At 39.5% G+C, this 127,685-nt stretch overlaps 2 protein-coding genes across 3 annotated transcripts; one reads left to right on the top strand and one right to left on the bottom strand.

The window, feature by feature from the left end:
- Positions 1 to 6,005: 6,005 nt before the first annotated feature.
- Positions 6,006 to 48,983, top strand: CRLF3 (cytokine receptor like factor 3). Its single transcript, XM_060646719.3, has 8 exons — positions 6,006 to 6,226; positions 20,670 to 20,877; positions 23,837 to 23,924; positions 24,416 to 24,593; positions 27,147 to 27,369; positions 28,049 to 28,181; positions 46,551 to 46,663; positions 47,526 to 48,983. The coding sequence occupies exons 1-8, from the start codon at positions 6,110 to 6,112 to the stop codon at positions 47,780 to 47,782; spliced, it is 1,317 nt and encodes a 438-aa protein (XP_060502702.1). The 5' UTR covers positions 6,006 to 6,109; the 3' UTR covers positions 47,783 to 48,983.
- A 12,680-nt stretch (positions 48,984 to 61,663) lies between these two features.
- Positions 61,664 to 106,175, bottom strand: SUZ12 (SUZ12 polycomb repressive complex 2 subunit). Of its 2 annotated transcripts, XM_078437498.2 has the most exons (16): positions 105,685 to 106,174; positions 103,272 to 103,318; positions 103,120 to 103,184; positions 98,800 to 98,868; positions 88,391 to 88,440; positions 83,604 to 83,689; positions 81,762 to 81,993; positions 80,758 to 80,851; positions 74,743 to 74,848; positions 71,289 to 71,466; positions 69,166 to 69,257; positions 68,817 to 68,960; positions 67,857 to 68,014; positions 67,275 to 67,473; positions 65,457 to 65,536; positions 61,664 to 62,956 (listed from the first exon to the last, which is right to left on the bottom strand). In XM_078437498.2, the coding sequence occupies exons 1-16, from the start codon at positions 105,953 to 105,955 to the stop codon at positions 62,611 to 62,613; spliced, it is 2,217 nt and encodes a 738-aa protein (XP_078293624.1). In that variant the 5' UTR covers positions 105,956 to 106,174; the 3' UTR covers positions 61,664 to 62,610. The 2 variants fall into 2 exon arrangements, with proteins under 2 accessions (XP_078293624.1, XP_078293625.1); XM_078437499.2 differs by lacking the exon at positions 98,800 to 98,868 and having other exon boundaries at positions 105,685 to 106,175.
- Positions 106,176 to 127,685: the final 21,510 nt, after the last annotated feature.

Raw genomic sequence — 127,685 nt, 5'->3', positions numbered from 1 at the left:
AGTTAACATACAGTGCAATATTGGTTTCAGGAGTAGAATTCAGTGATTCGTCACTTACACACAACACCCAGTGCTCATCACAAGTATACTCCTTAATACCGATCACCTGTCTAGCTCATCCCCCACCCACCTCCCCTCACCAACCCTCAGTTTGTTCTCTATTGTTAAGAATCTCTTAAGGTTTACAGGGTGCCTGGCTGGCTCAGTCAGAGCCATGTGACTCTCCTTTTATTATTATTTTTTTTAAGTTTATTTATTTATTTTGAGAGAGGGAGAAAGAAAGAGAGTGCAGAGGGGGCAGAGAGACAGGGAGGGAGAGAGAGAATCCCAAGCGGGCTCTGCATCGTGTGTGCAGAGCCCAATGTGGGGCTCAAGCCCACAAACCGGGAGATCATGCCCTGAGCCAAAACCAAGAGTTGAATGCTTAACTGACGGGGTCACCCAGGTGCCCCTATAGAGCATGTGACTCTTGATCTCAGAGTTGTGAGTTCGAGCCCCACTTTGGGGGCACAGTTTACTTAAAAAAAAAAGTTATTAAAAAAAAAAAAACTAGTTCAGAGATATTTACAAAGTGTTTAGCCAAGTCTCTTCTTAGCTTCTGTGCTTTTTTGCAATGTTACATTGTAGTCAGTACATGGAAAGACTGTGAAAGATATCCTTTTCTCCCCAATATTATATCTCCTTCCCTTGATAACCATTACTGTTGTTATTCTGAGGTATACACTTGTCCCACTTGGTCAATTCCATCCTTGGTTCTGGATCCTTTGAAACTAATCTGCATAATTCCACCTCCTGGCCAGTTACCATTTCAAAGGTGGGCATGTGTTGGGGCACCTGGGTGGCTCAGTTGGCTGTCTGACTTCCGCTCAGGTCATGATCTCACGGTTCAGGAGTTCAAGCCCTGCATCGGGTTCTGTGTCTCCCTCTCTCTCTTCCCCTCCCCCGCTCACGTTTTGTCTCTCAAAAATGAATAAACGTTAAAGAGAAATTTCAAAGGTGGGCATGTGACCAAGTGTAGGCCAACGTAGGATTGTTACATTCCAAGAGATCTTCTGGGTGCTTCTGGGAGATAAGCAAATTTGGACTACTGATATAGCACAGAAAGGGGTCCTTTCCCTCCTTCCAGAAGGTGGGTAAGATTAAAATAAGGTAATGGTACCTTACCAACGGTAGAAAAAGAGTTGGGAAGTTTGACCTTTGAATCAGACTAACGCTAAAGCCTTTTGAGTTACACCACGTTAGGGAATGGATCCCATTTATTGTTAAAGGCAGTTTGAGTCTGCTGTAACTTGTAACTGAAAGTATCATAAAGAATGCAAGATGCAAGAAGGCATAGAAAGGAAAACTTGGGAGACTGAATGTGTAACTAACTGATCTTTGTAAAACATGTAAATAGATACTAAAGATAGTTAGAAACATTCTGAATAAATCAAGAGGCCTCAATAGGTAACCCAGGAAAGACTGACAAAACCAAAATGTATTAACATGTATACACTCCCAGCCTTGGCTCTTACATCCCAGCCTATCAACAAAGAGAATTTTACCCTCACTTTCTCACCTGCAGCTTGTTTTCAGCCTGGCTCCCAAGATTCTGTGGCACAGAATTGAGAGAAATGACTGAAGAGGTAGGTGGGAAGGAGGGAGCTGGGTATCAGATTTGCATTGAGTAGGGAGTAGGAGATTTGCAAGAGATTGGGGAAGAAACTCCAGAGCACTAATGGGGAATTAAAACAAAACGGGAGTGGAGAAGAGAATATTAAGAATGGCTGTGACTTGGGGCGCCTGGGTGGCTCGGTTGGTTAAGTGTCTGACTTCGGCTCAGATCATGATCTCGCGCTCCGTGAGTTTGAGCCCCACGTTGGTTGGGCTCCGTACTGACAGCTCAGAGCCTGGAACCTGTGTCAGATTCTGTGTCTCCCTCTCTCTCTCTGCTCACCCTCTATCCCTCTCTGTCTCTCAAAAATAAATAAACCAAAAAAAAATTTTTTTTTTAATTTCTGTGGCTTAATATGAATTGGAGACTGTCATGACCTATGACAATTCAATGCAACCCATGATTCTGGATTGGATCCACTTGTTATAAGGGGCATCACTGTGGCAATGGATTAAACTTGAATGAGATCTGAAAAATAGACGGTATCAATGTTAAATTCCTGTTTTTTTTTTTTTTTGTTTTTTTTTTTTTAACGTTTATTTATTTTTGAGACAGAGAGAGACAGAGCATGAACAGGGGAGGGGCAGAGAGAGAGGGAGACACAGAATCTGAAACAGGCTCCAGGCTCTGAGCTGTCAGCACAGAGCCCGACGCGGGGCTCGAACTCACGGACCGCGAGATCGTGACCTGAGCCGAAGTCGGCCGCTTAACCGACTGAGCCACCCAGGCGCCCCTAAATTCCTGTTTTTGAGGGTGCATTGTGGGTGGGTTCATAGAAGAATGTACTGAAAGAATCTTGTCGACTTATTCTCAAATGGTTTACTGAGGAAAAAAAAATTTTTGAACTGTATTTGCAACTTTTCTGTTGACTTCTGAGATTCTGTAAATGTGAGTCCTCAAAATTTAAACTAGATGGCATTAATTAAAATGTTAAGAGTTACAGTCAAAATTAGAATTGTCTCTGAATTATTTTTGATTGGACAATAGTGTTTATTTGTATGAGTCCCTATTTAACAAACAGGTATTGGGGCACCTGGGTGGCTCTGTCAGTTAAGTGTCCAACTCTTGATCTCAGTTCAGGTGATTATCTCAGAGTTTGTGGGTTTGTGCATTTGTGCCCTGAGCTGGGCTCTGCGTGGAGCATTCTTTGGATTCTCTCTCTCCTCCTCTCTCTGACCCTCCGCCACTCGAACATGCATGCTCTCTCTTTCTTAAAATAAATAAATTCATTAAAAAACAAAAAACTAGATACTAAGATTTACTTAGTTGTAGCCAGTTGATTCTAAAGAATGAATTAATAGTTTTAAGTGTGTAAAAAGGGAAGTCAGAGAGTTTAAAAAAAAAAAAAAAAAAGTCAGTACATGCCCAATACAGTTAGAAGCTTTCTGAGAAAAGGCTGGAGTGAGGAGAGAGGAAATCTTGGCTGACCAGATAATCAAAGTATTCTGGACTGAATCCATGTTTACCAAATAACTCTCTGGTTATAACTTGATTTTCCAGCTGTTGTAATCTTCAGAGCAATTATATCCTTATGTAAATAAATAACTTAACAAGTTGCTTTATTTGTTTCTTCTAAGTCTTATTAGCATGGGGAGTCTGTGACCCTGAATCTGCTTACCTCTGGATAACTTTGAAAAGTCAATTCTAGGGGTGCCTGGGTGGCGCAGTCGGCTAAGCGTCTGACTTCAGCTCAGGTCACGATCTCGCGGTCCGTGAGTTCGAGCCCGGCTTCGGGCTCTGGGCTGACGGCTCAGAGCCTGGAGCCTGCTTCCGATTCTGTGTCTCCCTCTCTCTCTGCCCCTCCCCCGTTCATGCTCTGTCTCTCTCTATCTCAAAAAATAAATAAACGTTAAAAAAAAATTAAAAAAAAAAAAAAAAGAAAAGTCAATTCTAGACCAGTGTGATGTGAAAGAGATAAAAACTATGGCCTGCTGGCTTCTATCATTCCCACCTCTAGATCAATCTTCCTGTCATTGACTAGAGTATTTACTTTGCTCTAAAGCTAAAAACAAAACAACCAAAAATTTTAAGTGGTTTCACAAGATTTTCCTTAGTTCGTATTATTTTTTTGTATAATGTGGCTATGTTAAATACATATTTCCTGCCTCCCATCAGGTGGTATAGATCAAGGAAAAAAGTTGAACGAGACCAAGATTAGAGTCTTGGCCTTTAGACATTTTCTTTCTTTCTTTTTTCTTTTTTCTTTTTTTAATTTCACACAGTAAGCCTTCTGGGGTAGGATCCAATTCTGTTCAATTAGCTTTAGAGATCACACAGAACACACTGTGTTCAAGAACATTTAGTAAATCCTGTTTTTTACTGACCCAGTCTGTGCCTACACCCTCCTATTCCCTCGAACCATTTGACTATCTTTTCCTCTGCTTTACTTTCAAACCCCTATAAAGGCCAACATCCTAATTCAAGCTTCTATCACATCATAGCTGGACTAGTGCCTATGGTCTTTTCTTATTTATCACTCCATCCATCTATCTTATGTATTTTCATTTCACTGAACAAATATTTATTGAGAATTTACAATTGGCACCCCCTTCTTTATCTTGTAAATTTTTTTTTTAAATGTTTATTTATTTTTGAGACAGAGAGAGACAGAGCATGAATGGGGGAGGGTCAGAGAGAGGGAGACACAGAATCCGAAACAGGCCCCAGGCTCTGAGCTGTCAGCACAGAGCTCGATGCGGGGCTCGAACTCACGGACCGTGAGATCATGACCTGAGATCATGACCTGAGCCGAAGTCGGCCGCTTAACCGACTGAGCCACCCAGGTGCCCCACCCCCTTCTTTATCTTAAGACACACCCAAATGCCAGGTCTGTCATTTATCATCCTAAAACATTTTTTTTTTGCAAATGTAAATGTAAAAATCTTTAATGTCTACTCATTAAAGTCAAAATGTTTTTTAGTTTATTTATTTTTGAGAGAGAGAGAGAGAGAGAGAGAGACAGTGAGCAGGGGGAGAGAGAAGGGGACAGAAGATGGAAAGCAGGCTCCTCGCTGACAGCTGAGTGGGGATGTGGGTCTGGAACTCACCAACGTTGAGATCATGACCAAAGACGCTTAACCGACCACCCAACCGCCCCTACAGTCTAAACTTTTTAACAGGAATTCCATGGCCTTTATTCTTCTCTCAACCTCATCTCGCAATATATTATTCAGTCCTACCTCTCCAAAGTGGTCTGTACTTTTTTCTTAAACAATTCGCTTACATTCCTGTCTCCAAGACCTATATACCTTTCCTCGCTTAATTTTGTCCTACCTAGGATGCCTTTCCACACCCCTTTTGCTTAGTTCATACCTTGATTCATTCCACAGATATTTGTTGAGTATTTAGTAAGTGCCCAACTACCTCACCTTCAAGATAAAGCTAATTTCCCATTTTCTCCAGAAGGGCTCCCCTTTTCTAAATTTCTCTAGTTCCAAGTGTCATTAACCTAGCACAAAACACGGTGGTAGAAAGAGCTTTATTCTGGTCAGGAAAATTGCGATCTAGCCTTTATTACAGTCTCGTTGTGTAACCTGCAGCAAAACCCGTTCTGTCTGTTCTCTTTCCTGGCCGAGGCAACTTTCAGCTCTAACATCCATGGCCAGGGGTCAGGAAACTACGGCCCACGGCCAAATCTGACCCACCGCCTATTTTTGTAGGGCCCCTTGGCGAAGAATGATTTTTATTTTTAAATAGCTGAGAAATGATGCAAAGAATATTTTGTGACACGTGAAAATTATGTGAGGTTCAAATCTGTGTCCATAAGGTTTAATGTGCACACGATCACGCCCATTTACTCACGATGTTGCAAGAGACACGGTGGCCCGCCAAGCTCCCAATTTTTACTACTTGCCCCTTACTGAAAAGGCTTGCTTACACCCATCTTGGCCGCTGGTCATCGCCTTGGCTCCCTCATTAGTCTGCGAGCTTCTGGACGGTGGGGCTCTCGTCTGACCCTTTGAGCGTGGTGCCTGGTTCATAGTAAGCCGCTGCAGGGACGCTCCTTTGCTTAGGAGGTAGGACAAGGACGATTTAAGAGCCATCTGGGCTGAAATCTCGAGAAAGTTGATTTCCCTCTCAGCCCGTCTCTTCCTCCGTGAAATGGAGACACAAGGGGGGCTGGCAGGGAGGCCAGAATGAGATAAGATGTGGGAAGCACCCCCGCAAAGTGTCCTTACTAATGTTTCCCCGACCCCACGCGTGTCTGGAGGAAGCACCACAGCCAGGAGCTGCGCGTGCACGCGGTCATTGCGCGGTGGGACTGGAGGCGGGCGGCGCTGGGACCCGGAGGCGGGTCGCGCCGGGCGCCGGCGTGGCTGTCAATCAAGGCGGCCGTGGGGCGGGGCGGGGCGGTGCTTCCGCCTGCGCGTGGTCGCGCGGGGCCGCTCGCCGGCGCCCGGTTCAGTGGGGAAACCGCGCCCGCAGCCGCCGGCCGCGCGGCGGGACGAGGGGGCGATGGAGCTGGAGCCGGAGCAGCTGCTGCAGGAGGCCCGCGAGAACGTGGAGGCGGCGCAGAGCTACCGGCGGGAGCTGGGCCAGAGGCTGCAGGGGCTGCGGGAGGCGCAGAGGCAGGTCGGAGGGCCGCGCCCGTAGGGGCGCCGAGGGCCCCGGGGAGGGCTCGGGGTGCCCGGCGGGTGGGTGGAGGCCAGGAGGGACGGAGGGGCGCGAGTGTCCGAAAACTCTGAAGGGAGAAGGGAGGGGGCTCTGAAGGTGCGGGAGGCCCAGCAGGGTCTGGGAACGAGGGAGGTGGGTGCTGGCGGGGGGGTGGGGTGCGGTAGTGGGGAGTCTTAAGGGGAAGAGACAACTTTGGGGGATCGCGGGAGAGTGTGAGGAGGGTTCCCTAAGCCCTGTGGGGGCGGTGATGGGGATAGGGGTGGGGTCCGAGGTTGGGGAGAGGGAGAGCAGAGCAAAAACCGAGGGCGTCACGGAGGAGAGGGCAGTGAGGACCGTGGAGCGCTGGGGGAGGTGGGGATTCTTTGGGAAAACCTGCCATGGGGATGGAGACTGATTTTAGAGAGCCTGGGGAGGATATTGGAAGGGGAGGATTGAAGACACAGAGACAGAGGGTGATTGAGAAGCAATTGAGTTAACACCAAATGAATGGGATTAGTAGTACTTAATATCTCATATAACCTTGGATGCATTAAAAAAAAAGCCTTTAGCAGAACGCTATTCTATATGGTTTAGAATTTAAGGCGGAGCTATGTTGGAAGGGCAAAAGGAGATCAGAATACTTGAAGGAAAGAATACAAAAGTGTAGGGAAATGGAAAAACAGATTTAAAGAAAGTGCTGAAAGGAGAAGCTAAATATACTTTCAAGTGACAGTTTTATCTGTTCAATGGGGACATGGTTATCAAAGATAAAGGAACACCCTGGAACATAGAAGATACAACCCACTGCCAATGTGTTACTAGGACAGATAATCCTCAAGCTACTAGTCACACAGGTGCTTAGTAAATGCTGTGTGAGTGAATGGGTTCCATCTGAGTGGAATCATTTGGGTGAATGGGATTTTTCTACATGACACTTGATATTAATCTATGTTGTTATCCTAGTAACTCCCATGCTGCACAGAATCTGAAAATGTACAACTGGTAAAAAGTGCTATGATAACAATGCCTTTGGATATTTTCCTCATTAAGGATATTCAACATACCCTAGGTTTTATATATTTTTAAAACCTTGTAGGGGCCCCTGGGTGGCTCAGTCGGTTAAGGATCCAACTCTTGATCTTGGCTCAGGCTATGATCTCAGGGGTTCCTGTGGGTTCGAGCCCCGTGGTGGGATTCTGTTTGGGGTTCTGTCTCTCCTTCTCTCTGCCCCTCCCCTTCTTGTTCTCTCTCTCTCTCTCAAATAAACTTTAAAAAACAACAACAACAAAAAAAACAAACCTTATAGAGCTCCTGTAGGCCAGGCATTATTTGTAGCCTAGTAGTAAAACTGGGAGCAAAATTTAGATATGGTTTCACCAGTCTGGTGAATGCTTTTCATGGCCTTCCAATGCGTTCATCTTGATTTCCACTTGAAAACATCTGCCTTATTCCTTCTGCTATTTTGAAATAGAGGTTCATTGTTTTGAAAGAGATTAAAGTATCTCTCTTATTATTTGACTAATGTCTAAGCCAGTTAAGATATCTTATATATGAGCAGGACTTTTGTTTAACTCATCTGCAACTAAAAAACAGTAGTGTTGACGCTAAAAGAATGAGTTTAGCACCTGGGAGTAGTACTTACTAATTTCTTGTGTAATATTGAATTCACTTAACAAATTTAGTATGATCCCATTCTGATTGGGTTAGAATTCAGTTTCCAGGCCTATATTCTTTTAATTCTTATATCCAGTCATTTAAATACAGGATGTACTTTCCTACAATTTGGTGTAGTTCAGTGTGGGTTTTTGTTTTGTTTTTTGAGGCCCATTGTGTCAGACTTGAGACAGAAAACACCAAGAGAACATCCATCACAGGTTCCTGATGACGCTGCCTTCTGACTAGACTAATAGCGTAGTTCTCTCTTGTGAACTGGAATGTGTTTTGTGCCAGTCCCAGTTACAAGGCGTCTCCCCTCAAAGCTAATTCTAGTGGACTGTATATGTTTGGGTTTGTAGAATAAGCCCTCTGTCAACTTGCATTTTAAGGAAAGTCTGTGTTACAAAAATGTTATCAAAATAAGCAGCTGCTTTTGTTTAGTGGCTAGGGTATTTTTAGGGTCCCAGTCATTTTCAGAATAACTACATAATATTTGGCTTTTTAGTCAAAGATTTTGTATGGGGGAAGGATGAGCTCAGAGGAGAGATCCTCCCCTTTGTGTATATTTTTTATTCATTGGTTTGTTTCCTTTTGGTGTATGATTTTTTATTGATATATAATTTACATACCATAAAACTCATGCCTTAAAGTGCACAATTCAGCATTTTTTAGTATATTTGCAAAGTTCTGCAACCATCACCACTAATTCCAGAACATTTTCATCACCCCAAAAAGAAATCTCCTCCCTGTGAGGTATCACTCCCTCTGTCCCTGACAGCCAGTAAACTACTTTCTCTATTTGGATTTGCCTCTTCAGAACATTTCGTATGGGTGGAATCATACAGTATGTGGGCCCTTGTGACTGGCTTCTTTGACTTAGCACAGTGTTTTCAAGGTTCATCCTTGTGGTAGCACGTTATCGATACTTCAATCCTTTTTATGGCTGAATAACATTTGTTGCGTGGATATACCACATTTTAGTTATACATTCATCAATTGATAGATACTTGGATTGCTTTCACTTTTTGGCTATTATGAATACTGTTGCTGTGAACATTCATGTACAGGTTTTTATGTGGATACATGGTCAGTTCTTTGAGTATATACTTAGGAATTCCTGGGCTGTATGGTAACCCTTTGCTTAACACACTTTTGAGCACTTTTTATTTTTTCTTTTGTTTCTTACCCTTTAAACATCTCTCACGAAGGGGTGCCTGGGTGGCTCAGTCGGTTGAGCATCTGACTTGCGGCTCAGGTCATGATCTCACAGTTTGTGAGTTCGAGCCCCATGTCAGCCTTGCTGTTATTATCAGTGGAGAGACCTGTTGTATCCTCTGACCCTCTTTCTCTCTGCCCCTCCCCTGCTCATGCTCTCTCTCTCTCTCTCTCTCTCTCTCTCAAAAATAAATTAAAACATAACAAAAAAAAATGTCTTACGAAGTTTGTCTCATGTTAAGAAATCATGTCTATGAAAATCTAGAAGAAGAGTAAAAATATTTTGTTATTCTGTCAGAAACAACTGCCAGCATGTAGCAGTTTCTCCTCTTGTGGTTAGTTTAGGCCCTACCCTCTGTCTTTACAGAAAAGGAAGTTCTGTGCAGGAATGCACGGGTACTCTATAACTCTTGCTGTTTAAATAAGTTAAAGACTAGAGAGGTATGTTCGTTGTCTTCAGGAAATCAGATGATGTTTACAGCCAGCCTGGCCTAACTGATGTTGAAATCATTAAGAATAATTCTCTATAGTTCCCTGGAATCCTTGGTACTAAGATGTAAATACCAGAGAAATTAACTCCCACTCTCCTTAAATACTCATTTGTTCATTCATCAGTAAATATTTATTAGGTGCCTGCTCTGGCTCAGAGATACTTCCAGGTCTTAGAAATACTGTGGCTAGGGAAACAGACTAGTGCTCTCATGGATTTACTCTTCCCTTTGTTGGTGGGTCTTGGGACTGTTACCCCTGAAAACAAAACAAATAGGAAACACCTAAATCCTTGTGTATTCATTTTCAGATTTCACTTCCATTGTGTTTTTCCTCACTTGTTTATTTCTGCAGGGTTGGTTTTCCTGCTTGTTGCAAGTAGAGATAGCTGATCAAGATGTCACGTAGTGATGTCATCTGGCCAGTCAGATGTGCCTCACAGAGTGACACTGCCTTGATAACATTGCCACTGTCTGGGGCCTGGTCCTTAAGCTTTGCAGGTCCAGAAACTCCATCTTTGTATGTGATAAAGGGGGATGGATTAGTTTGAGGTACGAGAGGTGCCTACAGTGAGAAATACCAATTTTCTAGCCTGTGTACAGTTATAATGCATGCTAGAAAGTGAACATGTTGGCCTTCATATACCTTTTTTTTTTTTTTTTTTTTTTTAAGAGTGATTTGTTTATTTAAGTAATCTATGACCTCGGGGTTGAACACAAGACCCTGAGATCAGGAGTTAGTTGCGCTCTGTTCTACTGACTGAGCCAGCCAGGCATCCCCTTCATGTGCCTTTTGGTATGATTCAGTGTCTCTTGGGGCATTGATGAAAGCAAGTCTCTGTTCTTTGAGAATAGAGGGCCAGATCTTGTTACCTAATTAAGATACTCTGGTGAGGACCCTGCATAGCTCTGGACAGTGGTGTCCTTTGTTTTTTAATGTTTGTTTACTTTTGAGAAAGACAAAGAGCGTGAGTGGGTGAGGTCAGAGAGAGAGGAACGGAGGATCCCAAGTAGTCTCCACGCTGACAGCGGCAAGCCTGATGCAGGGCTCGAACTCACGAAATGTGAGATAACAGCCTGAGCCAAAGTCAGAGACTCAACCAACTGAGCCACCCAGGCGCCCCACAGTGGTGTCCTTTTGATCCTCGCTACCACAGATGTGGTTCGTGACCTGAGAGCTTATGAAGAATATAGCAATCAGGCCCTGCCCAGACCTACTGAATCGTAATCTGTACTTGCACAAGATTGTCAGGTATGATATGCATGCACATTAAAAATTGAGGCATACTCCCCTCTCAGGGCTCCATTCCAAGACTGTGGGATCATGACCTGAACTGAAATCAAGACTCAGACACTGAACCAACTGAGCCAACCAGGCACCCCGAGACCTCTACTGATTTCCCTAGTTTAAACCCATAGGTGTGTTGTTAAAAATTGCTGTCCTTTATCCTCAAGGTTAAAACATTGTTTGAGGGGAGCCTGGCTGGCTTAGCTGGTAGGGCATGTGAACTTGATCTTGGGTTTCTGAGTTTGAGCCCTGCATTGGTTGTAGAGCCTACTTTAAAAAAACAAAACAAAACAAAACAAACATTGAGATAGCATAGGTTTGTTAATTTTTTAAGAAAAAATTTTAAAGTTTATTTATTTTTGAGAGATAGAGAGGGCACAAGCCAGGGAGGGGCAGAGAGAGACGGAGACAGAATCTGAAGCAGGCTCCAGGCTCTGAGCTGTCAGTTCAGATAATTTTTTGATTTAACTAGCAGTCTTGATATTCTTAATGCATAATACCATGTCCTCTATAGATCATTATTTCCACAGGGTTTGAAAACGCACAGCATACTAAAGACTGGGACAGATCTAGAACTCAGTGGGGAGGAAAAAGTCATTTCAGAAAAGCAGGGCAGGAAGTCTTTAGTAGCTTAGCAAAGAAAAGAAAGCTATCATTGCTGCTTTTATCTCCCACTTCCCCTTCTGTTACCCATTTCAAAACAGTCCAAAAATCTGACTGAAAATGATGTTACTACAGTAGTAGTCTTCATAGTGTCCTAAGAAAAGGTTAAATCTAGAGCTGGGGAAAACCAAGAACAGATGAACTAATTTTAAAATAACCTATAATTCTACTACTTACAGGCAACCACTGTTAACATTTTGGTGTATCCTTCTAGGCATATTATTTTGCAAAACTGAGAGACTACTGTATATACGACTTCATATTCATTTTTTTTTCCTTTTGGTTAGTTTTATATGGAACATTTAGCAACTTAGGGAGCATTTGTTGGTAGGCTAAAGCTGTATTGACGTAGGTATGCCAGAATACTGGAAGTGACTCTCTAGAAGCAAAACTAACCAACAGCCAAGGGGGAAGAAAAAAGTTGCACACATATTTGTGTGCAAAAGACCACGTGTTTACATTGGCTTTCAAACATATTTTCTCAATTCTTTTCACACATTTAAAAAAAAAAATTTTATTACGTTTCTTTATTTTTGAGAGGCAGAAAGAGACAGAGTGTGAGTGGGGGAGGGGCAGAGAGAGGGAAACAGAATCCGAAGCAGGCTCCAGGCTCTGAGCTGTTAGCACAGAGCCTGACGTGGGGCTCGAACTCACGGACCACGAGATCATGACCTGAGCCGAAGTTGGATGCTTAACCAACTGAGCCACCCAGGTGCCCCAACAAATTGTTTTTAAACATGGCACTCTGAAGGCACCTGGGTGGCTTAGTTGTTTAAGCATCCGGCTCTTGATTTCAGCCTAGGTCATAATCGTATGGTTCATGGGATCAAGCCCCAGGTCAGGCCCTGCACTAAGCATGGAGCCTACTTAAGATCCTTTCTCTCCTGCTACCCTGCTCGCTCTCTCACTCTCTAAAATAAAATTAAAAAAATAAAATAAAGCTTGCCTTCTGAATCAACAATGTTAAAATCAGTGATGTTAATTACAGAGTGTGTGAACGTCACAGAGGTGCCCAGGTTTTCTCTGTGTAGATGTTTTCGGTGTAAATGTAGTGTATGTATAATTTTGATAGAGAAAAACTACTTATTGCTATAAATCCGGTTAATCTGGCTAATTTATGATCTAAAAAGTCAACCAAATGTAGGACAGGCTTTTATTGAGGGTTATCAAGGGGTCACTTATATTTACAGTTATTTTACTTTGCCAGCATTTGCTCCTATTAGCCATGAGACCTTGAGAAACTTTTTTTTAAATATATATATATTTAATATTTATTCTTTTTTTTTTTTTTTTTTCTTTCTTTCCAAGAGAGACAGAATCTGAAGCAGGCTCTGGGCTCTGAGCTGTCAGCACAGAGCCTGATGCAGGGCTTGAACCCACAAACCACAAGGTCATGACCTGAGCCAGAGTTGGACACTTAATTGACTGAGCCACCACCCAGGCGCCCCGAGAAGCTTATCTTTTCTGATCCTCACTTTTCTTATCTGTATGGTGAGGATAAAGATAGTACCTACTTTGCTTGGCCAATGTGGGAATTCAAATGAGCAATGTATTTAAAATGCTTAGCACAATGCCTGGGACATATAAAGCACTTAATAAATATTAGCCATAATAATAATACCACTGAATATTATTGTTATTCAAGGAGACATTCCCTGCTTCTTCAGATGTCTCCTACTGTGTTTCCCAGCAGAATGCTGTTTTTGAGTGTAGATGGCAGTTTGTGGCCATCCCACTTACATAAGAACTTAATACATTTTATTATAGTTACGTGTGCATGCAACTATCTCTTTTACCAGAATGACAGTTTTTTTGAGGTCAGGCCCATGCTTTATTCATCTTTATAACCCCAGCTCCTGGCACATATTAGACTTCAATAAATGCTGAATAAGTGCCTTTATGAATGATGTGGGTGTAATTTTGCAGACATTCTTTTTAGATTATTCATGGTCTTGATTCATTAATGCAGATAATCAAGAATTAAATTTGTTTTATCATACAGTTTGGTTATTTGTTGTTACATAATAAACTATGCCTAAGTGTAATGGCTTAAAAAACCATCTTATTTGCTTACTGTTCTGGGGATTGACTGGGACTGGGTTGGGCACTTCTTCCAGTTTTGCTGGCGACACTCGTGTAATTGCAGTCAGATGGTAGCTAAGACTGGAAAGTTCAAGAAAGAACGTTCACTTACCTGTTAGGAGCCTTAGTGGCAGTGGGACTCAGTTGGAATGCTGTCATGGCTGGGCTGGATGCTAGTCTCCCTCTCTCCTCCCTCCCTTCCCGCTTCTCTCCTCTTTCCACTCTTTACAAAGGAGTGGCTCAAGACCCTCAAAAGTGCAGAAGCAGCAGTTGCCAGACCTTCTAAAGGCTGAGAGCTGGAACTGACACAGCTTTAGTTCCACTGTGCACTTATGCCTGCAAGTGCACATCACAGCCCAGCCCGTGCTCTCGGGGACTGAACAAAGATAGAGTATCAGGACGTGTGGTTCTTGGTTCCCTGGGGACCACTAATAAATGTTTCTGAATGTTCTCAAATAGATATTAAAAAAAAAAAAAAGCGCCTAACTCTGAGAGAGGCAAGGAGGAAATGTAGCGGCACTTACGAGTCCGTAAGTGAGTCATACAATACAAATTCTCTGTCACTTTACTCGCTTTGTGATGTGGACATGTTTATCTCTCTGACTCCACTATGTTACTCATCTACAGATGCTTTCTTCACAGGGTTGTGGTAGCATTTAAATGAGACCATGGCTGTAAGTACCTGGCACACAGTAGGTGTTCAGCAGATGATCGCTGTTGTTGCTGTATTATTATTGCCATCATCATTATTATTTTCAGTGACTGATATCTTGGTGTCCGTGCAAAGACAAGTGGCTGATGCAGTACATTTCACATGAATTGAGAAGAAACATTGTGGTTAGCTTTTCCAATTTCAGTGGACTATTTTATATCTTTTTTTTTGATCGTTATGTTCTTCAGCTAAGTGTTCAAAGCCAGTCTCTAATTTTAAAATAATTTTGGGTGCCTGGTTGGCCTAGTCAGTGGAACATGTTTCCTCAGTCTGAGGATTGTGAGTTCAAGCCCCATGTTGGGTGTAGAAATTACTTAAAAATAAAACCTTTTAAAAAAATAACAAAAGAGTTTTAGTTGCTTGTTTGTTAATTGGGAAACTAAACTTGGAGGACAAAAATTATTTTCTTCTATAAAGTCAAAATTGTTTTAGAGGAGATGGAGATTTCAGTTTCTTAATTTTCTGAAATATGCTATTATATTTATTATATCGTATCGTTTTACATTATATTGATGTAGCAACTGTATATTGCCACTGAAGACCACAGATGTTTTAAGTCACATTCTACATAGGTTTTATAACCTTTTTAGTATCTAAACTCATGAGGAAAATATATCAGTCTCTGTTATCTTGGAGGGCTATGAAGTATGCATTTACTAGGCTTTTGCAAGCCTTGGTATTGATACGTAAACTTGATGACTTTTTGGCATTTTGTGAACCCATCCTCATGTTAAAACATTAAAAATACAGTTGCTTGGTGGAGCCTGGGTGGCTCAGTTGGTTGAGTGTCCTGCTCTTGGTTTTGGCTTAGGTCATGATCTCACAGTTTGTGAGTTCAAGCCCTGAGTCAGTCTCTGGGCTGACAGTACAGAGCCTGCTTGGCATTCTCTGTCTCTTCCTCTCTCTCTCTGCCCCTCCCCTGCTTGCATTCTCTCTCTCTCTCTCTCAAAAATAAATAAACTTGAAAAAAAAATCACAGTTGCTTAGGGGACACTCAATTAAGCATTCAACTTGATCTTAGCTCATGTCTTGATCTCAGGGTTATGAGTTCAAGCCCTGGTTGGGCTCTGTGCTGGGTGTGAACCTAGTTAAAAAAAAATTTTTTTTTAAATTTTTATTAAAAAAAATTTTTTTTTTACATTTATTTATTTTTGAGAGATAGAGACAGGACACTAGTCAGGGAGGGATAGAGAGAGAGGGAGACACAGAATCCGAAGCAGGCTCCAGGCTCTGAGCCATCAGCACAGAGCCCGATGTGGGGCTCGAACTCAAGAACCGTGAGATCATGACCTGAGCTGAAGTCAGACACTTAACTGACTGAGCCACCCAGGCGCCCGCCCCCCCCCCCCGCCCCAGTTTAAGGATTAGATTAAAGGATTAGATTAAACTGCAGTAGAAACTTTGTAAGTAAGCTTTAATGGTCTTACAGTAGAGGTTTGATGGAAAATTGGTTTGGAATATTATTAATCAGCATAAACAATGTATATGACAACTTCCTTTTTGAGACCTTGAGTTGCTTATTATTTGTATTCTATTTAAATGTACTTTGTTACTATCACAGTTGTTTTGCTCTAGAATGGCTAGGTAGAATTTGGGGCTGTTTGGTAGTCTACCATGATTCTTTTTTTTTTAATTTTAGAGAGAGAACATGAGAGCTGAAGAGAGGAGCTGGATGGAGTGAGGGGCGTTGGGAATCTCAAGCAGGCTCCATGCTGAGTGTGGAGCCCCATGTGGGGCTGGATCTCACAACCCTGGGATTGTGACACAAGCTGAAATCACGAGTCTGATGCTCAGGGCACCTGGGTGGCTCAGTCGGTTAAGGGTCTGACTTCAGCTCAGGTCATGAGTTCACAGTTTGTGAGTTCAAGCCCTCATTGGGCTTGGTGCTGGCGGCTCAGAGCCTGGAGCCTGTTTCAGATTCTGTGTCTCCCTCTCTCTCTGCCCCTCCCCCGCTCATACTCTGTGTCTGTCTCTCTAAAAAATAAATACACATTAAAAAAAAAAAAGAGTCTGATGCTCAACCAACTGAGCCACCCAGGGCCCCCAACCACACGATTCTTTATGCAAGGATAAGAAATACAGGGGCGCCTGGGTGGCTCAGTTGGTTAAGCATCCGACTTTGGCTCAGGTCATGATCTTGCAGTTGGTGAGCTTGAGCCCTGTGTCAGCCTCTGTGCTGACAGCTTGGAGCCTGGAGTGTTTTCAGATTCTGTATGTGTCTCTCTCTCTCCCTCTCTTTCTGTCTCTCTCTGCCCCTCCCCCGCTTGCACTCTGTCTCTGTCTCTCAGAAATAAATAAACATTAAAAAGAAAAAAAAGGATAAATACATGTTACAGCAGGAAGTGTTTTCAGTCAGTACATAATTTATAGGTTTACCTGGGAACTCCTGAAAATGGGAAAAGTGGAAAGACCATGGTCCTTGGAGTCAGACTGTTTCTGGCACCATGAAGCCTTGGGAAAGTTATTTGATTTCTTCAAGATTCACCCTCTTCAGTGTAAACCATGGAGACCCACCTGTTAGAGTCATTGTGAAGTTAATGAGCTAATGGTGAACACGTTGGACCATGGTAACACGTCAAATAAGAAGAAACCACTCAGCAGTCAAGTCTGTGTTGTTTAGTTTCATAAAGCCAAGCAAATGAACTTGATGAGTTACATGATTGGATAAAAGGTGACTGTGGCTTAAATTATGAACTGTTTCAGGGGTGCTGTGTGACTCAGTCCATTGAGCATCTGACTCTTGATTTTGTGCAGGTCCTGATCCCAGGGTTGTGGGGTTGAGCCCCCCCATTGGGCTCTGCGCTGAGCATGGAGCCTGCTCAGAATTCTCTCTCCCCTTCTCTGCCCCTCTCCCCCACTTGGGCCCTCGCTCTCTCTCTGTCTCTCTCTTTCGAAAAAAAAAAAAGGGGGGGGAACCATTTTGTGGAGAAGAAAATGATGCCAAGGTAGTATCAGGTCTGAAACGGCAATGGTTGGGGTTCTGTGAACAAAAGGGACCACACTTACAATGGAAGTGTAGGAAGTAGATTTGGAAGTGGAGTCTCCCCTCCCTGGCCCTGTCACTGCTTTATGTTCACATACTTCCTTTTTTTTTCCCCCCTCTGAGGTTCTGAAATAAAAACAAAACATATTTGGCCTCTGAAACAGTTGAAGGAGCTTTTGAATTCTTTCTAAAGAGGAAATTGACTTTACCTAACCAATGCACTTCCTGTGTGTGTAGTATCCGTTAAAGAGTGAGACAGGACCTCATTGGTATACTTCTCAACTGCAGAATTTCCTCTTGGTGCTGGGAGTGTGAACTGTACTACAGGGTTTTGACATGTTATCTTCATTTATTTTGGAATCTGTAAGGTCTGTCATGATTCACCTAGGGATCTTGTTTAAAACGTAGGTTCTGATTCTGTGGTTCTCGGTGGGGCCTAAGAGTCTGCATTTCTTTCTTTTTTTTTTTTTTTTTTTAATGTTTTTATTTATTTTTGAGACAGAGAGAGACAGAGCATGAACAGGGGAGGGGCAGAGAGAGAGGGAGACACAGAATCCGAAACGGGCTCCAGGCTCTGAGCTGTCAGCACAGAGCCCGACGCGGGGCTTGAACTCAAACTGTGAGATCATGACCTGAGCTGAAGTCAGACGCTTAACTGACTGAGCCACCCAGGCGCCCCAAGAGTCTGCATTTCTTTTTTTTTTTAATTTTTTTTTAATTTTTTATTTTTTAATATATGAAATTTACTGTCAAATTGGTTTCCATACAACACCCAGTGCTCATCCCAAAAGGTGCCCTCCTCAATACCCATCACCCACCCTCCCCTCCCTCCCACCCCCCATCAACCCTCAGTTTGTTCTCAGTTTTTAACAGTCTCTTATGCTTTGGCTCTCTCCCACTCTAACCTCTTTTTTTTTTTTTTTTTTCCTTCCCCTCCCCCATGGAAGAGTCTGCATTTCTAACAGCATTCAGGTGATACATCAAAATCATAAGGCATTCTTTCCCTAGTTCCTTAAAAAAGGTCTTAAAAATGTACATGATTAACTTCATTTTTATTCAGCAACATTTATTTCCCTGGTGCTATGTATGTTAGGGCCTGAGTCTTAAAGATCCCACAGGTGACTCATGAAGCAAATCAAGTACATTTTGAATATGGCTCCCTCCCCCCCTTTTTTTTTTTTCTTCAACCTTGGCTTGGGCTAATTTCATAGAAGTTCCTTAGTAACTGCACAGACAGTGATTAACAAACTTAAATTAGAATCTCTCTTTTTCCTTTTTAAAAAAAAATTTTTTTTTTAACGTTTATTTATTTTTGAGACAGAGAGAGACATAGCATGAATGGGGGAGGGCCAGAGAGAGGAAGACACAGAATCTGAAGTAGGCTCCAGGCTCCTAGCTGTCAGCACAGAGCCCGACGCGGGGCTTGAACTCATGGACTGCAAGATCATGACCTGAGCTGAAGTCGGCCGCTCAACCGACTGAGCCACTCAGGCGCCCAGAATCTCTCTTTTTCTTTATGATTTAAGGAATTCTTTGGGATGCCTGGGTGGCTCAGTTGGTTAAACTTCTGACTTTGGCACAGGTCATCATCTCACAGTCTGTGAGCTTGAGTCTGGCATCAGGCTCTGTGCTGACAGCTCAGAGCCTGGAGCCTGCTTCAGATTCTGTGTCTCCCTCTCTCTCTGCCCCTCCCCCACTCATACTCTGTCTCTGTCTCCAAAAATGAATAAACATTTAAAAAAAAATTAAAAAAAAAAAAGGAATTCGTTCACTTCACACATACTATTGTAAGTTAAATTAATGTTGGAAGGAGAAAAAATTATTTCCATGATCCTTCCACTTCATCTAATCGTCAGACTGTCCCTGTATTTTCCTCCCTGTATTTCTTTGTACTCTTTGAGCATAGGCATCTTTTGTTTTTACATGGTTGTGAATATTTCTGGAAAACAATTTTGTATTCTGCTTTTTAAATTTAGTATTAGAGAATAAATGGAAACTTTTTAAATTTCTGTTAACTGTTAAAGTCGTATGCTTTGTGGATTTTCTTGGACTTCAAATGCTCTTGCAAAGATAAAGTTAGCAAAAGGGTTAGAGTATAAATGTAATAATGTCGTTATGAAACTAATATCTGCAAAGTAATTATGTGTTTGCTTTAATTCAAGTTTTTGGCTTTTGTTAGAATTTTCCTATTAAGTGGGAGTGAATTGTGTGTTATCCATATTCTTAAAAAAAAAAAAAAAAAATCTTGTACCTGTATAGACAACTGGTTTGTTTTCAAAATATGTCTGAGCTGTAAAGATTTCCCTGCCCTACCTCCCAGAACAGCAGCTCTTCCTCTGGGCTCTGTGGACCTGAGGGCAGTGTTTCTCAAGAGTCTGGGCTGCAGAATCACAGGTGTGCTTGTGAAACATGAGAACTGTATCCATATACCCCTTCACCCTTCTTGAAGGTTCTGAATCATTAGGTCTGGGATGGAGCCCTACAATCTAAATTATAACAGGCAGCCTACATGATGCTTCTGCAAACCAAGTTTCAGAATTACTGTTTCAGGCAAGCCATGGTTGAAATTTGAGGGAATTTGTAGCTTTGAAATTGAATTAATTTCTTTAGAGCACGTATTATTCATTTTGCTGGGAAGAAGGTCTATAAACCTCTTGTTGAGACTTGCGAAGAGGAACGGGACTCAGAAAGGATGAAAGCGTTGTCCCAGAGGTGTGTTTTCATGAACATTCTCTGCCTTCTGTGAGCCTCTTTGAATTCTAAATAAATTCTTAGTTTTACCACAATGAGGGCATTTTATCCATTAGGTAATTAAAAAAATATATTAATGGCCTTCTAATCTACCTTTTATTTACTACTTTTCAGTAAAATGAACCTTACTCCCCTCCTAATTTAAAATGTTTTTGTACTGAAACATACTGTTGCCAAGAACTACTTTGCGTAGATAATAATACTTTCTAACATTTTTTGGGAACATCAGTGTGCCAGTTATTTTACCAAGTGTAATACATAGATTATTTTTATTTAATCCTTACAGCAACCCCATGAGGTAAGCATTACACTGATTTGACAATTAAGGAAATTGAGGTGTAGAGTGCTTAATTAACGTGACCAAAATTGACGGGGTTTGTGAACGATGGAACCAGGATTTGAGCCCATTCAGTTTTACCTGAAGGCCAGTTTTATGCATTTCTGCAAGTTTGTGCAAATCAGTCACATTTGATTTATCAAGAAATGGAAGATGGTTGTTGTGTAGTGCCTTCAGATTTTGAGTGATGCCTGCCTGTGTATTAGCCTATTCAGAGATTCTGAGTTTTTATGTTCTTCCTTTTCAGATCAAAGAGAGTGCATCCCAGACCAGAGATGTCCTCAAACAGCATTTTAATGACTTAAAGGGAACCCTTGGGAAGCTCCTGGATGAGCGATTGGTGACCCTTCTGCAAGAGGTGGACACCATTGAACAGGAGACCATTAAACCTCTAGATGATTGCCAGAAACTCATAGAGCACGGAGTTCATACCGCAGAGGACTTAGTCCAAGAAGGTGGGAGTCCAGGGAGCCTGTTAAGTGTGGCACATTCAGATTGGCACTTTGTCGATTTCTCAGGGTGCCAACAGGCTTCTTGCCATCTGTGGGGTGCTTAGAATGTTCCTGCCTTAGGATGGTTTGTAATATAGGACAGCAGATACTGTGAGGTATCCCAGGGTGAGTGCAGTTAAAGTGTTAATTATAATTATTTACAAAACAAGGAGTTTTGTAAAACAAAAACAAGGTTTTTCTCAAATGGTTCTATGATAGGGTCTTACTCACTGTTAACACAGTGATTTTAAGGTCCTTTTGAGTCTATTTAAATGTTTTTCAGTGTTCAAATAATTTAATTCCATTGTTAGTTTTAGAAGGTTACAAATTACGATCGGTGTTTACTCCTGAAATCGTAGTAGTTCCATACCTATCTGTAGCCCGTTATTGTGGTTAAAGCATGCCCAGATCTTGCCTTGCTACCTTCCCATCTTCACACCCACCTTCCTCCCTTCACATACTTCTTTGTTGAGTGTATTAATTAAAAAGATCACAGTTCTGCCCTGTGGGGTTCACAGTACAGTGAGAGAGGCATACATGCTGAGAGCAATCTAAGACCCACAGGAGCACAGAAGGGAAAGCCCTTAACTCCGGGAGAGTGTAGGGTAGCTTTCTGTAGGAGGAGTTGCACAGAGGCTTGAAGGAATTCATTAAGCAGACAAAGGAAGAAAGGAGGTAACAGCACAATTTGAAGCAGAAGTAACATCACGAGTGAAGTGAATGGTGTATCAGGGATCTATTGAAGTATTTTAGGCAGCAGAGTTACACAATCAGATTTGAATTAAAAAAAAAAAACAACAACAAAATGGTACTGCCTACAGTTTGGCGACTGTATTGGAGGTCATAAGACTGAGGTAAAAGAGGCCAATTAGGAAGTTGTAGCACTAATCCAGAAAGGAAATGATGAAGGCAATGACAGAGATGATGTGGAGCTGATTTTAAGATTTTTCAGAAAGAGAATTGATGATTTTACTTCTTAGTGAGTGTTGATTACTGGTGATTGTCTGGATATTGGAGGATAAAGGGAAGGCCTTAGGATGACCAAAACCAGCCTGATTTTGGATTACCAGGTGAATTGTGCTGTTTATGGACATAAACAAAGGAGAAGGGTGGGCTTCACTGGGTAGTTGGGCATTCAGTGTGGGGCAAGATGCCCAGAAGGTAGTTGGGAATGTGGCATGTGGCTTAGGAGAGAGATCAGTATGGCAGTATGACAATGATGGTGTATACATCGAGTCTGAATCCATGAGAGTAAGTGAATCATCAAGAGTTAGTGTACAATATTGAGAAGAGAGGGTGCCAGAGGGTAGACGGTGGGGGATGCCAGCATTTAAAGGACAGTTGAGGAAAAAGGAGCCAGAGGAGACTGAATACCACCCATTCTGCATTGAGTGCTGTGAATGGCATGCGATAAAAAGGGTGAGTGGCTAACAAGTCTGTCATTCCAACTGGAAATTCATCCCTTTGTGGTAACATTTAGAATGTGCTATTGGTATTATCTGTAGATGCTAATTACATTTTGTCTTCTCTTCAGTGAGAACTGCTTATTTGACACTGACCCTAGCAGTGCCTTTGAGAAAATGCTTCTTAGTAGGACCACAGAACGTCTTTCCCTGGAGGCTTTGCATTTGGAAACAAACCCAGAAGTAGTTCACAGGTCATCCATCACCCTGAGGACTGAGAAATGTTTTTATTTTAGAAAAGAAATCCTTTGAGGCACAAACTTGTTTGTTACAGCATCTGATGCTTAAATTTTTTTATATTTCAGAAATATTTTGAATTTCAATCTCTTCCTCTCAAGGGATAAAGCCTTACTGATGGAATTTTGAGGACTTTCAGGCATTGTTCAATATGTCTCTGTTTTCCTGTTGGTGAGGGAGAATGTCATGTTATATGGTCCCCAAAAACTTGAGTCACTCCAGGGCACATTCAGATGGAAAGAGTCCCGGTACTGTTTCTTCGGGGTCCTGGAAGGACACAGAAGTTGTCTTTATATAGCTCCTCCTTTTTATTTTTCTGTGGAATAATTTTTTTTTTAATGTTTGTTTATTTTTGAGAGAGAGAGTGTGCGTATGAAAGAGGGAGTGGCAGAGAGAGAGGGAGACAGAGGATCTGAAGCAGGTTCTGCGCTTGAGAGTACAGAGCCTGATGTGGGGCTCAAACTCACTGACCTCGAGATCATGACCTGAGCCAAAGTCAGACGCTTAACCGACTGAGCCACCCAGATGCCCCTCTGTGGAATAATTTCTAATGTGTGATATTCTTTCAGGAAAATAGCTGTATCATTTGACTTTATAAGACCCCGTGCCCTATTCTTCTGTCAGGGTAATACCTGTACTGGCTCCTATTGGAGTTCTGTAAGTCAAGATTCTGTAGGAGAGATGGCAGAGAGTACCTGCACCTTGTCCATTGCATAAAATTGGTTGACAAACTAGGGGCGCCTGGGTGGCTCAGTAGGTTGAGCATCCGACTTCGGCTCAGGTCATGATCTCGAGGTCAGTGAGTTCGAGCCCCGCATCAGGCTCTGTGCTGACAGCTCAGAGCCTGGAGCCTGCTTCAGATTGTCTCCCTCTCTCTCTGCCCCTCCCCCACTCATACTCTGTCTCTCTCTATCTCTCAAAAATGAATAAACGTTTAAAAAAATGTATAAAAATTTTTTCGTTGATAAACGGTATTTGTTTGTTTAGAGCACATTTTTTCATTTCTGGCAAAATGTTACCATCATGTACCCCTTTTCCTCATGAGCTTCACCTTAGAGTCACTTCTAAAATAGTTTCTACTTTTGCTTTTTGGGAATTTGACTCTGGAATCACTTAAGAATTGTTTGTAGGAAAACCAGAGACCCACCTTGACGCGGGTTGTAGTGATTACTTTGTAACAGGACCGTTTTTCACTGTACTTGTTCTCTTATTCCTGATTGTAGGGGAGATCGCCATTCTGGGTGGTGTAGGAGAACAGAATGAAAAACTGTGGAACTTTACCCAAAAGGCCTCACACATTCAGTTGGACAGGTAAAGTAGTTAGTGCCTTCAGGATTTGGTTTTAAGCATTTAAACTGTCTGCTTTTTTTTCCCCTCCCTATTAAAGATTCTGAGTAAGTGTGATAGAGAATATAGATTTCAAGGTCCACTGCCCAATACCAGCATTAGTAGTATGAAATAGCTGTGATTGTAATTTTTGGTATAGTTTTATTATAGATTTTCTTCCATTCTAATGTGTAAGAGAATTGTTAAATTTTAGATATTCTGCACATATTGAAACTGGGTACATTGGATCTTTCAGTATAAAGTTGACAGTGGTGATCCTACCAATTTTCTATTTTGTTGGTTATATTTGCCTGGGAAGAGAATCTTTATGTAACATCTTGCAAAGCCTCTGTTGCCATTGGCATTATTTTCTGGGGGCTTCAGCATCATTATAGTATGTGACTGATTGAAACTCCGCGTCATATTTCTAACTTCCAGTTAAAAGCCTCATAAACACATAAGCTTTGTTTCCTCAGCTTACCAGAAGTGCCTTTACTGGTTGATGTGCCTTGTTTATCTGCTCAGTTGGATGACTCGATTCTGAACATAGTGAAAGACCACATTTTCAAGCATGGAACGGTAGCATCTCGCCCACCGGTACAGATAGAAGAACTAATAGAGAAACCTGGAGGCATCATTGTTCGATGGTGTAAGGTATGTAATTAATTGTAGAAGTGGCTTCAACATTGTGGATTTGAGATTTGAGGGCCTTTAGGATGTTTTTTATTAATTACCTTTGAAGATTTTCTTCTCTTCACAAACAAAAGTCTCTTTGGCTTTACAATTAAAGTCACAGGGAACTTGAATGGAGGTAGCTCTTCCAGTTTGAGATAGTTTTGAAGATGCCTTTAAAAATCTCTGTATCACAACAGTATTTCCCATCACATATTTCCCAAACTTAACCCTTAGTGAGTTGAAGATCTCTCCCGTTTCTGTTTATTACGAAAGTCAAAAGATCGTACTGAATATTGATTGGGTGTCTGATATTTTCTGTTCCACGTTGAACTAATATTTCTGAAATAAAGTTCTTAAAATGTGGTTTTTTCACATTCTCAGCATTGCTGAGAATTTTGTTTGTTAAATCATGTTATGTATATGAGTTACCATATATTTTTTTTTAATTTTTAAAAAGGTTTTTATTTTTGGGAGAGAGAGAGAGTGAGAGAGCATGGGAGGGTCAGAGAGAGAGAGAGAGAGGAGAATCCCAGGCAGGCTCTGCACTGTTAGCACTGAACTGGGCTTGAACTGAGATCATGATCTGAGCCGAAATCAAGAGTTGGACGCTTAACTGACTAAGTCACAGGCGCCCCTGGACATGGTTTCTATCTAAAGTATGGTAACTCGGGGTGCTTGGGTGTCTCAGTTGGTTAAGCATCTGACTCTTGATTTCAGCTCAGTCATGATTTCACCGTTTGTGAGGTCAAGCCCTGGATTGGGCTTGGCATTGATAGCACGGAGCCTGCTTGGGATTCTCTCCCTTTCTCTGTTCCCCTCCCCTGCTTGTGCATGTGCGTGTGCTCTCCCTCTCTCAAAATAAATAAATAAACTTAAAAAAAAAAAAAAAGAAACCATGTCTAAATGGGTCATAAGTGTCTTGGCTGTTGACCGATAAATACATCATTCAGAGTGGGTGCTCATATTCTGGAAATAATTTTCTTAAATGGGTTTTCTAATGAAGCCTTATTAATAGAAAAAAAAAAGAGAGGTTTTTGTTCGTTCAAAACAAAGACTGTCATTCCATTTTTATTCTTTTGCCTGTCAGTGGACCTAGAGTTTCCAGTTTTTTGCTATAAACGTAGTATTATTCATGTTTCCTTGTGTACATGTGTAAGATGTTTTTCTTAAGTGTATACCCAGTAAAATTATGAGGTCTTAGAGTATAGGATCCATACTCTGCTAGATAATACTAAGTTCTCTTTAATGTGATTGTACCAGTGTTTCCACCAGCAGTATATGAGTTCCTGTTACTCTGCATCCTGACCAATACTTGGCTTTGTCAGACTTCGTATTTTTGCCGATATGGTATCTCATTTTGGTTTTATTTATTTCTTTATTATTTATTTTTTTCTATATCTTTTTTTTTTTTTTAAGAGTGAGTGTGTGCATATGCGTGGGAGGGGCAAAGGGAGAAAGAGAGAAAGAATCTTAAGCAGGCTCCACATCCAGCACCATCTCACCACTGTGACATCACAACCTGAGCCGAAATTAACAGTCGGACGCTTAACCGACTGAACCACCGCACCGGGCACCCATCATTTTGGGTCTATAAATTTTTTTTAATGTTTGTTTATTTCTGAGAGATAGAGACAAAGAGAGGGCAGGGGAGGGGTAGAAGGAGAGAGAGTGAGACACAGAATCTGAAGCAGGCTTCAGCCTTTGAGCTGTCAGCACAGAACCTGATGCGGGGCTCGAAACCACAAGCCAGGAGATCATGATCTGAGCCAAAGTCGGGTGCTTAACCAACTGAGCCACCCAGGCACCTCCCTCATTTTGGTTTTAGATTTCATTGTCCATGTTACAAATTTGGTTGAGTATTTTTATATATTTTTGGTTGCTTATATTTTAATTCTATAGAATGTTTATTTTGGTCTTTTGTCCATTTCCTTATTGGGTGGTTTTTAAGTTTTAGTAGTCTTTTATATATTCTAGATATTAATTCTCTTGGTTATATGAATGATGTAGTTGTGGGGTTCTTTCTTTATTTAATTTTAATTTAATTTAATTTTTGTTATTTTAGAGAGAGCGAGAGAGCGTATACTAGTGAGGGAGAGGCAGGGTTGGGGGTCGGGAGAGAGTCCCAAGCAGGCTCCACAGTTAGCATGGAGCCTGACATGGGGCTCGATCCCATGACTCTGGGATCATGACCTGAGCCGAAATCACGAGACGCTCAACCAAATGAACCACCCAGGTGCACCTAGTTGTAGGATTCTTATCTTTGAATTTTGAATACTTTACCTTTGGCTTTATTGTATAGAAAACATACAATTCTTCAAAAGAAGGGTTTTCTAAATCAGACTGGGAAGTGTACAACAATATGGCTCAATAAAGGAAAGAAGGGAAATAATGATGGCATATTTTCTGTGACCTTCCTGTGAATAGCCCACATTCAGTACATGGGCTTCTGTGCTTGGCCCAAGAGTTCTTAAGCCATGATGCTGAGAGAAAATATTTCCTGATTTTTACCTAACATAAAGCCTTTCTCCTTAGGTGGATGACGACTTTATAGCCCAAGATTACAGGCTCCAATTCCGCAAATGCACTTCAAATCACTTTGAGGATGTGTATGTAGGCTCTGAAACTGAGTTCATAGTATTGCACATAGACCCCAACGTTGATTATCAGTTCAGAGTCTGCGCCCGAGGAGATGGCCGACAGGAGTGGAGTCCTTGGAGCGTCCCCCAAATGGGTCACTCCACGTTGGTGCCTCATGGTATGCTGTTGCCTTCTCACTCCTGAAGCTTCACTGTGTATCAGACCACTTGTACCTGTTCCGTCAGCACACTGACAACCACATTTGCTGACAGTAAAACCTGAATTGATGAGAAAAACACGGAAACTGCCCTGTTCAAATTACTTCATGTGACTTTTGAGAAATTTTCATCAGTTCTTCTCTCCAGAGTCCAAAAATAGTGCCAGGCAGGATTATTAGCGTTCCCTAAATCCAAGGACTTAAGTATTGCATCAGAATACTGATTTTTCAAATGAATGAGTATCAGGATGGAGGTCTTAGGATTTGAAATTGGTCTCTCCTAAAAAGACAAAACAAAATGAAATTGGTCTCTCCTGTATTACTACCTTAAAACATTTGGACTTATTTGTTAACTAGTTCTTAATCAGGTTGGAATAAGCTCAAACAGTTATGCTTCACCCTGATTTTATGAGGTAGGAGAGAGCTCTCACTTGATCTTCCATGCCACAATAGACTAGCATGTGTTTCGTGGTTTGTAGGGTTAACCAGGATACCCTGTCACTGCCTCTCTTCTTTTATGGAACTTGCCCATGACCCCTAAGAGCAGCCTCTTCTGCTTCCAAGTTTTATTTAATGTGTCAGTATTGAAGATACTCCTCACAGGGTTTCAATAATTTCAATATTTTTGCTTTTTAAAAAGAGTGGACAGCTGGCTTTGAGGGCTACAGCCTGAGTAGTCGAAGAAATATAGCCCTCCGGAATGATTCTGAATCCTCAGGTGTCCTCTACTCCAGCGCTCCGACTTACTTCTGTGGGCAGACATTGACATTCAGGCAAGTGGATATTACAGTATCTGTTATGCCTTAGGCAGCAGAGCGAAGTGCATAGAACATACATGAGCTTTGGATTCAAAGTAGACCTGAATTTACTTCGTCATTTGTAGGGAGAGTTACTCTGGGGAGAGTTCCTCATTTCTCTCTGCTTTGGTTTTCTCATATGTGTTCATAGGGTTATTACGAAGGTGAACTAAGATAATGTATATAAGATGTCTCGCTTATGCTTGATACATAGCACGTACTTACGTTTGTCTCTTTTCTTGGGAGATAGAGGTAAGTAGACTACCTCTCAGAAGTCTGTCTTAGGGGCGCCTGGGTGTCTTGGTCAGTTGAGCATCCCACTCTTGATTTCAGCTCAAGTTGCGATCTCAGGGTTCGTGAGATCGAGCCCTGTGCTGGGTTCTATGCTGACAGCACAGAGCATGCTTGGGGTTCTCTCTCTCTCTCAAAATAAGTAGGTAAACTTTTTTAAAAGTCAATCTTAAAAAATCAGAGGCCAAGAATTTTTTTCCTTTATGAATGAATATGAGCAAGTCTCTGTGAAAGACAACCTGCTGGTGTAAACATAATGAGAATTACATACATAATGTATGTGATGTGTATAATTCTCTGTAAAATAGAACTGAAAGCAAACTCTTCTGCCACCAATCATTTTTCTGTTTCTTCATCCATGTCTTCCTGTATTAGAACAATTTCCTTGTTTTCATGTTATCTGAGATGCGTTCTCTATAGTCCTATTTCTGAATAGGTCCTGCTAGAAACCAAAGCCCAGTTTTGATTTGGAAAAGCAGGGTAGCCAACTCTTCTCTAAGTTTTAAGTCCAGATCATCAGATTTTATGGTGAATCGTTGCTTAGAGTTTCTGTTGTTCTCAGTCCTTTGTCATATGAAGCTTGGAGAGTATCTGAAAGCTTTATGTAAGCCAATATGGCCATGTTCTCCCCCAGCCAAATCATCTTAACAGCAGTTCTCACAATATACTGGTTTATGCTTTGTCTCATTTTAAAAAAATTTTTAATGTTTATTTTTGAGAGAGTGAGTGAGTGAGTGGGGGAGGGGCAGAGGAGACACAGAATCTGAAGCAGGCTCTAGGCTCTAAGCTGTCAGCACAGAGCCCAATGTGGGGCTTGAACCCACAAACCGCAAGATTGTGACCTGAGCCGCAGTCAGAAGCTTAACTGACTGAGCCACCCTGCTCATTTTTGACACCTCCTCTCACACCTTAGGTTTTGAACAATGACTTAATAACCAGAAAGATACCAACAGAGAGAGAGGGAGAGAGAGAAATGAGTCTATTACCTGAAGTCCTCTTAGTTACTCCCTAAAGGGGAGTTCATGAGTTTTGTTTGCTAACAAACTCTTTTTCATCTTATATCCTTTGTTTATAGAAATACTGCCATTAGTGAATCTCTGGAGAACAATGTGCTCCTGTGTAATGATAGGGCTTCCTGAGTTGATAGATTCAGGTCTGATATCTCAGACAGTAAGAATAGTACTCGTAGTAATAATAACTGCAGTTGATAATTAAATGACATTTATTACATGCGAGGTACTATTTTAAGCACTTATATTCATTTCTTTGTTTTCTAAGTTTATTTATTTGAGAGAGAGAGGTGGGGGGCAGAGAGAGAGAGAATCCTAAGCACTGCATGGTCAGTGCAGAGCCAGATGCGGGGCTTGAACTCATGGAACCATGAGATCATGACCTGAGCTGAAACCAGGACAGACGCTTACCTCACTGAGCCACCTAGGTGCACCTATATTCATTTGATTCTTACAATAACCCAATAAAATAGGTATAGCTACCCATTTTAGGGATGAGGATATCAAGGCACACAGAAGTTAAGTCACTTACCCAGTGTCACATAACTGGTAAATGGCATAGCTAGTCTGTATTGTTTGTTTTTGTCTTCTTCACAGGAGAATAAATGTGATTGTAGTTAGTGTTGAAATGTACAGTTTCTCTGTCAGTATCCTTAGCTCTTTTCCTTTTCCCTCTTCTGTGACCATTTCCCCCCCAGTGATGGTGACCTGATGCTCTCCTGCTTTTAAATGCTTCCTCTGTGAACACAGGGGGAGGTCTGATAGATGGTGTACTTAGGTTTGTTTCTTATGTCATTCAGTAAATATTTAAGATGTTGGAAATGACCCAAACTGGTGTCACTCTACTCACTATCTGTGGACCATGACCTGACATTTAGTAGTCCTCAGTAAACCATTTGTTCCTTCCTCCTTTTCCAAAGATGTCTGACCGGGCCCCACTTGGCAGAGTGATTAACCGAAACTTAGTTCAGCTCAGTATTATTATAGCCAGACCCTTGCATTTTTGTCATTTTTCCTTTGAATGTGGAAAGAAAATACCTTCTCTCCGTGTTAAAAGCAATTGCAGGCATCAGCAGCTAAGTTAGAAGATGTGAGAGATGGGGGGCACCTCCTCTGTATAAGGGGGGAACAGATGGGCCAACTTGACTAAAGGTAAACTTTATTCAGTTTTTTGAGGGTGTTGGAAGGCCTTGCAGTTAGAGGGAAGGTTATAGTCCTGTAGGCCCTGCCCTGTTGCTCCCCCCAGTCTATTCCTGATGAAGTTGCCGGAATGTGTAGAGCTGCGGAAGCCAAGAAACCTGTTACTGGCGGGCTCCGTCAGTCTCTAGAGCCCTGTCTCATTTGGTGGCCAGGTCTGCAAAGCAAACTCCTCCTGCTAGGCCTCTCCTTGATTTCCTGCCTGAACATTCCTGCTCTCCCTCTCCTTGCTTCTAAGATTTCCTGATCTTCCTGTTTTTTTAACCATATTTTTACTTTCTTTTCTCTACCACTTCCTTTCTTTAAAACAGCTTCTTTTCAAACAGCCTTCCTTAATCCTAGTAGCCTAGGAGGTTACTGTCTTCTTTTATAGATGAAGAGACCAAAGCACAGGGAGTACATGACTTGTCACTATTTAGATCCTGCCAGTCTAGCCCTAAAAGTCGGTGCTTTTACCCACTGTGCTATCTGCCTCCCACAAGTCACATGTGGTGGTAAATCAAGGGGCAGTAGGCTGGCTATTTATTGTTATACACTTTCTCTTTTAAAGAACATAAAAAGTTAATGTTACAGTTAGCATTATCAATTGCTGTGTAACAAATCACCCCAAAACTTAGAAGCTTAAAACAGCAATAGTCATTTATTTTGCTCAGGAAACTGCAATTTGCAGAGTGTCAAGGACAGCTCATCTCTGCTTGCTTGTCGGTAGCTGCAGTAGTTTGATTAGGGATGGTGGATCTACTTTCCAGATGGCTCACTCACATGACTGGCAAATTAACCCTGGTTCTGTGTGCCTGTCTGTGTAGGCCTGTCCATGGGCTGCTTGGGCTTCCTCACAGCATGGTCGCTGGGTTCTAAGAATGAGCATCTCAGGAGATAGGAAGTAGAAGCTGCAGAGGCTGTCACTTTTTAAGGCCTGGGCCTAGAAATTGGCATAGTGTTAACTTTACCACATTCTATTGTACATTCACAGAGTCTAGATCCCAGGAAGGGAATAGACCCCACTTCTTGATGGGAGAAGTGTCAAAAAATTTGGAGGCTTTATCTTAGAAATGGCATGGTCGATAGCTGTAAGAAAGGGGTCGCTTGGGATATGTGAATTTGGTTTAATGCTTGCCTTTGGTTAAGCATTAGCATTACCTTTTCTGAATAAATTTAAGCTTGAGGGGATCTTTCTTTTCTGTATAAGGCTGGTCTCTGTCATTACCAGGTGTATTTTCAGTACTAATTGTTAGCCCAACAGGTCATAGTTGAATTAAGAAGTTAATTTGTTTTGGGGCGCCTAGCTGGCTCAGTAGGAAGAGTGTGCAACTCTTGATCTCAGTCATGAGTTTGAGCCCTCATTGAATATAGAGATTGTATAAATGAATAAACTTTTTTTTTTTTTTTAAAGAAGGTAATTTGTTTTTTATTAGTCTTTGAAATCTTGTCGGTTCCTCCTTTTATAGAGACAGAATGCTCTGTCCTAGGGAGAATACAGCTTTGCTGGGTTTTGTATTTTGCCAAAGTGGTCCCCTCTAGAGATATGATATGTAGACCTTTCAGGTTGGAATTTGGCTTTTATGACAGATGTGGAGAATGCCAGACAGAGAGTTTTCCCCACAAACTCTTGATTATGTACATTTGAATGAGATAAGATAGCTCCTTTCCTAAATAGATCTCTTTTAGGATTCTATACCCTAGTTTTTAGTTTGTCTGTAGGTGGAGGGTTACATGAAATCCAGAAGGTGTATCTACTCTGAAGTGTTCACATATAGCAACTCTTCCAAATAATCTAAGGAGTATTTCTTGGACCTTTTTCCTGTCCATACTCTTTCTTTGTTAAACTACTTTATTATTTATTATTTTTTAAATATTTAATCTGTACATCCAATGTAGGGCTTGAACTCATAACCTGAAATCAAGAGTCACGTGCTCTTCCAACTGAGCCAGCCAGGCCCCCCTAAAATGACTTAAAAAAATTTTTTTTTTAATATTTGTGTTTGAAGGAGAGAGAGACAGAGTGTGAGCAGGGGAGGGGCAGAGAGAGAGGGAGACACAGAATCTGAAGTGGTCTCCAGGCTCTGAGCTTTCAGCACAGAGCCCGATGTGGGGCTCAAACTCACGAGCCATGAGATCATGACCTGAGCCAAAGTCGGAAGCTTAACCGACTGAGCCACCCAGGTGCCCCTAAAATGACTTTTTTTTAAATGTAAGGACAGTTCTCCTTATCAACTGTAGTCTTTGAATGAGGCTAATCATTTCCTTCAGCCTTTACTCCATTCAGATGGTATTTACATAAAGTACTTGGTATTGCCGTGAGTGTAAAGTTTAGGAAGAAAAAAAACCCCAGAATCTTTGATTAATCGTAGAGTAAGCAGTTTATAAATTAGTATAAGGAAGATCCAAGCTACTCTGCAATACAGAGGGAGGAAAAGTTACTTCTAGATGAGGGGTTGATGAGGCTTAGTGCAGGTAGAGGTGGACAGTTCAGGTGGGGAAACAAAGCAAGAATCAAAGATACAGAGTAGAAAAAGTACAAATAGCAAGTCATGAGTCTGGATCGGGTTAATAGAGATAGGCACTATAGTCAGAGGATCCCAGGAAAGTAGGCTATACTTTTGAACAGGCTGCATATATTTCTTTTTTACTTCCTCAAAGAAATACCCTTTTGAAGGTCGCCTGTGGCCATTTACAAGGAGGATATTTGACACTGCATACGGAGATCTCCCCACCCCCCCAACAAAGGCCTCACCAAGTGAAGTTTACGTTTTCATTCTCTTGGGGAGGGAGACATGCTCTCCTTTTTACTTTTCATGAATTCACAAGTTGAGCTAGATGGTACAAAATAATAATGGTCAGCTAACATTTGTTGAGCTTTGCTGTGTGTTCTTTTTTTTTTTTAAGTTTTTAAATGTTTATTTACTTTTGAGAGAGAGGGAGAGACAGAGGCATGAGTGGAGGAGGGGCAAAAAGAGGAGACACAGAATCTGAAGCAGGCTCCAGGCTCTGAGTTGCCGGCACAGAGCTGGACATGGGGCTTGAACTCACAGACTGTGAGATCATGACCCAAGCCGAAATTGGACGCTTAAACAACTGAGCCACCCGGGCGCTCCTAGTTCTTAAGGACTTAATGAGTTAATATCTATAAATCCTCATTACATCCTCATCAGGTAGACACATTTTATAGATATGGAAACTGAGATGTAAAAAGATTAAGTGACTTGCCTGAGGTTGTGCCAGTTGTTTATAGTGGGGCCGAGATTCAAATCTTGACAGTCTAGCCCCGTAGGCCTCTATTCCGACTTAGTGAGGTGAAAGGTCGTTGGAGGGTGTTGAGCAAACGAATGACATCACCTGATACATGTTTTACAGGCCATTGTGGCTGCTGTGGGGAAAATAGTCTGTGAAGGGTATGGGTACAGGCAGGGAGACCAGTCAGGAGACTGTAACAGTAATCTTGGTGAGAGTGAATGGTGGCTTGGACTAGGATGGAACAGTGGAGGTAACAATAAATGGTCAGAATCTGGATATATTTTGAAGGAAGGACTGGCAGGATGTGTTGCTTGTGGGACGTGAGAAAGAAGGGAGTCCAGTGTGACCTCAGGGCTTTTGGTCTGAGTAACTGTTGACATAGAATTGTCATTTACTGAGGTATGTAAGAGGCAATTAGAGTGTGTTTCTGAGTGAATATCAGTTTGTTCTTTCACAAATTAGTAAGTTTGAGTTCCTTACTGCACATACAAGTAAAGATGTGGATAGACAGCTGGATACAGAAATCTGGAATTGAGTGGAGAGACCCAGGCTGGAGATACTAACTTGAGAGTTTTTAGATTGTAGATGAGTATTTAATTTAAAGCCATGAGACTGGGTGAGATCAACCAAGGAGTGAGTGTAGACAGAGAACATTGAAGGGTTGTAACATTTAGCGGCTGGGGAGGGAAGAAAGCCATCAAAGGACTCTGAGGAGGAGGAACCAGTGGATGCGGTGTCCTAGAAGTCAAGTGAAGGAAGTGTTTCAAAGAGGAGGTAGTGTGGGCTCAGTCATGTCAGACGGCACTGATCCACCAGGTAAGAAAAAGACTGAGAATTGACTTCTGGGTTTGCAGTGTGGATGTCTGTTGGTGACCTGACATGAACGGTTCCAGGGACGTTGTGGAGAAGCCTTGGTGAGAGGGCTCAAAAGAGACCATGAGAGCTTCTGCGACCAGTGCCTATGTGGTGGCACCTTAGTTTTGAATCTTTTCCACTCACAGAAACTTTTTGGAGTAATAAGGAGAATAGAGGTAGGAGGACCCGTGAGTGCTTTTTCAACAAAACTAAGATACAGAAAACTCAATTCCAAATTAGGTCTAAAGACTTCCGAAGCCGCAGATAGGCAGGAAGTCCACTGAGGAAATCATGACAGTTTGCTGAGGGGAAAAAAAAAAAAAAAAATGATTAGCGTGGAGGTGCCGATCGTAGAAATCTCCAAATATTCAATCCCGAAAGGAGAAGGCCCCACCCTGGAGACTGTAAATAGGGCTAGGACTGAACAGTGCCTCAGTGCTCTGATTGAGGAAGCAGAGAGAAAAGATGTGGAAAATGCCTGAGCAAGTTTAAAATGCTTGATCTTAAGCAAGTGGTGACCATGGTCAGTGGTCTGTGAAGCAGCCTTTGAAGAAACCACAGAAGCTGAAGTCTGGCAGTAGAAGCTGTTTCGAAACACATTAGGTCTTGAGTGTCAGAGGAGACAGGACTAATAGAGGAGCCACATTATGAGGCAGTGTATTTCTGCAGCAGTGGGGGGATGACAGGCCACAGAGCTGTAAAGCTGAGAGTTACCCGGGTTTCCCACCCACCCCCTTCATCCCTCCTATTACAGGAACCCGATGCATTAATACGAGCAACACGAAGTGAATGTCCACGGTATCTATACAAAGATAGGATAAGGGAAAGAAATGAAAAAGATCGGCAAATCTTTTCTATAGATAATGAAACCCCAGCAAAAATAATTGCCAGAAACGAAGAGAAAACTGTATTCAGTGTTTCAACCTTAATTAAAAAAAAAAAAATTAATCACAGTTATGAAGGAAGATTACAAAGATTAAATACAAGAACTCAGGGAAGAGATGGCTGAATAGCAGGAGGTGATGCACAGAGAGCAGGAATCTATGAAATGCTAGCTGCCAGAACTTAGCAGAGAGATAGAAGAAAAAGGCACTATTTCAGAAATCAAGACCAAATTACAAGAAGCACAAAGGAGATTGATAGCATGGGAAGCAGGGACAGTAATGAAAAATGAGCAAAGTGAAACAAAAATCAAAAAGGGATTCAAGAGAAAATGAAAGAAAAGAGATAAGCAAAAAGAGATCCAGCAAATGTAATTAGAGGCCCTGAGAAAGGAAATCAGAACCGTGGGAACATAACACCTTAAAATACAATTCAAGAAACATTTCTGAAAGTTTCTATTTCTAATTTATCTTGATTTTTTAAAATCAGTAATGGCTGTAGAACTTTGTTACGTATCTTCTCTGCATCTCTCTGCCCACTCTCAAACTCTTACTGCAGTGATGTGCACCAGGAGATGTTCTTTTTTTTTTTAATGTTTGTTTATTTTTGAGAGAAAGAATGCACGTGCACACACACGGGGGTGGGGCAGAGAGAGAGGGGGACAGAGGATCCCAAGTGGCCTCTATGCTGGTAGCAGAGAGCCCAGTGGGGGGCTCCAACTCACAAACCATGAGACCATGACTTGAGCTGAAATCGGACGGACGCTGAGCCACCCAGGTGCCCTGTGAATAGGTGTTCCAATGTTAAATTAACTCTGCATTCCTGGGATAAATCCTACCTGATGGTATTGCTTTCTGTTTCACAGTACTGGTTTGAATTTGGTGCTATTTTTATTTTTTTTAATTTAATCTATATTCATGAATGAAATTAGCCTGTAATTTTTCTCTTACAATTTGTGTGTCAAGATTATAAGAGCCTCATGAAATAATTGGGTGATCTTTCCTCCCTGTTTTCTTTCTGTTTTTTTGTTTTGTTTCATTTTTTAATTTTACGTGATAGATTATCTCTTCCTTGAAGGTTTCATAAAGCAGTCTGGATCAAGTAACGTTCTTATATGTATATGGGCAGTTTTTTCACTTTTTAAAATTTTACGGAAGTAAAAATCAGTCTTGGGGTGCCTGGCTGGCTCAGGTTGTGAGTGCAGCCCCCACATTGGGTGTAGAGCTTATAATTAAAAAAAAAAAGTCGGGGTGCCTGGGTGGCTCAGTCAGTTGAGCATCTGACTTCAGCTCAGGTCATGATCTCACAGTTTGTGGGTTCGAGCCCCACATCCAGCTCTGTGTTGACAGCCTGGAGCCTGCTTCGGATTCTGTGTCTGCCTCTCTCTCTGTGTACCGCCCGCCCCCCCCCCCCCCCCCCCCGCCCCGGCTTGCACTTGTCTCTGTCTCTCTCTCTCACTCTCAAAAATAAACATGAAAAAGAAAAGTCTTTTTGTAGTACAGTTCTGAGTTTTGACAAATGTGTTGAGTCATGTATCCGCTGCCACAATCAGGTACAAAACAATCTCATCACTTCGTAATATTCCCTTGTGTTATCTCTTGTGTTAACCCCGCCTCTCCCTGTCAACTACTGATTTGTTTTCTGTTTGTATAATTTTGCCATTTCAGAATGTCCTACAAATGGAGTGATATATTAATAATATGGAGTTCTCTCCCTCTATTATATATGTATGTAGTATGTGCAGTTTAGTCCTTTATTATTATTTTATCGTGTGGATATATCAGTTTATTTACTAGTTGAAAGACATGAGTTGTTTCCAATTTGGGGCCATAAGAAAGCCTCTTTAAACATTTGTCTACAGGTTTCTCTGTGAACACAAGCTTCCATTTCTCTTAAGTAAATGAATATCTTCGATGGCAATTGCTGGGTCATACTGTGTTTACTTATCTGTCTAATGAACTGTCAAACTGTGTTCCAGAATGGCTGTAACCATTTTACATTCCCTCCAGCACATATGAGATTTTCAGTTGTTCTTCATCCTTGTTGGTATTTGGTATTGTCAGTTGTATTGGTTCTTCTTTTCTTTTTCTTTTTCTTTTCTTTTTTTTTTTTTTTTTTTTTTGAGAGAGAAGGAGAGCAAACACACAAGTGAGCAGGAGAGAGGGGCAGGGGAGATGGAGAGAAAGATCTTATGCAAGCTTCATGCCCAGTGCAGAGCCCCATTTCGAGCTCAATCTCACAAACATGAGATCATGACATAAGCCAAAATCATGACTTGGATGCTTAAGACTGAGCCACCCAGGTTCTCCATTTGTGCTTTTTTTTTTTTTTTTTAAGTTTGTTTATTTATTTTGAGAGCCAGAGAGCAGGGGACAGAGAGAAAGAATCCCAAACAGGCTCTGCCCTGTCCGCACAGAGCCCGATGATCACGGTCGTGATCTTGAACCATGAGATCATGACTTGAACCAAAATTAAGAGTTTGATGCTTAACCAACTGAGCTCCAGGCGTCCCCACTTTTGGCTGTTAAGTTCAGCTAGTCTATATCATGTAGTTGTACCTCACTGTGGTTTTAATTTTCTTTTCTTTGATAGCTAAAAGATAGCATCTTTTCATGTGTTCACTTATTGGCCATTTATGTATCTCCATTGGTGAAGTGTCTTTTCAGGACACTTGTCTGTTTAAAAAGATTTTTTTTATTACTGAAATTTGATGAATATAAGGTTTTGTTAAGTATATGTCTTGAAAATATTTTTTAGCAGTCTGAGGCTTTTAGCAATGTCTTTTGTGGAGAAGTTGTTAATTTTGATGAAATACAATTCACCAGTTCATCTAGTACTTTTGGTGTTGTATCCAAGAAATCTTTGCCCAAATGCAAGGTCATAAGGTCTCCTATGTTTTCTTCTAGACACTTTATATTTTTAAATTTTACATTTAGATCTCTGAGCTATTTTGAGTTACTTTTAGTATAATGTGTGAAATATGAGTTGAATTGTGTTTGTTTTGCATCTGGTCCAGTAGTCCCTGCACTATTTGTTGAAAAGACTGTCCTCTATCCATTGAACTGCCTTTCACCTTTGTCAAAAATCAGTTGACAGTGTGGGGAACTTTTTCTGGACTGTTTCATTGATTTATGTGTTCTCCTTTCCCAGAACTAAAATCTTGATTACTGTAGCTTTATAGTAAGTCATCAAATCAAGTAATGTGATTTTTTCCAACTTTATTCTTTCTTTATTTTGGTTATTCTGGTTCCTGTGTCTTTCTATTTAACTTTAGATTCAGCTTGTCCATTTCTAAGAAAAATTTTTTTCCTGGGATTTTGATTGAGATTGCCTTGAATGTATAAATCAGTTTGGGAGTAATTGGTATTTTAATATTCTGATTGTTCCAATCTATGGATATGGTATATTTCTTTCTTTCCTTTTTTTTTTTTTTTTTTTTTGAGAGTAAGTGAGCTTGAGTAGAGGAGAGGTGGAGAGAGAGGGAGAGAGAAAATCCTAAGCAGGCTTGGCACTGTCATCGCAGAGTGTGATGCAGGGCTCAGTCTCACAGACCATGAGATTATGACCCAAGCCGAAATCAAGAGTTGGTTCAACCAACTAAGCCACCCAGGCACCCCTGGTTATGGTATATTTCTTAATTTAGTTTCTTTTTTTTAAGACAACATTTTGATTTTATTGTTTAACTTTTTTTAATGTTTATTTATTTTTGAGAGACAGAGACAGAGCACAAGTGGGGGAGGGCAGAGAGAGGAAGATACAGACTCTGAAGCAAGCTGAAGGTTCTGAGCTGCCAGTCGGCACAGAGCCGGATGCGGGGCTCGAACTCACGAAACCATGATACCATGACCTGAGCCAAAGTCAAATGCCTAACCAACTGAGCCACCTCAGCCACCCAGGTGCCCCAATTTGGTTTTTTAAACGATGTCTTTCATCAGTATTTTGTCATTTCTCTCTCTTTTTTTTTTTTTTTTTTTTTGCCTCATCACACTGGCTAGGAAGTATGATTCTGAATAGCAGTGTTGAAAAAAAGCCTTCAGTCTTTCACATTAAGTATGAATGGTAGCTGTAGGTTTGAGGGCTTTTTAAGACTTGTTTTTTTATATAAATTATGTTTTTTACATTTATTAATTTTGAGAGAGAGGGAGAGAGAATGTGTGCAGGGGAGGGGCAGAGAGTGAGGGAGGGAGAGGATCCCAAGCAGGCTCTGTGCTAACAGAGCAGAGCCTGACATGGGGCTTGGATCTCACGAACTGTGAGATCATGACCTGAGCCAAAATCAAGAGTTGGGTGCTCAACTGACTGAGCCACTTGGGTACCCCTAAGATTTTATTTTTAAGTAATCGCTACACCCATCATGGGCTCCCACTTAAAACCTCGAGATCCAGAGTTGCATGCTCTCCTGACCGAGCCAGCCGGGTGCACCAGGTTTTTTGTAGATACCTTTTATCAGGTTAAGAAAGTTCCTTTCTGGTTGTGGTTTGCTGAGAATTTTATCCATAAATGAGTGTTTCATTTGGTCTAGTTATTTTTATACATCTATTAAGGTAATCAGTTTTTTTTCTGTTAATATGGGGAATTACAGTGATAGATTTTTGAACATTGAACCAGCTTTACATTCCCCAGAGAAACTCCACTGAGTCATGTGCTATTCTTTATATATACTTTAGCACTAAATTTGATTTTTAATATATATATATTTTTTAATATAGGGGATTTTTATGTCTCTTCATGAGAGAGATATTTGTCTTTTTTGCTTACGATGTCCTTGGTTTTGGTTTTGGCTAACCTCACAAAGTGAGATGGGGAAGTGTTTCTTCCTCTTTTGTGTCCAGAACTGTTTGTGTAGAATTGGTATTATTTCTTCCTTAAGTGTTTGGTAGAGTTCACCAGTTAACCATCCTAGAATTTTCTTTGTTGGAAGATTTCCAATTTCTATAATAAAGGACTATTCAAGTTACCAGTTTTGTTTTGAGACAGGATAAAAGCTATTTTAGGATTTGTATGGTAAGGAACGTATCTCTATTTCAAATATATTTCAAAAATCCTTCTTTGCCATGACTTGACAAGGCATCCCTTCTTTCTCTTACTCCTGACGTGTCAAGCCGTGCCATGACCCTCTTTGTCGACACACAGCTCATTCTCTCTTCTTGGGCCAGTCTTCCTGTTAGTGACACACAGACTGACTGGCTATGTTCTGGAAGCACTTGCAGGCCTCCCAGCAGTGTGTGAGGTACTCATGTCGCTGCAGACCTGGCTGTTTTTATTCCATCTGCAGCTGCTAGGCCAAAACAAAAACTTTATTTTATTTCTTCTGTTTATCATAAAGCTGGGTATTTTTCATATATTTCTTAGCGACGCAACTGAAGTTTTGGATTTTTGTCCAAGCAGTCACTGTGAAGAAAAAAGTTTGAGGTTGTATAATAAAAAGAGTGTCACTTAAACGCAAAGTTAGCCAAAGTGCAGAATAATAGGGATAATAGATTAGCTTTCTTGTTGCCATCGAAATTGCTCCTCTTTGTGGCCCTGTTCTTTCTCAGAATATTTTGCCTAGGACTTTCTACTACTTTCGTCTATGCAGTGGATGCATTTCTAGTGGCTTTGTGCTCGAACCCACGAACCGTGAGATCGTGACCTGAGCTGAAATCAAGAGTCGGACGCTTAACCGACCAAGCCACCCATTTGCCCTGTAGTTTTCTTTCTTATATAGTTTCTTACAAAACTTGTTATGTGAAAGAACACCTACAGTAGTTTTTTTAGGATATAATGTCCTCCCTACTTGTCTTGTAATTTAAAAATTCAGTGATTTTAAACTTACGTTCTATTTCTTAGTGAACTATGAAAATAATTCTGTGTTTCAGGCATATTGACTATTTACTTTCCTGGTTCATTCCATTTTCAGAGCAACTTTTGTAAACTTTTTATGCTGTGCTGGTCTTATTTATTATGTGCTGTTTTGGTAAGATGCTTTTAGGAATTACTTTGTGATTTATTCAAATTAGGAGGGTTTTTTTCTTCCTAGGATTTCTTTTTTCTCACTGCATTGAGGACCTTTTCTGTATTACTATCTTTAATTAATTTCAAGACATTTTAATTGAATTCTTGGTTTAAAATGTTTAATAACTAAAAAAATGTATACTTGCAACAAGTTGGCCAGACACAAGGTTAAAAGCATAGTCCTCCAGGGGAGCCCGGGTGGCTCAGTCAGTTAAGCGTCCGACTCCTGATTTCAGCTCAGGTCATGATCTCACACTTTGTGAGATCGAGCCCCACATTGGGCTCTGCACTGACAGTGTGGAGCCTGCTTAGTATTCTCTCTCTCTCTCCCTCTTTCTCTGCCCCTCCTCTGCTCAAGCTCTCTAAGCAAACAAACATTAAAAAAAAAAAAGCGTAGCCTCACTTTAGGTACCAGCTGCAAGTTTAGGGGTCTCCAAGGCCTCCCCTCACTTCTAACTACATGGAAAACTACAAATCCCAGGGTTCCCACGACCACCCTCAAATTCTGTAATTTGCTAGGATGACTCACAGAACTTAGGAAAGCACTACACTATGATGAGAGTTTTGTTACAGCAAAAGGATACAAATGTGAATCCACCAAAGGGAGAGACCCATAGTGCAAGGTCTGAGGGGTTCCAAACATGAAGCTTCCATTGTTCTGTGGGATACCTGGCCCTCTAGCATGACAGTACTCAAACTTTCTAGTTTTCCTTCTGCCGTTAATTTCTAGTTTCATTCTGTTGTGGTCAGAAAATGTATGTAGTGTGATTGCAGTATTCTTAAATTTGTCGTGACTTGTTGACCTAACATGATGATTCCAGGAGAATGTTCCACATGTGTTTGTGGAGAACATGTATTCATTCTACTCCTCTTGGGTAAAATGCTCTGTATATGTCTATTACATTCTTTTGGTTTACAGTGTTCAAATCCTCTGTTCCTTATCGATTTTCTGTCTGGATGTTCTGTTTTCTTAAAAATGGGATATTGAAATCTCCTACTATTATTGTGTAACTGTTTTTCTCTTCAGTTCTCTCATTGTTCATTTTCTATATTTGATCTGATGTTGGGTGCACATATGTTTACAATTGTTATCTCTTCCTGGTAAGTTGACCCTTTTTAATTATATAATGTCTTTCTTTGCCTCTTTTGTTATTTTGTGACATAAAAGTCTATTTTGTCTGATAGAAGTATGGCCGTCTCTGCTGTCTTTTGCTTACCATTTGTATGGAGTATCTGGATCTTTTATATTCATCAGCCACTCCAATCTTTCCAGTGGGAGAGTTTAATCCATTTAGATTTTTTAATTTTTATTTTAGAGACAGAGCACGCGATGGAGGGATAGAGGGAGAGAGAAAGAGAAAATCATAATCAGGCTCTATGCTTAGCGTATGTGGGGCTCGATCCCATGATCCTGGGATCATTGCTTGAGCCGAAATCAAGAGTCAGCTGTTCAACTGACTGAGCCACCCAGGTGCTCCAATCCATTTATGTTTAAAGTGATTATTGATAGAGAAGGACTTATTATTGCCATTTTGTCATTGCTTTCTGTCATTGCTTGTAGCTTTGTGTTTCTCTTCTTCTCTTGCTGCCATCCTTTGTGTTTTATTGTTTTGTGTTTTTGTTTTTTGTAGTGACATGCTTTGATTCCTTTTTTATTTTCTTCAGTGTGTCTTCTGAAAGTATTGTCTTTGTGGTTAGCATGGGGCTTACATAAAACAGCTTATAGTTATAACAATCTCTTTTAAGCTGATAACAACTCCCACACTGTATGTCATTGATGTCATAAATACATCATTTCATATTGTATATCCATTAACATCTTTTAGTTATATTATTTTTTATCTTTTGCCTTTTAACTTCTACACCAGAATTAAAAGTGATTTATCCACCACCATTACAGTATTATGGTGTTCTATGTTTATATATTTACCTTTACCAGGGAGCTTTATACTTTCACATACTTTCATGTTGCTATTTACAGTCTTTTCATTTCAACGTGAAGGATTCCTTCTAGCATTTCTTGTAAGGCAAGTCTCCTGTGGATGACCTCCCTCAGCTTTTGTAGGGATGCCTATTTCTTCCTCATTTTTCTAAAGGACAGTTTTGAGATATTGTATTCTTGGTTGGCAGAATTTTTTTTCCTTTAAGCACTTTGAGTGTATCACCTCATTCCTTTCTTGCCTGCAAGGTTTGGACTTCGAAATCCACTGATAGTCTTATGTGAGCTTCCTTGTACATGATGAGTCGCTTTTAAACACTGTGTCTTTGACTTTGGACAGTTTGTAATGTGTTTCAGCGTGCTCTCTTGGGTTCATCCTAGTTGGTGTCCAGTAGGCTGCTTCTTCCCAAAACTTCCTATCTGGGAAGTGTTTAGCCATTGTTTCCTTAAATGAAACAATGCCCCTTTCTCTTCTCCCGTAAGTCTCTTAGACTTTCTTCATGCTTTTTTTCCCTGTGATTGGATAATTTCAAAAGACCTGTATTTTGATGTTTTTTTCTTCTGCTTGATTGTGTGATATTGCACTCCTCTTGTGAAGTTTTCAGGTCTTACTGTATTCTTCAGCTCCAAAATACCTGTTTGGTTATTTTTTGTATTTTTCATCTCTTTGTTGGTATTCTCATTTTGTTCATGTCTTATTTTCTTGGGCTTGTAGAGCATCTTTATGATGGTTGTTTTGAATTATTTGGATATTTTTGAGACCTATTTTGTTTTTTTGTTTGGGTCTTTTTTCCCAGCTTCTTTATATGTCCTATAATGTTGTGTTGGGATCTGTACACATGAGAAAACAGCACCTCTCACAGTTTTTATGATCTGGTTTTGTATAGGAGGTGACCCTCGCACATGAACCCAGCTAGAGATTCTGGGGGCCTCGGAAACCTTTTTTTGGGGAGAACGTGACTTTCCTGGGCTGAGTGTTGCGGGTCTTTCTGGAGCTCATAGTCTCTTGCTCCCTCTGGTGCCTGTTGGTGCCACGGCTGTTCTCTGATGTGACAGCAGCAAGCCGCCTGCCTCTTTCTTGTACTCAGTAGCCGCCAGGTATCCAGAGCCCGCCAGCTCCCCAGCAGTGCCCACATCAAGTGAGACAGATACCATTGCCTTGAGCAGCCCTATGAAAAGTTGGTGCAGAAGCACATTCGCCTCTTCTCCCTTCCTCGCGAGGGAGAGAAGCCTGAAGTTATGAACCTTCTCCCAGTCACACCACTCACATTTCTTTGCTCTTTGCAGCATTTGGGAAGCCATACTATGCTCACTCTGTCAGTTCTCCAAATGAGGCATCACAGAAATTAGTCCTTCAGGCAACCTTCCAAAGAGTTAGAATGCTGGATTATGGGGCGCCTGGGTGGCTCAGTTGTTTAAGCATCCGATTTCAGCTCAGGTCATGATCTCGTGGTTTGTGGGTTCGAGCCCCGTGTCGGGCTCTGTGCTGACAGCTCGGAACCTGGAGCCTGCTTCAGATTCTGTGCCTCCCTCTCTCTCCTCCTCTCCTGCTCGTGTTCAGTCTCTCTCTCCCTTAAAAATAAACATTAAAAAAAAAAAAATAGAATGCTGGATTAATCCTTCACTTCTCTCTCTCTCTCTCTCTCTCTCTCTCTCTCTCCCTCCCTCCCTCCCTCCTTCCTTCCCTCCCTTCCTCCCTCCCTCTCACCCCCCACCCCCCCACCCCCCAAAGAAAAAGTCAGAAGCCAGGTGTTCTTACCAGGCATTGAGCTGTGATAGCTTGGAAGAGGGACTGACTTGGGAAAGTGAAATGTCTCTTGTTACCCATTGCAGTGTAGCTGTTTTCAGCGTTGTGCCCCCCGGGGGTACTGCCACTTCTTAACTGGATTCTGGAGCGCTCAGAAAGGTGTTTCTGAGTATCATTGTGAAAGCCATGTTTCTGTGGTAGAGTGAGGACTGGGACTCCCAATTCTGCTGTAACGGTGACGTCACTGTCCTCTTTAAGACTGCCGCCAGTTCACAAGTGCAGTGACTTCAGAAACCTGCCTACGTATTTATCTTGATCTTGCATATTTGCCACTTTGCAACATAAGACATTTTGAGGCTCTGCTGACTAGAAATCATCACCTCTTCCCGTGGTAAAGCTACATCTTGTTCCTTGCTAATTTTTCTTTTTCTGTCCTTGCAAAGTCTGGCTTTCTGGAACAGAGGGAAAGATGCATCTGGTGGTAGAGATATAGGTTGACTTTATATATTTAAGTTTCCTATTTCTGGAGGGCATGATGATGTATTTTGAGACTAAAACACAAAAAGAAATGCTTCAACTTTCCACACATGAAGTCCTCCAAGCAAAGTATGTTCGTAACTATATTATCCATTCGATAAAGACTAGAGTGTCTATTTTTTAAAGGCTTTAAAAACTTGACAAACAGTAATCAAACCATTGCTTACACTCTCACGTTCAAGGTTTAGGTGATGGCAGTAACAGTCACATTTACTATAATGGCAAGTATGACATGACAGGCTTTCTATAATATATGTCCAGAGCCAGAACAGAAAATGGAAATGCGTCGTCACAGCTGTAAGTAGTTAACGTACACCCTGCAATTCGAATGCCTGAGTTGCCATCACGGGCCCAGCACTCAGCCAGGCGATCGGGGTCAGGGTATTTAGCCTCTTTTTAATCCTGTTTCTTCTCACATATAAAATGGGTATGGTAATAATGAGGCACTACCTACCTCATGGCTTGTTATGTGAATCGAATGAGGTGATTGGCAGATAGATACAGAATGTTTAGAATAGTGCCTGGAATTTAGGAAGTGCTGAATCATTGTTAGCTATTACTAAGAGCAATTATGATGACATTGTTCTTTTTCACCTTAGTAACTGTTAGAGATCATATTAAAAAAAAAAAAGATTAATGACTTTCTCCCTCATTTACAGAGTTGAGACTGTGGGCCAACCAGACAGAAGAGACAGTATAGGAGTGTGTGCAGAAAAACAGAATGGCTATGACTCTCTGCAGCGTGACCAAGCAGTGTGCATTAGTACAAATGGTAAGAGAGACACAACTGCTCTCCTCTTTGAAATACATGAATTACTGTGGTAACATCTGAACCTATTCCAACATCACGCATTTGTAGCAGGACACGAGAAAGTTCAAGTCTTTATGACATACCTATATGGCTACTACGTACCAGGCATTATTCTGTTCCCTTTATAAATAGTAAATTATTTAATCCTTTTAACAACTTGTTGAAGTGGGGAGTCGTAGTATACCCATTTTATAGATGATGAAAACTGAGCCACAGAGAGGTTAAGTGACCAGCTTAAACTCCCTTAGCTTAGAGGTGACTGTGGGATCTGCACCAGGGAGTCTACCTCTGGATTCTGTGTATATAGGGCATCTAAATTCAACACAGATCGATGAACCGAAGAGAGTGTTGACTTAATTTGTTTTATCTCCGTAGGGTTCTTTGACCCCTTACTCTACCGTAATCACACTTTTAAAATCCCCTCTGAAGATGTGTTAATATTTCCTGGTATGGGTCAAGCAGTAGGTAGAAAAAGACTCTTTATTTTCACGTGCAACAACAGTCTTTCTGTTTCACAGGATGTAATCTTGTAATGGAGTCAAGTTTCTTTTGATCCCATCCACATTGGAAACTCAGTCTCTGTTCTAAAAGAGTAGCACCCTCGACCAGAACTCTGAAATGTGATTAAAGCTTTAACTTTTTCTCCTGCCTTGGGGATGGCGGTTAATTAACATATTGAGATGCATTCTCTTTGACCAGTTGGCGTTCCAGAATGTTTTCTTGATGTGACTTAGGAAATTAGCTGTGTTATCAGTAATCTAGAATCCGTTTCATTTCTTCATTATTGCTCACATGTAAATGACTCTTTACCTTAACATTTTAGGTGCAGTTTTTGTAAATGGAAAAGAAATGACTAATCAGTTGCCAGCAGTTACTTCTGGGTCCACTGTCACATTTGACATTGAAGCTGTGACTCTAGGATCCACCAATAATAACGAAGGAGGAAACTTCAAGCTTCGAGTAACTATTAGTTCGAATAACAGAGAAGTGGTTTTTGATTGGCTACTGGATCAATCTTGTGGTTCTCTTTATTTTGGATGCTCCTTTTTCTATCCTGGATGGAAAGTGTTGGTGTTCTAGATTTTTGGATGATTGGCTTTGGTTTGCAGGGTTTTAAATGTAGCTGTCCTCAGCTCAGTTTAGTCGAAATTGGTTAAAAAAATTGTTAGATTCATCTCTCAGTTAAGCCATTGAAAATGGAAATTGTTTACTGGATTTATTTGGAACATTTTAGCAAGAAAAGATTTGACTATTGTGGACAAAACCGTAGTGCAGTCAGTTTTACTTTTAGCGTAGTGTTAATTGGAATATCAACATCACGATAAAAATCAAATTGGCTTTTAAAGTATGAGGAGATACAGAAAGCCCTGTACCCTTCTACTGTACTTCTTTAAAAGCTGGTTATTAGAACAGAAAAACCTAGTGTAACATTATTTTATTAAACCTCTATCTTTTAAGGATCCAAGGCCATGTAAGACTTTAGGATAAAACAACAGGACTAGACCAGCCAGAGGCCAGAGTTCTGTAATATGCCTTCACTTGTGTGCTCTCCACGTGAGTGTTGAGTATGCTGTCCATATTCACGTATCTGTAAGCAGTATTGAATTTTATCTCCTGTTCAGTGATCTTGAAGTCCCAAAAGCGTGATAGGTTTTGTGTTTTTTTAAATTACTGAGCACATGTCTACAATAGGCAAGTACTTGCTTTTTTCTTTCCTTGCAGTTCGATTCATGATAGTTTGGAGGATTTTTACAGGGTAAAACTACGAAGTAGTACGCACAGCAGTGGCCATTCACACGTATGTCATGTGCACATGTGCATGTCCAGCCTCAGTGATGTATGTGTTACTCCTGATAGGGTATGAGCTACAGTCCAGTTTAATATCAGTTTTATAAACGGTCTGTTAGTGGACCAAACATATATAGGCTAAATACTTGACCTATTTTTTGGAAAACTTCAATTTGTTTAAAATATTTATTTGAAGGACTTAGTGTGTAAAAATGATTAGCTTAACTTGCTATACCAGCCTACAGATTTTTTTTAATGTGAATTTTTTTCCTTCATTTTTAACAGTAGAAATGTGGAAACGCAAGTTTGATATTTTTGTAAGATAATTTATTTGGGGATTCGCATTCCCTGTTGGACAATCATGACCTTTTTCCCTTGCCTTTTTATATACAAGTAAGTTGCTTTCACCTGTTTAGTGACCGTTAAGAAGATGTGCTACAGTGTAGATGTCTCGTCCAGCTGTCTGAAACAAAATAAAAACCTCAAAGTTAAATGTGTGTATTTTTTTCTTCTGTGAGATGTGATGAATCCAATTTTAATCTTTACTTTTAAGTAGAGGGAGGAAAGGATTTCTTGTGTCTCCAGTCATTTTAATGCAAATATCATTGTAACTTGTTGTCAGGTTACTTAGGCTTTATCTCCTGTGTATCTGATACTGAGCATCGTGCCTGACATATAACGTGTGTCCAGTAAAAGTTGGATTGAATGAATATGGATGGGTTATTTTCTTCATCTCATTTCCTTCATTTGTCAGTTCGTTATTGAACCTCATTATTTCTTATCCTCTGCAGGAGGGCGACATCTTACATTTATATCCTTAGAATCTGCCTTTTCACAAAAATGACTAAAACCTGACTTAATTCTAGATAGGAGTGGATTGCAAAATTTCAACTCTGAAGCTACTTTAAATACTGCGGGTTTTTTTTGTTTTGTTTTGTTTTTTTAAGATTTTATTTTTGGGGATGCCTGGGTGGCTCAGTCAAGCTAAGTGTCTGACTCTTAGTTTCAGCTCGGGTCATGATCTCCTGGTTTGTGAGTTCGAGCCCCACGTTGGGCTCTGTGCTGACGGTGTGGAGCCTGCCTCGGATTCTTTCTCTTTCTTTCTCTCTCTCTCTCTCTCTCTCCCCCCCTAGCCCCCCCCCCCTCAAAATAAATAAATAAACTTTAAAAAATAATAAGAGTTTTTAAAAAAAGGTTTTAAGTAATCTCTACACCCAGTGTGGGGCTCGCACCAGCAGTCTCGCATCAGGAGTCTCATACTCCACTGTGACAGAGCCAGCCAGGTGCCCCTGCTTTTTTTTTTTTGCCCCCTTGAACTGTGAACATAAGATTTTGTTAAAAGCCAACTCATTCTGTTTAAACAGATAAAGGAGCCCAGTATTCCAAATCTATTTGTATGCTTGGAGGGATGAGAGAGTTTGGGTGATGATAATTAAAACGATAATAAGACTTGATCTTTATTGAGCCCCTACTACGTGCCAGGCACAATGCTGAATTTTCAAAATACATTTATTATCTCATTTAATCCACATGATATATACTGTACTGTTATTACTGTTATTCTACTTTAGAGACAATAGAACTTAGGCACAAGAGATGTGAACTAATTTGTCTAAGGTCAAGACTAGTAACTAGCCTAGTCAGGATCCTAGCCCAGACCCGATTAGGTCTGGAGCCCCTACTCATAACCGTTGTGCTCCTGGGAAGAGTGGACACTACGGGGAAAGCCTCAGGTGTAGATAAGAATCAGCCATGGGATCAATGATAGCAGTTGTTGGAGTAGCACGTTATCTTTATATGTTCTAGATGCTAGTGCTTTGTTGGATTTATGGTCTGCAAATACCTGGTCTCTGGCTGGTCTTTGCATCCTTACACCAGGGTCTTTTCCAGAATAAAAGTTTCTACTGTTGATGAAATTGAATTTATTAATCTTTCCTTTTGTGATTGTGCTTTTGCTCTCCAGTCTGTGAACTCTGCCTAGCCCTGAACCCCAAAGAGTTTTTCCTGTGTTTTTTCCTGAAAGTTTTAGAGCTTAACCTATTACATTTATGTTTGTGATCCATTTTGATTTTTTATAAGGTTAAGTTTCACTTAGGAAGATATCTGTTCATATGGCTGATCCGTTGCTCCAGTGTCGTTTGTAGCAAAGGCTGTCTTTCCTGCATTGAACTGCTGTTGCCCCTTTGTCCAAAATCAGTTGGCCATATTTGTGTGAGCCTGTTTCTAGGCTCTTTGTTCCACTGATCTGTGGGTCTGTCCCTCTGTCAGTACCACACAGTGTGATTACTGTAGCTATATAAGGTTTTAAAATTGGGTAGGCTGACTTCTCTTTTATTCATCTTTTAAAAAGTTGTTTTAATGGGGCGCCTGGCTGGCTCGGTTGGTAGAGCATCCTACTCTTGATCTCGGAGTTGTGAATTCGAGCCCCACGTTGGGTGTAGAGATTACTTAAAAAAGAAAAAAGGTGAAAGAGAAGTTTTAGGTATTCCAGTTTCTTTGCCTTCCAATGTAGATTTTAGAATATGTTGTTTATATCTACAAAAAATCTTGCTGAGATTTCTATAGGCATTGTGTTAAACCTATCAATTTGGGAAGAGTTGACATCCTTGCTATGTTGATTCTTCCAATCCATGAATACAGTATGTTTCTCCTTCCATTTAGGTTTTTGATTTCTTTTACCTGCATTTTGTAGTTTCCAGCATACAAGCTAAGTTTTGTTACATTGACACCTAAGTGTTTTGTTTTATTTTATTTTAGTGATTGTAAATGGTATTGTATTTTTAATTTTGGTTTTCACATGTTCATTCCTAATATATAGAATATGTCTTTGTAGTTTATCTTGTATCCTGCAAAATTGCTGAACTCAGTTTTTTTCCTCCCTCAAGATTTCCTCTTCAGCCCATGGACTTCCTAGAAATGTGTTTTTAGTTTCTGAGTGTTGGGAGATTTTCCTGCCATCTTTCTGTTATTGACTTCTAGTTTGATTATACTGTGTTTGAAGAACAGTGTATATGATTTCCATCATTTCATATTTGTTGACTTATATCCCAGCATATGGTCAGTTTTGGTATATGTTCTTTGGGCACTTAAATAGACTGCGTATCTTACTCTTAATGAGTAGAATGTTTTGATCTTGTAGAGTTCTATATATATCTTTCCTGATTTTCTGTCTTGTTGCTCTATCACTTCTTGAGAAGGGGGTGTTGTAATAATGGGTTTGTCCGTTTCTTTTATTCAATCAGTTTTTGACTCACATCTTTTGTAACTCTTTTGTCTTATGAATACACACTTAGGATTGCCGTATCTTTTTGGTGGACTGACCATTTTTTCGTAATGTCCCTCTCTGATAATTTTCTTTCCTTCGGGGTCTACTTTATGTATATGAATCCAGCCTCTCTTGCCTTCCTCTGATTAATGTTCACATGATATATATTTTCTGTCCTGTGCTTTCAACTTTTCCATATTAATATATTTGGAGTCAGTTTCCCATAGCATATAGCTGAGCCACAGTTTTTTGTCGTTAATTTACTCCGTCAGTCTCTGAGTTGCGTTTGGTCTATATAGACCATTTATATTTAATTGTTATTATTGATTTGTCAGGATTTAAGTTTGCCACTTTTCTGTTTTCTGTTCTCTCTGGTTTTCTGTTTTCTGCATTCTTGTGGGTTGCTTGAACATATTTTGGAATTCCATTTTGACTTATCTATAGTGTTTTTGAGTGTCTCATTCTGTAGCTTCTTTAGTAATTGTTCTAGATATTAAAAATACACGTTTATAACATACACAATTGATATACACAGTATATATACATTAATATATGTATAGCATATACATTACATATATATGTTGTGTATGTGTGTTTCTACAGATATACATATGTAGGTATACCTACATTAATACGGTAATGGTTTTTTTCATAAAAGCATAAATCCTCTTTGGATTTCTTTGCATTAGTGAAAACGCACTGAGGTAGGTCTTCTTGTAAAGTGACGTGGCATAATGTGAACTTTTAGAAAGCAAGGGATATTGTTCACTTTATGCCATTTCAGCTTACAACAAATTTTTGTTTTTGTTTTTTTTTAAGCTTATTTATTTTGAGAGAGAACCAGTGGGAGAGGGGCAGAGAGAGAGGGGCACAGAAGATCCCAAGCAGGCTCTGCGCCAACAGCAGTGACCCCAATGTGGGGCTCAAACTCATGAACCGGGGAGATCATGACCTGAGCTGAAGTCGGAAGCTTAACCGACTGAGCCACCCAGGTATCCCGCTTATGAAATAGCCATGCTCCACTTTTGGATACGGGGGATATAAAACTTCCCAGTCTGTTGGTGTCTTCGTTTTATCCATTCAAGTGAAATAATCTTTACATGTCTTTATCCTCCCCCATGTACAGTAATTATCTTTCTTAAATATTTTCTCTATAAACATTTAGAACATAGTCAATGTTGACCTAACAAAAAATATTTCAGAAAACTCAAGAGAAGTGTCTGTTGTTATTTATCTGTATTTCTGTTTACTGTGTTTTATTTTCCTTCATGATGTTCCAAGTGTCCATTACCATTTCCCTTCTGTTCCAAGAACCTACTTTCGGCATTCTTCTAGAAGTATAATTATGATGTGTCTGTGCCTGGGATTCTTTGGGGTTATCTTGTTTGGGTTCCTCAGCTTCTTGAATTGTTAGGTTTATATCTCTTGCCAAATTTGGAAAGTTGTCAGCCATTATTTCAAGTACTTTTTTCAGCCCTGCCCTTTTTCCTTTTCTTCTAGGACTCCAGTGACACAAACTTTACATCTTTCATATATCCCCACTGACTCCTGAGGTTTTGTTTGGTTGTTTGAAGCTGGCTTTCTCTCTGTTGTTCATTTTAGGTAATTCCTCTTGTTGTACTTCCAGTCCACTGATCTGTCCTCTATCACATTCATTCTACTTTTGGGCCCCTACTGAGCTCTTTGTTATATATTTTGGTTATTGTATTTTTCAGCTCTAAAGCATCCATTTGGGTCATAGTCATATCTTCTGTTTCCATGCAGATTTTTTATATTCTTTGCTGAGGCTGTTCATTTTCTCATCTGGCTCAAGTGTGTTCATAATTGCTTGTTGAAACATTTTAATCATGGCTCTGGTGATGTGTAGTTGTACGTGTCAGTTCTTCTGGGTAAAGGGATGTTCAGATGGCTAATTAAAACGTTATTCTGGGTGTTCTGTGAGGGTGTTTCTGGAAAAGATTGGCATTTGAATTGATGGACTTGAGTAAAGCAGGTGGCTGTCCCCAGTGTGTTGGGCCTCATCCAATCTGCTGATGGCTTAAATAGAACAAAAGGCAGAGGAAAGTAGAATTCGTTCTCTGCCTGTTGAGCTAGGACATGGATCTCCTGCCCTCAGTGCTACTGGCTCTAGGGCCTTCCTATCTGGACTGGAATCTACACCATTGGCTCTCAGGCCTACGAACTACATCACCGGCTTCCCTGGGTTCCCAGCTTGCAGGCAGCAGATCTTGGGACTTCTCAGCTTCTCTAATTGTGCACTGGTTCTGTGTTTTTTGGAGAACTCTAATACAGTGCTTTTTAATCTTTGTCAGATAATTCAAATAGCTTTGTCAGCCTGGGGTTGGCATCTGTTGTCTTTCTTTTGAGATCTTTCTGGTTCTTGATACAACGTGATTTTCTATTGAAATGTGGGCATTTTGTATTATGTTATGAGACTTTGGATCTCTTTCAGCTGGTCTCTTGATACCACTCCAGCGGGAGAAGTTGGGGCGGGGGGTGGGGGTGGTGGGCACTGCCTCATTACTGCCATGTGGAGTAGAAGATTAGCTTCCCCTTGGCCTCTGTTGACAGCCAGGAGGAGACCAGACGCCTGTTACTGGCCGCATGGGCATGGGGGGTTCCTTCTGTGACCCCTGCTGACACTGCAGCAGGGGTGGCCTCATTCCCCTCAGCAGTGGTGGAAGTCCTGACTCTTCAGTAGGCTTCTTCTAAGACTGCGTATAAGAGAGGGGGAGAGGGATCTTGGTGGTGGGTGTGGAGGTCCAGGCTCCTCTCTCACCGTGGGAAGTGGCTTCCTTGCTGCCCAGTGGGATGAAAGTTTTGCCTCCCTATTTGGTCTTCTCTGACACCATCTTGGCAGAGGTGTTGGGGTATCTCATTACAGCCTCATGAATGTGGAAGTCTAGGCTACCCCGGGCCTTTGCCAACATGGCCAGGATAAGGAAACAGTCTTTTCTGTAGTTATTTTTGTTAATCTTAGGGCTTCCGTAACAAATTTCTACAGTCTCAGTGGCTTAAACAGACAGGAATTTATTCTCACAGTTTTGGAGGACACAAGCCTGAAATCACGGTTTTGGCAAGACTGTGCTCCCTCCAAAGGGTCTACAGGGGACCATTCTTTACCTCTGCCAGGTTCTGGTGGCTTCAGATACTCCTTCACTTGCCCCTGCATAACTCCAATCTCGGAGTCTGACTCTGTCTTCTCACGGCCACCTTCTGTTTCTTACAAGGACACTTGTCTTGGCTTTAGGACCCATCCAGATAATCCACGATGATCTTATCTCAAGATCCTTAACTTATTTATATCTACAGAGATTATTTTTCCAAATGAGGCCACCATCACAAGTTCCAAGATGTGGGCATATTGTTTTATGGGCCACTATTCAACCCTGTACAGTAGCGTTTGCCTGGAAGAGAGCTGTGGTTGGCTAAAGGCTGTCTTACAAGGCTGCCCCTTTTGTGGTCCTTTGGCTAGAGAGAGCAGGCTTTTGTTGGGGCTTTTTTTGTCTTTCTTTGTTGGCATTTCCTGGTTGCTGGCTTCCTCAGCCCCAGCTCTGGGATACACGAGACAAGAAAATCCAAGGAACTCACCACTGTGTTGATCCTTGGGTTCTGAGATTCCGAGCCAGTTGACCGGATCTTCAGAGTCTTCTTAGGTGGCTTTTTTTTTTTTTCACATTTTTTTCCAGAACTTTTAGTTGTGTTTACCAGGAGGAATAGGGAAGACATGATACTCCGTTTTCTCGGAGAAGCATAAATTCTGAAGCTATGTGATAGATTTAATGTCAAAACATAAAAATAGAACAGTAAATAGAAAAAGTAAATGCAGCTCTTAGGAGGGATTTCCCTGTAGAGGGGTAAAAGCAAGCACCTGAGGGCCTCTGTTATTACATGAAGGATTAGTCCAAGGTCAAGAAGTGAAATGTATTAAATTATTGGTAACAGCAAGCTCTTGTGACGACTGTTACTGACAGAAACACACTCATGTGGGTGTCTCCCAGCCTGGCTCAGGCAACCACATGCATGTAGAGCTCCACGCCGGAACGTGGACTTTGCTCAGCTCGCATCCAGTGCCGCCCTTTCTGTTCCCCACATTCCAGGTCTTCTTCCTTGGATTCTTCCATTATTTTAGTGAAGCATTTCCTCCACTTCCTGGGAATCATTACCCAGGAGGCAAGATTTTGGGGAAAGAGATGTGGAAATTCCTTCCTTTTTCCTCCACTTGAGTGGTGGTGACTGGTTAAGAATTCTAGATCGGAGATCATTTCCCCTGAGAACTTGAAGGCATCGCTCTTTCTAGCTTCTAGTATTGAGAAGTCTCGGTGCTTTGCTGTTGCCTGTTCATTTGTATGTTGTATGTTTATTTTCTGTCTGGAAAACTTTATTCCTGGTCTTCCCAAGTTGGTGTAACAGTCAGCTGCGTAACCCATTTCACTGGCCTTGTGGGTATTTAAGTTGGTGATAACCTGCTTTGAACTCACTAGATTGTAAGTTCCTTGAGGTTTTGTATCTACTGTAGCAGATGTTCTCAGTCCTGGTTGCATACTAAAATTTCCTGGAGAACTTCTAAAAATAACAAATTCTGATGTAATCCGTATCAGTGGAGATCAGGCTTTTGTTGTGGTGTGTGTGTGTGTTTTAAGAAACAGAATGGTTCTATTTGGAAGGCAGATTTGGGAGCAACTGCTCCAAAGTAACCAAAAGTCAGTCTCCACAGTAATTCTGTTGCAAATCTAAATGTATTCTACTAAAAAGACTATCCTTTATTCTGAAATAATCCCTCCTGTTCTTTATGTACTGACCTTTTATAAAGTGAAAGTGCCAGTGGACGTCAGTCAGGTTTGATTGTTGTTTGCAAATCGTCTAACCCGACAAAACAAAAAGTCAGCAATGTGAAAAATGTGTATTACTGGTCTGTGAAATACACAACTGTGGGATCTCCTCGACACCCTACATTGCCTGATATCTGGGCATCTGAGAAATACTTTTTTTCTTTTTTTTAACGTTTATTTATTTTTGAGACAGAGACAGAGCATGAACAGGGGAGGGGCAGAGAGAGAGGGAGACACAGACTCTGAAATGGGCTCCAGGCTGAGCTGTCAGCACAGAGCCCGACACGGGGCTCGAACTCACAGACCATGGGATCATGACCTGAGCCGAAGTGGGCTGCTTAACCGAGCCACCCAGGTACCCCTGAGAAATACTTTTAAATGAAGACCTAGTACTTTTCTTCTTAAAAGACAAAAGCTGTATTCGCTAAAACTAATCTCTCATAAAAGCTTTTAATCTATAGGCGCCTGGGTGACTCAGTTGGTTAAGCCTCTGACTCTTGGTTTCCACCCAGGTCATGATCTCGCAGCTCATGGGGTCGAGTCCCACATCAGGCTCCACGCTCAACATGGATTCTTTCTCCCTCTCTCTCTGCCCCACCCCTGCTCATGGTTTCTCTGTCTCTCAAAATAAGTATTTTTTTAAAAATGGGAAAAGATAAATACAATAGTCCAGTATCAACCCTGTTTTCTAGAACCAGCTTTATAAAGTGATTCATGCCATGTGACATTTAAGTAACAATCTTAGGCTTGTCTAAGAATGTACTTAGTGAGTTTTTAGCCTTTTATAAAAATCAACCTTACCCTCATAGGAAGCAGTAAATAGGAACCCAAGATACTCCAGGAATTGGATCATAGACTGTATCCTGAGAACAACAGAGTGCATGATGTGTATTTAACTTCTGCCATGTCCTGGTACTCCACTTGGTTGGAGGGGAGACTGCATACATGAGATAAGACTGGAAAGATAAATAAAGTCAGGTCAGGAAGAGTATGAATTTCATTCTGACAACAACCAGGAACCATTAATGAGATCTCTCCTTTAATATGGTACTTGGTGTAATTAACAGAACCTCGCATATTTCCACCTTTCTAGGAGCAGCATACTATTTATATTTAATAAAATGGAATTTTAAATTTTTTTTTTTTAAGTTTAGAGCATGAGCGGGGGCGGGGGGAGAGGGAGAGAGAGAGAGAGAGAATGAATATGAATGAATCCCAAGCAGGTTCCATGCTGAGCTCAATCCCATGACCCTGAGATCATGACCTGGGGGCCAAAGTCAAGAGTTGGACAAAACCGACTGAGCCAACCAGGTGCCCCCAAATTGAATTTTTAGAAACTATTTTTGACAATGACAATATTTTTACTTCATAGAAATTTACTGTGCTCAGAGCTCTGTGCTACACACTTACCCATTTTGCCTTTTTCCTAGTGAGAACACCATCCTTCTTCAATTACCTTTTCTATTGTCTGGACTTAATTTTTTAAAGATTTTTTAAATATAAGAACTATAGGAAGGGGCGCCTGGGTGGCTTAGTCGGTTGAGCAGCCGACGTTGGCTCTGGTCATGATCTCACGGTTCGGGAGTTCAAGCTTCGCGTCAGGCTCTGTGCTGACAGCTTGGAGCCTGGAGACTGCTTGGGATTCTGTGTCTCCCTCTCTCTCTCTGTTCTTCCCCTGCTCGTACTGTCTCTCTCTCTCTCTCGAAAATAAAGATTAAAAAAAACTGGAGGACATCTGGGTAGCTCAGTCAGTTAAGCGTCCAACTCTTGATTTCAGCTTAGGTCATGATCTCAGGGTCATGGGATCAAGCCCTGTGTCAGGCCCTGTGCTGACAGTGTGGAGTCTGGTTGGGATTCTTTATCTTCCTCTCTCTGCTCCCCAAACCCCAAATAAATAAAACACTTAAAAAAACATATAAGAACTTAGGGCTCCTTCGTGGCTATGTCAGTTAAGCGGCTGACTTTGGCTCAGGCCATCTCATGGTTTGTGAGTTTGAGCCCCATGTCGGGCTCTGTACTGACAGCTCAGAGTCTGGAGCCTGCTTCAGATTCTGTGTCTCCCTCTCTCTCTGCCCTTACCCCACTGGCGCACTGTTTCTCTCTCAAACATGAACTATAAAAAATACATAGTAAATTGAGATGTTTCAAAAATGGCAATGTGAAAAGACTCCTCATCTGTTCTCTACTCCAGCTATCTTCCCCCAAAGCAGCTATTTCTATGTACTCTTCAGACATATTCTATAACCAAATGGGGTATATTCGTTTTTCAATTAAATTTGAAGCATGCTAGAAACTGTTCTGTACCCTTTATCGTTGCAAAAAACCTTGATCCTTTTTCATTGCTGCATAGTATTCCACATATGGAGTGTATCATTTAACTGGTTCCCTGATGACTTCTGTCTAACCTGTTTTCAACAGTGGTAGCAATTTGTCATTTTACACATGTTCTAGTTTATCTGTAGGATAACTACCTAAAGATGGAATTGTTAGGGCAAAAGCAAAATGCATGATTTTAAAAGAACATATCAGATTGCTCTCTCTCTCGACTCGTACCAACTTATTTTCCCACTGGAAATGTCTTGAGTGCTTGTTGATGTGCCGGTAGTGACTTTCTAATGACTGTATTAGCAAAACTTCCTCCTTTAGCAAAGCTGAGTCCATCTGTGTTCTTGCTCTTATTCTTTCCCTTTCTGGTAACTTTTATCTTTGGCTTCTGTCTCGTCTTAGTCTGCATTCATGCTTAAGCCTCCCATCCATTCTCCCCCAAATTCTTTGCCTGTCTTGGTAGAGCCCCATTTTCCACACACTCTTCCTAAGCCTCCTTTCCCATGCATTCAACGCATCAACACTGTTTCCGAGCACTTCACTCCCTTCAAGTGGCTTACTCCTTCTCTACACTACAGGACTACTGCTTCCTTTCTGCAGTACTCTTCTTCGCCTCATCACTCCTTTATCCCACAACACCGCTGAACGAGGGCTTCTCAGGACGGGCTGTTGCATATCTCACCTGGGCTATTACAGTAGCATCCTAGTGATTGATTCTTCCTGTGCAGAGCCTCTTCCCTCCCAGATTCTTACCGCCACGTCTCACCAAAAACACAGGTTGGTTTGTGTCCTGTGCCGTAATCTCCAAATACTCCTACTGGTTGAAATCCAAACCCACAGCATGGCTTATAAAGCCGAGTTCGTGTCACCAAATATCTGAGCACCAACTAAAACCGTGAGGCAGTACTAAGGCCAGTGAGATGGGCCTTGCAACGTAATGAAAGGCGAAGCAACTGCTTAGAAGATACTACATACAGTAAGCTTTGGAAGCACAGGGGCACTCAGCTCAAAGAAGACAGCAACCTGCATATGGGCCACAGGCTATTACCAACCAAGAGCAGCCGAACTGTCAACTCTTCTGTAAAGCTTCCCCTATCTGTCCAGAGTTAACTTCAACAACTAACCTCACTGAATGTAGTATATAACTTTATTATACGGTGTATCCTTTTAAAGTTTATTTTTTTGAGAGACAGCAAGCGGGGGAGGGGCAGAGAAAGGGAGAGAGAGAATCCCAGGCAGCCTCTGCACTGTGAATGCAGAGCCCCAAGCAGGGCTTGATCTCACAAACCACAAGATCATGACCTGGGCCGAAACCAAGAGTCGGACACTTAGCTGAGTCACCCAGGCACCCCTCATTTCTCATTTGTACCCCCTCTATGAGCTTTTTGAAGGCCAAGATAAATTCTTTTTCATTAAAAAGAAAGAAAAAACCACAGAGATGGATAAGCTATTAGGTTAACAATACCATTAAACTGTAAAAATATTTTTAGACTATTACCAAAATTACCATAAGTAACATACTAGTTGCATTTGACGTCACTGGAACTGAAAGCAGGATTTTACATTAATTTTTTTTCTTAATTTCTTACTAGTTCTGACCAGTGGGTGTACTTTTTCTGGATCCTTACTATCATAGCCAAAAGAATATTTTAGTATACGCATTAACAATGCATAATAAAACCAAAACCAAAACAGAATACAGCTTTTATATTATTGAACTTTATGTACAAAATCATTTGATTTCAAATAAACATTTAATGTAAAAACAAATGTTCTTTTAAACTGAATTTTTTTTTTTTACATCTACTGTACCATTCAAATGCTTTATCATCTTACATGATTTCTTCAAAATCTCTTATCAAGGGTACATATAGAAAAGCATTTTTTTATAAATAGAAACAAAGGGATTTTTTCAGCTTTTATTATAAGATGACATAAAAAGTTTACTCAACAGAAGTAATTTCATTACTATTTGGGGGAGGGAATCACCGACTTTTTGTGCAAACAATGCTAGCCTTCTTTTAAGCATTAAGAGCATAACTGCTTAAGAAATGACATAAGCAATAATTCTACACCTACATCTCCCCTAAAATAATCTATTTTTTTTTTTTACATATGTGCACAGCTTTAGCAAATTAAAGCCCGAGAGAAATGCTCGAGATTCACTATCCAGAGGCATGATCAGAGTTGACTGTAACTCCTCATGTAGAGAGCTTACCAATCAAGGAGTCTGTAATGAAAGCTGCAGTTTCCCTCTTTCCTATTTTTTTAACACAAAAATCAATGACTAAGAACTTAATACTGGATGACAAATCACATCCACACTATTAGTTAAATAGCCTCACAGTTAAACACATCTTAAAAGACCAATCAAATCAGTATTTACATTTTATAAATTTCTGAAGACACCATTAGAAAGCTTATATATCCCTTCATTAAACAAAATAGGGAACTGCATCTGATGGTGGTGGAATGAAATTAAAAAATTAAAAATACCTGTATTTACAGCAGCATTGATCCTTTATAAATAAAGAATATGAAAATGCAATTATCTTTAAGGATAATAAAAAATTGAGGTGATGTTACTCAACCACAGTGCTTGGAGTTGGAATAAAAATCTATTGGTGCTTGTTAATGTGCCAGTAGTGAAACCACTTTCTGTTGGAGAAAATCCAACTGCAAATATGTGCATAAAACACATATCTCACAGGGCAAAACTGCTCACAATTCAAGTCAGCTTATCTGTATTGGATATTCTAATCATGAAATACATCACAAAGACATCCTTGCAAAGAAAAAAAACAAGTTATAACATCTTCTGGTTCATTTTTATAGAACATTTCCTTCCTCAAAAGTGGCATCTTAAAAATCCCAAACTCATTCTTCCCTTAGTTTATAATGAAAAGATGCGGACAGCTTAATTTTCAATGTGATTACCATGTTGGAAAAAAAAAAAAACAAACAAACAGCAAATGTTCAAGTTTAAAAAAATATACTGGGTGAGCAATGCAATAAAATTATCCACATAAAAACAAATGGTCAGTAACCTTGTAAGCCAATATGACATTTCACTGTCAACTATATGAAAAATTAACATTTCCTCAAACAGGCATAAGATGAAGAAGTGCTATTTTAAAATTGTAAAATGAACTTAGATAAAATATCTCATTGTAATCTCATTCCAAAATGATAAATGATTTCAAAATCAAGGATCAAGGTTTGATTGCAAATAATAATGCAACATAATTTCAAGAAATCTCCAATTTTTAAAAAAGGGAATCACACTCCAATTTTCCCTCCCCAAGAAAAGGTTTCACAATTACAAAGTAGAAAAACAGCCAGTCACAAATGCAAAAAACATTGTAATTTAAATATAGGAAATAATTTCTAGCTTATCAATTCAATATATTTCATAAGACAATTGTTAAAGTTAAAAATACTTTCTTTGAAGTATTGCTTTTCATGCTCAAACTAGAGTGTTTTAATGACATCAATAAAACTGATATACATGTAATGCTGCATAATGAAGTGAAGTAGAACCCTGATACAAATACCCTTGTTGAAATCATTTACTTCATCTAACAGTGCCTGTTTGAAACCTATGATTACAAACAAAAACAAAACTCTTCCTAGAGGCTGAATTCCCTAGAATGACAATTTCAGTGTTTGTCCGTAACATGGGGTTAGGCCTTTTCTTTTCAGAGTTTTTGTTTTTTGCTCTGTTTTGAAACCCCTGAGACACCATCTGCTTCCAAAGCTTTCTCTTTTGAGTTAATTTCACTAAATCCATTTGCTGTCCCATTTTGTTCTTCAGTGATTTCTTCATTTGCAGGGGAAGCAGATTCTCCTTTTTCTAATTTTTGCTGCATTTCACGGAGCTTGGTAACAGCTTTATCTATTGACATTATGCTAATAAGATTAAAGTCATGCATGCTGACTAGATGAAGCATGAAGTTTCGACATAAATTCTTCTTAATTATTTTCTGTCCATAGTTTTCTACAAACAGCATACAGGCATGATTCATTTGATTGTCAGCAATAAACCTATTTAATAAAAATAACACAAACATCAATAGTAATACAAAGCATTTTTGTCAAATGCAACATAACTATGACGATAGTCCAGTAAGTGATGATTTAACAAGCAGTAAAACTACAATGAAGCTGAGATTCAGTGACCTGAATGGGCTTACTGTTTTAAAATTTTTAAGAGATTTAATTTAACCAGAGCTTAAATAGAAATCATTTCTGTCTGTCCTAATGAAATTGCACACAACAGTATTAAGAGTATATAAAGCAGTTTCTCTTGCCAGCACCACCTTCATGAACTCTCTACAAACAAGTTAGCTATCTATCCCCTTTATTCTCTCCTTTGACCTTGACACACTTTGCTATTTCAGAAGCAGCATTTCTCTGCATTTTCAGTTCATGGAAAACCTTTAAAGAAACAAAGATGTCACATTTGTGACAATATGGATGGACCTTGTAAGCATTCTGCTAAGTAAAAGAAGTCAGAAAGAAGGACAAATACTGTATGATCTCATTTATATGTGGAATCCAAAAAAAACGGGCATCTGGCTGGCTCTGTTGGTAGAGCATACAACTCTTGATCTCGGGGTCGTGAGTTTGGGCCCCATGCTGGGAGAGAGTACTTGAAAAAAATAAAAACAAAACTCATTTAAAAAAAAGATCAAACTTACAGGCACCAAAGGCAGAAGGTGGGGGGAAGGGGGGATTGGAGGAAGGTATTCAAAAGGTACAAACTTTCAGTTGTAAGATACATAAGAACTAGGGATATAATGCACAACATGACAATTGCTAACACTGTTGTATGATATATAGGAAAGTTGTCAAAAGAGTACTAAGAGTTCTCAACACAAGGAGAAAATTTTTTTTTTTATTCTTTTTATTATATCTGTATGAGAACAAGGATTTTAGCTAAACTATTGTGGTAATCACAATATATGTAAATCAAACCATCATATGATACGCCTTATAAAGTGATATATGTCAATTATTTCTCAATACAACAGAAAAAAAAGCCACGTTAAAAAAAGATTTGAGGGGCGCCTGGGTTCGGCGTCCGACTTTGGCTCAGGTTATGATCTCGCGGTTCGTGGGTTCAAGCCCTGCGTCAGGCTGTGTGCTGACAGCTCAGAGCCTAGAGCCTGCTTTGGATTTTGTGCCTCCCTCCCTCTCTCTCTGCCCCTCCCCAGGAAGCACTCTGTCTCAGTCTCTCTCTCAAAAATAAACAAACATTAAAAAAAAAAAAAAAAAAAAAAAAAAGATTCGAAGATGTCACAACAAATGTGGTACAGTGTGGTTGTGTTAGTAGAAAGCATGCAGGGTGCACCCACAATGAATAAAATTTGAAAAAATAAAATTAAACCAAACAGGAGAATGGCTGCTCAGTTACCCACTGAAACTGTGAGTTCAACAAGGTCTGTAAAGTCTGCCTGCAGATATCGTAAAATCCAAAGTTTACCCAGCTAGCTGCCACTTTATAATGTTGGCAAATCATGAACCCCAATAGTTGTTATTCTAGCAGATTTGGATCAAGGAATGAAAATGGAACTCAATATAGTAATACGACTAAAATTCTATCTTGAAACTGGCATATCAGGACAAAAGAAAAAATAGACACTAAACTTCCACATACATACTTTACTCACAATGGAGTTTTAATGACTAGCCCACGGACTAGGCAAACATTTTCTATGAAAGGACAGAGAAACATTTTAGGCTTTGCGATCTGTTGTCTTCCTCTTTTTTTTTCTTTCAACCCACTTAAAATGTGAAGACTATTCTTAGCTCAAGTCCATATACAAAAAAAGGCTATGGCTCATGCACCCTAGACATCTGGGCTAGACAGAACTTCTGCACCAATTCCTCTTCACTCCCAGGAGTAAAGAAACAAAAGTGCTCCTTCCCATTTATTTCATTACAAATGAAAAAACCTTGGCTGCTTGTACTATAGAAGAAAGCCTTAAATGAGGATCTAATAATGGAGTCAGAGGAGAAAAAAAACGTGTATTGACGGGCAAACAGTTCCCACAGGGAAGGAGACAGAACTGTAGGAAAAGCAATGTCGTGGAACACGCTTTTAGCCATAAAGGCACAAGAAGTACTGTTCTACCCTGACTTCTATGGAGCGGTAGTAAGAAATCAGAAAAGCCACTTATATCTTATTCTTCATAATTAAGCAATTTTTAAAATTATGGTAATAACTGTGATAAGTAATTTTCAGGATTTCCACACATACAGCACAGGATGTTATCTTTTTAATCCTTGGCAATAAAAGAAATGAAAATTGGGTCATTAAAAAGACATATTAAAGATAAAAAATGCCGTTAGAGGTTACACCTTCCTTACATAAATCCTTTTTCCCTTATGCAGTTATAATAGTTCGGATTAGAGTACGATTAGGGCACATTATGTCGAAGCTAACGGAATTTTAAATAAGATTCAAACACAGATTTATAGAATGTGAAGTAGCAAGAAGAGCAAAAAGGAAATGGAATATTTAAATTTAGGAATACCCTACCCATGTTTCATGACATGGAGATTCCATAGTTTCATCACCTCCTTCTCTCCTTCATTAACATCAGAAAATTCCTCAATTTGCTAAAAAAGGAAAGAAAAAATATCTATTAAGTGCACAATAAACAGAATTGGTATTTCTAAGAAAAAATTGTGAGAATGTAAAAAACTGAACTTTTGTAACTAATACCACAACTTACTTACACAGCAAAGTGGGAACATCAAACAGCTTTTATTTTAAGTAGTAATTTTAAAAGGGAAACCCTAAGTTACGAAAGAGTTACCTATTAAAAAATAAAAACACAATACAAAATCACAAGAAGAAAACCTGTATTTTCTTTAGTTAGTAACTGTTTCATTTTTATTTATAAAAGACTTTTTTATGCCATTTGCAACTATGTGGATGGAACTAGAGGGTATTATGCTAAGCGAAATTAGAGAAAGACAAAAATCATATGACTTCACTTATATGAGGACTTTACGACAGAACAGATGAACACAAGGGAGGTAAAAATAATATAAAAACAGGGAGGGGAACAAAACAGAAGAGACTCTTAAATATAGAGAACAAACAGAGGGTTGCTGGACGGGTTGTGGGAGGGGGAATGGGCTAAATGGGTAAGGGGCATTAAGGAATCTACTCCTGAAATCATTGTTGCACTATATGCTAATTTGGATGTAAATTTAAAAAAATAAAAAAATTAAAAAAAACAACAAAAAACGGGAAAAAAATTTTTTTATTTTAAAGTTGATTTATTTTGAGAGAGAGAAAGAGAAAAAAAGAGAATCCCAAGCATGCTGTGTGAAGCCTGACATAGGGTTCGAACTCATGAACTGTGAGATCATGACCTGAGCTGAAATTGAGTGGGACGCTTGACCAACTGAGCCACCCAGGTGCCCCAGTTGATAACTGTTTAAATAACACAATTACAAAAATTGTGGAGGGGCACCCGTCTGGCTCTGTCGGTGGAACATGAGACTCTTGATCTCAGGGTTGTGAGTTCGAACCCCAAGTCAGGTGTAGAGATTACTTAAAAATAAAATCTTTGGGGTGCTTGGGTGGCTCAGTTGGTTAAGCATTCAACTCTTGATTTCAGCTTACAGTTTGTGAGATTGAGCCCCACTGGGCTCTGTGCTGACACTGTGGAGGCTGCTTAGGATTCTCTCTCTGTCTCTCTCTCTGCCCTTCTCCCGCTCACACTCTCTCTCTATAAATAAATAAATAAACTTCAAGTAAATAATATCAAATCCAATCAAATCTTTAGGGGTGCCTGGATGGCTCGGTTGGTTGAACATCCAACTCTTGATTTTGACTCGGGTCATGATCCCAGGGTTGTGGGATGAAGCCCCACGTCTCGCTCCGTGCTGAGTGTGGAGCTTGCGTAAGATTCTCTGCCCCTCTCCCCCACTCATATGTGCTCTCTAAAATAAAAAAAGAAAATAAAATCTTAAAAAAAAAAAAAACCTGTGGGGGCACCTGAGTGGCTCAGGTCATGATCTCATGGTTCAAGAGGTTGAGTCCCACATTGGGCTCTGTGCTGACAGCTCACACCTGGAGACTGCTTCCGATTCTGTCTCCCTCTCTCTCTGCCCCTCCCCCATTCACAGTCTCCCTCCCTCTCCCTCTCTCAAACACAAACATTAAAAAAATTTATTTAAATAAAATATAATAATAAAAAAATTGCAGATTCCCACATTCCTTCATTTAGAAAGAGCTCCTGTACATTAAGTCAAGATTTTAAATCATATTAAACAATAGTTTTTAAACACAAATCCGTAAGATTCTAAAGTCACAGTCAATAGTGATACTAGTAATACTTACTGTAATGGTTTTTTCTCTTAGCCATTCAGGATCCTTTTCATCTTCACTGTCTACTTCCATTTCTTGTGGACGGAGAGGTAAACAAGTATCACTATGGAAATACAGACGGTTGTGTCCACTACTGTACGTTCGCTGCTGTTCCACTTCTCCATCTTCAGATTCAAGAAATTCAGACATGCTTGCTTTTGTTCGTTTTGGTCTAATGGAAAGAGATGTTGATGGAACACTGAGTGACAGGGATTCTTTCTATTTCACATCTCTCAAATAGAGTATGTTCCTTGTTTCCTATCTAGGTATGCACATAGTAACTTCCACTGGAAAAACTCCTTAATCTCTCGAACCACTAGAGCAGTCGTGATATTAACATTTAAAACACAGCAAAAAGTTCTAAGGAGGAAGTAAGAAAATCACTGTGGGAGCTGGGGAGGGTTATAAAGCAGTATACCACCCCAGAGACTTAGCTAACAATCTGCAATAATGACTCCCACCTAAATAGTAGCTTTGTCTGGCTCTCCTTTGTTCCTCCACCATCATCAATAAAAGTCAGAGGATAAACTTTTGTTGTATGACCTTTTTACCTACCTGCACACAAGAATGTGTGTGATAGGCGTTCTCTTTACTGGTCCATTTCGGCTAAAAGCAAATCCAGGTTGGCGATGAATATCCTGAGGATTTCCTGCATAGGAGCCATCATAACACTCGTTGATAGAAACATCTATCCTAGCACCTTTTGGATGATACTGTAAGAAAAATGGCAAGATGCTTATAATAAGGAAATATTAATTATCCCTACCCTGAACACCTAACATGCCAATTTATTTTAAAAAGTACTAGTGGGTTCTTAATGTTTTGAAAACTAAAATAAACTACACATACCAGCATGGTGAAAGGGAAGTCAGAAGATCTGGACTCAAGAAGATCTGTGTTAAAATCTTGGCTGTGACATTCACTGGCTTGGTAATTTTGTACAAATTATTTCTTGTTTGAGCAAGAATAAAGAAATGACCACTTAATTCAAAGAGCTGGTGTGAGGATTATGTGTGTCAATATAGGTGCAATATGCAAATATATACAAACTGAATCACTGTAATTCATGCATTAAGCAATCCATCAAATGCAAAGATTTTGGTGTTTTTTGCAGAAGGGAAATTTATTTTATCATGTTTTAATTTCAATATAATTAACATACAGTGTTATATTAGTTTCAGGTGTACAAAAGTGATTCAACAATTCTATACATTACTTGGTGCTCAACATGCTAAGTGTACTCCTAAAAAAAGCACAATTTTTGAAAGTCAGACTGTCTTATATATTACTGGTAGGGGAAAAAAAAGGGGTGCCTAGGTGGCTCGGTCAGTTAAGTTAGGCGTCCGACTTCAGCTCAGGTCATGACCTCACGCTTCGCGGAGTTCGAGCCCTACATCTGGCTCTCTGCTGTCAGCACAGAGCCCATTTCGGATCCTCGGCCTCCTCTCTCTCCGCCCCTCCCTTGCTCACCCTCACTCTCAGAAATAAACAAACGTTAAAAAAAAAGTTACTTACAACATAATTGAAGATAAATCTGCTGTGGCAGAGTTTAAGATGCTTGAGTAAGCTATAAAGTTTGCGGCAATTCAGAGTACACCATGGGCAATGTAGGTCGTCTCTCGCTTCAGTTTGTTGTCTCGTGTTGTTGTTATAAAGGAACTTGAAAATAACAAAAAACAGCAAATCTCCAACTTAAACATCTCAAGATATTGTTTCATCATCCCCTTTAAAAATAGTTAAAACGACTTAAAAAGAAAATCAAATTAGAGACATTCTTTCATTTAAATATGCAAAATATTTCAGACGTGATGTGCAAAACAAAGGTGTTTCATGATTACTTCAAAATGAAGGGCCAGATGTTTACCTGATAAAATATTCTTAATTTTTGTCGGTTTTCGTTTGAAGTATCTTTTTCTTTTCTTGTTTGTAGGTCCGTATTTAATGATTCTTTAACAGCTGAAAATACATACTTTTATATTTAATGCAAATACCTGCTTATAAAAAGTGAAATAATGCATCTTGTGAAAATAATTAAACATGAAAGGTTTCAAAGAATTCTACTTACGGTACTTAAAACGCTTTTTGTTCTCATCCTCATGTGATGATTATAGGAACAATCTCCTTAACCAGCACCCCTAATCAGTTAAGGTCTTTACTGGCAGGAGCCATTTTTTCCCCATTAAAAACCACCTCTTACATTCTAAACCATTATAAAAGTACCCCAAATAATTATATGTAGTCACTACAGTATTTTAAGCACTCTGAAGGTCAGAGTGTGGTTCTGACTGGTCTTTGTATTTTCAATGCACAGCAGTGAGCAGACTTCCACTAAGTGTTAGTTTAACAAAAATTAAATTAAAAATGATTGTATTAATTTCATTGCAAATCCAAAAGATAATGGCCATCAATAATTTTGTTCTATTTCTTTACAGACTTAAAATGTTTTTATTTTCCCTGACAGAACAATTTCATATGTACAATTTTGTATGAAACTTTTTTTCTCAGTTTCTTTGAAACTCTTTACCTAGCAGACTGGCCACAGAGTATTTTCAGAAGTACCCAGACCACAATTTACTCGGGAAATCTTTGCCCTGACACAGGCCACTTCTTATATCTCTTGGACTCTAACAGTAACTTGCACACCATAAATGGACATGAGGGGTCAATGTCAAAGACAACTGTCCTACACCTTCTGTCTTCTTTAAACAGACTTAGACAAAAACACATAGATGCTCTCAATCAAGGACAGTGTTCCTATCAGGCAGGTACAAGATGACAGAACACTGCACCTGGGCCTTAACTCAGCAGAATTAACTTCATTTAGAAGTGTTTTTCCTCTTGGGGCGCCTGGGTGGCGCAGTCGGTTAAGCGTCCGACTTCAGCCAGGTCACGATCTCACGGTCCGTGAGTTCGAGCCCCGCGTCAGGCTCTGAGCCCCGCGTCAGGCGCTGGGCTGATGGCTCGGAGCCTGGAGCCTGTTTCCGATTCTGTGTCTCCCTCTCTCTCTCTGCCCCTCCCCCGTTCATGCTCTGTCTCTCTCTGTCCCAAAAATAAATAAAAAACGTTGGAAAAAAAAATTTAAAAAAAAAAAAAAAAAACAAAAAACAAAAAAAAGAAGTGTTTTTCCTCTAAAAATTGACTGCAAAATTTAACCTGGTAAAGGGGCACCCTGAGTGGTTCATTCAGTTAATAAGCCTCTGACTTCAGCTCAGGTCATGATCTCACCATTCAAGAGGTTGAGCCCCACGTCAGGCTCTGTGCTGACAGCTCAAGAGCCTGGAGCCTGCTTCAGATTCTGTGTTCTCCCTCTCTCTCTCTCTGCCCCTTCCCTGCTTGTGCTCTCTCAAAAATAAATAAACATTACAAATAAATAAATAAATTTAACCTGATAAAATTCAAGTTATGATGATCCACACCTAGAACTGTGAAAACACTCTGAAATACTGAATTCAATTCTATAACATATACAAATCTCTACATGAATTATAAAAAGCATACAGTTCCAAAACCCTTAATATAGCTGCAGTTCCAATATCTAAAAAGTTAGAAAAACTAATTGTTTTTCTCATGAGCTTCTGAGAAATGTATTTACTGGAAAAACGTGTTCTAAATAGACATGAGGCTATCTCTAGACCTCATCTGGAGGCGTTCCGTAACACATGGCATATATATATACTATATGTTCCATCAGGCTTTTAACATTAAAAACAAGAGCCACAAAATTCTCAGACATATCTGGCAGAAAACATAAAGAACTGCTGAGATTTCTAAAAGAATAATTATTAGCACAAAAGGCAAACAAATTAATCCAAAGCCAAGTCCTAACTCTGTAAAGCATTATTTTGTAATTTTTTACAGTTTATTTATTTTTGGTAATCTCTACATCCAAGTTGGGGCTCAAATTCACAATCCAGAGTTACATGCTCTTCTGACTGAGCCAGCCAGGCACCTATGCAAAGTGTTATTTTGACAGCAATGTTTTCTTACCTATAGTCTGAGTAGGTTTAACTGAACCAGGCTTGTTTTCTTGATGAAGACTCTCTGAATTTCTAGTGGCAAGAGGCTTGGCAATAGGAGCTGTAGATTTATCATTGGTCTCTCCTGTCCAACGAAGAGTGAACTGCAATGTAGGTCCCTGAGAAAATGTTTCAAATGGAGGCAGCCTCTAAAAAACAAAGCATAGGAGAAGAGTGAAGATTCCATATAATGAAAGAAATCATAGGGGAGAAAAAGCGCCTCCCAATATTTATTATGATAAATTAACGTGGATTTGAAAACCTAAATGCCTACAGATATGGCCAGGCAGATAAAGCAAATCCGTGGCGCTGTACAGACTGTAGTACTGGAGTGCTCAGGTTGTGTACAAAGAGCCACTTAACAGCAACAGATGAACTGTTGCGATGTGCAAACACAAGCCCAGTACCATCACATTTTCAGATTTTTTTCAAAAGTCAGAAATCCAAGTTTGCGTGGGAAATCTTCGTATTTTTACATGTTGGCAATCAATGGAATATGGCTTTAAAGGCAACAAAAAAAAACCGTGGTAACCAAAGCCTGCCAGTTTGCAACCTCTGTTAGATGACCAACTACTTTCTTTTTGTAAACTGAACGATTATGGCAATTTGTAAATTTTCCTGGACTTATTCAGCTTCAATGATAGCTGTCCTTGTTTCTCCTGTTTGGGTTTTGGGACCCGGAACTATCAGCCTTCCTCCTCAACCTCAAATCATTTATAAAACGACCCTTCTGGTCTCCCTTAATTCCCAGCTAACATTTAGCCATCTGCCCTAATCTCTCACCTATCGTCAAGGATTTGCCTGTTAGGCTGATGATCCCAAACCGATCCTCAATTCTTTGTGCTTGAGGTCTAACCCCATATACTTCCAACTGCCTCTGAGACGCTACTGCTTGGATGACATCAATGTCACCTTGAACCAAAAATATGTTTAGATGTGAATCTATTTTCTCTCCTTCCCAGGCATAATTATTTTTGTTCCCAGCATTGTCATTCTACCAGTGATCCTAAGCTAAAAACTTTAGAATTACATTTGACCATATTTTTCTTTTTGTTTCTCTTACATAATCACCAAGTATAGATCCTTATTACCTTTTTACTACAGTATCTCACCTGCTCTCCTGCTTCTTTTTACCTCTCAATTCATATATAGGAGACCAAATAATCTTCTGAAAGACTACTTTCATTTTATTCCATAGAAACCTTCAGTGGGCTCCTGTATATTTTACTGCCATACAAGCCTAAACTCCTACATCTTTATTACAAACAGTCCTCTTAAAACTGTAATTTTAGACAGGAATGAAGTAAGTGTGCTTTTATAAACTAGTTTTAAAATAGTTAAGTCTGCATCTAGGTATTTATCTTGTAAATATACTTACAACGCATAAAGATACATATACTAGTATATTTACCATAACATTTGTGAAAATGTAAAAAAAATTTAAGATAACTGAATTACCCATTAAAATAGCATTGGTGTAGTAAATTATGGGACATTTATTTAAAAGAATACCACAACACTTTTAAAAGTTAGAACCAAATCTAAATGTTCCAATTTTAGAAGGATGCTCATTTCATATTGCTTTAGTTTCTTGGCAAAAACCATCAACTCATATATATATAATTCTTATTTTCTTGTGAATAAGAACTTTAAACAAGAAACTTAAAACATAATGAACACTTGCATGAAATTCAAACACTGTAGATAAGCATAAAAAAATAAAAATTTAAAATTCCGTCACCTAGAGGTAACCACTATTAATTTTAGAAAAAGTAGGAATATGTATACTATTAAGTAAAAATTAAATACCATGGAAATCCTATCAAAGTATTGTTCTTTTTATGTCTACCTTTGTAGATTTAAGGTACTTCCAATTTCTCATTATTTAAAAATTTTGCCAGGACCTGTTACCTACAACTTATCAGTTAACCAGTTACTACACCTTGTGACAAAATTGAGTAACTGGACTTAATTGCTAATGCCTACATACACAATCTAAAATGTCATCCATATTGCCAGTCTGCCTTCCAGTAAGGGTGTCCCAACTTACTCTTACATTAAAGCATTATTTGAGAATATGCGTCCTCACACCTCCAACTAGAAACTGTCAATCTTTTTAATTGTCAAACCAGTAGTTAAAATAAGATCTCTGAGTTTATGTGTCTTTGAATGCTAATAAGGTTGAATATCTTTTTAAAAGCTTGCTAGCCATCCATATTTGCTGCCCTAAGAATTGCCTGATTGTTCTTTACCCATTTTTCTAATTAGATAGCTTATCTTTTTTCTGGTTGATTTATAAAATTACACATTCTTAATACTAGCTTTTTGTATATTACATTTTCCCCAGCCTATCGTTGTCTTAAACTTTAGATTTTTGCAGTTTTAGAAACGATCCACCTTTAGTTATTTTATGCTTTCTAGCTTTTGCATCATACATACAATGGCTTTCTTCACACTAAGATTATATTAATATTTACCATTTTTTTCTGCAGTTACGTAGTGTTAGTTTTTACATTTCATTTATGAGACTTCTGGAATTTATTAGGTCTGTGTTTATTTCCAAATGGTTAGAGACCAGTTTTGTCACAATTAATGAATAGTCCATCTTTCCCACACAGATTTAATACTAATTTTGTCACAGATTAAAGTCCAAATGTACATGAAACTTTTAAAACTATGCTTCAGTAATCAGCACTTCTATTCCTGTTTATTATACCATACAATTTGGGTTTTTTTTTACCTTTATGCTATGTTCTACTATTTATTAAGTAAACGTTCTCAGAAAACTTCCACAGTTTTCCTTAGTATTATTATAAATTGTTTTATTTTAACTTGAAACTAATTTTCAGGCTTAAAAAACTGCTGGGATTTTGCTCATGATAGCACACTGACCTAACATATTTAGAAACAAACGACATCATTATTTTGTTGAGTCTGCCTACCCAAGAAATGTTATTTATTCTTTTTAGTCTCTTAGAAAAGTTACTTTAAGTATGGTTCATCTAAGTTCTTGATAAATTGGTCATCATATGTTGCCTGCTGTTACTATGAATGGGATTTAAAATAGTTAACATTTATTGAGCACTTATTTTATGCCAGGCACAGTGGTAAGCATATTTCATTATTTCATTAAGTATCAATTCTATGCCTCATTTTACAGATGAGAGAACTGAGACACAAAAGATTAAATAATTTGCCAGAACGCCACACAGTTTGGAATGGAGATTTGAACCTGGCCGTCTGGCTCCAAGGACGGCGCCTTCCTTTAATACTCTGACTAGGTAACTTTTACTTTGTGTATTTTAAGGTATAAAAACAAAGAACTTGTTACTTCCAACAAGAATTTGCATTTGGGAAAGAACACATCGATTAAAAAAATGGGAGTTCGTAACTATAACGTGCTCCACCTTCTAAGTATTCCATACCTTCCCATCAAGAATAGTCTCCCATGTTGCTCTTTTCTTGCTTATTGGACATTCTTCCATTTCCTGCATGGCTACTTCATATTCCCCATCTAAAAGCTGTAAGCGCCTGTTAGACAAACACATACACTTTAAAGTAACCTGTGTATTACTGTAAGTACACAAATCTACATCTTTAGATTTATACTAAAAAGCATTTATTAGATTTATAAACTAGCTTACATACCCAACAAGCTTTTGAAATATACCTACTCTCCACTCCTGACAAAAGCAATTTTAATGATTTGCACTAATAACTATTATTACTAGAGAATTGTTTCATTATTGTAGCTACTCAGATATAAATTTAAACATTTAAAGTATAATACATGCCTCAAGTCTCAAAACTTGGTAAATTTTAAACATTAAGTATAAAGCACAAGTGTAAGCTTTATACTTTTAAAAAAATAGGATAACAACAGTGTTACAATACTTGCCTTAGGGAACCACTAAGAATTATGCCTCTGTTATTTCTAACTATTGAAAATATTTGAACTAGAATTCTTCACTTTCATTCATCATGACCAATAAACTTGATGATTATGACTCTGATAACTACACGATCCTGGGGGCACCTGGCACATATAGGTGCTCAATAAACATTTCATGAATGGATGAATGAAATACCAACTGAAACAAATAATTAATGCCCATATTCACAGTGTAGTTTTAATGTGTGTGTACATGTATGTGTGTGTATGTAAGGTTTATATATATTTTTTTCCATACCTTAATCACTGGTAACACTACTACCCTAAACACCATTCTTCAACCATGCTCAATAATTCATTGTATACAGCAACAATCTGGCTTCTATTCGTCAGTCTTGGGAAAATTCTGTTAGATGATAACGGCTAACATTTATTGAGTGCTTACTATGTGCCAGGCACTATTTTAAAGACTTAACATTTCATTTAACCTTCCCAACTCCATAAAGTAGATTACTCTGCTTTTCAGAAGAGGAAACTGAGGCACCGAAAGATTAAGTAGCTTGCCTTAAGATGACACAGGAAGTAGACAGAGCTAGCAATTGAACCCAGGTAGTCTGTCTCTAAGTCTGATCTTAACACCAAATGATTTTGAGACTTAACAGTTTTTGTCTTTATGCTATGCTCCTTGTATCTATTCTTTGACAGTACATCAGCAAAGCTATTTAACTTAGTATTTTACAAAACTATTTTTATTTGAATAGGTAATACATTCACATACTTCTAAACTGAAACGAAGCTTCCCTCATGCGTTTACATGGCTACAAAATATCCTATTTTATAGTTGCACATTTGATAGCTACAATCCAATTTACTCTCCTACCTGTAATGCATGAGGAGGCCCTTTTTTCCCACAGCCTCATCAACAGTGCTTTATCAGTTTTTTGATCTCTGCCAAACTGGTAAGTGAAAAAATGACATCTCAGTGTACTTTTATATTCAGATGTCTTATCTTTTAAATGTTTAAGAACCACATATATTGTTTTGTAAACATCTTTATCCTTTGCTCATTCTTCTGTTGTGCTGTGAAACAGCCATACTCTATAGTATGAGTTGAAATTACTTTCCTCTTGTCGTTTTTGACTTAGCTTGTGACAACCTCTTTGTTTTCAGAGTAAGTTTTTAATTTTGCTCACTATTTCATACTTTTTCTCTATGGCTTTTGAACTGTAGTCATTCTTTAAGGAGACTTTAACTTCTCTGAGATTATAAGAAGAATTTTTATACATCTAACTCCTCACATCTTGGTGTGTAAAGTACTTTTCCTCCACTAAAAGGGATCGAAACTCTTTGAAGTGGCCAATTCCAGAGCAGAAGTAGAGAGGGAAAATGTAAGCCTGAAATATCTTACTATTCAAAAAATAAGGAAAAACTAACAATAAATAAAAGTAAAAAAGACATATAGGACCCTGTTGGGAGGGCCTCCTCCTGACTAAATTTGTGACAATTTGGACATTAAAATGAATGACCAATGGCTAGATTAAAACAGACGTACTAAAAACGGTATTTGTTACTGATTAAGAAAACATACTGATTAAAAAAATAAGTTGAGGGGAAGAATGCTCTTCTATGTCATTTAAAAAAATGCCAATAAACATGAAAGAAATAATAGAATGTTAAAATTTGGCAACTGTCCTAAGAATAATTTTTTCAGGCACGCCTGGGTGGCTCAGGTGGTTAAGCATCGACTCTTAATGTCAGCTTAGGTCATGACACCAGAGTCACAGGATCAAGCCCAGCCACTGGGCTCCACTCTGAGCATGGAACCTGCTTGGGATTCTCTCTCTCTCCCTTTGTCTTCTCCCCTGCTCACGCTCTCTCTCTACAACAAGCAAAATGAAAAACAAAAATTCTTTTTTAAAGAATAATTTTTTCAAGGAAGAATCATCAATGGATGCTAAACTGCTGGGTAAAAGGTTGTTGGGGAGAAAATGGACATTTACCCAGTTTCACATTTACCATAGAAATTACCTATTTAAATTTTTTTTTAATGTTTATTTTTGAGGCATGCACATGCACGCGCGCGCACAAACACACACACACACACACACGTGGGGGAGGGGGGGGACACAGAATCTGAAGCAGGCTCCAGGCTCTGAGCTGTCAGCACAGAGCCCAATGTGGGGCTTGAACTCATAAACTGTGAGATCATGACCTGAGCCAAAGTCAGATGCTTAACTGACTGAGCCACCCAGATGCCCCAAGATTACCTATTATCAATTAAAGGAAAAGGTACTATTACATTAGAGAAATCCTATGAACACCACCTTAACCAAGTGACCAAACCTAATTTTACCTGTGCCTGTGATATACACAAAGAACACATCACCATTCAATGTTCCTGCCCAAAATGTTTAACCTGAATCTAATTATAAGGACATATCACAAAAGTCCAAACCGAGAGACGTTCTGCAAAACTACAGGCCTGTACTTTAAAAAGTATCACAGATAAACAACAAAAAGAGAAAGGACACAGGTGCATAAACAGAAAACAAACTAGTGGTTGCCAGAGGGGAGGGGTGTGGGGGATAAACAAAATAGGTGAAAGCAGGACTCCTGGGTGGATCAGTCAGTTAAGCGTCCAACTCTTGATTTCAGCTCAGGTCAAGATCTCATGGCGTGTGAGACTGAGCCCCGCATTGGGCTCTGTGCTGAGCCTGCCTGGGATTCTTTTTCTCTGCCCTTCTTCCACTTGCACACACATGTGTGCGCTCTCTCAAAATAAATAAACGAACTTAAAAAAAAAAAAAAAGAAGTGAAGGAGAGTAGGAGGTACAAACTTCCAGTTATAAAATAAGTAAGTCACAGGGATGAGAAGTACGACATAGGGAACATAGTAACACCGTAATAACCTTCTATGGTGACAGATGGGGACTACACTTATTGCAAACCCTGCAAAATGTACGGAATTGTCAAATCACTATGTTGGAATTACTAGTTGTATCCCCAAAAGGAGTATCACGTGTCACCTATACTTCAATGTACAACAACGTAATACGAATTATAATTAACAGTAGAAAGTGTAGCAAAGGCAGAAAGAACAGAAAAAAGAAAAAGGGTTGAAGAACTATCCCAAACTGAAGGAGACTGAATAGATATGGCAATTAACAACTAGCTCACAGATCACAACCCTTGACTGGGGGCGGGGTGGAAGAGGGGGAATAACTATGGGGGGGGGGCATTATTGTGGTCAGCTGGGAAGAGTATTAAAATTCCTGAGTATGACAGGTGTATTGTGGTTATGAAGGAACCGTCCTTGTTTCCAGGAGATACATACATACTTTAGGAGTGAGGAATGAAAGTAGAGTGTCACAAACTTTCAAACGGTTAAGCACAAGAATAAAATACACATTCACAAATAAAGCAAAGGTAAAACGTTAACAACTGATGTTAACAGCGAAGGGTTATGTGGGTATTAACGATATTTATTGTTCAACTTTTTCATAGTTCAGAAATTTTCATAATGGGGCGCCTGGCTAGCTCAGTAGGGAAGAACATGCAATGCTTGATCTCAAGGTCGCGAGTTCAAGTCCCACATAGGGTGTAGAGATTACTCAAAAATAAAATCATTACCAAAAAAAAAAAAAAAAAGAAATTTTCAATGTAAGTGGGGGGAAAATTCTGTGTTTTCTTCTTGGTACTTTTATTTATTAAACAGAAAGCAGTATTTCAGGGGTGCCTCAGTCGGTTAAGCATCTGACTTTGGCTCAGGTCATGATCCTCTAGTTTGTGAATTCGAGCCCCACATCAGGCTCTGCTCTGCTGTCAGCGCAGAGTCCACTTCTGATACTCTGTCCCCCTCTCTCTCGGCCCTTCACTTGCTCACACGTGCACTCTCTCTCTTAAAAATAAACTTTAAAAAAAAGACAGTATTTCATAAATAAAAGGAATGTGTTAATACATATATAAGGTAGAAAGAATTTTAAAAGGCACGCACGCACGCACACACACACCCCGTGCTGCCTAAAATAGAACACTGACCAACACCAACAAAGCCCACTGTGCTGCATCCTACTTGCTTCTCCCACAGACATAACTACTATCTCCTAGAACATTTGTTTCTGTTGTTTTCCATTTAAATCTCTAACTCATGGGGTGCCGGGCAGGCTCAGTGGGTTAAACGTCCGACTTCGGCTCAGGTGATCTCATAGTTTGTGAGTTCAAGCCCCACATCAGGCTCTCTACTGTCAGCGCAGAGCCAGCTTCAGATCCTCTGTCTCCCTCTCTCTCTGCCTCTCCCCTGCACTCTCTCTCTCAAAAATAAACATTAAAAAATAAATCTTTAACTCGTAAGTTAAACTTCACAAAGACACTATATTGTTTTAATATTAAGTGATATATTCTAATAGTGATGTTAAGTGATTTATTCTAATACAGTAACCAGAACTTATGGCATTTTTCCTAACCATCTTTACTTTTCTATTAAAGGCCACCTTGTTACCTGGTGGCTAACAAGTGATTACATAAAGCAACAATCTAGTACTTTCTAAAGAGTAGGGAGAATGTACTAGTTGCTGTCCTTGGCTCTTTCTCCTATACCTATTAGTGAACTGTGTTAACCACTAGCAAGCAGCCTGAAACAAGAACTCATGGCATATTACAGGTTCCATTCTCCAACTGGGTCACAAAGGAATGCTACTGGTGGCTCAGTTGGTTAAGCGTCCGACTTGGGCTCAGGTCATGGTCTCATGGTCTGGGAGTTCAAGCCCCTTTCTGGGCTCTGTGCTGACAGCTCAAAACCGGGAACCTGCTTCAGATTCTGTGTCTCCCTCTCTCTCTCTCTGCCCCGCCCCTGCTCAGTCTCTCTCAAAATAATAAAAATAAAATAAAAACATTTAAAAAAAAATGCTGCCTTTGTTTCCTAGATCTTCCTTCACTGGCACTAAGATGCTTCCCTACCCAATGAAAACTGCAGAGATGATGACAGATCCAGGTCGTCTTTGCTACCCTGTGCCAAATGCACATAGAGCTACATGATGACACACAGGTTTCTTCCTTATCTCTATAGGAAATACATAGTGTCAAGATGCGCACATGGCCCACTTAATTCAGATTTCTGTTCAAATATTACCTTCTCCTAGAGGCTTTCTCTATAAAACAACCACTTAACACTCATCACTAAGTGACATTAGTTGATAGAATTTTGGGGGCAGTGGTGTCTGTTTTCTCCACTAGAAGTTAAGCTCCATGAAGGGAGGGATTTTTTCTTTTTTTTTTTCTTTTGCCTTTTCACTAACCTAGAACAGTGTCTGACAAAGAAGGGACACTCAGAAAATACATGCCTAATACACAATCTTAACTGAGCCATTCCAGTAACAACTCGTCTGTGTTTATTGCTTTCTATGTGACAAAGAGAAAAATTCAGTATTTACACATTTTTTCATTTTTAAGAATAAAGAGAAATTTGGCAAAGAAATATCACACTATATTATGCTTGAGAATAAAAACATTCTAGAACATTATGGGAACCTCACTTGTCCATCAACATTACCTGTTTTTATCAAATACTGTCATTTGTGCAACAAATGTCTTTTCCCCATCTTCACGATTTCGTTTTCTTCTAGCTGGAAGTTCTTCATTGACATCTGTATTTCACAAACATTTCTCATGAATCACATATTCAAACAAAAATGTCATATTTATGGTATATGGTCCCTTATCCCAAATTACGTATAAATTACGATTAAGTTGTGATACAATATCCAGATTTACACTCTTCAATTTTATGTTTTACCATATGTGTATGTCCTTACTAGGCAAGGAGAAAAAAAATCCTCATTTATCATTATTTTTCAAGAACTTCAAAGGATACTTCAAGACTCAAAGATTATTTCTCCCAAGGGGCTTCTCCACTAAACTTCACATGTACCTCTATTATACCACTCATCATTTTGCTAAAATTATTTATATCTCTGTACTCTTAGGTCAGTTTTTGTGACCTTTTGGAAGACAGAACTGGATGTTTTAATCTTTGTATCCTCAGCACCTATATTTTGGTTGAATGATTCCCTCAAAGGTGGATTCAGAACTGTTGGGAAGACAGAGGAATAGATATGTGATAAGCAAATACAGTAAAATCTTAATTACAGAATCTAAGCGGTGGGTAGTTAGATGTTCACTACATAAACTCTTTCAATGGCTGTGTATGTATGAAATTTTTCACAATAAAATTCTGGGGGAGGGGGGATGAAATTCTGTTTGCTGAGAGACTAATTTGAAATACCAGTCTTCTCTATCCACTGTTTAATATAATTTTTTTTTACTACATGAAATACGTTTCGTCATGGAACAATGAGAACTTTACAGATTAAATACCTAGTACAGCACAATAGCCAACAGTTTAAGATCCAGGGCAAGCTACCGTAAGATTAATGATCTTATCAGACTGTAAAAGATTTGCAGATAAAGGCCATGCCTTTAGAATGCATGCAATTTACTTCTACTTCTTTCTTAGAAAAGTTTAAAATAAATTAAAATTATTATAACAAAAATTACCAATATTTTCATTGGTTTCTCCATTAATCATTCCATTAAACTCTCTTCTTCCCGGACGAGTCACTCTAAATAGCAATGAGTAAGACTTCACCATATGGCTGTTACTAGGTTCAAATTCATTACTGGAAACTGCAAGGGACGGGAAATTTCCAGGTTTTGTTTGATTGAGATCAGGATTCAAAGGCACCTGCTTTTTACCTGTAGGAACTTGCCTTATTGGACAACTTACATCCTGCAAAGGCAAAGATTATGAAATTATACTTATTTATCCATATGCAATTATATGAGTTATAATAAAACTTCTAATCACAGATATAGGAAACATCATTACCAAATGGCATGCTGAAATTCTAACCATAGTTCTGAAAATTGTGATGAAACAAAAAAAAATTTGGAATAACCATATACCAAATCTTAACACAACTGAGGATTTATCCAATCCAATGTAATAAAGATAATGATACAGTATATACAATATTTAGCTGGTGGTCATCTGAAATACTTTTACCTTAGAAATATAGAATTAAAACCAGGCTTAAAATGTTAAGCTCATATAAATTAATAATCTTTTCCCTTAAATCTTCTACTTTAACAAAATAATTGATGGGACCATTAGAAATGAGAAAATTATAATAACACCACTGTCAACTTTATGAAATAGTAAATCCGTATATTTAAATGCTGCTTAATAAAAGCAATATTAATCATCTTATGAGTAACGTTCTATAATTATATAAGTGGAATCGCTTCTTGGCCTTTTGGCTGAGATCAAGTGTATAATTATATAAGTGGAGTTATACTGAAAAAAAATAATTGAAAACTGAGAAGATGTGGAAGACCTTTAGAGCAAGTTAGCAGCTTCTTTTTGAAAATAGAACATATTCGTATTATCTAAAAAAAAAATTCTACTCTACAAAAGAGTATAAAATGAGAAATATTTAAGTCCGCCCCACTTCCCCAGGTCCTACACTCCAAAGATAACTAACATTAGCAGTTGGTTGTGTATATCCTTCTAAGCAAATGTTTACATCTATTATTTTTTTGAAACACAAAAACGGCCACTATAGTTGTATTCATTTTTTTTTTTTTTTGCCTGAATATAACATATCTTGAAGAATTTTCACATCACTGTTTATCATGCATACCAGGATTGCACTGTCTATTAGTGTCTATCACCTTAGTGCACTCCATACAAGTGCTCTAGTAGTGTTCAAGCCCTGTATCACCTTACCATGATTTTGGAAGAACATCAGCAATAGGAACCTCTATACAGGTCATTCCTACTCTTAAAATACCCTAGCTCTTGAAGCTACCAGAAGTATAACTGTTGGCTTTAGTGGGTTGCCAAGGTAATTTAACTATCGTAACATGTGTTTCTATGATGAAATGATTTAATCTTACAAATAAAAATTTGAAGCAACAAATAAAAATTATCAGCAATGGCTGATAATACTGGCAACAAAATTTCTTTCCTGAGAGTAATGTTACACGAGGTAACTCAGCCCTTACTTAAATTTCAATTGGTTCAAATAGCTAAAAAAAAAATTAGCTAAGAGACTGAAGTGGTAGAGCAGAAACTGAATTTATGTCCTAAGATGCTAAAAGATAGTTTCTTTCCTTCAGTGTCAAACTCCTATAGAAGAAAGTTTTATGCAGATATCTACAGCCAGTCCAGAAAAAAACATGAGTCTGCAAGGTTGGCAAAAGAGGCTATGAGTTTTATAATTCAGCATCGACATACTTAAAAGTTTTCAAGGTTTAAAAAGCACAATACATATGCACAAACATATTCAATTAAAAAAATTATTCCACATAATCTACCAGTATCATTTTACATGTTACCTTTCTTTTTTTGTGGCAAACTTTCACAAGCAGGACTTCCAGGGTAACAGAATTTTGTTCATTTTCTGAGTTTTGTGATGGCTTATCTAAACAGAAAATCAATACTTTAAAATGTATTTTTTTAATATAAATATCATACTCATTTTCCTAAGTAATTTCCAACAAAAGACTTCCTATAATGAATACTTCTCAGAAGTTTACTCATTTTTCCCCCGAAATCATTTTCAAATTTGCAGCAAACTCTTTCAAAGCCTTCATCGTCATTTAAATAAACCTTTCACAACACAATTGTAATTACCTTCCTACAATACTGTGATTTTCTTTTGATTCAAGTAAGATAGATGCTCAATTACTTTAATACTAAAAATATTTATTTATTTGGCTATAAAGATAAGTAAAATTTATTTGGCTATAAAGATTTAACATTTACAACAATAAGAGAATATAATACACTGTTAATCAAAAATATTTTTTGACAAATACAGTTAAAGCTTCATGGCAGAAAACACGAATGAAATATTCAGGAGAGACAACCACACACAAAATTAACATTAAAAGGTTTTTTCCTTCTCCCAAAATCTATTACAAAAATTACTTAAAGATACACTTAAACTGAACTAGTTATTATTATATATGTTCATTTTGAATACACAGCGATGTTAAACCAGAGAAGTTCTTTGATTTGACCAGGCCTTGTGACCAAAGGGATTAAAATAATGGATTTCTAAAATATTTAACAGTGTAAAAGTTACCTAAACAACTATAATATAATTTCACAAGAAAAATAGCTAGTTTTTTATCTTTTTCCCAGAATTTCTCTAAAGCCTACACAGGATAGCAAAAACTAGGATATTATTTACTACCTGGGTTTACAAATCTTAAGGATTTTAATTTAAAATCCTGTATTTCATACAAATCAAAACCACACTCAGATATCACCTCACGCCAGTCAGAGTGGCCAAAATGAACAAATCAGGAGACTATAGATGCTGGAGAGGATGTGGAGAAACGGGAACCCTCTTGCACTGTTGGTGGGAATGCAAATTGGTGCAGCCGCTCTGGAAAGCAGTGTGGAGGTTCCTCAGAAAATTAAAAATAGACCTACCCTATGACCCAGCAATAGCACTGCTAGGAATTTATCCAAGGGATACAGGAGTATTGATGCATAGGGGCACTTGTACCCCAATGTTTATAGCAGCACTCTCAACAATAGCCAGATTATGGAAAGAGCCTAAATGTCCATCAACTGATGAATGGATAAAGAAATTGTGGTTTATATACACAATGGAATACTACGTGGCAATGAGAAAGAATGAAATATGGCCTTCTGTAGCAACGTGGATGGAACTGGAGAGTGTGATGCTAAGTGAAATAAGCCATACAGAGAAAGACAGATACCATATGGTTTCACTCTTATGTGGATCCTGAGAAACTTAACAGAAACCCATGGGGGAGGGGAAGGAAAAAAAAAAAAAAAAAGAGGTTAGAGTGGGAGAGAGCCAAAGCATAAGAGACTGTTAAAAACTGAGAACAAACTGAGGGTGGATGGGGGGTGGGAGGGAGGGGAGGGTGGGTGATGGGTATTGAGGAGGGCACCTTTTGGGATGAGCACTGGGTGTTGTATGGAAACCAATTTGACAATAAATTTCATATATTAAAAAAAAAATCAAAATAAAAAAGACAAGAATAAAAAAAAAAATCAAAAAAAAATCCTGTATTTCATATATATTCCCTGTATCAATTAATTAACAAAGGCTTTTGCAAATTGCGATTCTAGGAGTACTTTTCTATAACATACTTGTCTTCAATCCTAAAGGCATTATTAATAGTTCAAACTAATCATTTATCATTGTTTCAATAATATATATAGAACTACCATAATAGATGAATCCACAAGACATAAAAAAACTTAATTTTTGTTCTGAGATTTTGGATAACTCTTTTTTCTACTTGAAAACATTCTTCTTATGTAGGGTGTGTACACAAAATACGTTTGAATTAGTATCTTTGAAAGTTATATCCAGGATAAAAAACTTTAATACAGCAGAAAAAAAAAATCCAATGTTTAAAATGCAGTAACAAAAAACACTCTCCAAACAATACTAACTATGAAAATAGCACCCTAATAATCTGTATATTCATTCTAACCAGTTTCAAGTAGTAATAGCTAAGAAAAGTCTTCATTTAAAAACAAAAGGAAAAAATAAATAAATAAAAAATAAAAAACAAAAGGAAAAATAATCACATTTTAGGAATCTTAATGTTGCTTTTCTATCTTGGTTTCTTAAAAAAAAAAACAAGTATAAATATAGCTTAATTAGACAAGAGAGGCAATATAGCTGCTTCTTCCCAACTTCCACTAATTTTCAAAAAGTGGCAAATTATTTTCTGGAAACAGAAGTATCAACAGAGTTTACTTTCTTATTTACTTCAGTAACATCGAGAAAAAATTAAAACTTTGAGTTTGAGCAATTTTGAACTTTACATATTTTTGTTATGTAGACAGGAAAAAAGTTTAATCAGACTACTATCCAGTTAATTTCAACTAAGTAAAATTAATTCAACTTAAATATTAATCAAGTAACATTAATTAGTAAATATTCAATTAATATCCATCACCAATTTCAGTTATGAATAACTTTACATGTTTTATGTACATCCCTGGGAACAAAGGGCTAACGAAACTATAAAATTCAAACTATAAGCTTCTGAAGTATTATGATCCATGTACTGTATTACTACTTTTCAATTTTTTATTTTAGAGAGAATGTGAGCAGGGGAGATGGACAGAGGGAGAGAAAGAATCTTAAGCAGGCTCCATGCTCAGTGTGGAGCCCAATACGGGGCCTGATCCCACAACACTTGGATCATGACCTGAGCCGATATCAAGAGTCAGAGGCTCAACCGAGTCATCCAGGTGCCCCCCAGAGTACCTTCAAAGTACCACAGAAAACCAATAAAATGAATGAGTAGAAAAAAGGACTCTACAAGATGATTATAAGTAATTTAGGAAAAAACATAAAAATGCTACTCAGTTTACTTATATATAAAAAAAAATGGACCAGATCTAAGGTAAAGCTAGAATTAAAGTTACAGTAGCTGCTAATACAGATCTGACCAGATTTCAAACCTCTCACATAAAAAAACCTGATAAGGGTTTTCAAAGTGTTCTAATATATTATTATTAAACTTTGTTTCTTATTAAACAATACCAAGGATTACCAACTTGACATGTTTCTTGTAAAGATTTTATTCCATTACACGATAATTAAAGATGGATAAGCCAAGTGGCATTTTATCCATTTTGAAACCAAATGAAACTCTACCTAGCATACTTTAACTTCTTTTAATGAAGTGACATTTAAGATAATATACTTCTCTTTGTAAAATATCTAACATATTGATATATTCCACTGGTAGCAGTGGTTGCTTCTGTTGTTTTATTACTGTATTTTTTAAAAATTATAATGTGGGGTGCCTGGGTGGCTCAGTTGGTTGAGCGTCTGACTTCAGTTCAGGTCATGATCTCACAATTCATGAGTTCAAGCCCCACATGGGGCTGCCTGCTGTCAGTGCTCAGCCCACTTCGGATCCTCTGTCACGCTCTCTCTCTCTGCACCTCCCCTGCTCGTGCGCACTCTCTTTCTCAAAAACAAATAAAAAAAAAATAAAACTGAGGATGCAATAACATCAACTAAAAATGTTTATGCAGAAAGGGTTCGACTCAGGAGACGCTTCACCTGTTCCAGATTCTAAGACAGTTGAAGTTCAAAATACATTGGAAGTAAGAAATAACAAAATCTAAGAAACTTATTTATATGAACAGATTTTCCCATTTTCTAGTTATGATCTCTGGAAAGATGATGACTCTGAGATGGGTAAGACAATATTATATAGCCTTTTTTTATAGCAATAGTTAGTGCCCTAAAAAGTACCATTTAGAGTGAAGAGGTGGAATTTCATCTATTTCTACATAAGCCAGATGCAGCTAACACTGACCTTCAAGATTGATCACACACAACACTAATAATTTTAACAATTTCAAAATCTACTTAAAACTTAAATCAATAGCAGGAAAGCAATAAGGAAACCAGGCTATGAACAAGATCTTATGTATAAGGTCCACCTAAAAAAGCTTTTAAGCCAGTTTCATAAAATTTATTCCTGAGACAACCAACTTCTGAATTTTTTGGTGCTTTATTAAAATGCAGACTCTTAAGTTTTACCAAACATTGGTATACCAAAGCTATATCCTACTAGATCTGAGTCTTTGTAGGTCCAGGTATACATATTTTAAACAAACTGTCAAAATATTTCTACAAACACTAAAATTTAAGAACCACTACTTTAAAAGTTTAAAGAGTGACAAGTTGTATCTTCCACATCCCATCATTGACCACATAAAGCAGTAACTGAATTGTTAGAAAAATCAACTAAAGAGAAACTGAATTATCAGAATCGACATCTTTTCCATTAAATATAATTTTATAAATATTTTTTAATGTTTATTTATTTTTGGAGAGAGAGAGGGGGGTGGGGCAGAAAGAGAGGGAGACACAGAATCCGAAGCAGGCTCGAGGCTCCAAGCTGTCAGCAAAGAGCTCGACGCGGGGTTCGAACCCATGAACTGTACGATCATGACCTGAGCCCAAGTCAGATGCTTAACTGACTGACCCACTCAGGCACCCCTAATTTTAGAAATTTATACATACATGCAAAATAATTTTTTACATTCACAAAGGTGTTTTGATGTTAGAATGCCAATACATTTACTTTCAAGTACATACCATTTTTGTGGAAGAAACCAGTAAATGTAAGCTGTAGATGAGCTGACAAGCTAAAAAAACAAAAAAAAAAAATTTATCACTTTAACACTCTATAATAAAAATAGCCAAACTTTAAAAATTAAGATTGAAATCAAATTAGTTACTTCAGGTAATCTACAAATAATGTTTGACCTTCTTACTCTTAATTCTATGCAAGCCCACAACTTCACACAAGCCTATGAAAAACAAAACATAAAAATACACCATACAAAAATACCAAAGGAAGCAAAATTAATACAAAAACAGGGAGGGGGACAAAACATAAGAGACAAATACAGAGAACAAACAGAGGGTTGCTGGAGGGGCAAGGAGCTAATTGGGTAGGAGACATTAAGGAATCTACTCCTGAAATCATTGTTGCACTATATGCTAATTTGGATGTAAATTTAAAAATAAATTTAAAAAAAATACCAAAGGAATAAGGCAGAAAAGAAACAGATCAGCAAATACTTTACTGTAATTTAGTACCATCTACCTATAAAATGTGAACACATTTCCCTTCCCAGGCCTTAAAAAGAAAATTTTGATAAGGGTAGCTGAGTCCATACAAAAATGCTTGAATATTTTCAAGCTGGGGAAATTCAATCTCCTAACAAATGATGCAGAACCATCATTTTCTTCTTCCATTAGGGGTGAAATATACAATTACAGATCTGTTATAGATTTGTAATTTATTGTTTCAACATGTCATTTTCACTGTTTGTTTTAGAAGCAATGGAAAAGGAAACATAAACTATACTGATCCTTTTGTTTTGAGAATCATCAACTGACATGGAAAAACTATGAAGATGAGACAGAATAAACAGAAACATCCATAGGCTTTTGTAGTACCTTTAAACTGAAAGAGCAATCTATTAGTTGACCAGGAGCCATTCATAACTTTCTAGAATACAGTTTTTGTAGTGTGATACTGACAGATACCAGATTATAGAAAACAGATGTTGGAGAAGGGAAGGAATATTGATTCCTTAATCAAAAAATTTACTAGTGTAAAAGACAATAAGGATCAATAAAGGGTATGGCTGTATGTTTTTTTTTTTTAATGATGGTGACAATCTAGTCATTCTTATAATCAGAGAAGAGTTATGTAAAGACATTGAGGCAAAAGAGTTTTAAGGAGCAAGTAATGATTGAAAATGAGGTCATACTATAAAGAGATTAGCTGTGTAACTATGCCCAGGATTCCTCTCTTTCTTAGAGAAGTAAAAGGAGAGTGATCCTTCAACAGAAAATGTGAGAATGTCTCTATCTTCTTACTGAGGTAAGCCATGAAACTGTATGCTAAAAAAACTACAGGGTGAGTGGTCTCAAAAGGCATTTCTAGAACAGTACTAAGTATGCTAGGATACCAATAGAGGACAAAATGATTATGAAAGAGTAGAAATGTAAGGGTCCAAGCAGAGTTAGAAAGCATAAATATAAGGGGAAAACTAACAATAACAACTTAAGCATCAACAAAATATAAGTGGGATAGAATAGGATCCTTGAAAACAGGTAAATAATGTATATTACTCACTTTCTGACATGCATCAGGTTTTAAAAGAAGGGGTGGGGAAGAAGAGGGCTGACTATAAAAGGGTCATAAGGGAATTTTTAGGAATCTTTATCATGATTGTGGTGGTTGCTACCTGACTGCATGCAGTTGTCAACACTCAGAACTATACACCAAAAAGACCGAATCTAACTACATATAATGCACATCCCCACCCAAAAAGTATATTAAGGAAACAAACTTGAAAGAGGCCCAAAGGGATTTTTCAAGATGATAGAAATGTTCTATCTTGGTTGTGGTTATGGTTATGCAAGTGTGTACATTTGTCAAAACTCTATACTCTTAAGGTGGGTGTATTTTATTGAATGGTAGTTATATCCAAAGCTGATTTTACAAAGTGTATCTGCCATCTACAAAATCTACATGTCATTTTACTAGAAGAAAACAAGCACTTTCCTATTAAAAAAAAAAACAGTTTCATAAATGTCACCTTACAAAGCAGAATTACCGAAACTCCAAAGCATAACTGAAAGACAAAGAGGATTATTCTATAATTTCCACATGTTAGAAGATAATCCATTACAACCCATCTATCCTATTCTTCGTTGTTTGAGTTAAACCTACATCTCAAGGCCAGGTTAATTCTCTTAAAACATCATTCCTTTCTCCAAATTTTCCAATGAGCCCCAACTGCCAAATCTTTTGTCTAATTGCTGTCTAGAATATGGCTCCCATTTCTTTTTATCTCCACTAAAGCCCTACATAGGAAAATTAGATACAATGGTAAAACAGAGACAGAAAAATCCAAGTTTAAATTCTGGCTCAGTTATGAGCTGTGACCTAATATCTGTAAAATGAAGAAATGAGCTCTCTCAAAACTGTGAGGCTTGTATAAAATAATAAAGTATCCATCAAAGTACTCATCCTCTTCTACAATGGTCCCACACCCAACCATCCCAGAGCTTAATGATCAGAGCTTAATCCCAAGTACTTTTATTTCCCACTTTTTTGTCGTTGTTTCACACACAATCTTTTTATTACATCAGTGTCCCTACCACCTAGCAATGCTTTTCATTAAGAATAGCGATGTCCTCCTAGAGTAATAGGTTTTTTTTTAAAACTAAAACTCGATGCCAAACATGGGGCTTGAACTCACAACCCCGTGATCAGGAGTTGCATGCTCTACCAACTGAGCCAGTCAGGTGCCCCTAGAGTAACAGATTTTTAAGGCCAGGGATCATGGCCCATTATACTTCAGTGCTCTGCTTATAGTATTATTTACATTGTTTTATAGAATATATGATTCTAAATTCCAATTCTGAAATGCCAGAAACATCTGACATTGATCTACCCCAGAAAATATTTTAAATTTGTGTTATTCAAAATGTGTTCTGCAAACTGAGGTCACAGGGGAAACTTGTTTCCATTCCACAACAAGAAACAGAGGAAACTTAAAAACTTTTACAGAAATCTAACATTGCCATAACATCTAAGCTTGTGATCCATAAGTGTATTTACAAAGGTATCTATCTATGAAAGACTGAAAGTTAAAGACAAACAAAAAGGTCCCTTACCACAGACGGATTGAGACAGTTTTAAATGGTACATTGTTAGGGGGGCGCCTGGGTGGCTCAGTAAGTTAAGGATCCGACTTTACCTCAGGCCATGATCTTGCGGCTCGGCTCAGGGAGTTCAAACTCCACATCGGGCTCTGTGCTGACAGCTCAAAGCCTGGAGCCTGCCTCAGAATCTGTGACCCTGTCTCTCTGCCCCTCTCCCACTCATGCCCTCTCTCTCTCAAAAAATAAATAAATGCTAAAAAAAAAAAATTTGTTTTTAAATAAATGGTACACCCTAGGGGCACCTGGGTGGCTCAGTCAGTTCAGCATCCAACTGTGGCTCAGATGATATCGCGGTTCGTAGGCTCAAACCCCACATTGGACTCTACATTCACAGATTTGGATTCTATGTCTCCCTCTCTTTCTGTCCCTCCCCCACTTGCTCTCTCTCAAAAATAAATATCAAAAATTTTTAACGAAACATAAAAAATAACAAACGGTACACTGTGAGTTAAATAAGATATGAAGCACACATTCAGCTATCAGCCTAACATTGTTTCTTAAAAAAAATTTTTTTTAATGTTTATTATTTTTGAGAGAGAGAGAGACAGAGAGCAAGCAGGGGAGGGGCAGAGAGAGAGGGAGACACAGAATCAGAAGCAGGCTCCAAGCTCCGAACTGCCAGCACAGAGCCTGACCCAGAGCTTGAACCCACAGACCGCGAGATCATGACCTGAGCTGAAGTCGCCTGCTGGTAACCGACTGAGACACCCAGGTGTCCCATAACATTGTTTCTTTAAGAAAAAGAATTCCAGGGGTGCCTGGGTGGCTCAGTCTGTTAAGCATCTGACTCTTGATTTCGGCTCAGGTCATCATCTCAACAGTTTGTGGGTTTGAACCATGTGTTGGGCTTTGCGATAACAGCACTGAGCCTGCTTAGGATTCTCTCTCCCTCTCTCACTACCCCCCCGCCTCAAAAATAAAATATAGACATTTTAAATAAACAAACGTTAAAAAAAAGAAAAAGAACACCAAGTTTCAATTAACCAACTTAAAAAATAACTTTGGGAATGTGATTTGCTATGCATAATTTCCCCTGTACCTCCCCCTTCTAAAAGTAAAAACTCTAATATATACTTGGAATAAAATGTAACAATGAGGCCTAGTTGCCCTCTTCCATAGCTGGCTTCATTCAAGGAAAAAGGGCAATTTTCTTTCCCTTCCTGATACTCTATTCCCCCTCTTTTTAAATTTTTTTCATGTTTATTTATTTTGAGAGCGCACACATGAGAGGGTGATGGGCAAAGAGAAGGGGAGAGAGAGAATCCCAAGCAGGTTCCATGCTGTCAGCAGAGCCCAACGTGGGGCTCGAACTCCCTAATCGTGAGATCATGACCTTAGCCGAAAGCAATAGTCAGACCCTTAACCGACTGAGCCATGCAAGCGCCCCTACCCTCTTCCCTCTCTTGTGGCTACTATATCCACATCTTAATAGTTAAGAATGGAAAGCAAAGAAACATGTAGGACTGGTCAGGCCTATTTGGTTCCAGGCTGCACATGATCCTAACTTAATCAAGACAAGACACCGGTTCATCTTTGTGATGTGTTCCCTAGCTGTTTTTTTTTTTTTTCTTAACATTTTTGAGAGCGAGAGAGCGGAGCAAGCAGAGAAGGGGCAGAGAGAGACAGAGACACAGAATCTGAAGCAGGCTCTGAGCTGTCAGCACAGAGCCCCATGCAGGGCTCGAACTCATGGACCACAAGATCATGACCTAACCTGAAGTCGGATGCTCAACCAACTGAGCCACCCAGGCACCCCCCTATCTGTATCTTCTGAGGAAGCAAGCTATGGGGCAACAGCAAACTATATCAGGAATTTGAAATTCTGAGGTAAGATTCCAAGCATAAACATCTAACAATTCTAAAGCTGTCTACGGAATGAGGTTAAATAAATTTAAATTCATAAGGAATTAACATTTTGAGATGACGTTCATGTAGAAAACTCAAATTTTAAGAATGTGCCCTCTCAAAAAAACCAATAGCCAGATCTCACTGAAGGACCAAAGTTTTTATGGTGGAAAGAGACCAAGATTAGTGCCTCTAATTTGTACACATTAATCTGATAGTGGTAGACGTAAGGCTTCAATTCTAGAGTTACAGCTATATTACCTCAAAACAGGATAAACTACTTCTGTTAGAAGTATACACTTAACGTATTTAACGTATAATTTCTTATATATTTAATGCTATGATGTATAAAATTGAGGAATTGGTGACTACATCAAGCCCATTATTCTGGAATCTAGCATATCTTCTGAGGTTTAGATACAGATGGGAACACTCTGTAATGAGAAGATAAAGTTGAATGAGGTGAGGGAGTCCATTACAAATAAATAAATCTCCTTTCAGAAGTACAGCAGACAAAACATAAAGGAATTATTGTAAACCCAAAGATTATAAAAGGAGAAACACCTTAAAATTGTTCTTAAACACTTAGATTTTAAGAATCAGATATGCTCAGTAGCAACCAATAAGACACCTTTAGGAATAGGTAAGTAAAAAGAAATCTATGGCTTATGTTCTGAAAAAGGAACAACTAAAACTTGAACATGAAAACATGCTGATTTGAAAACAACTTCAAAATTTATAGTCAATACAAGATTGTTTAAAGAAAACAGAAAGGGGAGAAACACCTAAGATCTTATTAATGGTGAAAAAGATGTACAACTGAGTTAAAGAAGCAGGCTGAAGTTTTAAAAATGCAGCTAAGCTAAAAAGGAGAAGGGTGGGGAAATGACATTAATTCAATATATCTATTTAAAGTAATTTATGGGTTTCTTGGGATAAAAACCAACATCCTCAAATAGCCTTCAAGCCTCTGCATTATCTGGCCTTGGCCATATGCTCTAGCTTTATCTAATACCACGCTCCTTATTCTTTCTAGTTAGCTACTCTGGCCTCAAATGACATATGTATAATATTCCCTTTATTTAGAATCACCCATCTCTTCACCCTCTCTCCCCATTTTATTCCTATATTCACCTTTCCTATATCTCAGCTCATTTTTTAAAGGAAGGCCTCCCTGATCATCGCTATTCCCAAATCCAACATCTCAAACAAGAACTGGTTCTCCTGCTCCATCCAGTTTCCCTATCTTTTTCTTTCCTAGCAATTATTTTTTTAATTGTAATTATTATATAATTATGCCTTTTTTCTCCGTAACGGCAGGGCCTTCATCTGTTTTGCTCATCATCCTATCCCCTAGGACTAGTATAGAATTTTGGACCTGATACACCAAAAAAACTACAATCTCAGACAAAAACAGATCCAAACTTCATTATACAAAAGATGCTCAAAAAAGGAAGATTACTAACTCAAAAAGCTTAGGTTGTAACAACAACAATAAAAAGCGATGAAAGGCAATTTATGTTATTGACCTACAAAAACACTGGCTTGAAAATATCCCTAGTAAAAGCTCAAGTTCTGGAATCTCTCTCTCTTTTTTTTGTTTTGAAAGAGCGAGCATGGTGTGCAAGCAGGGGAGGGGAAGAGGGAGAGGAAGAATCTTAAGCAGGCTCCACACCCAGCATGGTTTGATCTCATGACCATGAGATCATGACCTGAGCTGAAATCAAGAGCTGGATGCTTAACTGACTGAGCCACTCAGGCGCCCCTAGTTCGAGTATCTTTTAAGGGGATTTCTTAAAAAACTAACAGTGGACCAGGAAGGGATAATGATTAAGGGAAAGAGAGAAAAGACATTTTGCTTCTCATCTGGCCCCAGGAAACACTTTTGGAAGCAACTCAAATTTGGAAATCTTTTCATGCTACCATTTAGCCAGTGGATATACACTTAGAAGTCAGAGGAGTTATGACTATAGAATTCTGAAACTGGTAGTACTAACAGCACAAAAGGCTCCTGGAATCGTGCCAGGATATAAAACTAAAGAAAGACTAGAGATTTACTCCAATAAGCCACAGTGCTTGGTCAAAACCCAAAATAAATTAAAACTCATAATATACTGGAATGTCAAAATTAGAGCTGAAGATGACAGGATATAAGGAATTATTTCAGACATTCTAAAAAGACATATTTTAAATATACCCTATCACACTAAAAAAAAAGGCAAGGAGAAAGAGCAGGAAAAACTTGAGACTGTAGGTGCAACCACTATGAATTTCTAAAATTTGCTACTTGGTATGGAGTTTTCAGAAGTCATTCTTCAAGAAAAGAAACAATCTTCATAGATGGTAGGGCTTATTACTGAGTTTTAGGGTTATAAATGTCAATTCTGGTCTATTGCCATGAATTGACTGGCATGTTAAAGAAGTAAAAACCATAAAGTGTCCATGTTTTTCTTTCTTCTATCAGCTGCTTCCCCTAGTAAGTTCTGCCAATATCTGTAACTAGGTAAGACAACTGTAGATCTAGAATATAAAATAATAAAAGATCCTTGAACACTAGCTTCATTTTGCACAGATAATGCTGGGAATTTGGTTTGGTTTATGAGTTATTACAAATGTCATAAATAGGTCAGGCAGCTGATTGTTCTAACTTTTGGGCTGTGGGACTACAATATTTTTCGTATCATGATATTCCTCTGGAACTTTGGAGAATGAAATACATGGGATTTAGGAGTAGAAATGTAACTTGGGAAATGCTGAAAGAACATGAGTTCCAATGAAAGACTCCCAGACTACCACTACTGAACAAATCCAGGGTCCAACTAGACTGAATAAGATCTGTCTGAGATGGTACAGAATAAAAAATATAGATGGAAGAGAGATATGTTTTTATGTATGACTTAAGATTTTAACTTCTACTAATTAATGTCAGGGAAGAACAAAGATTCGTATTGTTCTCTTGTAGGAGAATTTGACCAAATTTTACAAAGTTTTACAGTGCTGGCATTACATATTGCTGTGTAAGGAACTTCTTACAATCCTATGTGTTACGTTCAGTGGAACAATAGGATTATGCCTAATTTTACTGTATTTTTTTTAAAGTTTGGACACCCTGATGCAGGGCCCAAACTCACACACCATGAGATCATGACCTGAGCTGAAACCAAGAGTCGGACGCTTAACCCACTGAGCCACCCAGGCACCCCAGGATTATGCCTAATTTTAGATGAGAAACACATTCAAATAATTTAATAATATAGAGCCTTAGGGTAAACTTAAAATGAAGCAATCTCCCAGTTCATTTTAGTGACTCTGGGAGTGACATTGAGACATTCATAAAGACTGGGGTGGGAGGTGCTGAAGCACTTAGCACAGTAACTCAACACCTCGAAGGGCCTAAAGTGCCTTCCTGGGTACCTGGGTGGCTGAGTTGGTTAAACGTCTGACGTTAGCTCAGGTCATGATCTCATGGTTTGTGAGTTTGAGCCCCGCGTTGGGCTCTATGCTGACAGCCCAGAGGCTGGAGTCTGCTTTGTATTGTGTCTCCCTCTCTGTCCCTCCCCCACTCATACTCTGTCTCCCTCTCAAAAATAAATAAACATAAAAAAAAAAGTTTTTTTAAAAAGAGAAAGACGAAGGGGGGAAGGAGGGAGAGGGATCTTGGGGGGTTCAGATGGCTAATTCACTAGTCCTAGTTGGATACTAAAGACTAAAAAAGTTGTTTTTATCAGAATCACAGAAATTCTTACAAGCTCTGATGTTTCTGTGAGTTAAATATACCCCTGTTACAGTACTGCCCTAGCTACTGAACTCACTGCGTCAAAAGGAACAAAATTATTGGGTGATTATTCAGAGAGAACTGACCAGTATTACTGATCTCCCTCACAACACACATTCTAAGGGAAGCTCTGTAGTATTTATCAAAGCCAGTATCACAATGAGATAGTAGTAGGGTTTAGCAGTGATAAACATGGAACCTTGATGGGGAAGATGAAGAAAAGGGTCAAGTTTTCTTTTTGGTTTATTATTCTTTCTCACATTAACCCTGAAAGACCTGGAGAGCAAACTATTAAAATGTTCAGAAGAAGCAGGAAGCTCAGAGATCAGGGTTTGACTCTACAGCTTATACTTTAAATTAAAAAGACCCTGAGGATCCCAAGAGCTCTGTCTACGGTAGGTGACCAGACAAGGATCTGGAATAGAAATTCAAGCAAAAAAGTGTACATGTACTGAGAATATTCTCAGTCCTATGTTGTAAGGCACTCCTTGGGCACTAAGAGATTAGGTAAAGAGCTGGGATCTCAGCTTCCAGAATAGACTATCACAGCTTATTCACAAGTCAAGACTGCCTAGATATGGAAATATAAATTACAGTTCAGTCCTACAAAAATGCAAGATATAAAATAAAAAATGTGATTTTACAATTCAAGTAACAAAAGAACCTAATTCAAAAGCCAAACTTAAAATATAAGCAACTACAAAAATCACATTTTACACCAGTTACTACAGATGAGAAATCATAAATGAGGCATCATTAAGTCAGTGTACATGCTATCTAAATCAATACGACTTAAAATTTTTTCAAGAGAAAAAAACCTACTGTGGCAATTTTACCAGCTTCATTTTTTAAAAATCCAGTATTTTTAGTTCTGTATTCTCCCTGAAAGTAGTCAATAAATAAAAACGACCCAAGTTCCTGTGTCTCTTTAAAATAATACTCAAATTTCTTTAGTTTGACATATCAAGAGTAAACGGAAGCACACTATCTAGCTTAGGCAGGTATTAGGCTAGTCAGAACATTTAGGGATTAGTTCTGGGTATTACACTTGAAAACATACAATAGATTCTATCCAAAGGGTCAAGTTTCTGAAACTGTAATGTGATTAACATATTTCAAGTATAAAATAAAGTTAGGAATATTCTGACTGAAAGATGTAAATATGGGGAAGGTCAAGATAGAAAGAGAGCCTCTCTCAGATTTGAAGACAATTACTGACAAGAAATGTGATGTGTAGCACCTGGCAGAGCATCTGGTACGTAGTAAGTATACCATAAATATGAGTCTCTATCCCTCCTTACATAAGGTGGCAGGACTAATACCAACTGCAGAAGTTATAGAAACTTAGAGTAAAATGCAAGAAGCTGGTAATAGAGATAAACAATAATGAATACAACTGCCTTAGAAAACAGCAAGTCCCCAATGTTGGAGGTATTCAAGATGAGGCTTAAGAGTTCTCTGTCACGAATGCTATAGAATTAGTAATTCCTGATTTGTGCATGAGTTTAGACCAACTGACCCCTAAGGTTCCTTCTAACTCCTTACAATACTGGGGTGATCACTAGAGAAATGATCACTATAATTTCTCCTCTTTCCTCAAGTATGTCACTTAATGTAAACTGATAGGTTATCTTACCTATGAGATTCTTGCTCTCCTTTCATTTTCTCTACTTTTGATAACATATCATCAACTTTAAATGTTTTCCTGGAAGAAACAGATAAACAAAATAATCACTTCTCCACTGGGGAAAAAAAAGCAGATTACACTTTATTGTCACTATAATAGGCAAGTTGGAAATCTGATTTTGATTATTTTTAATAAGATAAATTGTGGATGGTTAGCCGTAACAATGAATACTATATTGAGACAGTGTATGTTATATTACAGCAGTCGAGCCTTCAAGTCCCATCTCAAATGCTAACTTTTCCATGAAACCTTTTGTAATTATTCCCAAACCAGAGTGATTTCCTCTCACCTACGACACTTGGTTTATATTTATTTTGACATTTAGTCTCCTAAATGTGAACTTGCATAAATATTTTATTTCTCCTCCTAGACTATAAGCTCCTGAAGGGTAGAGATTGCTTTTCTTCAAGGAAAGTCACATAGTGCTTGGCACGGTACCTTATACTTTGAAGGTATTCAAGCATCTGCTGGACTGAACCAAACAAATGCAAATCATGTATACTGTGAAATATTCATATTTCTATTAAGTAACTTGACAAGTATATGCTAGCATTATCACATAAAATATATCCGAAGTTAATAAAACAGTCTTAAAGATTATTAGCAGTGGCTCAAGTTAAATGATATGTCACATTAAAGAGATGGGTGTCAACCATCATGAAAAAATTTTGAAGTTTAGGGGATACACCCATCAAATCATAATAAAATTATTAGCTTTTAACTTTACAAGTTTAAGAGAAAAAAGTATTTTTTCCACAAAACAGAAACTCAGATTAAGAATAACCCCCAGGCACTCCCAAGCAAAGTGAGAATGAATGGACTCTAGAACAGGGTTCATCTTAGTTTTTAAGGTGGTCTATTATTGTACCTGTCCTAAGACAGAGGCTAAAAATCTAGACCCATATGTTAACTGGAAATGAATACTTCTCTTTATACTCATATATTTTCAAGTTTAAAACATGAAAAGCTTAGTGTATTCTATATAAATTACTTTGTAAAGCTTGAATTCAGATATTAGAAATTATTAATGTGCTCATTCCTCAAAAATAGCTATCGTACTCAATTACTATAATGTAAAATTATCAGTAGAGAAATGTTAATGTAAATATATTACAATAAAACACCAACAGGAAGAGAATTGATGCAATCTATAATTCAGGTGAATAGCCTCCATTAACACAAGATCTTTTTTTAAAAAAAGCTTCTCTCTTTACCTTTAGAGTTACTGAAAACTTCAATATTAAAGTTTCATCCAATGAGCACAGTTAAGAAGTATTTTAGGAAGGATGGCAATACATTTTCAATCTCCACAGATAAGAGAGAAGAAAGAAGAAAAATGTAGGATTATTGTAGGCTACTTACAAAAGAACTTTTCAGTATAAATGCTGAAACGTACTACTGAGGAAGGTTGTAAAGTTACTGGAAACTTTTAAGAATATGTTTATCTTTATGTAATGATTAAGAAGAAATCCTGTTTGTAGGAAGAAAAGTTAAGACTAGAAGTCACAAGGTTCATCTCTTCCAACATTATGGACATGTGCATAGGACAAGTGCATAGGAAAGTTGAATATTAACAACCATCTGAAATAAGTAAGATCATAAAGGCAATTCAGCCTTCCTTAGGAAAAAAAACAAACCACATAAGCAACTATACAAAAGCAGCCCCACTCCAAGCACCAAGTATTTCTACTTCTGTTCTTTAGAAAGGTACTGCAACAGTAGCTCAGATTTAACAAGGGAAATAGTTATCAAAAGATCATCAAAAAGGAGAATATTTTTAAAATTCAAGAAATTCCAGGAAATTGTCTTGGGAGGATTCAGAAAACAACTTATGTGAAATCTAGTAAAATGAATTTAATAAAAGATGCCTGTCTCCTCACGAGTATTTCCCCTGTATCAGTGTTGTGTTAGTCTAAAGCATTTGAATACCTCTACGAAAGGAGACTAAAGTACAAGGTGAGTTTGACAAACATACCAGAATTAATATTACAACTGAGTGTAGGACTTCAAAGGGAGTGATATATTTATTCCAACAAGGGATATTATGCTGTTACAATAGTAAAAAGGGAATTCCAAAAACATTTTGAACAAAAGGATAGTATTAAAAGCAATTTTGTAAAAGGAATCTCTAAAACATGTTTAACAAAGACCACAATCACTAGGCTAAATTCACCACCCTCCGAAGTCACCAATTACTCTGAAAAGAACAGCTCTCATTTGAACATGTAGGTCATATAACTTGTTAAAACTTAGCTTTAACATCTCTCACAGGCCAGGCATATAACAAAAGCATTAAGTGATTCCTAATGCATTTTTGCATGAAAATAAACTGGGATTTATATGTTTCTTGGCTGGTAAACTGCTACAGAACCCCCCCAAAAGACAATTTGTTGCCTAAAGTACAACAAATTAAGAAAAGTAGTTTCTACTACCAAACTGTTAAAACTGTCTCCACCTATTAGCTGACAACAGAAACGTATCCCACGATGAGACAAATAGTCCATTAACAAATATGACAAGAAAATGGGGTTAGATTTTAAACATATTTTGTATTTATTTATGGATTAACTCACTTATTTTGAAAAAAAATCTTTAAAAGATTTTATTTTTTAGTAATCTCTACACCCAACGTGGGGCTCAAACTTATACCCCCCCCCCCCCCCACGACAAGATCAGGAGTTACATGCTCTACTGAGTCAGCCAGGTGTCCCTAAAAAACTTAATCACTTTAAAATTAAAATCAGGCAGCAACCTAAACGATAACTCAATTAATCTTCCATATTAAAAATACCAGAGTAAAAGTTAACTGCTTAATCAAATTCTCCTAGTTTTATAGACTAAATCAGCGGTCAGCACACTACGGACCATAGGCCAAATCCAGCTTACTATCTGTCTATGCACAGCCCACGAGCTAAGAATGATTTTTATGGATAAATATTTGTGACTGATTTGATAGAGAATTCTAAACCCCAATTAAGGAGAATGTTATCTCCTCCCAAGCCACAAAAATAAAAGAATCTCACATTTCTCACTAGTAGGCCCATATTACAAAACATTGTACTGAGTTATTACATTTTAAATCTCATCAATAAAAAATTTGCAGCCATTTGTTACCTCTCTTTTTGTGTAAGTACCCACCTACATTCTACTTAATAACCTCAATTCTGCCTCATGGACCACAAAGCCTAAAACATTTACTAACTGGTCCTTCATAGAAAAAGTCTGCTGAACTCTGTCATAGATCAAATAATTGCATAGACAGGCAAAAAGCTGACAAATTTAATTCTGTTGCCTAATCCATCACCTTCTTCCTAGTTATTTAGGCTCTTGGCAAGCTTCACCTATTAAATGTAATGCGCACAAGTGCATAATCGCTCCCACGCTCTCTGTTCAGAAAAGATTACCAGAAGACAAATAGTTTTAACATTTCCATCCTTCAAAATACACACAGGTAGATCTACAAAGATAAACCAAGTCTTGCTATTGAAACATGATGCTTACTTAGTAACCAGTATGAGCCTCCAAAGGAGTTTGGTTTCAAAGTCTATTGGGATAACTTAATGGTTTTAGTGAGTCAAGACTAACAACTAACAACTACCAAATGCTTAATACAAGATCTCTCCTTTAAACTTAAAACTGTTCACTTGATGTGCTCAATAATCTTGCACACAGGATAAGAAACTAGCATTCCATAATTACATATAGTTAAATATCACATGTTATAAACAAAAATAAGCTCTGATCAACACCTCCAGACTCTACCTGAAGACTAGATAATTAAAACTTATTGTTTTTTAAGGACATTCAATGTAGTGACTTCAAAAATATTTCCTCTTTTACAAAGACCACCATCAAAGGTATAAAATGAGACTTTCTGAACCTATCATTATGGAAGCAAATTCTTTATTGTTAGAACATATAAGAAATACTTAAAAATTAACTTAATTTTATGTATCGAAGATAGTTCCCCTGAGCCCTTTAATATTTAAATCCTCAACTTCTATCAAACTTGAAAAAACTCTTAGCACAAAGGAAAAATATGAATCAGTAAAATTACTTCATATACTTCACTACTAAATCATTTCTATTAGGAAAAACTTTGGTAATAAACTGGGATTTATAAAAATGTACTTATTAAAAATCACTTGGCAATCAATTCAATCACTCTTTTACCTCAGTTTTCATATTTAATCTTTAATTAGAAATAGTACTTTAATACAAAACTTTAACATCGTTTGATCAACTCGAAATAAAATTCATAAAATGTACCTTTTTATGTTTGTTCTGGAGTTTCGATGAGACATGTAAGTAAGAGTCCTGTGCAAAAATATTGGCTATAAAAAAAGTTTTAAAAATATTAAAATTAAATAGGTGAAATTTTTAGTAAAAAATAATATTCATTAATTGTATTGATTACTTACAGCTATAAGATTTCGAGTTCGAAGAAATCTATAGATCTGTGTTGGTTCTAGGTAACAGGAAACAAAAGGATTATTTAAGTTCTCAAGAAAATAACCAATCTAGCCAGTGTTGTAACCAATGTAAACCAATCAATCACCTGTATGAAAATCATGTACTAAATATCTTGACATCAAGAAAATTTGTATGCACAATAAAACCAAAAGACATTCAATCTACGGCATATATTCACAAAACTCACCTACATTTATTTTATTTTATTTTAATGTTTATTTTGAGAGAGAGTGAGGGGGGAGGGGCAGAGAGAGAATCCCAAGCAGACTCTGTGCTGTTTATGAAGGGCCCCACGCAGATCTCACCAACCTTGAGATGATGACTTGGATGTTTAACCGCCTGAGCCACCCAGGTACCCCTCTACATTTATTTTAAATTTAAGGTTCTCTACAATCTTGTGCTTAAGCCTTGCATTTCTAAGGTAGCTACTTTTTAAAAGTAGCTGAAATGAGGTAGCTGGGATTCAACAAAAGAACTTATTGATAACAAACAGCAAAATGAAATTTTCATTTTTTAACTGGTCTTTTAGAAAATTTGTAGTAAACCAAAACAGAATACAACTGTTTCTAGATGTCCTAATACAGATAGAAAGTCTGTCAATAATGGGAAAAAAATGACTCAAATTGTAGCTGAAATTTCCAATGAATATTTAGTTATACTTCAAGTTTGTATCCATTTTGTTCAATGTAAATATTATCCCAATATGTAAATACCACCTCAAAACATATTTAATTAATTGAGATTCCTAGACTTTTTAATGCTATTTAGTTAAAATCAGTTTGCCTTTATAGATAAAAAGGAACTGTATACAAAAATACCAGTTACATTAATGATCTATTAGTTTCACACTTCCTTTAATAAAGGAGTATCAAAACAAACTAAAGATGACTGACTATATCAGTAAATACATCAAAGCATTCCAACCTCTCTGAAATTAAGATCAACGTTACAGAAGAATCAAGCTGTTGTGTGACAAAATCTAGCCCTTAATGACAGTTTGCTCCTCCCAACGTAGACTCATCAGAAAGCAAAACAGCTAAAACTTTCTTGGCAGATTTGTCTTCTCTTAACATTTAGAAGGAACTGTTTAAATGTCCACTTAATCTTCAGGTAGTTTAATTTTAGAGGCAAATAAACGAAAAAGAGAGATATTTTAGAAGGAGTACAAACATGTATGTTTATTGTCATCACTGCCCTTCAATGCTCTATCATTTTTCCAATTTAAAGCGTCTCCAGAATTTTCAAAGCAGATTAAGCAAAAATGTGAATCTCCCTCAAGCAGGTTCAATATTCGTTTCAATAAAAACTGAAATTCCTTGTATTAAATTCCAATTAGAATTTCATGAGGCACTAATCAGAGAGAATGAAAGAAGGGTATTAAACAATGTAATACGTCTTTTCAAGCACAGCTGATACCATGGCCTTAACATATGCCACGGTAAAATCGTAAATAAAGACATTCCGCGGTAAAGCCGAGTTTATTCAAGTTTCTCTTATTTAGCTATTAGCGATCGTCCGAATTGTAAAATGTACACAAAAGCAAAAAAGGAAAACAGAGTATAATACTCACTAAAGGACAATTGAGATTATTTACAATCATGCTTTTAATAAATTCTATTGTTTTATTTCCAGATAACCTTGCCTGCCTTCCCAAATCATGTCATAGCTTTTGCCCTTTCAACAAGACCATAAAAGCCGAAATTGACATAAGAAAATGTTACGGAATTAAGACAAGTACAACCGGCAGCATTCCGAGGTCGCCGCAAGATGCGATGCTTAAAACACTACCTGACTCAGTTTACGTACCCATGAAATGGGTGGATAGATTGGAAGGTTAAAAGCACCAAAAGGTGCCATGTTAACATGCAGCACCAAGTTAGTGCGAAAGCATTTCAGACAAATGACAATTTGGTCGATTTCACTGCAACTCATCCCTTCACAGGCTTCATTTTGCTCCTCAAAACCTACAACCTACAAACCCCTTGTACTTCCAGAGTAAAAAAGACATGAAAGAAAGCAAGAACTAGTCTCGGGATCTGACTGCATCCTCCGTCCAACTGTAACCTCCTCATCTAAAAGAAACCTGCTCTTAACGTGGGGCCACACTGCCCAACCTCTTGTGTAAATCTTCGGGGAGTCAAGAACCTCACCTGCACCCCCTATTCCACCTCCCCCGAAGGCCCTAGACTTCGGGCCCCCTTGGCCGTAATCCCTGAAGTGGGAACAGCCCCCTCAAATTTCTCCCTCCACTCCCAAATCAAGTCGAGTCCCGGAGAGGCAGGGGGCCCCAGCACGAGCGTCCCGGCCTCCTAATGCTGGACGAGGGGGTATTCCTGCCCTCAAAGCCTCAAACACACTCACTCTCAAAGGCCTGGAGGAAAAGCTCGTGGTCAGCCTGGACGTGCTCCATTTTCGGCTTCTTCACCGGTAACACCGCGGCCCCCGCCGCTGCCGCCGCGGAGGAGGAGGAGGCCGAGTAACTGCCGCCGCCTCCACAGCCCCCGCCGCCGGATTTGCCGCCCGACGCCGTCGCCGCCGCCACCGCCGCCGAACCCCCGAAGCCGCCTCCCCCGGACCCCGCGCTGGGCCCCGAGCCGCCCCCTCCCCCACCGCCGTGCTTCTGAGGCGCCATCGCGGTTCCTGCCTCCTCCCCCCGCCAGCTACCCGCCGGGCGGCCCCGGAGAGTAAGCGCCTGCAATACCAACCGCTCGCCCCAGCAGGCTCCGGCGGACCGAGGGGGGAAGGAGGAGAGAGGGGAGGAGAGGGGAAGGGAAGGGAGGAGGAGAGGAGGGAAGGAGGGAGGAAAAAAAAAGTGTCTCCTCCTGAGAGCCCCGCTCCGCTCGGGAGGCCGCTCACCCTAGCCTGGCCTCGCTCCGCCCACTTCCCCCGCCCGGCGCCCCGATTGGCCGGCGGGAGCGCGCGCCGCCCGGCCGCCCAGCCCGTTGGCCCGCGGATTCTCCCGTCAGTCACGCGGAGGCGCTTCTCGCGGAGGCGCGGCTTGGTTGGCCCGTGCGCGCTGCCGATCGCGGGCCCGGCCGCCTCTTTGAACTGAATTCGCGGGAAAATTAGGGGTCGGAGCGGCCTTCCTGCTGGCCCCGGTGCATTGTGGGGAGAGAGGGACCCAGCGAACGGCTTAGGGAGCCGTTTCTCGCCTTCTGAGCGTCGTCAGTCACCGCCCCCAGGGGGGTACAAGACCCCTGAAGAGAGGCGGGCCTCTGAGGAACTGGGGGCGAGGGGCCTGTTAAATGAACCGAGATCCATTACAGATCATCGAGTCTCTAACTTCACAGGAAGGGGCCTGGCTAGGGGTTGGGTGGGTCGTTTCTCGTCAGAGGGGCGCCCAGGGCGTGGATCGCGCGTCTCCTGTCCCCTCGCCACCACGTGCCCCTTGCCACCCAAGGCCGAGTCCCACCCAGCAAAGCCCTTGAGAGGACTGGGGGCAACCAGGGTGTTGTGGCTGCCGCTCTCGGACGCGACCGGGCTCCACCAAAGGGAGTGACTTCTATGTAACAGGAATCACCTATGAAATGAGGAAAACTATTTTTGGTAGGTGCTTTGAAGCTTCAGGATCGTTGCTGAGAAAGTCGTGGTTTCTCAACGTGTCGGAAGCCAAACGTAGATACCTGATCCCACCCCCACTCCATCCTCCCGCCCCCCCCCCCCACTCCACCCCTCTCCCCACTCAGCCCCGCCAGGCATCATAGGAGTGGGCAGAGACAAACTGAACAATTTCTTTAAAGTATGTGTAACCTTGTTGGGAACCTGCTCGTTTTGCGCTCAGAAACGCGAAGGAATCCGTGGTTTTGCCGGTCCTGCTAAAAAGACAGATGCATAGGCCCGACTTAGTCTGCTCGTACACCGGTTTGGAAGTGAGCTAACCTTCTCCAAGATTTGAATTTCAGCTGGGACAAGGTGATGTCTGAGATGTTCCTCCAGTTCAAATACTGTGATCTTGCATTACATTAAAACGAAACATTATCTTCAAATATCCCAATCTCTAAGCACAGAACCATTTCATACTTCCAATAACAATACTTTCACACTTTCACATGGCTGCTTGGGGACCTTCGCAAAAGGCAACTGCAAACACTGTATCTTTGGAATGGGTCAAAGCTGTTTACAAAACTAGTGTCTTTGGAACAGTTATTCAAACATCTGAAGTACTGATTTTAATCCAAGCATTTGCTACCTAAGAAAATGAGCTCTACAAATGGTGTGTTTAATATAAAATACGGCATTTCAGGAACGCATCTGAAATAAGACATACCTGTTGCTGATACATAAGTACAGCCTGTATTTTTAGTCAGATAAAAAGTTCAGAATGCTCTCATTTCTTATACTGCTCTGTGCTCTCTGGAAAAACTCCCCCCTTCCACAAAAAGAGGGTTTTTTTTCTTCTTTTTTTAGATTTCTGAAATAAGTCTTTTCTGATTGATGCCACCCCACAATTTTAGATTGGGGTTTTAGATGTTGATAAACTGCTTGTCTTTAACTTTGCCTGGTTAGAAAATGAGGCTTCATCATTCGGTTGGGGTTTGGAGAGTTAAATCACACTAGGCAAATCACAAAATATCAAGTTAAAAACTAGAATGCCGGGGCGCCTGGGTGGCTCAGTCGGTTGAGCAGCCGACTTCGGCTCAGGTCATGATCTCACGGTCTGTGAGTTCAAGCCCCGAGTCAGGCTCTGTGCTGACAGCTCAGAGCCTGGAGCCTGTTTCGGATTCTGTGTCTCCCTCTCTCTGACCCTCCCCCATTCATGCTCTGTCTCTCTCTGTCTCAAAAATAAATAAACGTTAAAGAAAAATTAAAAAAAAAAAACTAGAATGCCAATTTATTCTCAGTAAACATAACCCGTCAGTGATCCATTATTTATACAGGGTTTTTCCTTTGCAGGGCAGTGTGGGGGACAGGTATGATCAAAGAAAAAGAGCAAGGCACAGGCTGTCATCAGTGTTTGATGAACAGAGAAATGGAGCTAAGGGAGCTGGGATGTTCTTAAAGGGTATTTCCCATAAGAACTCCATGTTAGGTAGCATTCTTGGCTAGGCATGGGCATGGTTTTGATGTACAGTAGAAGAGGCATAGTAACAGATTCTCCCTTTTTGTATTCTTTGTCTAGAATACATGTGGAACACTGAAAAAATCGTATTACCTTGGACAAGGTAGAGTTAACTGATGAGTTGTCTTTTACAGTCTGCATAATCACATTTTGTTCCATAGGCATAACTATTTAGAAATCATCACGCGGTTGGTTGTTTCTGCGGCCAGCTTACTTATTTTGTGTTGTTATTTCTAAGTTTGGGGTGGCAACTGTTTTGGAAACTTGTCATGCCTCTTTCTGAAGGCACTAAATAAGATCTAGTAGCAGTTCAATCTGATAACTTTCAAAGTAATGATGACGGCAAATAATATTTTGAGATACCTGCAAGAACCGTAATGTGATACTGAAATATCTGCAATTTCTCCTGGAAACAAAGCCACAGGCACTGCTAACACTACTGTGATTTATCACTGTTATGAGTAGTTGAAGGAAATGCTCACTTCATTTAGGGACTCCTCGAATCTGATTCAAATTATTAGCAACCCGTATGTTATAGCGCCAAATCTTTTTCTTTTTACTTTGCTGTAACCTCTTGGGTGCAGGGATGATGGGTGATTTGTCTTAGTAACTTAGATAGATAATGTCTACCGTTATGCCTGGCATAGAATAGGAACTCATCTAATGAGTTTTGGTGAATAAGGATGGATACCAGTGCACAAGTATAAGTAACAATAATGATTACCGGTGCCAATGACAGGCAGTATTTTAAGGTTTTGTTTGTTTGTTTGTTTGTTTGTTTGTTTTTTAAGTGGGCTTCATGCCCAGTGCATGAAGTCCAACATGGGGCTTGAACTCACAACCCTGAGATCAAGTCCTAAGCTGAGATCAAAGTCACTTGTGGTGCCTGGGTGGCTCAGTCCATTAAACGGCCGACTTCAGCTCAGGTCATGATCTCACAGTTTGTAAGTTCGAGCCCCAGGTCAGTCTCTGTGCTGACAGCTCACAGCCTGGAACCTGCTTTGGATTCTCTCTCCTTCTCTCTGCCCTTTCCCCACTTGCGCTCAAAAATAAATAACCAAAAGAAAAAATTAAAAAAAAAGAAGAGTTGGTCACTTAACCAACAGAGCCAGCCAGGCGCTCCAATTAAAAATTTTTTAATTTTTTTTAAAGATTTTATTTTTAAGTAATCTGTACACCCAACATGGGTCTCAAACTCACAACCCTGAGATCAAGAGTTGCCTGCTGTACCACCTGACCTATCCAGACACCCCAGTATTTTAAGTTTTTAACATTTTTAACACATTCAATCCTTATACCAACTCTCTGAGGTAGGTAATTATTATTATCCCCATTTCATAGATGAGGAAACAACAGCAAAATTTGTAATGGAGCTAGTATTCTAACCCAGACAGTTTCCAGAGCCCTCACTCTTGACCATCATGCCATGAAACTGGAGAGTTTTAGAGATATAAGATGCTGAACATGTCATTTCTAGGTCAAGAAAGATCAGTAAATATTACCTCTGAAATACTGAGATAAATAATCATCAGCATTGAATGCATTTGCCGACAAAACCTAGATATCAGTTTTCCATTAAAAAAATTTTTTAACGCTTATTTTTTGAAAGACAGGCACAGAGCGTGAGCAGAAGGGCAGAGAGAGAGGGAGATACAGGATCCGAAGCAGGCTCCAGGGTCTCAGCTATCATCAGCACAGAGCCTGACGCGGGGCGTGAACTCACAAATTACGAGATCATGATCTGAGCTGAAGTTGGACACTTCACTTACTGAGCTACCCAGGCACCCCTCAGTTTTCCTTTTTAAATTGTACAGTGTCTTTCTACCCTCAGTCCACTCCTATCACCTTAACTAAGTGCTGAGACTATTGAAACAAGCCAACAAATGCTATATCAGAAAAAAAAAAATTTGTTTTAATCTTGCTTTAAGGAGACTAAAACTTTATATTTGCTAATAAGTTCTTAGAGAAATATAATCAAATTTGACTTAAAGGAATGGCCTCCCCTTAAGAATAGCAATAGCCTTCCTAATAAGAGCGTAAAGGAATCATTTTAACAGTTCTATTTGAAATTTAAAGTCAAAAGTTACTTTTTTTGTTTCTTTTGTCGAGAAAAGAAAAACAGGGGAACCATGGAACATTTACTGCGTACTATGGAGTGTTTGTAACAAACCGCTGATTTGAATGTGTGTGTTTATCTGGAGTTAACTAGATATAATAAGGATGTAGTAGGCCATCGTTAGAACCCCTGGGACAAGAAGAAACTTGATACTAATAACCTGAGGGATGAAAAAACACCTGAGACAAATTGGAAATATCTAAACCTGAATTTTTGGGAGGCCTACATCTGGAGACAGCTATTACCCCTGTTTGTGTGTGTGTGTGTGTGTGTGTGTGTGTGTGTGTGTGTGTGTGTGTTTCACTGTGGGATCAGTGTTTCATGTTTAATTTTAAACAAAAGCACAAGCGAACTGATATTTATTGGACATCCTATCCATACAACAATCATAAGCTGTAATTTTAGTTGCTATCGGTGACCTCACATACACGTAACTCAATCTCAAAGAGATTAACTCATCCTCCCACAGCTTGTAAGAGGGTCAGCTGAGATTTGAGCCCAGTTACAGGAGACTCAAAACCCCACGTGTTTTCCAGTACAACAAAGGTATCTAGGCTGTCATGTTGAAAGCCCCAGGATTTCAAAAGCTACCCCAGGGAAAAGACAAGGCTGCAAAATGGTGGGGTCTGCACCCGCAGGCAGCTACTCTGATTTTATCTGTTTGAAAATTTGTTTGAAGATAAGTGGTTGTAGTTACTAAACAAATTTGTTTTGAAAACACCACACGATGTGTTTTTTACCTTCCCAAGTCTGGTAATGAGAGACAATGAGTTAAAGTGGCACTAATAATATATCCTGGGCTATACTCACCTCCAAAATCAACAGCACTAAAAACACACCTATGATAAGAATAATGACTATTTCATTTCATAGTCATGAAATATAGATGAAAGAATCAATCTGTGTATCTCTTAGGCATGCTCTGCTCAGGAAAAAAAAAAAAAATTAGTCTTGCTGTTGTTCCCTCTTAATCTGTGTGTGAGCTTATTGTTTCCAAAATGTTTTCTTTATTTTCTGAGGAAAAAAGGGCATTGCTGTGTAGCTGTCCTTGATAAATCAGGTCAATATAACCAGGTATTATAACCACTTCCGTAATACTACTGTAGTCTGCATTTCCATTGAAAGTATAAATTCATCTTTTCACCATTACTAATTACTGTGAATCAGAACAAATTACGAGATAAAAGGGAGCCTTAATTTCTAGTTAGTTTTTATTGCAACTACCGTTCTTATTTCCGTGATGTGACTTTTGTCTGAAGGATATTATTTAGCAGTTACTGTTTAGAAACTTAGTTATATGAAGACACACTTATAGCTAGAGGAAACTTAGTATCTAGTTTAAGCCTCTTCCTACACCTGAGGAAATGGAATCCCAGAATTTAAAGTAATTTGCCAAGATCATACCAGAGGTTAAGTACATGTTGAGAGAGAATCTATTTGTGGAAGAGTTGTCTCCTAGCCTAGAAATTCCGTGTTCTTTGAGATGTTTCACGTACCTCACACGAGAAATGCCTTTACCCACCTTACTCTATGCAAGATTTTACTTCTGCTTACACTACTCAGTGGAACTAGTTTCTGGTGAAATGTTGCTGTTATTCCTGGTCGAACTACTATTTTTTTCTTCATACTGATGGCTTCCTATCTCTTAATTTCAGTCTGCAGGAAGATTTTTCCTAGGACCCTGTAGCATTTGAAATTTGCTGTGAATCCATTGAAAGGCATTGTCATTCCACATTGCCTGTACTTATTAGCACTCGCAATAATTTTTGGCACGGAAGATTCTGACAACTTACTCATGTGACTAGTTTTAGAAGGTTGCCACCTTCATGACTGAGCCTGAATAAGAGATGTACTGACGAGGCCACAGAATGATTTAGCAGCTGTTTTTGATAGAACAAGGGCTTATATGTTGTCACTAGTAGGAGAGTTTGTACTCTATGTGCTTGGAAGAAATTCCTTGAGATTACAAAAGCATTCAACAACAGAATTCAGAATTCTGTAACCACTTTCTATCATACAGGCACTCGAAGAGGAGGGACGGTTGGAGGAGTAGGACTTCTAGGACTTTTACTTTATATCGAGATAAATTAAGTTTCTTTTATTTTTTTTTTTTAACGTTTATTTATTTTTGAGACAGAGACAGAGCATGAACGGGGGAGGTCACAGAGAGAGGGAGACACAGAATCTGAAACAGGCTCCAGGCTCTGAGCTGTCAGCACAGAGCCCGATGTGGGGCTCGAACCCACGGACCGTGAGATCATGACCTAAGCTGAAGTCGGACGCTTAACCGACCAAGCCACCCAGGCGCCCCTAAGTTTCTAAATTAACTTTCAGTTTATAAGGATCAAATTAACACACAGAGGCCAAGGAATTTTTATTTGGTCGGGCTTTCTTCAGAAAGAAAGAAGAGTTCTCTTTGAAGAGAATTCTCTTAACAGGAGAGAAACGCTTCTGGCTCTATTTCTATTTTTGAAACCTATTTTATCCTCAAGTTCCCCTTTGCAACAATCTTAGGAGAAAGAACATTGTAGTGTACTATAATCAAGTCTTGACTTAATCATTAATTCACAGTGTGAGTTTGAGAAAGTTATTTAACTTCTCTGATCTTAGTTTCCTCAAATAGAAAATTAAGGTTTGATTTAGGTCAGTGATTTTTGGCCATGATCTCTGAAAGTTGAGGATAGGTCATGTGTAATTTGGAAAATCATATTCAACATTATAATTTTATTTTTGGCAAGCAAAAACAAAGTCCATTTGTAGTTTTTCACTGTAATCACTGAAAACAAAATTCTTCATCATTGGATGTTAGGATATACAGTGTTTGTAAGACACATTGCTCTAAAGAGATAATTTCAGAAGTGGGGGATAGGAATTTTTAAAAAATCAATTTAGACATTGAGAAAAACCAAGAAACAATGATGTAGCTTATTGTTAAAATTATCATAGTTCTTTAATTCTAAGAAAGTCACTGAAATTTCATTGTGCTATACCAAAGTTAAATTCATACTATTGTCCCTTTTCTATAAAATTATGTAGCTTGGATTCCCCTTTTGGTTCCTGAATGATCAATAAACAAAAGGAAAATCGTGTCATCCTTTCTCTGATATAACAGAAGGGGATTACAAATTCAGCTCAAAACATGTCAAATGATGTCGAAGAGTGCCCAGTAAGAACGTGAACTGCACAACATTTAGAATTGGAAATAAAAGGGAGAGTTTGTATCACACTCATCATGCAAGAATCTCAAAATCCTCTTTCACAAATGGCAGAAATACCTTAAAAATACTGAAAGTACAAAAAGATAGGAGCATTCTGATAGGTGTATCACAAAATAAAGAAGTTAGGCCTTTTTTTCTTTTTCTTTCTTTCTGTTTTTTTTTTTTAATGTTTCATAATTTCTTTAACCAACCTTTTATTCTGTGTTGCAGTATAGTAAGGGGGAAAATACTGTATAATATCTGCTTTTGAGAATTTGCTGAATTTTTTTTCAAGGCCTAGAATGGTCCATTACTTTAAACGTTTCATGGCTGTAAAATAACATGCATATTTTCTGTTGGGCAAAAGTTTACTGTTTATGTCTACCTACCTATCTCTCCATCTATCATCCAGGATACCACATTACTTTTAATCCTCATATCTCCTTAGTCCGCTCTGGTCTGTGACCTGTGACACTTTCTCAGACTTCCCTTGTCTGAGAAACCTTGACAGTTTTAAAGAGTTCTGGTCCCAGGTATTTTGTAGAATGTTCCTCAATTGGGGTTTGTCTGGTGTTCTTCTAAGAGTGGGGTTATGGGTTTGGGGGAGGAAAATGACAGATGTGAAGTACCATTCTCATCACATCATATCCAGGGTACATCCTATCAACATGACTGTCATTGACAATGTTAACCTTAATCGCCACCAACTTAGTAGTTGACAGGCTTTTCCACTGTAAAGTTACTTTGTCTCCCTTGCTCCCTTGCATTCTGGAAGCAAGTCCCCAAGTGTAGCCCACACTCAAGTGTGGTGATAGTGATTGGGTGGTGAATTAAGCTCCACCTTCTTATTTGGGGAGTATCTGTGTAAATTATTTCCAATTCTTTTGTAAGGAGATTTTCCTCTTTTCCTTCATTTCTTTATTTATTCAATCATTTATTTGTATCAGTATGAGTTCTCGGATATTTGATGTATCTAATACTACATTATTTGTTTTGTTATTCACAATGTTCTTTCTTTGGCCATTGGGAAATCTTTTAATTGATTCCTCTGTCCCTTTGACATGACCCTATCATTGTGGGTGTTTTTTTGCCTTTAGCAATTCCTTACTTTCTTGTACTATGAGAAGCGTGTCTCATTTTATATATTCCCTACCCCAGTTCTAGATCAGCCATTTCTCCAAGGAGCCCTGGTTCCTTTCATTATGATAAAATGATACAGAAACCAAGATGTGGGTGTTAAGTGCGTTTATTGCCTCTGGGGTGTCATTGCTTCTAGGCTCTCAGTGGACAGAACTAGGAAATATGTGTATGTAAATTAATACTTATATGCATACAAATTTATAATTATTTCTGCATCTATCCATCTCTATATTGATAAACATGAGTTCATACTGCTGTCTCTGACTCCAATCCTTTCTTGTTTCTTTGTTACTTCTTTTTTAAGTTTATTGTGACAGAGAGAGAGCTCACGTGAGAGTGCAGGGGAGGAGCAGCAAAGGGGGAGAGAAAGAATCCCAAGCAGGCTCTACATAATTAGTGTGGAGCCTGACGTGGGGCTCGAACTCATGCACTGTGAAAATCATGACCTGAGCTGAAATCATGAGTCAGATGCTAAACCAACTGAGCCACCCAGGTGCCCATTGTTTCTCTGTTGTTAGTGAGAGTAGTCCTATTCTTTTCAATCTCTCTCTTTCCTGAGCACTTATTCCAAGGGGGCCCAGTTGTTGTTGTTAATACAATTACATACGCATTTACCATATTTTAGTGAGAACTAATTTCATTTTCCCAGGAAGCTTGAAATGTCAGGGAAGAAATATATGACAACCAAATTCTTGAGTTATAGGAAACACAGCATTGCTCCTAGCTCTTCCCAGCAAACTCTGGTGAGGGAAAGAGGCAATGGGGGTAGCGAATGAGTTGAAGGTCTACTTAAAAGTGATGTCTCGGGGCGCCTGGGTGGCGCAGTCGGTTAAGCGTCCGACTTCAGCCAGGTCACGATCTCACGGTCCGTGAGTTCGAGCCCCGCGTCAGGCTCTGGGCTGACAGCTCGGAGCCTGGAGCCTCTTTCCGATTCTGTGTCTCCCTCTCTCTCTGCCCCTCCCCCGTTCATGCTCTGTCTCTCTCTGTCCCAAAAATAAAAAAAAAAAAAAATTAAAAAAAAAAAAAAAAGTGATGTCTCTTCTTCACTGGCAGAGCTCACTCTCTAGACTGGGGGCTTACTCTTCACTTAAACATGAATCCCCATCTTAAGAGGCATGTTTTGGGTTTCTGTCTTTAAGGGCTCCCAGAAAATTGTATTAGCAACTATATTTTTATGGTTGTGATTATGTTGCTTATATACTCGATTAAAGGAGAGGTTTTTGTTTGTTTGTTTGTTTGTTTGTTTCTCATTAGAAGCTACTTTGCAGGGGCGCCTGGGTGGCTCAGTTGATTAAGCGTGCCACTCTCGAATTGGCCCGGATCATGATCTCCGGGTTGTGGGATGGAGCCCTGCATGGGCTCCGTGCTGAGCATGGAGCCTGCTCAAGTTTCTCTCTCCCTCTCCCACTGCCCCTCCCACCCTACTCTCTCTCTCTCCCTCTCTCTCTCTCAAAAAAAAAAAAAAAAAAGATGCTACTTTTCATTACTTAGAAATCTTGAAATTTTATTGAAGTGTTGGAATAGAAGAAGGAAAGCAGAATATAACATGAACAGAAAGAATGAGTTCACCATAAAACTCCCAAATAAAGTTGGGAACTTGTTTTATTCTGGGCTAGATGTTTCCTGACACTGTGAATTCAGGAGTATTTCAGAGGAAAGTATGGCACATAACAAGTAGTTTGGAAAGCCATGAAGACTTTTTTGAATGCCTAAGCTACTGATTCCTGACGGAAACAATACCATGATAGCGTCTTTTGCAAAGTTAACCAATATCCTCAATTTCTTAGGTAAAGGCCTTGCAAATCAGAATCTTCCCACCCTCTTACCTCATTTCTTTCTATTCCTGCCCATACTGCCTGCTCTGGGTCATACTAGGTTCAGGATTATTCCATGAACATTTTTGTACTTTCTTAATATGCTTGGAATGCCTCTCCCCCCGCCATTCCCTCACCAAAGTTCTACACATTCATCACTTTAACTCAGATGTCATCTCTGCACATGAAAATATCCCCCAATATTCCCAGATAGAATAAGTTACCAATAGTGCATATGTGCTTGTCTACCCTATTAGCTAATGTCTATTTCATCTGTGCATCTCTACAGCCTGTTATTGAATAGGCATGCAACAAATCTTGGTTGAACTAGTCAACAAAGGAATGAACATATGGACATAAAGTTGTTTCTCTACTGCTTGGTGGACATCAGAGCTTGCCCTTAGGTGAATATTTTAAGTATTTTGAGGAAAAGACACACTAAAGTATGAGCCAGGATACCTAGGTCCTCTAATCCTAGCTCAGCCAACATCTATGTAGCCTTAGAAAAGTCACTTCAACTTTTCAGGCCTATTTCTCTACACAATTCGAAGAATTTTTTTTAATGTTTAATTTTGAGAATGAGAGAGAGGGAGAGAGAGTGAGAGAGAGAGAGCATGAGCTGGGGGAGGGGCAGAGTGAGGGGGGGGGCAGAGGATCTGAAGCGAGCTCAGTGCTGACAGCAGAGAGCCTGATTTGGGGCTGGAACTCACAGACTATGAAATCATGACCTCAGCCCAAGTCAAATGTTCAAGCGACTGAGCCACCCAGGTGCCCCTGCACAATTCAAAGATTCTACTAGATCGTTTATTCTCACTTCTGAAATAGGATCATCGCTTAAAATATTTTGGGTCAGAAAAATCTTGTTAACTTAGATTTAAATTTAAAAAATTCTCAGAAACTATAAATTGTTTGTATACATTTGCAGATCTAGAAATCACTTATTTTTGAAACTCTGGCAGCAAATCAGAAAGCACAAGTAAAAAGTAGGACAAAGCCAATGCTGTGTTAAGTGAACTGAATGGTAAAGAAACTATTTTATACTTCGAAGGAGACTAAGTTTATTAGTGAGCAAGGGCCAGGAATCCAATTTGTGAAGATAACTGGAGATTATACATATGACTCCTTGGCTCTGAAACACTCTCCTGAATATAATAGGTTCTAGAGGCCTGAAGAAAAGAAAAGAAAAAAGAAAAATCTTTGTGATCTTCTGATGATTACTAACCCTATGAAATCATGAAATATATGATTTCTGTCTAGCCTATAGCTCCTTATATCTTTCAAGTATATTTTTCCACTGCCTTATACTCTAATACTTCCATTTATTTTTCATATTATTTCCATGACATTTCTTCCATTCACATTTGTAAATACTTCACAAACTTAGCAGCATATACTTTAATATTTCCACCTTTCCCATACACTGATAGCTTAAAGAAATCCTTTGTTGGTTCACTCTGAAATTTTTGTCCTTAACCGAATAAACCAGCAGTTTGTTCTGAGGACATCTCTTTTCACTTAAAAAAAAAGAGAGAGAGGGGCGCCTGGGTGGCTCAGTCGGTTGAGTGTCCCACTTCAGCTCAGGTCATGATCTCATTCATGGCTGGTGAGTTCGAGCCCCGTGTTGGGCTCTGTGCTGACAGCTCAGAGCCTGGAGCCTGCTTCAGATTCTGTGTCTCCCTCTCTCTCAGCCCCTAACCCAGTCACATTCTGTCTCTGTCTCTCTCAAAAATAAATAAACATTAAAAAAAATTTTTTTTTTAAAGAGAGAGAGATTAGCAGTCTTCAAAATGAGCTCTTTTTTTTTACCTTTAGGGCTTGTGATGAGAAAGCATATAATGCTTAACGAAACAAAAACCCCAACCCACTAGTAGACCTAAAAGACAAGGAAAGACAAACTGAGTTTTTCCTTGGCAGATCCCCCATGCTGAATTAGTCATTTGCTAGGCATTCCTATAGTACTTGTACATGGTGTGTGTGTGTGTGTGTGTGTGTGTGTGTGTGTGTGTGTGTGTGTTTTACGGTACTTATCACATTCAATAGTATGTAAGTTTTTCTTCTCCTACGCTGGGAGTATCTCAAAGAAAGGAAATGTATATTATTCATCCTGGTATCCTCACTCTCTTGGTTAAAACCTTGCTTATAGCAGATGCCTGATCAATATTTGTTTAATAGACAAGTAGGAAAGGTGGAATGTGAATTGAGGGTTGACTGTTGAGGTTTTCAGTAGGCAGAGAAACAACAAAGAGTTTCACTTAGGGAAGTAACGTGATCAGAACTGTGTTTAAATTACTCTGATTTGATTTTACTATGTTAGGGACCATGATTTTTTACTTTGAAGCAGTAGTTTGCAGGAACTGGCTCCTACCAGTTTGGAAAAACCAATTGTTGATTTTTCAGGAATTTTGCAAGCCATTTGTTAAACACAGTCATTATTAAAAGTTCAATTATATAAAGCTACAATTAAATATATTAAAAACAAAAGTAATAAGTACTAAAAACTTCTCACTTCCAAATTACTCTCCTACATATATTATCTATGTTCTTGAGATTATTTGTCTGTGGTGTGTATATGGTAGAAACACTAATACACTACCATGCCTCACTTCCAAGTCTGCATTCAGTGATGTCATTTGGTAGCTTGCAAATCAGCCATGGTGAAAGTATTTACACTACGGAAATGGGCAAACAAGGCTTTTTCCTCCCCTTCTAAGAGCTGCTTGTTAGACATTTACTAGCACACCATTATTTAGAAGACAAAATGGAAAATAGAAGATGAAGAATTTAGAAATAGAGTCGAGAAAATTTGCAGACAATAAAAAGAGCAAGGAGAAGTGAAAGAAAAAATGATTGAGAGGATTAGGATTATTTACAGATCCCAGGATACAAATAACAGGAATTTGTGAAAGTGAGAACAGAGGCACCTGGGTGGCTCAGTCAGTTAAGCACTGGACTTCGGCTCAGGTCATGATCTCATGGTTGGTGGGGTTAAGCCCCATGTCGGGCTCTGTGCTGACTGCTCAGAGCCTGGAGCCTGCTTTGGATTCTGTGTCTCCCTCTCTCTCTGCCCCTTCCCTGCTCGCACTCTGTGTCTCTCTCTCAAAAATAAAATAAACATTGAGAAAGTGAGAATGGAAAAGATGGGTGGGCAATAGAATAGGATAGAGCACAGATGTGTAGAGGGGAGAGATCTCATGAAGAATGCAAAGGAAAAATAAAGTAATGCAAGAAATTTGCCAGAACTGAAGGGCAAAAGTTTCTAAATTAAAAGGGTCTGTGAGTGTCTACCAAAATGAATGAAAATATCCATATCAAGGCATATCATTGTGTATTTTCAAAACATCAAAGATAGAAGATAAAGCTTCCAGAAATAGTAGTAACAATAGAGTAATACACAAAGGTATATGGGTCATGTACAAAAGTAAGAATTTCATTAGAATTGTCAGCAGTAAAATTGGAAGGTAGAAGACAATTCACAGTTCTAAGAAAAAATGAATTCCAACCTAGAATTATATACCCAAACAAATGATCACATCAGTCAAGTGAGGAGGTCAAATAAACATATGTTCAGATTTGCAAAATCTCAACAAAAAAATCTCCTTTACACCCTTTCTCAGGAAGCTACCGGTGGACTGGCTGTACCAAATGACAGAGAAAAACAAAACTCGGGATCCAAGGACACAGGGCTCCCAAAATGAAGCAAGGAAAATTCCCAGGATGATGATGAAGGGAAATCCCAAAACAACAGCTGTGCAGTTGGCCTAGAGAGCAACACTTAAGATTGGAATGGGAGGAATAGTTCCAAGGGGGGAAAAACACAACAAACACACACACACACACACAAACAAAAACAGACGTATTACCTGAAGAGTTTGAATGAATGGAAATTTACAGTTATGGTACAGCACTGGGAAAAAAAAAATTAGTGACAGATACATAGAAAGCTTACAAAGAATCGAGACAATGATTAACCGCAGGGAAAAGAAAAAGTCTGATGAGAAAGATATCATCGTAGTATATGACACAGACCCGCTGCACAAAGTATTTTCAAATGCATTCTAACGTACATTAAAAATTGTTTAACCCACATTCTCGAGGACGGTTTGGGGAGGATGGAGGAGGATGAGTGTGTGTAGGGGAGGGGACGGTTGACGAAAGACCAGTGAAAGTATACATTTCGTCGAAACAGACAGACTGCCACCCCCCAAACAAAGGAAATTTCCCTCGGAAACTGCTTAAGTCCTGGACCCCCTCAGCACAATAAAGGACTTAAAGAGGGGTCAGGGGAACGTGGGCGGGGATTGGTGGAGCGGTTTCCGAGGAGCAAGTCTGCGGGAGTGTGGGCCCAGCCCCCCACCTTCGAGAATGGGGGGCGGAGGTGCTCCCAGGCGCCCCAGCCGCGGGAGCCGGGAAACCCGAAGCCCGGAGCCCGCCCCATGCCGCAGGCCCGAGGCGGCAGCGACCTGGCCCGCCTCCCACCGGGAATCTGTTGCTTGGGGCCGAGGCTGTCGAGTCGGGCTGGGGCTGCGGGCGCCGAGTGGCCGCGTAGAGCAGGCCGGGGCCGAGGTCGGCGCCCGCTCCGCGCGAGTGCTGCCGCCCTGTCGAGCGCCCGCGGTACACTTCCAAAGGGCCGCGGCGGGAGCGCCGGCTCCCGTCCGCTGCCGCCCCCAGAGCCCTGGCCCCTGGGCTAAACCCAGACGGCCTGACGTCCCCCATTCCCCCTCCTTTCTCAACCGCCGCCGCGACCCCGCGACCTCAATCCCCGAGCCCTGGCCGGGACCCGCGCCCCCGCCCGCCGACCGCCACCCCCCTCCCCGACCGGACCCTGCTTCTCGCCCTCCCCACCCACCCCCGCCCCTCGCCCCACGATCGCTACCCTTGCCTCAGGCTCCGGCCCTCCTCCCGAAGTCTGACCTTCGCCCTCCTGACCCCAGCCCTCGCCACCCCCGCACCTCACCCCAGACCCCACCTCGCCCCTCGCCCTAAACCCCACTTGCTCCCAACTCTGACCTTCGTCCCCTCCCTCCCGGTCCTCGCCACCGATTCTGTCTGACCCCTGACCCCAAACCGGATCCCCCAACCCCGACCCTGGCCCTCTCCCTGCGACCCAAGTCCTTGCCTGCGACCAGGGCCTTCGCCTCAGACCCTCCTCCCTCACGCCCCAACCCTGGCCCTCGTTCCCCGACACTTGCCCCCCTCAACCCAGCTGTCACCCCCGGACTCCGACTCTTGCGTGCGACACGGCCCTGGCCCCGTGATTGCGGCCCCGTGCCTCTTGACTCCGACCCTTGCCTCCCTGGCTCTCGCCATCGCCCTATCCTCGCTCTCAGACCCTGATCGCCGCCCCCGACGCGCAGCCCGAGAAGGGTCTGGGAGGAAGGCCGGGAACCGAGGCCCGGCCGGGTCGGGGAGGGTGGTTTCTCAGCCCTGGCCAGGCTGGTTACCGCAGCGGTCGTGCTGGAGACTCAGAGTGAGCGAAGAGAGGGGACCCGACCCAGGTTTCAACCTGAGAAGGGAGGGTGACCCGGTGAAGTACAGAGGGACGCAGGGAGTTGACGGTAGAGTGGGGTTTTGGTTACATTGTTAAATCTGCACAACGCACCGGTTATTCATTTGGAAATACAGGGCGGTAAACCAGCAGACCTAGCTTTAAAAAGTTCCAAGTGGTTGCACTGGAGAGTTGTAATAGGAGGGAGGGGACGAGTGGGGTAGGCGAACGCTGTTTTTCTTTACAAGTTTTAGAGCACTATTTTTATTTTTAAACTAGTTAACTAAAAAAAGGGGGTGGGGTGGGAGAAGAACCGTTAGTGACCTTCAGTAACCCCCAAGCCTAGATTTCCCAGCAGGCTACCCCTCTTACTAGCTGTGTGACCTTGGGCAAGTCACTTCACCTCTGGAACCCCGGTTTGCTCATCTATTAAATGAAACTTGACCCACCTAACAAAGTTGCTATGAGGATTAGTGACAAGGTAGGCAAAAGTGCTTGGTCAGAGCCTGTGATGGGTACAAACTAGTTGTTCAATGAACCTTATGAATGAAGTTATTTTAGAATGAATAAAGGAGTTTGTAGCCAAAAGCGGCCTCTTACCCACAATACCTGGGTGCTGAAGGGCTGGAGTGGATGTGATCCAATTTGAATGTGGGTTTTTGAGCAGACCAAGGCTGTAAAGGAGAGAGCAATAATAGAGCTGCTTGTGTGAACAACTTGAGGTCTTTTTAAATGTTAATTTGTACCTGGACAGCTCCCAGGTTGTGGAGGCTTGGGGTGAGATGGGGAGAAAAGAGAGGATTTGCGAAAGAGACAGAATATGCCCTATTTATTATGGGTATTTTATTAGCAAACAGATAAGTTAGGGAGTGAAGTTACTCACTTTACAAAGTGTTCTTCATATTTAAAACAGATCAAAAGTCCCTTAAGGCAGAATCTTCTCTGGTGTTTAAAAACGATAATGTATAAACAAAAGCTGAGATATTTCAAGCAATTGCTGTGAAGTGTCAATCTGAAGTTAAAATAAGATAAAAACAGAGAGGGAAGCAAACCCTAAGAGACAATAACTATAGGGAACAAACGGAGGTTTGGCGGAAGGGGGGTGGGTGAGGGGATGGGGTAAATGGGTGATGGGCATTGAGGGGGGCACTTGCTGTAATGAGCACTGAGTGTTATACGCAAGCGTTGAATCAATAAATTCTACCTCTGAAACTAAAATAAAAATGAAAATAAAGCAAATTTTCATTTTAATACTTGAAGCAACTCTAAAAAGATGATGGAGCTAGGATTTGAAACAGAATTTGATTCTGAAGCCTCTTTCACTTTCCTTTTCTATGCAAATATTTTATTTAAATAGAAATCACAAACATAATTCATCTTTGTTATATTACTCAATAGTATACCAATACTCAATTTATACCAATGTAAATTTCCCATCCCACTTCTCAGAGGTGACCACCATGTGAATGGTTTGGTGGGCAATCCTCCAAGCTTTTTTTTTTTTTGCTCATAACACATCTAGACACACATTCAAAATGGATTGTACAATAACTACTGTTCTACAACATGCCTCTTTTAGATTAACAATGTATAATTCATCTTATTTCATACACTCCTCATAGTATACCTGTGTACAAATGTACTATAATTTATTTAACCACTTGGCTGATAGGCAGTTGAGGGTCTTTGCTGTTACAAACATTGGTTCAGTTACCTTCCTTATACTTCTGTTTGTGCACTTTTGTTAGTACTTCTGTAGGAGAGATTTGTAGATGTCCGATTGCTGAGCCTTAAGACACGTATATTTAAAATGTTGGTAGAGGGGCGCCTGGGTGGCGCAGTCGGTTAAGTGTCCGACTTCAGCCAGGTCACGATCTCACGGTCCATGAGTTCGAGCCCCGCGTCAGGCTCTGGGCTGATGGCTCGGAGCCTGGAGCCTGTTTCCGATTCTGTGTCTCCCTCTCTCTCTGCCCCTCCCCCGTTCATGCTATGTCTCTCTCTGTCCCAAAAATAAATAAAAAACGTTGAAAAAAAAAATTTAAAAAAAAAAAATGTTGGTAGAACTTGCGAAAATGTACCCAAATAAAGCTGGTGGTCTTAACCGTTGTGCCCCATTGCCTCTGGGAGCAGAGTAGCGAGTGCATTTTGAAATAGCCGGCTTTCTCTGTGGTAGTGACAGCTGTGTGGACCCACAGGGGAGGGCTACTAATGGAGAAGGAAAAAGAAAAAGATTGTGACCAAGTCTTTGAAGCAGAAAGCCCTTTTTCCTTAGGTGCTTTGTGTTTACCGTCGCCAATGGTATTCACTGAAACGTAGCAGGGGAACTTTAGGTTTGTGGCTCTCTTTTGGTCCATAAATCCTCACTTTTTCAAAGAATGCAGCATTTGAATTTCCGACAGTATATTGCTTTTGTAATAAGACTGATAAATAAAAGATTGTGAAAAGTGACCGAATGATAATCTATTGCTGTAAATCCAGAGTTTCAAATTTGTTTAAAGCAAGGTACACGCACGCTGTAAGTGGATTCTAGCTTGCCAATAGAGTATGACTTTAAGGGAAACCAAATGGCTCCAAAGAGAACATCCCCCTCCCCCCCCCCCCCCCCCCCCGTGCTTCTTAATAAATGCTCAAATCTCCAAGGGTCAATTGCCAAAGGCTTTGAAGAACATGTCAAATCTATCATTTGGTAGAAAATATTCTCACTCTTCTACATGTGACAGCAACTGTATGAACCAAGAACTTAGTCAAGGTTGAGGGTTGTAAAGAATAGAGACAATCTCTTGAGGCACCCTAAGCAATTGGGTGTTATTGTAAGTTGATACAGAGAACAAGAAGGATCTTCAAGAGAACTGTATTCAAAACATTTCAAAATGGGACCTCAATTGCATGACTTTGTCCCTCCAAGTTGCTATTATTATTATTATTTTAATCTTGAGAGAGAGAGAGAAAGAGCATGAGCAGGGGAGGGACAGAGAGAGAGGGAGACACAGAGTCTGAAACAGGCTCCCGGCTGCCAACACAGATCCTGATGCTCAAACCCGTGGACCGTAAGATCATGACCTGAGCCGAAGTCGGACGCTTAACCAACTGAACCACGCAGGCTTCTCTCCAGTGCTCTTATTAATGGGGTTCAGTGACTATCCATTTTCTCTTAGGTACTGTGTTCCCACCCCACTCCCCCCCTTCACTCTGTGTACCTTTTCCATATTTCCTAGTTTCTGCCTCCTTACCACTTTGCCTTGCCAAGTTCCTCAAGCTTCTATCTCTGACTCATGGATTCTCTGGTTTTAACTCATATGTTCACATCACGTAATTCTCTTTTTTCCTCTTAATTCAGAGTCCAAAGAGGGAGAGTTAAGTTAGCCCAGTTCATCTTTTCATGCCAGGTTTTTGACCAGCCAACAGACTGATTGTCCTTGAATCAGGAGCTTACTGTCTGACCAGTAGTGGCAAATTGTCCAGGGTCAGGTGGTAAGAAAAAAAATAGCTGTGGGCAGACAGCTTTCCTTTAGGAAGGGTTCTGGGCACATTAAACACGGTGAGTGACTTTTATACCAGGTGTTATGCATAATGTAGCATTGCTTCTTTTCAGTGAATGTTTATTGAGTACCTAATGTTTTCCATTGCTAGGTCCTAGGGACTTCAAACATAAGTAAAATACTAGTTCTCTCTCCTACGGCAGTCATAATAATATGAAGGCATATAAAAAGACATAAGTTGCAATACAAAGTAATGCAACTATACAAACGTTCATTTATTCAACAAATATGTAATGAGCACGTATTGCATGCCTAACTCCAGATTCAGCAGAAAACAATTTCAGCTCCTTGGTGTTTATGTTTTAATGTATGTGTGAAGAGAGACAATAAACACTACTATATTGTAGATGGTGATCAGTGATATGGAGGGGAAAAAAGCACGTAGAATAAGGGTTGTTGAGGGTGGGAAGTGCAACTTTAAATATGAATGGCGTCCTTGAGAGAGTGACATTTGAGAAAGATCTGAAGGAGTTGAGGGAATGAGCCTTGAATTTATCTGGGAAGGAGGATTCCAGAGAGAATTCCGGCCAGCGCAAAGGCCCTGTATTGCCACATTGCCATGCTGAGGGGATACCAAGGAAGCCAATGTATCTGGAGTGGGAAATAAGGTCAGAGAGGAAAGGGAGGGGCAGGGCACCAGACCATATGGGACTTTGTAGGCAAGTGAAAGGATTCTAGTTTTCACTCTGAGTTAAGAAGCCACTGTAGGGCTACGAGCAAAGTGATGTGGTCTGACTTAGATTTTAACTTTGGCTGATGTTAAGAATAGATTTCTGTTAAGAATAGACTCAAGAGGGGCACCTGGATGACTCAGTTGGTTGGGCACCTGACTCTTGATTTCAACTCAGGTCATGAGCCGAGGGGTGTGGGATCGAGCCCCATGTCAGGCTCCACACTGAACAGGGAGACCAGTTGGGGCCATAGCAATAACCCAGGTGAAAATTAACAGGAGTTTGTACTAGGACGACAGCAGTAGCAATGATGGGGAGAAGTCATAGTCTGACTATATTCTGTAGAACCGAGAGGATTGCTGACAAATTAGATGTGGAGGCAGGGACAACTCCCAGGCTTTGGCCTGAAAAAATAGAAGAATGGAATTGCCATTAACCAAGATGGAGAAGATAATAGCAGGAGCAGGTTTGGAGGGAGAGCATCAGCAGCTTGGTTTTGCACATACTAATTTTGAAATGCCTGTAAGATCTCCAAGTAGAGATGCTGAGTAGGCAGTTGCATATACTGGCATGAGTCTGGGGTTCAGGGGACAGTTATGGATTGGCGCTATAAAATTGACTGTCCAGGGGTGCCTGGGTGGCTCAGTCGGTTGAACGTCCGACTTCGGCTCAGGTCACGATCTCATGGCTCCTGGGTTCGAGCCCTGCGTCGGGCTCTGTGCTGACAGCTCAGAGCCTGGAGCCTGCTTCGGATTCTGTGTCTCCCCTCTCTCTGTGCCCCTCCCCTGCTCATGCTCTGTCTCTCTGTGTGTCTCAAAAGTGAATAAAGATTAAAAAAAAAATTAAAATTGACTGTCCAGGGGCACCTGGGTGGCTCAGTCAGTTAAGTGTCTGACTTCAGCTCAGGTCATGATCTTGCGATTTGTGGGTTCGGGCCTGGAGTTGGGCTCTGACAGCTCACAGCCTGGAGACTGCTTCGGATTCTGTGTCTCCCTCTCTCTATTTGCCCCTCCCCTGCTCATGCTGTCTCTCTCTCTCTCTCTCTCTTCCTCAAAAATAAATCCTTTTTTTTTTTTTAATTGGCTGTCAAATGTGGCAGGCACTAGCTACATGTGGCAATTTAAATGTAACTTAATCAAATGAAATAAAAAATTTAATTTCTCTGTTGCTCTAGCCAGATTTCAAGTACTCAATAGCTTACATGAGGTTCAGGGCTACTGTATTGGACAGTGAAGACATAAATATTTCCACTATCACAGAAATTTTTATTGGACAGCACCTTAGATGACATTTAATGTTCTGAGGCTGGATAAGATCACCTAGAGAATTAGTGAGGGGAGG

This window comes from Panthera onca, chromosome E1 (genome assembly GCF_046562875.1).
Source record: "Panthera onca isolate mPanOnc1 chromosome E1, mPanOnc1 haplotype 2, whole genome shotgun sequence".
In the NCBI taxonomy this organism is placed as follows: Eukaryota; Metazoa; Chordata; class Mammalia; order Carnivora; family Felidae; genus Panthera; species Panthera onca.
The sequence above is the reverse complement of the archived record's forward strand: the minus strand, read 5'-3'. Positions and strand labels throughout refer to the sequence as shown.

Bases quoted from the DNA above. Each gene is read 5' to 3' on its own strand.
- SUZ12 (XM_078437498.2), bottom strand. From the start codon at position 105,955: ATGGCGCCTCAGAAGCACGGCGGTGGGGGAGGGGGCGGCTCGGGGCCC. The intron at 67,474-67,856 runs GTAGGTAAAAAG...TCTTTCCATTAG, and splicing joins ACACACATTCTTGTGTGCAG to ACCAAAACGAACAAAAGCAA. The intron at 65,537-67,274 runs GTAAGTATTACT...TTCCTTTTTTAG, and splicing joins TAAGAGAAAAAACCATTACA to CAAATTGAGGAATTTTCTGA.
- CRLF3 (XM_060646719.3), top strand. From the start codon at position 6,110: ATGGAGCTGGAGCCGGAGCAGCTGCTGCAGGAGGCCCGCGAGAACGTG. The intron at 23,925-24,415 runs GTAAAGTAGTTA...TTGTTTCCTCAG, and splicing joins TCACACATTCAGTTGGACAG to CTTACCAGAAGTGCCTTTAC. The intron at 46,664-47,525 runs GTAAGAGAGACA...TTAACATTTTAG, and splicing joins AGTGTGCATTAGTACAAATG to GTGCAGTTTTTGTAAATGGA.